This window comes from Doryrhamphus excisus, linkage group LG3 (assembly GCF_037039965.1).
Source record: "Doryrhamphus excisus strain RoL-2023G ecotype Guam linkage group LG3, RoL_Dexc_Guam_v1.1, whole genome shotgun sequence".
Taxonomy (NCBI): domain Eukaryota; kingdom Metazoa; phylum Chordata; class Actinopteri; order Syngnathiformes; family Syngnathidae; genus Doryrhamphus; species Doryrhamphus excisus.
Window position 1 is genome coordinate 24,235,294 of NC_136359.1, and position 144,179 is coordinate 24,379,472.

General features: G+C 38.1%; 4 protein-coding genes across 4 annotated transcripts in view; 1 reads left to right on the forward strand and 3 right to left on the reverse strand.

Annotated features, from left to right (window-relative positions):
• Positions 1–765: 765 nt before the first annotated feature.
• On the reverse strand, positions 766–54,666 carry zmat4a (zinc finger, matrin-type 4a). The gene is made up of 7 exons (XM_058070340.2): positions 54,523–54,666; positions 42,996–43,097; positions 27,422–27,511; positions 17,846–18,002; positions 10,601–10,822; positions 5,101–5,197; positions 766–1,325 (listed from the first exon to the last, which is right to left on the reverse strand). The coding sequence occupies exons 1-7, from the start codon at positions 54,607–54,609 to the stop codon at positions 1,298–1,300; spliced, it is 783 nt and encodes a 260-aa protein (XP_057926323.2). The 5' UTR covers positions 54,610–54,666; the 3' UTR covers positions 766–1,297.
• Positions 54,667–69,759: 15,093 nt separating this feature from the next.
• Positions 69,760–87,275, reverse strand: sfrp1a (secreted frizzled-related protein 1a). The gene is made up of 3 exons (XM_058070339.2): positions 86,387–87,275; positions 78,776–78,856; positions 69,760–71,337 (listed from the first exon to the last, which is right to left on the reverse strand). Exons 1-3 carry the CDS (start codon positions 86,877–86,879, stop codon positions 71,012–71,014), a joined length of 900 nt encoding a protein of 299 aa, XP_057926322.2. The 5' UTR covers positions 86,880–87,275; the 3' UTR covers positions 69,760–71,011.
• Positions 87,276–104,026: 16,751 nt separating this feature from the next.
• LOC131127934 (golgin subfamily A member 7-like) lies at positions 104,027–120,482 on the forward strand. Its single transcript, XM_058070342.2, has 6 exons — positions 104,027–104,162; positions 106,190–106,315; positions 109,132–109,284; positions 109,771–109,872; positions 112,032–112,088; positions 118,326–120,482. Exons 1-5 carry the CDS (start codon positions 104,154–104,156, stop codon positions 112,071–112,073), a joined length of 432 nt encoding a protein of 143 aa, XP_057926325.1. The 5' UTR covers positions 104,027–104,153; the 3' UTR covers positions 112,074–112,088; positions 118,326–120,482.
• A 3,361-nt stretch (positions 120,483–123,843) lies between these two features.
• loxl2b (lysyl oxidase-like 2b) overlaps positions 123,844–144,179 on the reverse strand; it is a 30,528-nt gene continuing 10,192 nt past the window's right edge. The window contains exons 4-14 of the mRNA XM_078789212.1: positions 137,379–137,590; positions 134,516–134,732; positions 133,088–133,271; positions 130,732–130,883; positions 130,377–130,544; positions 129,225–129,387; positions 128,195–128,435; positions 127,878–127,993; positions 126,076–126,212; positions 125,839–125,950; positions 123,844–124,371 (exon numbers count right to left, since the gene is read on the reverse strand). Of these exons, the coding sequence (XP_078645338.1) occupies positions 124,301–124,371; positions 125,839–125,950; positions 126,076–126,212; positions 127,878–127,993; positions 128,195–128,435; positions 129,225–129,387; positions 130,377–130,544; positions 130,732–130,883; positions 133,088–133,271; positions 134,516–134,732; positions 137,379–137,590 (1,773 nt within the window). The 3' untranslated portion in view covers positions 123,844–124,300. The remainder of the gene's footprint in view (positions 124,372–125,838; positions 125,951–126,075; positions 126,213–127,877; positions 127,994–128,194; positions 128,436–129,224; positions 129,388–130,376; positions 130,545–130,731; positions 130,884–133,087; positions 133,272–134,515; positions 134,733–137,378; positions 137,591–144,179) is intronic.

Sequence of the window (144,179 nt, forward strand, 5' to 3'; positions counted from 1 at the left end):
CACATTAATTATGTCTTAATTATGTCTTAAATGGCTTATTTACTGGTATTATGTCTTCTATATTGGGCCAATGTGACTATAGGGCTGTTATTGTATGTCTAGAGGGCTCTAATAATGTAATAACAGTTTTTTTATACTTCCTGTTGCCCCCCCCCATTCAGCTCCCGTAGCACCAGAACACATTTATCACATTAATTATGTCTTAATTATGTCTTAAATTGCTTATGTACGGTTATTATGTCTTCTATATTGGGTCAATGTGACTATAGGGTTGTTATTGTATGTCTAGAGGGCTCTAATAATGTAATAACAGGTTTTTTTTATACTTCCTGTTGCCCCCCCATTCAGCTCCCGTAGCACCAGAACAGATTTATCACATTAATTATGTCTTAATTATGTCTTAAATTGCTTATGTACGGTTATTATGTCTTCTATATTGGGTCAATGTGACTATAGGGTTGTTATTGTATGTCTAAGGGGCTCTAATAATGTAATTTTTTATGCTATAAGGAATCCTACTCGCAGATATTGACTTATCACAAATTAATCGCGATGAAGTAGGGATTACTGTATACTCAAAAATAATATATATCTTTCATGAGCCGAATTCAAAGATCTAAAACTTTATCTATGGACACAAAAGACCAACCTCTCAAATATTGTTCCCAAATCTGTGTTGGTGAGGACTTTGCTGAGATAACAATGGGGACCTAAAGTCAGTAAGTTTTGTATAACAATTCACACAGATAGTCCAACCAATGTCGTTATTGCCATTTAATGCAAATAAACATACACATTTATTCAATTCCAAATAAATATATATATATATATATATTTAAAGAATAAAAACATGAACGGTTTATTTTCAAGTCATGGATGCACCTTTGTAACGCTGACATGATCATTCATTCCATTGCCATTTATTTGAACCCGGTTTAAGTGCCAAGAAAAGGAACATCGTATGGAACTGCAGTGGTTCGGCCGTGCAAAGATAATCTTTCCACTGCTTTGTACTGTAAAGTGTTCTCTCTCTCCATCGTTCTTCCTCTCAGGTCACATAGTTGATGCAGTGCTACAGTAGGAAAGACAAAAAAAAACAAAAAAAAACACTTTCCATCATTTTCCAGGCCGGGTCAGGCCGATCATGATGGTGAAAGACAGAAGAGAGAAAAATCAAGACAGCTCACAGAGCAAAAGCAGAGCAGAGAGAGAGAAAAAAAACAAAAAAGCGGGGCAAGCTGACCGCAGCTTGTCTGACATCAATCCGGTTGCTTTGTCCGTGTGTCCATGTCCGTGCTCACTGGAGACATATCTGATTCTTCAGACTGTTGGGGAGAAAGAGAATGCTGAATGAGGGAGACATTCCTTAGCCAAAACAATCCTGCTAGCTTGATGAGGACGTTCCGCTCTGATCATCCCCGATCAACATTTGCAATAAAAGGGACATTTGGAATTATTAGACTAGACCAGTGGTGTTCAAAGTATGGCTGGCGGGGGCTTTTGTGGCACATGGCTGCTTTTTATTGGGCTGCAGCACATTCTTTAAATATAATTAAATAAAAAAATTAAAATAAATAAAATAAAAAAATAAAATAAATAAATAAATAAATAAAATTAAAAAATAATAAAAAATAATAAAAAAATAAAAAAATAAAAAATAAAAAAATAAAAAAATAAAAAAATAAAAAAATAAAAAATAAAAAAATAAAAAAATAAAAACATACAAAAATACAAAAATACAAAAATACAAAAACAAAAAATAAAAAAAATAAAAAAAATAAAAAAATATAAAAAATAAAAAATAAAAAATAAAAAATAAAAAATAAAAAATAAAAAATAAAAAATAAAAAGTAAAAAAATAAAAATAAAAAATAAAAAAATAAATATAATTTTACAAAAAAATGGAAAAAGCATTAATTTACAACAAAATAGTTGTAATCTAACAAAAAAGAGAATAATCATCAAGTTATGAGAAAAAATAACATGTTTTAGTAGCATAAAGTTCATATTAAAAACATCGTTTTTTTTAACAACGTAATACAGACTTCCCTCGTTTATCACAGAGGATAGGTTCCCAAAATAGCCCACAATAAGTGAAATCAAAAAGTAATCAACTTTTTTTTGTTTTTAACAATTATTATATGTGTTTTAAAGCTGTAAAAACCCTCACCATACACTTTATCTCTCTTGTTTAAAAACTCAAAAAAGTTCAAATCTTTGCTTGAATTATAATAATTAACCTACAAGGTTGGGCACAAGAAACTATTATGTGACTCACGCATTTCACTCGTCTGATTGGTTATGGCTCTTTGTTCTGCTGTACTGTAGCGTTTTTGTATCCTTGTTAAAACACATCACTCCTGTCATTATAAGAAACTATTACAAGAAACTATTATGTGACTCACGTATTTCAGCTAGGAAATAGAATAGAGCTAGACCCCCCCCCCCCCAAAAAAAAACGTATTTATTGAAAACAAAAAAATGTTTAAAACGCTTTGGTTCCAATTTTCTACAATAAAAGCTCTGATAAAACATTCCACTGTTCTTAAATATCTTAATTTTTATTTTTCTGCACAAAATAAGATGAAAAATAAATAAACAAATCAAGAATAAAGAAAATCAATCAATCAGTAATAAATAAATATAATAATAATAATAAAAACTTAAGAAAGCACATATAGTTGGTGGGTAGACAAATGATTTTTTTCAGATTAAAATGAACAAAGCATTATTAGAGCCCTGTAGACATGACAAAACACGACTATAGTCATATTTATACTCTTTTTATTTACAACATATTGCGCAACTGCAGGGTCTTGAGACACATGCTAACTCGCAAACTAGAGAGCTAGCGACCTAAACGGTAGCCTAAGTTATTTCCTTTCAACTTAAATAGCCCAAAACTTACCACTTCCACATGGATAGGGAGGATAACTATTAACAGTTATTTAACCTTTAACATGAACATTAATCAAACGTAATAATTTTTTCTGGGTACATGATACCATACAGCATCCATATCAAACTTAAACATTAAACTTTCATATCAAGGCGAGGGCCTCAAACTAGTGTCCTGCGTGCCACAATTGGCCCGCTGGCCGCGTGTTTGCGACCCCTGCTATAGCATATGTGTTCACATGAAACAATCAAATGACCTACAAAGACCAGGGGACTTGGGGCGAAATGAGGCTGGTTGTGAAGCAAGTGTTAGCTTGGGGGTGTTGCGTGTGGTTAGAATTGGCTCTGAGCGCCTGCTAAAGGTCTGTGCATGTCGACATGTATGTATGTATGTATGTATGTATGCACGTATGTATGTATATGTGTGTGTGTGTTACAGAGAGACAGCAAGAGCAGATGCGCATTGAAACCCCACGGCTCAAACAAGCAATGCATGCATGCGTGATTACACCATGGCGCTGTTAAACGGCATGTCACGTCGTTTGATGCCAGCCTCCCCAAGGATGTGTGCAACAATAAAATGCCTCCCAGGAACAATAAATTCCTGGACAAGCATCATGTAACATCTATTAAACCACACAAACTGTTTGTTGAACACTTGAGGATTTAAATATTCAATCCTCAATCTTAAATTAATGGCCCTGCGGGGCCCCGCCGGCGCCGACTATTAGCTTTTGAAGGGTGAATCAATTAGAATTTGACAATCAAAAACTGTGTGTCAGCTGTACGGTGGTCGTGTGGTTAGCGCGCAGACCTCACAGCTAGGAGACCAGGGTTCAATTCCACGGGTACTCCGGTTTCCTCCCACATTCCAAAAAACATGCTAGGTTAATTAGCGACTCCAAATTGTCCATAGGTATGAATGTGAGTGTGAATGGTTGTTTGTCTATATGTGCCCTGTGATTGGCTGGTGATAACCCGACTCTCGTTCGAAGACAATTGGGATAGGCTCCAGCACCCCCGCGATAGAAAATGAATAAATGAATGAAAACTGTGTTTCCTAGTTAGCCAGTGTTATGGTGAACATAGAAAATGTACGCCAAAATTTTGCTTTGGTTTGCGTACATTTTTGGTTACAGTACAATGTGGCAAACATATCGTATTATTAATAAACTGTGTAACTCCTACGGTGTTCTTTATGTATTTTTTTTATCACAATATGTCCTTATTAATATGCTAATACATGGAAACGGGAACCGGGAGTCAGCTCTGTCGCCCGTCTATGATGTCATCAGTACTTCTTTGCGAAGAATAACGAAAACAGTGACGCCACAAGTCTCTGCTTTTCCTTTGATCACGGCTGCAAAATAACCAAAAATGGAGGCAAAGAAAGTTGCAAGTGAAGAATGTGAGAAACAGGAAGTAGGTGTCCATGTTGATCTTGCTTCCATATTGTGTCTTTGTCAATAATCACGTCTTCAATGAAAGTAAAAAAAACCTTAAAGGTTCATTTAATTGATCATTTATATCTATTTACATATATGCATTTTGGATTTTTTTGTGTACTGTATGTAAAACTATAATTAAAACTGTCAAAACGATTAATGATGCTAACCAAGGTTCACCTATATAATTAATAACAATTGAAGTATTTTAATTAAAATCACATTAATATTATTTTAAATACTATACTCTGAACACATTGTAAAGAAATGTGTGTGTGCGTGACTGAGAGAGATAGGCAGATAATGTATGCATCTGTTAACACCCAATTGTGCAGGCACCTTGTGCAAGAACACAAAATAATGTTTGTTTTTTATGTGTTTTTACAGTGCAAAATTCGAATTTCCACAAGGAAAATCGGAAAAAAGTTCATTTGCCAAACAGAAATGCAATACGTCTTAAATTAAAATTAAAATGAGTAGGATGCCCCGAGCAAAATGAGCACATCTAAAATTTCAGTCTCAGCATTGCCTCTTTCCACAATATTATCATAATTTATGCATGCAGTGCGAAATGCACTGTATTTGAAATGGACAGACCTTCTTGAGGAGCAGGGGGGTTTCAAGGACACGGATGAAAGCAAGGAGAACAACAGTTTTTTTTTTCCATGCCAAAATGAGAAGTAGCATTTAGCATTACATGCATCAGCATCAATACTTAAACATGCTGCCGCAGCCCGCCGTGGCGTGATCGTCTCACTTGTTTTGGTGCTTTGAGCCCTGCAGATGTGCATGGTACTGCGCCACCGAGTTCAATGTCACGCTGCACACGTCGCAAGTATAGCTCCTTTTCAGACCTGGAAGTACACAAACACACAATAAAGTCACTTCATTTACATATATTTGCATTTTCACCTTCTCATCATTTATGCTCATAAAGGCAACAAAACGTGATAAATCATTCTTTGGAAAATACATTTTAAAATGAACATCTTCAAAGATAATGGAAGAAGTCTGAACTATATATAATATAAATATTGAATTGTATTGACCATGTATTTTAAATCACCCCCCCCCCGCTGTAGTACAAGCTTTGCTTGTATTTTTACATTATTGTGTTCTAATTTACCTGATTCATAGAAAAGATGTCTATTTTCAGCAAAACCAGCACTAGAAATGATGAAATTAATTAAATTAATACAAACATTAATCGTGATTAATCACACTATTAGTAAGAATTTGTGTAGTACTGCAGTAAGAGGAAAATATTTTATCATAGTACATTGGTATACAAATTAATACAAACCTTAATCGTGATTAATCACACTATTAGTAAGAATTAGTATAGTACTGCAGTAAGAGGAAAATATTTTTTCATAGTACATTGGTATACAAATTAATACAAACCTTAATCATGATTAATCACACTCTTAGTAAGAATTAGTATAGTACTGTAGTAAGAGGAAAATATTTTACCATAGTACATTGGTATACAAATTAATACAAACCTTAATCGTGATTAATCACACTATTAGTAAGAATTAGTATAGTACTGCAGTAAGAGGAAAATATTTTATCATAGTACATTGGTATACAAATAAATACAAACCTTAATCGTGATTAATCACACTATTAGTAAGAATTAGTATAGTACTGCAGTAAGAGGAAAATATTTTTTCATAGTACATTGGTATACAAATTAATACAAACCTTAATCGTGATTAATCACACTCTTAGTAAGAATTAGTATAGTACTGTAGTAAGAGGAAAATATTTTACCATAGTACATTGGTATACAGATTAATGCAAACCCTAATCGTGATTAATCACACTATTAGTAAGAATTAGTATAGTACTGCGGTAAGAAGAAATTATTTTACAATAGTACATTGGTATACAAACTAATACAAACCTTAATCGTGATTAATCACACTATTAGTAAGAATGAGTATAGTACTGTAGTAAGAGGAAAATATTTTACCATAGTACATTGGTATACAAATTAATACAAACCTTAATCATGATTAATCACACTAGTAGTAAGAATTAGTATAGTACTGGAGTAAGAGGAAAATATTTTACCATAGTATATTGGTATACAAACTAATACAAACCTTAATCGTGATTAATCACACTATTAGTAAGAATGAGTATAGTACTGTAGTAAGAGGAAAATATTTTACCATAGTACATTGGTATACAAATTAATACAAACCTTAATCATGATTAATCACACTAGTAGTAAGAATTAGTATAGTACTGGAGTAAGAGGAAAATATTTTACCATAGTATATTGGTATACAAATTAATACAAACCTTAATCATGATTAATCACACTCTTAGTAAGAATTAGTATAGTACTGTAGTAAGAGGAAAATATTTTACCATAGTACATTGGTATACAAATTAATGCAAACCCTAATCGTGATTAATCACACTATTAGTAAGAATTAGTATAGTACTGCGGTAAGAAGAAATTATTTTACAATAGTACATTGGTATACAAACTAATACAAACCTTAATCGTGATTAATCACACTATTAGTAAGAATGAGTATAGTACTGTAGTAAGAGGAAAATATTTTACCATAGTACATTGGTATACAAACTAATACAAACCTTAATCGTGATTAATCACACTCTTAGTAAGAATTAGTATAGTACTGTAGTAAGAGGAAAATATTTTACCATAGTATATTGGTATACAAATCTTAATCATGATTAATCACACTATTTGTGAGAATTAGTATAGTACTGCAGTAAGAGGAAAATATTTTACAAGCGTGCATTGGTATACAAATTAATACAAACCTTAATCATGATTAATCACACTATTTGTGAGAATTAGTATAGTACCATAGTAAGAGGAAAATATTTTACAAGCGTGCACTGGTGTACAAATTAATACAAACCTTAATCATGATTAATCACACTATTAGTAAGAATTATTATAGTACTGTAGTACGAGGAAAATATTTTACCATAGTACATTGGTATACAAATTAATACAAACACTAATCGTGATTAATCACACTATTAGTAAGAATGAGTATAGTACTGTAGTAAGAGGAAAATATTTTACAAGCGTGCATTGGTATACAAATCTTAATCATGATTAATCACACTATTTGTGAGAATTAGTATAGTACTGCAGTAAGAGGAAAATATTTTACAAGCGTGCATTGGTATACAAATTAATACAAACCTTAATCGGGATTAATCACACTATTAGTAAGGATTTGTATAGCACTGCAGAAAGAGGAAAACACTTTACAATACTGCATTGGTATACAAATTAATACAAACCTTAATCGTGATTAATCACACTATTAGTAAAAATTAGTATAGTACTGTAGTACGAGGAAAATATTTGACCATAGTACATTGGTATACAAATTAATACAAACACTAATCGTGATTAGTCACACTATTAGTAAGAATTAGTATAGTACTGTAGCACATTGTATATGATACGTATATATGATTTTGCCATTTCCTCTTCTAACAAAGGCAAGAGTGGGACTCTATAATAATATAGATAATATCATTGCCTACCTACACTAAATACTGTACAGAATATTGTAACACTTGGGGCTGAGGTGCTTTATGTACACCAATGGTCTCCAACTTTCATCCCAAATAGAGCTACTGTGATAACGAGAAAGGAGAGGTGAGCTATTTGTGTTTTATTTATAGGAGGAGGACGTGGAGGAGAGCCAGGAATCGGGTACAATACGGGAGATAATGATGATGTCCAACGACATGAGAGAGGAGCTCAGCAACAAAATAGATAAACAACATGACAACATTGTGGAATTGAAGCATTTCCTGTGCGTGCCTGAGCAGTCTGGGTTCTATTAGGTCCAGCTGGCCAAGACACAATAAGACAGAATAAGCGTACTATAAATGATATATGGGTGGAAGAATATTATTATCTCAGTTAATGTAACCATGCACTCTTGGAAAACGATCCAGGCAAGTTTGATCTTTTTGGCAGTGAGTTCTTCAGACTGAATTAAGTAGGGGCACCCGGCGGTCAATACCCTTCACACCAGCAGCTTATCCGTCCTATTATCTATTTAGTTGATTGCATTTACCCATGTCCAGGGTTCAACTTACCAGGGAGCGAATGGAAGCTAAGCGAACCATGAAGCGCACCCATGAAGCGCACCCATGAAGCGCACCCATGAAGCGCACCCATGAAGCGCACCCATGAAGCGCACCCATGAAGCGCACCCATGAAGCGCACCCATGAAGCGCACCCATGAACCGCACCCATGAAGCGCACCCATGAAGCGAACATCTACTGGGATCTTTTATAGTACATAGCCAATATGGGTGCTCTGATCGATCAACTATGTGACCACGCATGTGGTGGGTGTGGGTTCAGTCTTGGCACTTCCCCAGTCGGGCCGTCCAATGACCGTGACGAGTGAGCGTTTGCGCAGCCCTTGAAACGCGCATTGTGCACACTGATCTCAGCAGCGGTTCCAAGCTGACGGACGAGTGCCAGCATTTTGTCTCCTCTCTGGGATGCCGAAGGCACAGAATAGGGAGTCAGCTGCATCTGAAGGCAGCGGATGCGGCTGGAAGGGCCCTGCAGAGACGGGCAAACCTGCTTTTCATTCAGGTTTTCAGTTAATCATGTGAGTAGAAAAAATAAATGCATTATGAAATACAAAATATCAGTTGTGGATATCAACATTTTGTTAATGTTCTGGTAAAACAAGCATAAACAAAGAATTGACTTTGTTGAGCTTGAACCTTGCGGTAGAACTACTGAATATTACATCACATGTACGTCTTCACAGTCTGCAGGACGATGCTGAAGGTCACAAAGAAAGAAAGAAGAACAGCATCAGGTAGTCCAGAAAAAAAAAAAAACATAAAAAGGAGATCAAAGTAGCAAACAGGAAATGAGCAGAGGTAGCACGGAAGAGCGCACAGGCAGCATCTACCACCACCTCCTCCTCCATCACTTCTTTGCCCGCTTCAAAAGAGGTCTGCCTCCCACAGCACTCTTAATTCAGTCCAATACACGAGACCGGTGAATGCCAGATGGGATGATTTGCCACTTCATTACTAATTGATAGTCACTACAGAATTAATTAGCCTCACTGCTGAATGGAGATAATATGTACCCGTAAATACTAAACACATGCAAACGCCGTAGCATCGAGGGCATAGCTCAGAGAAAAGGAAGCCTTCGACAAAAGGCTAAGTCTCGAAATGCCAAAATCGTGATAAGGAATGAAAGGAAAATAAAACCAACTTCTTTAAAGCCTTCAACCATCTGAAGCCCACTTTGAAAATGAAGAATCAGTTTAGAAATCCATGTGTACTAACAACCTGTTAAATACTAGTCCAGTCCAAGGCGTTAATAATTCATACGTTAGTTAAAATGAAAGTAACAAATAGCTAAAAGTCCTAATAAATATTGTTAAAAATGCAAAGGTTAAAAAGTTTACAGAGTGAGACATCTTCTAGAACAGGGGTCTCAAACTCAATTTACTTGGGGGCCACTGGAGCTAGGGTCTGGGCGAAACTGGGCTGCATCAGGTTTTCCAAAAAAAAAACAAAAAACGCATTTATTAAAAACAGAAAAATTAATAAACTTTGCTTTGGTTTCAATTTTCTACAAGAAAAGCTCTGATAAAACATTCCACTGTTCTCAAATATCTTACTTTTTATTTTTCTACACAAAATAAGATGAAAAATAAATAAACAAATCAAGAATAAAGAAAATCAATCAATCAGTAATAAATAAATATAATAATAATAATAAAAACTTAAGAAAGCACATATAGTTGGTGGGTAGACAAATGATTTTTTTCATATTAAAATGAACAAAGCATTATTAGAGCCCTGTAGACATGACAAAACACGACTATAGTCACATTTATACTCTTTTTATTTACAACATATTGCGCAACTGCAGGGTCTCGAGACACATGCTAACTCGCAAACTAGAGAGCTAGCGACCTAAACGGTACCCTTCGAGTTATTTCCTTTCAACTTAAATATCCAAAAACTTACCACTTCCACACGGATAGGGAGGATAACTATTAACAGTTATTTAACCTTTAACATGAACATGAATCAAACGTAATAATTTTTTCTGGGTACTGGTCACTCCCAATGAGAACCACAGCATCCTCATCTCTGGTACTTCCCGTTTTTTTTCCAACCATTTATCCAATTCCACCCCCCCCCCCTCCTACTCTTAGTCATTCTACATAATATTGATGAAGTTTCCATACCTTTCATCTCACCCATGTCCAGAGTCTTTCCCAGCTGCTCCAGAAGGTCTGCTCGGGCTGCGTTTTTCTTGTGCTTTTTGCCATCGTAATGTTGTTGAGCCATGCCGGGGTTGTTGAACCAAGCGTTGCATAATTGGCAGTAGCGATCCGAGTCACGTCGCTGTCGTGGGGAGGTTACGGGAGATGTGTCTGGAGAGCTCCTTATAATGTTGGGGGACACCTCTGAAGGAAACACCACAAAACATCAGTCATTCCATATTCTTTACTTCTAGAAAACTTAGAAATTTGCAGCATTCCAAAGTTTAATTGGATTTAATTGGATTATTCTTACTTGTTTATAGGAGGAACATTTTGTTCATTATTGGTTATTATTTTTTAATTTGTTTTTTATTTAGACTATTTTATTGAGAGAAAAAATGCACATAACCTAATATTAAAATACAATAACAATGACATTATTACCTCCGCCAAGCACAAGCGCAGCGCAGAGGTTATATATATATTTTTTTTCTGTAGTCAAAATAACTTTCAGAATGAATTTGGATGAAACTTTCATGAATTGTGGGAAATATGTATGATATAGCAATTATCATGTTATTAAGGCTTACAACGGCAATGGAGTTTTGATCTGACAAATCTTAAGTAAGTTAGATCAAGTGTAGAATTACTACAGCTTCTGCTTGAACTGCTCGGACCACCAACCGTTTTTTATTTAGACTATTTTATTGAGAAAAAAAAGGCACATAACCTAATATTAAAATACAATAACAATGACATTATTACCTCTGCCAAGCACAAGCGCAGCGCAGAGGTTATATATATATTTTTTTTCTGTAGTCAAAATAACTTTCGGAATGAATTTGGATGAAACTTTCATGAATTGTGGGAAATATGTATGATATAGCAATTATCATGTTAGTAAGGCTTACACGGCAATGGAGTTTTGATCTGACAAATCTTAAGTAAGTTGGATCAAGTGTAGAATTACTACAGCTTCTGCTTGAACTGCCACCAACCGTTTTTTATTTAGACTATTTTATTGAGAAAAAAAGGCACATAACCTAATATTAAAATACAATAACAATGACATTATTACCTCCGCCAAGCACAAGCGCAGCGATTATATTTTTGTTTGTTTGTCTGTAGTCAAAATAACTTTCGGAATGAATTTGGATGAAACTTTCATGAATTGTGGGAAATATGTATCATATGGAGGAACTGATTCCGTGCTACGACTATCAAATTCCTTAACTGATTCAAGCCATTCCAACATCAAACTGTGCAACATATTCAGGACATTCAGGCTAACTATATTCAAAATGTTCGCAAAATTCAAACTTTTCCATAAAATTGCTACTATTATCTACTTCTGCTACGACTTCTCAACTTCTTTATGGCTAAACTCCAGTTCCCATGATGCTTAGAGTGAAGTTTCAAGAAGTAGTAATTATCATGTTATTGAGTTTTGATCTGACAAATATTAAGTAAATTCGATCAAGTGTAGAATTACTACAGCTTCTGCTTGAACTGTTCGGACCACCAACCGTTATTATTGGAACACGTTTGAATTAGCGTAGGTTGTTTGGTCATTAGGCTGCACGGCGGTCAAGTGGTTAGCGTGCAGACCTCACAGCTTCTCCGGGTACTCAAGTTTCCTCCCACATTCCAAAAACATGCTAGGTTCATTAGCGATTCCAAATTGTCCATAGGTATGAATGTGAGTGTGAATGGTTGTTTGTCTATATGTGCACTGCGATTGGCTGGCCACCAGTCCAGGGTGTACCCCAGCACCCCCCCGCCCCCGCGACCCTCGTGAGGAAAAGCGGTAGAAAATGAATGAATGTTTGGTCATACCTGGATGGCGTCATATACTGTAAAGGTGACTGTTGTTGTGATACTGTGTTGAATAAACACAAGTATCAAATACTTTTTACATTTTTACTTTCCTAAAAAAATGTGATGAGGCATGCAACTCTCCTCTAGATCGATGCACACAGCACCGAGAAATACTTCTTTTTAAAAGTGACTGATGCCAGCCATTAAATGCAAACAAAGTGCGGTAATAGTGACGCGGCCTATAAAACACAAGTTTGGTGTTTTAAAATGCAAGTCAGCCAGAAATATGCAGCAGGCATCGAACTCTCGGGGCTTTAATGAGCCCTGATCGGGTACAATGCAACAATGTCTGTTGCCCTGCTAGTGCAGTCATGTGAAACACAGGATTTTATCTACGTTCAATGCAAAAAAAGAGAAAAAATATCAAAATTGTACTCGACAAATGGAATAAAGTGCCCGTTCTGCCTGCCTGTCTTCACGGCTGGTTACATTAGTTAAACCAAAGAGTTCTGTTCAGCAAAACATCTCTATTAGCTCAACGACTTCAACCCAGCCAAATTCTACTGACGTCTCATGGAATTACAAGTCCAATGGCCGTCAGCGACGACTTCAAGTCACAGCAAATTATTAGATTTTTTTTCTTCAAGTTGAGCCTGAAGTGAGTCCTCGCTGAGCTCCAAACAGTTTAGTTTCCATGACGTGCTATTATGTAGGATTTGAATCAAGGACTTTGGCGATAGACTGACCTCTTTGAGTAACGGCTTGATGTAAGATGTCAGAGTTGATTTAACATTGCCTGTGCAAAGGGGTCAGAAGCCAGCCAGTTAGCAACATTAAGCCCGAGGCTTGTTATGCACAGAATGCCTTGCTCAAAGGAAACTGCGCTGAGTAATTTGTTGTCATTGCCGTTCGAAGAACCAAAGCTTCCAGCTTAATAGTCATCTTACTATTTATATATCCCGACAGGAAACTCTACACCAGGGGTCTCAAACACGCGGCCCGCGGGCCAAATGTGGCCCGCAGGACACTACTTTGAGGCCCCCGCCTTGATATGAAAGTTTAAGCGCAAGTTTGATATGGATGCTGTATGGTATCATGTACCCAGAAAAAATTATTACGTTTGATTCATGTTCATGTTAAAGGTTAAATAACTGTTAATAGTTATCCTCCCTATCCGTGTGGAAGTGGTAAGTTTTGGGCTATTTAAGTTGAAAGGAAATAACTTGAAGGCTACCGTTTAGGTCGCTAGCTCTCTAGTTTGCGAGTTAGCATGTGTCTCAAGACCCTGCAGTTGCGCAATATGTTGTAAATAAAAAGTATAAATGTGACTATAGTCGTGTTTTGTCATGTCTACAGGGCTCTAATAATGCTTTGTTCATTTTTATCTGAAAAAAATCATTTGTCTACCCACCAACTATATGTGCTTTCTTAAGTTTTTATTATTTGCTGTTTTATAATTTTTATTATTACTATTATATTTATTTATTACTGATTGATTGATTTTCTTTATTCTTGATTTGTTTATTTATTTTTCATCTTATTTTGTGCAGAAAAATAAAAAGTACGATATTTGAGAACAGTGGAATGTTTTATCAGAGCTTTTCTTGTAGAAAATTGGAACCAAAGCAAAGTTTTGTACATTTTTTTGTTTTTAATAAATGCGTTTTTGTTTTTTTTTGGGAAAAAACTTTACAAATCGATAGTGTTTTTTTTTGCAAAAGCGAGGGATGATTTATTGTTAAATATATGCTAAATGTACACAGTATGTACACTTCAAGGTCCATAATGACATTATTGACCGCGGTGTGGTCAATAATTCAGTTCAGTTCAGTTTTTATTGTAAGTTCGTATTGGCATTTGTCTTGTATATTTCTTAGCTATACTGCACCTTTTGAATGTTAAAGAGATAGTTTGGATTTTTTGACATCAAGTTGTGTAACATCAGACAGAATACTTTATTATTACTTTATATTAACACCTGAAAGCGCTGGTTACTTTGAGTTTCAATCTTCCGTCCTTTCAATATTAGGACTATTCAACTAAATTGTTTGGGAATAAGTACAGAGGGCCGGACTTCTTCTATTGTGATAAAGTTCATTATTTTCTGGAAAGTACTGATAAACATTAGACTTTCATATATTATTAGAATTATTATTACAAGAAAAACAAAGAAACAAAGAAAAAACAAAATTCCCCATCTCAAAAAAATTGCACATTCCATCTGACCAATAAAAGAAAAGTGTTTTTAATACACAAAAAAGTCAAGCTTCAAATAATTATGTTCAGTTATGCACTCAGATGATTAGGTTAATAGCTCGTTTAGAGTACCTTTACATGATATGCTAATTTTTTTAGATTTTTGGTTTTTCTTTACTTTTTTTTGCCACAATCAGCAATATTAAAACAATAAAAAAAATCTAAATTAATTTAAAAAAATATGAATAATTATTCAAACAGGAAAAGATCAAATTTAATTAAACTTGTTAAACATGTTTTATTCAGATACTATATATCATTTCTTTTTTAAGAAAAACCGGACTTATAAATAATATACTAGTGTATTATTATGGCTGCACGGTGTCCGAGTGGCTAGCGTTCTCCCCGTGCATGTGTGGGTTTTCTCCGGGTACTCCGGTTTCCTCCCACATTCCAAAAACATGCCAGGTTAATTAGCGACTCCAAATTGTCCATAGGTATGAATGTGAGTGTGAATGGTTGTTTGTCTATATGTGCCCTGTGATTGGCTGGCCACCAATCCAGGGTGTACCCCGCCTCTCACTACCCAGAAGACAGCTGGGATAGGCTCCAGCACCCCCGCAACCCTCGTGAGGATAAGCGGTAGAAAATGAATGAATGAATAACAAAAGCGGTCATTTAAAATGATGTTACTTTTTCCATAATTCCACAGCTGATATGATAATAAATTAAGCCAACACATTTCACAGTTTCAAAAGTATGAGGGGAAAATGGCTATGGGAACATTTTTTGGAATAAAGTTCTCTGAATCACTTCGCTTTAAATCAATATAGGGGAAATATTTCCCTGAGCTAAGCTGTAGATGTTAAAGGAAATGACATTCGTGGGAGCTGCTGTGCCTGGAGCTCAGAACCATTGGAAATGGGCCAGAATATAGAATTGTGCCACAAAGAGAAGAATATCGCATATTGTATCATATATATATAAAAATACAAATAATACAAAAACTTCCCGCCAGGTCTAGTGTGTAACATAAAACATCATTTAAAACTGCAAAGCATCACAACTGAAGTTGATGAAAACACACACACACACACACACACCAGCCTGTGCTTGTGTATATGGGTCAGTGAGCATACGGTGTTTCAGAATGCCCGTGTAAAAGGGCACAGCGGGTTTATCTTTTAGCTCACCCAAGCTGTGTACAGTGCGATAATACAGATATTAACGCTTGTTAAAATGACATTAAAAATATTCACTTTTACTTTCTTAGTCAAATCATTCTATGTTCCACACATCTGCTTACACTAGCAATTTCAGACTCAAATCTACATCGCTGAATTTTAACGGTCACGGTGTACCACAAAGGAAGGTGTAACCCATCTGTCCCGGTGTAATAAAAGCATCCAATATTTTTTATTGAGGCTTTTCCACGCCAACGGAGAGGCAGGGTTGTCTCATTAGTGTTTATTGAGGCATTAACAGCAGCACCTTCATGGCTGTTAAGGATGAACAAGGAGAAAAATGCTTGGCGAGGTTCTTTCACATTGAAACAACGGAGCTTCCCGAGGGAGCGCGCATCACCAAAAAGATTGTGATGGTCTGCCGACGTTACTTATGTAAGTAAATATGGCGTAGCTTTTGTCGGTGCAGTTTATGCTTTGTGTTATCGTTTCACAGGATGACAGAAGCTCAACAGCTGAGAAACTGAAATAAGTCTAAGCAATATTGCTTGATGTGTAAGGTACATAAAAGATAAGGAAACTTGATTAAAAAAACTGTTTAAAATGCATGTTCAAAGCATTTAAGAGTAGTAATAGTTCATGTCATACATATAAAATTTAGTTGTAAAAGAAAAAAAGACACCCTACTATTTTTTTACATGTTCTAAAATAACCAAACCTCCATTGTTGGCGTTTGGGTGTAATACCGCAAGTTCCGCTAGGGGGTGGTAGCAGCAATGTTGGTATAGAGTAGGTGACAAAACGACAGAGGAAGAATAAATCCTGAGGGTGAATATACGTCAAGTCATCGTGGATTATCTTCCTTATTCTGTACCACAGGTTAGTATAAAGTAGAAATAATTGATACAAACTATTATAAAGAGTTTAGAAAGTTGCTAGAGTAAACAGCTGACTGCAAAATGTTTGTTACAAAATGTGTTCTAGAGCATTTGAACATAAGCAAAATGGCTAATGCTAGCAAGCCTTAATGTATAGTTAATAGCATGAAGCTAGCTAATTAAAATATGTGAAATGTGTCTGGAAACAAATGGTTGATGTAATCATCTTATTATATCTGAAGTGTTGTTATTTTTGAAAGGAAGAATAAATCCAGAGGGTGAATATACGTCAAGTCATCGTGGATTGTCTTCCTTATTCTGTACCACAGGTTAGTACAAAGTAGAGATAATTTATATTTTAACGGCTGTAAAGAGTTTAGAAAGTTGCTAGAGTAAACAGCTGACTGCAAAATGTTTGTTACAAAATGTGTTGTAGAGCATTTGAACATAAGCGAAATGGCTAATGCTAGCAAGCCTTAATGTATAGTTAATAGCATGAAACAGGCTAATTGAAATATGTGAAATGTGTGTGGAAACAAATGGTTGATGTAATCATCTTATTATATCTGAAGTGTTGTTTTTTTTTGACAGGAAGAATAAATCCTGATGGTGAATATATGTCAAGTCATCGTGGATTGTCTTCCTTATTCTGTACCACAGGTTGTGGAGGGGCAACAGATGCATACCTTTCCTTTGATTGACCATTGGAAATGTGAGTACCAATATAAATAGCGTTTGCATTCAAGCTTCAGAATATTCAATAGTTGCAGTAATCAGGGTTTTTGTAAGGGATCATCCAAGAAAACCAAGGTGGGGTGAGAGCTCGGATTTTTTTGTTGAGCGCTACAGCAAGCCACTCTGTATTTTATGTCAGGCTTCTTTATCGCATTTCAAAGCTCCAAATCTTCACTTCAGCTCAGTCCATGCCAACATCGACCTGGAATTTACAATAAATCTGGCTGGTTGGCCACCCCCGGTTACTGTCGACTTAAAGGATTTTATTATTTTTTTGATGAAGCTTTAAACACAGGAAAATAAACAATTAAAGAGTTTCCCGTGGAAACACATCTTATTTCTTTTCTTCACTTCAATACATCCAACTCTGGCACATACAATAATTTCCATACTGCTTTCCAAAAAAAGGGCTGTACCTTTGCTTGTAATGCCAGGCTGCTCCCCCAGTAGCAGTTTTAGCCGCTTGGCGTGGATTTTACCCTGGTAGTGTGACTGTGCAACCACTGCTGATGTGAAGGACATGTTACACAGCGTGCAACATTTATTCTTGTCCACGTCACCCTCGTCGTTCCCCTACAGAGATACAACAACATGAGTCACGACAATACTACAACAGATTATTTCAGTAAGCCGATACAAGATCAAATATACACAGTCTCTCATGTCATGTCTCTGTTGTTTTATTTTATGACAGGGGTCTCAAACTCAATTTACTTGGGGGCCACTGGAGCTAGGGTCTGGGCGAGACTGGGCCGCATCAGGTTTTCCAAAAAAACCCAAAAAAACGCATTTATTAAAAACAGAAAAATGAATAAACTTTGCTTTGGTTTTGATTTTCTACAAGAAAAGCTCTGATAAAACATTCCACTGTTGCACAAAATAAGATGAAAAATAAATAAACAAATCAAGAATAAAGACAAATCAATCAATCTGTAATAAATAAATATAATAATAATAAAACGGCATATAATAAAAACTTAAGAAACCACATATAGTTGGTGGGTAGACAAATGATTTTTTTCAGATTAAAATGAACAAAGCATTATTAGAGCCCTGTAGACATGACAAAACACGACTATAGTCACATTTATACGCTTTTTATTTACAACATATTGCGCAACTGCAGGGTCTTGAGACACATGCTAACTCGCAAACTAGAGAGCTAGCGACCTAAACGGTAGCCTTCAAGTTATTTCCTTTAAACTTAAATAGCCAAAAACTTACCACTTCCACACGGATAGGGAGGATAACTATTAACAGTTATTTAACCTTTAACATGAACATGAATCAAACGTAATAATTTTTTCTGGGTACATGATACCATACAGCATCCATATCAAACTTGCGCGGGCCGCACTAACATTAAACTTTCATATCAAGGCGGGGGCCTCAAACTAAATATGCCATCTTTAACTGTGGTAACGTTGTGGAAGTAGCTTTGGTGACATATTTTCTCACAGGCAATTCATACTGTCTGTCCAACATTTGCAGCATTTCTCAAAATGTTGGCTTTTTAACTGTATTAAGCAGCATTTCTGATGCAGTATAGCATCGGTATAGCAATTTTTGTTTGAAAAATAAATAAACGAGACTAAGAAGTGTTTGACAAAAATGTGAATATTTCCCTTCTTTTTCCCTTTTAAATAAGCAACCTGTATTAGTATATTAAAAAAACAGCCATGAATGGATGATTATCACTGGGCTTTTTGTTGGGTGTCAGGCGTCAGGGGGTCCCCCTGTTTGGTAGCTGGCGACCAGCTGGACCAGTCCAGGGTGTACCCCGCCTCTCGCCCGAAGACAGCTGGGATAGGCTCCGGCATCCCGGTGACCCTCGTGAGGATAAGCGGTAGAAAATGAATGAATGACTTCATCTGCTTAATTGCATTGTTTCATGCGTATATTAAAGTGTACTTACTGCCTGAAGTAGCAGCTTTTCTGTATACTACACAGAAGTGTGTATTTGGAAAAAGCTTCACCAGGATGATGTCTATTTATAATTAGCCCTTCAGGCTGATAGCCAGTGTTTTCCACACCATTAGGTACCCAGCAATATCAGAAGGGGGGGTCAATGACACAACACTAATGAGGCTGGTAACTTAACTAATTATTATTTTAATGATAGAAACTATAAAAAAAAAAAAAAGCATTGGATTTCCATCTGTGTGCCCAGCTTTCGGAAGTGTTTGACTCGCAGTTAAGTTTCTTTGGTAAAACTTTCAAAGGGACTTTGTGTCACGGTGGCGCTTGAGAGCTTTGCGGTGCCACCCCAGGATGCAGAGAACAGGACCAAATGCAGGTAAAAATATTTATTGCTTGCATTTATTGGAAGAAGCACACACCTGAACTAAATAGACAGGAGAAATTAGGGACAGGTGTGGGTGATAAGCACAACCAAGGAAGGCAAGGCAAAACAGGAAGTCAAATACAAAACAAGAGCATCCAAAACGGAAACTAACATTAAACCGCTTTCTCGTGTATTAATTCTTGGTGTGATCCGTGGGTGCTGGGAAGCTCTTCCCACCGCTCCAGTGCATCACTGATGTGCTTAATGAGCTCACAAATGTGTTGGCTTACATGACAAATGAAAAAAATTACAGGTCACATTGAAGGTCAAATCTTATTTAATTAAACGTCACTTGGGCCTAATCTAGAACATACTGTGCAGTGTGAGAATATACAGTCTGTTCTGTGTATGTGTTTTCAATTGATCAATTTTTCAATAATATATGCAAAGAAGGGCGGCACGTCGGTCTAGTGGTTACCGCACATACCTCACAGCTAGGAGACCAGGGTTCAATTCCACCTTTGGCCATCTCTGTGTGGAGTTTGCATGTTCTCCCCGTGCATGCGTGGGTTTTCTCCGGGTACTCCGGTTTCCTCCCACATTCCAAAAACATGCTAGGTTAATTAGCCACTCCAAATTGTCCATAGGTATGAATGTGAGTGTGAATGGTTGTTTGTAAATGCTGTCTCTTTCTATTGAAATAAACCTGCCATAAAATCAAAGTATTTGTAAGGGAATCAAATAATTATTTCCTTTACTGTACAAACACCTCCTCCTCCACAATGTGTGGTAACAGAGACATGGTGCCGCACTGTGACTTTCTGACACACACAAACACACTTTGCCCATCCTTCTGTCCTTGTCACTGTCCTTTATTAGCACTTAACACACCAGCCAATGCATACTGTACCACTCCAGTGACAAAACAGCCACAGCAACATTAGAACATCTATTATTACTTCTAAGAAATAATAAAAAAAATCATGAAATTTTACAATAGACAAGGCATCCCATTTATTCCAGCAATACAATGATAATGAAAGATTAATAATTAGGGAAGAGCGAGTACAATAAGTTGCACTGCTCCTTGAGGGGACAGCTTTGGTCTACGTCAGGGGTGTCAAACTCATGCCATGGAGGGCCGAGACGCTACATGTTTTCTTTCCAGCCGGTCACTAAAGCAGGGGATTTGAACGATTAACCCTCCTTTGGTTTGAGGGAAGGACCTGTCAATGAAATCACCTGCTGGAGAAACTGGTTGGAAAGAAAACCTGCACTGCTTCGGCTCTCTGTCGACACATGTGGTCTACGTAGTCTGTCTGGACTGGGTGGATCTTGACCTGCCTTTATGCATGGCAAAAAACTTGCCTTTTTGTGGCCGTCCACTCACATATATCTCCCTTGCGGCATGCGTACAAGAAATAGGACAGTCGACTACAAGGATATCCCTCCAAAGAAAGGACAAAAAGGCTTGCCTCTGAGCAGTAGACACAGTAGTCTATTTGTGTGCATGCAAAGGATGGCATGTGTATGAGTGTGTGGTCACTACTTCATACACACAGACACACAAACTAAATGTGAAAGTGTCAACAATTTGTGTGCAAAAGTACAGTTTCATGTAGAGCAAGAGCGCCACAGATGCAGTGTTCTCACTGAAAGTCCTGATAGAGAAGCACGGAGAAGGACAGACCGAGTTACATTGTGTCTCTGTGGATGAAATCCTTTTGTTTTTGTTCATCTCTGTTATATTTGCATTCTTTCCAATTCCTTTCAAGATCACATGCTGTCCAATACAGCCAAGATTTGAGCTGTGGCTTTCCGTAATCCCCGTCGAATTAGTATGATGTTGTCGTTTTGGCCCTGTGGGAGTGGAGGCATTGAATGGAAAGTTCTTCCCATTTCTTTATCGTTTGGATTGACCACCTCCGCTCAGCCCCAAGCACAGTGGGTACTCTTCCTGGCCAGATTCAACTTACCCTAACCTTACAAACCAGGCTCCCAGAATACCAGAACACAACATAATCATACCTGTGACCCCAATAATCATTGCTTCTAGTGGGAAACCACTCGGAAAACCGAGTGATGGACACCATTAACCAACCAAGTTTACTGCCCTCCAGCTCTCTTCTAAGTCATCTCTGGACGGAGGTTCTCCCGTGAGCCCACGAAGCCAAGCAGCCAGGACCCAGCCTATCCTACATCTTCCTGGCATCCCTTGTCTAAAAGACCCTTATCAAGCTGTGTAGACCACTTCCAGTTTGACTTCAGGCTACCATCCTGAGTCCAATGGCCCGACAGTGTGGGCCAGCAAGGACTTGGAGGCAGTCTCAAATTCCCTGACTAGCTCAGAATTTAGACGTCCAGTTAAAATTCCTTGTCTTTGAAACTCAGCAAAGACTAGCGGGCTCACACAGTCAAGGTTATCTTGGACATGAGAAAAAGGGACGGGGATTTCCAGTTCCTGGTCATCGGGAGACTTATGGTCCTGACCACATCTGTGGGTGTCTTGTTCTTCATCATTCCATCTTTTAGGCACATTTGTGAGCCTTTATGGCATGTACTCCTCTTTCCTCATCTTTCCTTCATTATAGTGCATTCTGCCTGATGTTTTTTGTTACATTGACGTACAATCTCTTTTGAAAACCATTGCACAAGAAATTTAGAGGATATGCATACATTGTGTGTATTACATACCCTAAATTTTCTCCAAACATGTATAGAAAATATTGCAATTTAGACATGGAAAGGGAGTATCTACAGTAATTCAAATGTGAGTCTGTCAAGTGTGCAATCTGTTCGAAAGTGCTCAAGGAGAGGTTAGGGCAATGAAGCATACGACTGTAGTCACTTCTTGTTCTGTCAAGGCAGCGTGGAACAGTGGAACACCTGTGCCATCCCAGTCAGGCTGCTCCATCTCCCTACCAGGGCACACTGACAAGGCCGGAGGCTTGATTTAATGCAAAGGGGCAAATGAATGAACTGAAAGGCAAACACTGAGTCAACCGACCTCATCATTCTGCACAGATGACCGTTTACAATGCATATGTTTATTTTTGGTTGATGAAGTACTAAAACACGCAATGACTAACAATACGAGACAATCTTTGCTTTCAAGAAAGAATGACGGGAGGTTGGTAATAAATTAATCCCTCTGAGTTTATTGGGTAAAAGTGCTCAAATGTGCTTGAAAAACACCAAAGCCGACACAGAAACCAATGACTGAAGATTGTAAATAGACACTGAACAAAAGACAATGTCCCTGTTGACTGTCCTCCAGATTATTATTGCAACAACATCAAGTAGGGTATTTCTTCATTATGGGCTTGCTCAGTAATGCAAGCCCCATAGACAGCTGCTAAGTTAGCATGTTAGCATTTAAGCTAATTTACTCATGTCTACAGTCAAATACACACATGGCACGATGTAGGGATGTTATAGGACGACCTTGGCACTTTCTAAACTTGAGGCTCTCTTGCTAGGTGCTAGCATGATGACTGTTAGCATTTTAGCATTTTAAATAATTTACTCATGTCTAAAGGCAAATATACACATGGTATGATGTGGGGACACTATCGGACTGCCTGGACACTTTTGGGACTTGAGGCTGTCTTGCTAGGTGCTAGCATGATGACTGTTAGCATGTTAGCATTTTATCTAATTTACTCATGTCTAAAGGCAAATAGACACATGGCATGATGTGGGGACATTATGGGACTGCATCAACTTTTCGGGACCTGAGGCTGTCTTGCTAGGTGCTAGCATGATGACTGTTAGCATGTTAGCATTTTATCTAATTTACTCATGTCTAAAGGCAAATATACACATGGTATGATGTGGGGACACTATCGGACTGCCTGGACACTTTTGGGACTTGAGGCTGTCTTGCTAGGTGCTAGCATGATGACTGTTAGCATGTTAGCATTTTATCTAATTTACTCATGTCTAAAGGCAAATAGACACATGGCATAATGTGGGGACATTATGGGACTGCATCAACTTTTCGGGACCTGAGGCTGTCTTGCTAGGTGCTAGCATGGTAGCCGTTGAGTGGTTAGCGCGTAGACCTCACAGCTAGGAGACCAGGGTTCAATTCCACCTTCAGCCATCATCAATGTGGAGTTTGCATGTTCTCCCCGTGCATGTGTGGGTTTTCTCCGGGTACTCCGGTTTCCTCCCACATTCCAAAAACATGCTAGGTTAATTAGCCACTCCAAATTGTCCATAGGTATGAATGTGAGTGTGAATGGTTGCTTGTCTATATGTGCCCTGTGATTGGCTGGCCACCAGTCCACAGTGTACCCCGCCTCTCGCCTGAAGACAGCTAGGATAGGCTCCAGCACCCCCTGTGACCCTCGTGAGGAAAAGCGGAAGAAAATGAATGAATGAATGAATAAATAATCCTTGAAAAATCCCTTACCACAGTTGGATCTGGAACCAATTATCCGCAATAAACGAGGGATTTCTGTATTTGTTTTGTATTTACAATTTTTGTAGCAGTTGGAATAGTTACTCATAGTAATAGTTAATAATAAAAACAGCACAATAATGCTTGTGCTGTTTTTTTTCTGGGTACCTTGTCCTACTCTATACTAATATATAGAATATAGAATTCACCAATACAGTAAAATTCTGTATCCACTCCAAAATGACCAAAATCACCACACAGACTGGATGAGAGCAGGTCATCACAGCAACTCGAATGACCGGCAGCGTGTACAGTTGTCACATGTAATCAAGTCAAACGGGTCCAGACGCTGGGCCATGCCAGAATGTACACACTGTTTCCGTCTCTGGAGGCAGTGCGGCTGTGCGTATTTTTAGACAATGCCACCTTATATGCACAGCCTGGTCGCATCACATCTGTGTCGTCTTACAGGGGGAGGTCTCCCCCTCCCATCCAGAAATGTGCCTTTTTAACAAGGGCCCAAATTGAGACTGGAAACAAAACATATTCCGTTAATAACTACATATGCAGTAGACTTTGGTGTGAGTTATGTTCCACGCCTAAGAGGAAATGGTGGAAATTCATACGCACATAAAAATGCTTATTTTTAACACATAGTGTACCCCATACCGATCCAAACCCTCCTGTTAGTTTGGTGGTCTGAAACTACCAGACACATTATTATATACATTATGATTATATTATTTACATTATTATTATACATTTACATTTTACACATTATTAATTATTTTAAAAGTACGATAAAAAAATATGGCTGATTATTTTCTACTATCCTACTCTTTTGCATCAGTTAACACAAGAATACAACATTGTAGCGTTTATAGCAGGGGTCTCAAACATGCGGCCCGCGGGCCAAATGTGGCCCGCAGGACACTATTTTGAGGCCCCCGCCTTGATATGAAAGTTAAAAAAATATATATATATATATTTAAAAAAGTTATCCTCCCTATCCGTGTGGAAGTGGTAAGTTTTTGGGTATTTAAGTTAAAAGGAAATAACTTGAAGGCTACCGTTTAGGTCGCTAGCTCTCTAGTTTGCGAGTTAGCGAGTTAGCATGTGTCTCAAGACCCTGCAGTTGCGCAATATGTTGTAAATAAAAAGAGTATAAATGTGACTATAGTCGTGTTTTGTCATGTCTACAGGGCTCTAATAATGCTTTGTTCATTTTAATCTGAAAAAAATCATGTCTACCCACCAACTATATGTGCTTTCTCAAGTTTTTATTATTTGCCGTTTTATTATTATTATTACATTTATTTATTACTGATTGATTGATTTTCTTTTCTCCAGTGGCCCCCAGGTAAATTGAGTTTGAGACCCTTGGTTTATAGGCTATCAGAAAAGTGGAAAAAGCATAATCGGTCCCCTTTCTAGAGGAAAAATATTGGGGAAACATGAATAAAACAAAACCAAAAATGTAATCATTGTTTGAGTATTAAACTTAAGCCTTTTTATGTGATAGAATTTAGTGCTAGGCTGCACGGCGGTCGAGTGGTTAACAGCTAGGAGACCAGGGTTCAATTCCACCCTCTCTGTGTGGAGTTTGCATGTTCTCCCCGTGCATGTGTGGGTTTTCTCCGGGTACTCCGGTTTCCTCCCACATTCCAAAAAAAACATGCTAGGTTAATTAGCCACTCCAAATTGTCCATAGGTATGAATGTGAGTGTGAATGGTTGTTTGTCTATATGTGCCCTGTGATTGGCTGGCGCCTCTCGCCCGAAGACAGCTCGGATAGGCTCCAGCACCCCCGCGACCCTTGTGAGAATAAGCGGTAGAAAACGAATGAATGAAGTATATTAAGTATGGCTAAGTCAACAATACTAGCTGTTTATTTCAGTTTAATCTCAGTTGACCCTTTTGCATGAATTTATTATCCCCTGTGTTTGACCTAAAACATTTTACATTAACATTTGTGCCTCGTTTACATGATCCAAATACATAATGGATGACATGCCACCAATCATTACTGCAAATAGTTAACTCAGAAAAATGCAAAAGCCGCCACAGCAGAAGGGAATTACTCTCTGTTGATCCCAGCAAACATTCAACTCCCCTTAGGGAGAGATATCATACCCAAAATTGATCAAATTTAAATAGCAGTAATGGTTTCTACTAGCTTCAAACTACAGTACATCTCATGCAAGTCCATAGAATTCTTGGTAGAATTACATACCATGTTGCAGGAATAGGACGACTAAGTTGGTTTGTGCCAATCTATTCATCCGTCAGTCACAACATTTATACTATAGGGATGTCCGATATTGGCTTTTTTGACGATAACCGATATGCCGATTATCTATACGGCCAATATACATTACATAACCAAAACCTGCCGTGACTCACATATGAGTGCCATCCCATTGGGAACCCATTGGGTTCAATATGATGTCGGTCCATCTTTTGCAGCTATTACGGTTTCAACTCTTCTGGGAAGGCTGTCCACAAGGTTGAGTGGTGTGTTTATCGGAATTTTTGACCATTCTTCCAAAAGCACATTGGTGAGGTCACACCAATGTTGGTGGAGAACGCTTGGCTCTGAGTCTCCGCTCCAATACATCCCGAAGTTGTTCCCGAAGATCGGGTTCAGGTCAGGAAGGGGCCCGCTCCAAACTGTTCCCACAAGATTGGGAGAGCATGGAATTGTCCAAAGTGTTTTGTTATCCTGAAGCATTCAAAGTTCCTTTCATTGGAACTAAGCGGCCAAGCCCAACTCCTGAAAAACAACCCCACACCATAATTCCTCCTCCACCAAATTTCACACTCAGCACAATGCAGTCCCAAATGTACCGTTCTCCTGGCAACCTCCAAACCCAGACTCGTCCATCAGATTGCCAGATTGGAAAGGCGTGATTCATCACTCCAGAGAACATGTCTCCACTGCTCCATAGTCCAGTAGCGGCGTGTTTTACACCACTGCATCCGGCGCTTTGGATTGCACTTAGTGATGTATGGCTTGGATGTAGCTGCTCGGCCATGGAAAGCCATTCCATGGGGCTCTCCGTGTACTGTACTTGGGCTAATCTCAAGGTCACATCAAGTTTGGAGCTCTGTAGCAACTGACTGTGCAGGAAGTCGACAACCTCTATAGCATGTCAGCTATTCTGACAGTGACAGTAAAAAAAGACCATGAACAGAAAAAGTCTTCACGTGAATCTGGAAACTGACATGAGACACATGTTTCTCGGAGAGTACAGACCAAGCGTGGATACGATGGACTTGATGTATATTTCATAAATAACTCACATTGTCTGTTCTGAGCTTCTTGGCAGGACAGCCTCCATCCACAGGATGTAGCATGTAATACAGCCGAACTTTATTGGCATGTTTCCGACTCTGGAAGAAAGACAAGAAAACATGTTATGATAATACAAGATGACCTTATGTCCGTCTTTAATGATTTACACGGTGTGTTCTACACTGTAAACAGTGCGTAGCTTTTATACTTATGTTTGTAACGCCACACTTCATTTCACCTTGCCAATTGGTGTTATATTACACCAGAGGACACACAATTAGTGGGTGTGTTAAAATTGAACAGTCATGCTTTCTTGCTCCCGGCTCCCGGCTCAACAAAGGCTTTTTAATCAGGTGTGTAATAGAATTTAGTAAATGTTCTTAAAAGGTAAAACAATACCATGGAAGCGACATAGCCACCATCCTCTAAAGCTTTGAATAAGTAAATACATCAAATGTACTACTGTATGCATTTAGAATAAAATGAGCTGGAGACAGTGGCAGACATGCAGACTGAACCCTAGACTGGTTACCAGTCAGTCACTGGGTTGATAAATATTTAGTTGAAATATAGTACAGAGTGATTATTTATTTTTGATAGACCAAAAGCCACAACACAACATCAAAAAACTATTTCCAAGAATTCCTGCACTATGTATGCTCAGGGTGTATCGCAGGGGTCGCCAACCACCAGGCCACGGCCCAGTACCGGTTTTCAGAACTTTGTGCAGCTTTGTGATGGAGGTGAAAAAATTTGTCAGTTTATTATTTTATATTTTCCCCATTTTTGCTGTTTTTCAAAAATTTTCAGCTTTCTTTTTCATTCATTTTCTACCGCTTCTCCTCACGAGGGAGCCTATCCCAGCTGTCTTCGGGCGAGAGTACACCCTGGACTGGTGGCCAGCCAATCATAGGGCACATATAGACAAACAACCATTCACACTCACATTCATACCTATGGACAATTTGGAGTGGCCAATTAACCTAGCATGTTTTTGGAATGTGGGAGGAAACCGGAGTACCCGGAGAAAACCCACGCATGCACGGGGAGAACATGCAAACTCCACACAGAGATGGCCGAGGGTGGAATTGAACCCTGGTCTTCTAGCTGTGAGGTCTGCGCGCTGACTTCAGTTATTATACATGGCAAATGTGGCATTGAGTATTGCACAAATGCCCTTGAGCAACCACAAAGGAGAACCAGTGTGAAATGTTCAGAAGATGCCATCATTGTGGCCAAATGTCTACGCCAGTGGTCTCAAACACGCGGGCCAAATGTGGCCCGCAGGACACTAGTTTGAGGCCCCCGCCTTGATATGAAAGTTTAATGTATGGATGCTGTATGGTATCATGTACCCAGAAAAAATTATTACGTTTGATTAATGTTCATGTTAAAGGTTAAATAACTGTTAATAGTTATCCTCCCTATCCGTGTGGAAGTGGTAAGTTTTTGGCGATTTAAGTTTAAAGGAAATAACTTGGAGGCTACCGTTTAGGTCGCTAGCTCTCTAGTTTGTGAGTGGCCAATTAACCTAGCATGTTTTTTGGAATGTGGGAGGAAACCGGAGAAAACACACGCGTGAACGGGGAGAACATGCAAACTCGAGGGTGGAATCAAACTCGGGTCTCCTAGCTGTGATGCGAATCACTCGTCGTGCAGCCCTAATATTAAACATCAATATGTCAAATAAACATCATTTTATGCCTGAGATGGGTTAATTGGATGGACATTACTATTATGTGAAAAATCTCCATTATTGTGGAATATTATTCTTGCGAAACACATCTTTAAATTCATTTTGATTACATAATTGGGAGATTTGCATCTTGTGATCTGCGAGGGAGTGGCCTCATTAAAGAAGGGATCACTCAAATAAATGTTCTTACTTCCACTTGCTGCCTGAAATGGGACTGAAGCGATAATTAGAGCTCGTGCAGCATGTGTCTTCTTACAAGCTTGGCATTGATCGCCGAGGGTCTGATATTGGAGCCATGTCAGGGGAAATAATTGAGAGGCCAGATTAGTTTATCTGAAAATGAATCTGATTTACAAGAAAGACTGATTGCCGACTTGTTTGTCGAGATGTCCTACAGACTGAGGGGGGGGGGGGGATTGAGAGAAAGACAGCAGGAATTAGTAAGAATTAGAGTTTTCATATTGTCATTCCAACGTACAGATGAGGGAACTTTCATTTGCAGATCTTCCCAAGGACTGAATAGATGAGGGTAAGGATGCAGTTTCCTGATAAGTCTGACCTAGATCTGCTTGAATTTGGGGAACGAGGACATCGAGAAGGCAGAGAAAAAAAAGGCTTATTTGACAGCATTTGCTAGGTCGACCAATACTTGGAACAATGGGAAAGTCCAAGAACCTCCATCTCTAAACAAGTTCAGATTCCCTGATTGTTGTTTGTCCGCTGGGATAGGCTCCAGCACCCCCACGACCCTCGTGAGAATAAGCGGTAGAAAATAAATGAATGAATGAGTATTTAGAGCAGGGGTCTCAAACACGCGGCCCGCGGGCCAAATGTGTCCCGCAGGACACTAGTTTGAGGCCCCCGCCTTGATATGAAAGTTTAATGTTAGTGCGGCCCGCGCAAGTTTGATATGGATGCTGTATGGTATCATGTACCCAGAAAAAATTATTACGTTTGATTAATGTTCATGTTAAAGGTTAAATCACTGTTAATAGTTATCCTCCCTATCCGTGTGGAAGTGGTAAGTTTTTGGCTATTTAAGTTTAAAGGAAATAACTTGAAGGCTACCGCTTAGGTCGCTAGCTCTCTAGTTTGCGAGTTAGCATGTGTCTCAAGACCCTGCAGTTGCGCAATATGTTGTAAATAAAAAGAGTATAAATGTGACTATAGTCGTGTTTTGTCATGTCTACAGGGCTCTAATAATGCTTTGTTCATTTTAATCTGAAAAAAATCATTTGTCTACCGACCAACTATATGTGGTTTCTTAAGTTTTTATTATTTGCCGTTTTATTATTATTATTATATTTATTTATTACTGATTGATTGATTTTCTTTATTTATTTTTCATCTTATTTTGTGCAGAAAAATAAAAATGAAGATATTTGAGAACAGTGGAATGTTTTATCAGAGCTTTTATTGTAGAAAATCGGAACCAAAGCACTGAAAAAGTTTGTATATTTTTCTGTTTTTAATAAATGCGTTTTTTTTTTCCTGAAAACCTGATGCGGCCCAGCCTTGCCTAGACCCTAGCTCCAGTAGCCCCCAGGTAAATTGAGTTTGAGACCCCTTATTTAGAGCCTTGTCCACAAGAATCACACATCAAGTCTGAGTTGAGAAATCCCCTCAATTTCAGTTGACCGCTTAACGAGCCAAACCAGTCGAAAACCAATTATGTCAACGATACCCAACCCGAGTCATCATCAACGCATTTATTTGAAGTTTTGCCAACAGAGTTGACCGTCAATTCCGCCTAACATGTGCTGACCAAACTAGTTAACAACAAATGTGGAAAACTGTGTCTGCTTACTCGCGCTGTTTTCTTATGTGTTTGTGCTAACAGTGCAACACTAAGCCACTGCTGCATGTACCACCGTAAGGCGTGTCAATCACAGGCATTGAATGGCGAGCCAAATGGAAGCTAATTTGCTGATAGGACTGTATGAATGTAAATGAGTTTATTTATGAGGAGGAGGTCGTAATTTAAATGTGAAATAAAACCAACCTGAAGACGCATACCTCATCCAAAAATGATAACTGCCTCCAATTTGCCACATACCAAAAACTGCCTTTGAGTAATGTTGATACATTTATTTATTAGGGATGAGCCGGATACTCTTTTTAGATGAGTATCCGTTACGAATAATGCATTTTTTGCAAAGTACGAGCATGAAACGAGTACAGCTTATCATTATCCGTAATCACGATGAAGGGAAATCCTCATTGGGTGACTATTTATGTATTTATTATTTATTCACTCTTTACGCCCTGGGAAGCCAGTCTCACACAGCGACCGCTCCTCCCTCGACTGATTTGCTCGAGCCGGAGAGAGGAGACATGTCTCTCGCTCTTTCAAACACAGACACAATACAGACGGCGACGCTCTGCTGGCTTGGCTCCAGCTGACATTCTCTATTTCACTCCATTTCAGTCTGGATGATATTTAAAGTTGCAGAGTCGCTTGTGTCGTATTGGTCACTGACTCTTGTTTTAGGATTTTTTTAACAGTCACTGTCTGTTTCATTCATTTTTTTCCTCAGCTTAATTCTAATTTTGCTGGTGAATCAATTGGAAAACTTTGCTCGTAGTACTGAACGCAGTACATTAGAGAAAAATACAGTGAACAAGGCTGACAGATTATTACCGTTTGCCATCACTTGATCAAACTCCATGTGCAATATATTAAGTCAGGGGTCTCAAACTCAATTTACCTGGGGGCCAAAGGAGCTAGGGTCTGGGCAAGGCTGGGCCGCATCAGGTTTTCCCCCCAAAAAAACAAAAAAAAAACGCATTTATTAAAAACAGAAAAATATACAAACTTTTTCAGTGCTTTAGTTCCGATTTTCTACAATAAAAGCTCTGATAAAACATTCCACTGTTTTCAAATATCTTAATTTTTATTTTTCTGCACAAATTAAGATGAAAAATAAATAAAGAAAATCAATCAATCAGTAATAAATAAATATAATAATAAAACGGCAAATAATAAAAACTTAAGAAACCACATATAGTTGGTGGGTAGACAAATGATTTTTTTCAGATTAAAATGAACAAAGCATTATTAGAGCCCTGTAGACATGACAAAACACGACTATAGTCACATTTATACTCTTTTTATTAACAACATATTGCGCAACTGCAGGGTCTTGAGACACATGCTAACTCGCAAACTAGAGATCTAGTGACCTAAACGGTAGCCTTCAAGTTATTTCCTTTAAACTTAAATAGCCAAAAACTTACCACTTCCACACGGATAGGGAGGATAACTATTAACAGTTATTTAACCTTTAACATAAACATGAATCAAACGTAATAATTTTTTCTGGGTACATGATACCATACAGCATCCATATCAAACTTGCGCGGGCCGCACTAACATTAAACTTTCATATCAAGGCGGGGGCCTCAAACTAGTGTCCTGCGGGCCACATTTGGCCCGCGGACCGCGTGTTTGAGACCCCCACTCTAAGTGCAATATATTAAGTTCTAAGTGAAGTATTTCTATAATGCCTCATATTAACTCACTCGCAAGATCTCATAGTGTATAGACTGGTCATATATTTCATCTCATTTCATATTATCTGCATACTGTATTTGTATAAAACTCTGGGTAAAATTGTTGATTTGTTAATACTTGGGTTGTTTATATTGTTGATTTTCTTATATTGTGTATTTTGTACTTATACCCTTAAACTTATACCCAGGTTAGCTTTGCTGTTGATTATGTTTTCCATTCTCCAGTAAAGGTTCTTTACGTTTTCAAACTCTTCAATTATAAGCACATACGATGATGATAATTTGTGTCAGTAACAGAAAAGGCAAATATTTCCATCCCATTAATTCCCAAGCCAATAAAAATGATGGTAGATTGTTGACGTCATCATTCATACCAAATCTATAACCTCTTATGCACCCCAGACCCATTGCAGCTATTAGGAGACCTCACGGGGCTAATGATCCATCCATGGGAAATCATAAATAGGAGATCATAGAAATGAGTTTTTTTATCTGCATATGACAGGTTTCACTTGCAAGAGACTGCAGCTGTGACCAATGTGGGCTGCAGTGACTCTGCCTAAATTGTGTTCTGACTGTGCTGATGTAGGTTATCTGCAAAAACAACATACTTTGGGCATGAAGTGTTCACTTAATCAGTGTCATTATTTTGAGCGGCTGTGTTCCATTACTTGTGACCGAGTCTTGCAGATACACACAAGTGAAAGCCTTTGTTTAGACAGCCATTGTTTTTTTTTTTTTTTTTTTAAATCCAATTGAGACCCATGTTTTAGACGTCGTATACAGGAGGTCCTCAGGCTACGTTTAGGTTCCGTTCTAATGATGATCATGTAAGTCCAGTTTTAGTGTAAGATGGAACTCATCGTTCCTACTGTACACAGAACACATAAAGAACATATAAATTATAGCAATAAAAAGATTCATGCCTGGGGACGAGGACGGGTCAATAATGACACCACAAGATGTGGTTTAGATTTAGATGGCACATCCCAAAAAAATTGCTTTTTTCCTACAGAAAACATTTCAGCAATTATTTATAAACACATACGCGACCATACAGGTATCAAAAACCCACAATTTTTATATCTTTATGTCTGAGTCACCAATGAATCTTTTTGCCACGTGATTGGCTGGTGACCAGTCCAGGCTGAACCGTGGCTATCGCCCAATCTCACCTGGGATAGGCTCCAACCTACGACCCTAATCAGGATAAGCGTTATAGAAAAAATGTGTATGGATGTATTCAATAAATGTATGAGGAATATTACGGGTATATGCTGGATGGGATGTCGGAGCTGGGAATGACGTCACAGCTTTGTTCTGCAAAAACGTTCTCCAATGAGCATTGTGCAAACGGGTTAAAATAAACATAACATAACAAGGTTAGCTACAGGTTAGGCAGTCGACACATCAAGGGACTCAAACCCTTGCTGTGGACCGACTTATGTGGAGTCAGCAGCTCTTCACGGCGCCTCTGACTGGCCTCGGACCGATGAATGGGGCCGTGTGGGTTGTGGTTCTGGGTGCTGGAGCAAGAATATTTGGCTACATCATGTGCTATCTGGGTTGCATGGCCCAGTGGTTAGCGTGCAGACCTCAGAGCTAGGAGACCAGGGTTCAATTCCACTCTCGGCCATCTCTGTGTGGAGTTTGCATGTTCTCCCCGTGCATGCGTGGGTTTTCTCCGGGTACTCCGGCTTCCTCCCACATTCCAAAAACATGCTAGGTGCTAACATATATATATATATATGTTGACTATGTTGGGTAATATGAGGGTAAAGGTGATTATAACATGCTAGGTTAATTAGCCACTCCAAATTGTCCATAGGTATGAATGTGAGTGTGAATGGTTGTTTGTCTATATGTGCCCTGTGATTGGCTGGCCACCAGTCCGGGGTGTACCCCGCCTCTCACCCGAAGACAGCTGGGATAGGCTCCACCACCCCCGTGACCCTCGTGAGGAAAAAGCGGTAGAAAATGAATGAATGAATTATTGGAGCCTCTAGACATGAAATAGCACCCCTATAGTCACCTTTATCCGGAACAATGAGCCAGGAAAACTATGCTGCTATTCTGGAACTCGGAAATCCAGACTTCTGGCGCAGCAATAAACTTGTGTTGTCAGTGAACAATTGTGACTGAAAAGAGATTTATTGTACATTGACCCAAAAGTGTCTGGTCAGAGGGAACACACTGCTTCAAACTGTAAAAAGACTAATTGTTTTCACTACTCCAGACTACCATACCTTCTCTACCGCTGACCTTACCGCTCTCATATGGCTCCAAAATCATCCCCTTAGCCCTGGCTGTCATTTTCAAACCCACCCTCGCCTTTCTTCCGCTTGCCAAGCCAATCACAAAAACCTTTGACCCAAACATTCTGCAACAGAAAACCACATCCATTCCTTCGTTACATCCAGTGATGCAGCCTTGGTACATCCGTGGTACCACTTCCAAGGTTCACTGAGTCCTGCAAGCCTCAAATAATTCAAGTCCTATCTTCATCTCAGAAGGTTCTCTCATCTCGAACTGTGCATACTTCTTGCACTTCAAGTACAAAACTTGTAATGGCTAAGATTTTTAAGTTGGTATTCTCTCATTGCGGATCACATCAGTACTGTCCTAAAAAGCTACTCTGTCACCCCGTTTCTGTTGAGATGTCTATCTCATCTGTCCATCCACCCATTTTCTATACTGCTTATCCTCATTAGGGTCTGCTTGAGCCTATCCCACCTGACTTCAGTTGACACCCTTGCTAGTATAGACAAAACAACCATTCACACACAGACAAATTTAAAGTCACCAATTAACCTAGCATGTTTTTGGAATGTGGGAGGAAACCGGAATACTCTGAGAAAACCCACTCATGCACGGGGAGAACATGCAAACTCCACACAGAGATGCCTAGAGATTCAAACCCAAATCCTTCCGATTCTCTGACTGTGCGAGTTATTGTGTGTAGCTGCTCTACAGGAGAGCACAACTCAATGCAAAGGTTTATATTGAGTTTGGCTCCTGCCAAACCAAGAGCTCGGCACAGTATTGAAATGATTAGTAGCAGCTGTGAAGTAAAGGAGATGTCATGAGATTGGCCATAAATTAGGTGCACCACTGTGTAAGCCACAGTGCATTGTAGTGTCATAGCCCAAATAAACATTTCATCACCCAACATTTGTGGGTTGATAAAATAACGGTTTTTAGAGTATATAGGTCTGCTTTAAATGATCAACTTAATGTTTATGTCTATCTACATTATGGTCTGTTTTATTTAGATTTGTGTTGGATACTGTGTAGCCAACATGCTAACCATTGGGCCACCGTGCAGCCACATGTACGACATTCTGCCTTATTTATTAGGTACTATTAATTGTTTTTGCAAATGTGCTAAACATTGCTTGTATTTAGTCGGAACAAATGTGTGCATTGGAGTTAAATTTAGAATGTGATTTAATTAACCTCATTACCCGAGAGATGTTGCTTTGTCTATGCTGACAATGTGATGTGTGTTAACTAAGCCCGAATACTAGTAGTGAGCTGCTGTGATTGACTAATCCTCGCCTCCCCAAATCAATAACTGTAATGGTCAAACTGAGTGGTCACGGAAAATGCTGATTAGGTCGTCAATAGCTGTCACACTCTCACTGCCAAAGCCGGATGTCATCCATCCATTTTCTATACCGCTTATCCTCACTAGGGTAGCGGGGGGATGCTGAAGGCTATCAAGCCGGATGCTGAGAAGCTAAATACAACAGAACATAATGTAGATAGACATAAACATTAGGTTTATCATTTAAAGCAGAGCATTGACCTGGGATTTGGGCTATGACACTACAACTGCACTGTGGCTTACACAGTGGTGCACCTAATTTATGGCCATGTTCTAATCTCATGACATCTTTACTTCACAACTGCTACTAATCATTTCAATACTGTGCTGAGCTCTTGGTTTGGCAGGAGCCAAACTCAATATAAACCTTTGCATTGAGTTGTGCTCTCCTATAGAGCCGCTACACACAATAACCCGCACAGGAAACTTTTTAGATCTTCCAGAATCTGCACCTATTCCAGCTGTAGTTCCTTGGATTTGTGCTTCCCGCCAAAACAGCCTGTTTTAATGTATTCCACTCATGGCCCACCTTCCAGCACCTTCTGAAACCGAGTGTTTTAAGCCATCCCAAACTTCCAAACTATCAGGGCTCACTTCCAAATGTGCAAATCTCATTATCTGAAACTTTGGCATAATTTAACACAAGAACACAACATTCTAACTACATTTATAGGTCAGAAAAGTGGAGAATTGTGCCTTTTTCACATTTGAAAATACTGTAAAAATGTCACTTACAGAATCGGCTTCTTTATTATATAATGAAAGATTAAAGTCTGCATCAAATTTAATCCATTAATACAATTGAATCGTATTAAATTCAATTGTATTGTTTGTACACTGCATCAAATTGTATGTTTTTTAAATATCGTTGTTCAATCGTATCTTAAGCGGTGATTAAATGCCATAAAATGTGAGTTAACTCTGGACAACATGTGATTAATCATGTGAGCAAACGATTAATCACTTAATCAATTAATTTTTTAAAATTCATTTTAATCGATTGACAGCCCTAATATACTGTATATACACATACCAACAATGTTCTTTCCTATCCTACCTCAAAGTCAAAAGGCACCATCCTGAGATAATGGCCGGATGAGAACAGAGCTCATTTTGTGCAAAGAAAGTCATTCCACTGTATATGATGATGTACTATAATGTCCCACTTTGAAAGTGCTGTCGTTGAAATAGCTCCTCTCTTTCTGAACTGTGGAACAGCTCAAACCCATCGACAGATTTTTCTCACTTTGCATTGCCCTTCGAGTTAATGAAACGCAGTTAGTAAGAGAAAGTGGACACACAGCGCAATAATAGGACAAATGTTATTATCACACAGAGTAGCTTTGAAAATAGGAAGACAGGCGCAATTGTACTCAGTTTACCAGTCGTGTGCAGTGCATTTGGTACCCAGCTTGTTACCACCACTATCACTAATCAGTACGGCTGTACTGTAGTATGTAGTATCGGGGTCACCAACCTTTTTGAGGCCGAGGGCTACTTTGTGAGCACGGATAGTATGAAGGGCTACATGACCTGTTTGTAGTAACCAAAATGACAAAACTGCACGGATCGCTTCTTAGTAATCAGAACAAAAGGAATAGTAGTAGCACAATGTGAAGCGGCTGCTCACATATCAATGTTAATTATTTTCCGCAATAATGGTCACAAAACATTTTTTAACAAGAAACATTTATGTGCTCACATATTTGAAAGACACATACATTTTTCTTCAAAATACGTAAAGAAAAATTCTTCTTCCCAATCACTGTGGAAAATGTAAGTCCTTTTTCGCTTTTCTGCCATGTTTTTTGGGGCTAAACTGCACGAGTAAGCTAACTCCTCATCACCGCTGCACTATATCGGAAAAGCGGTTAGCGAACACGTGCGCACACATGAACTTTGACTTGAGGTAAGAGTTTGTTATAAAATATATATTTTTTTAATTTTTGATGTTATAAAACGATTAAAAAATACATTAATGTAAGCAATTCTGATTCAAAATTTAAAGCACAAAATAACAATGATAATTTGTGACCAGTTAAGTGGTCCACGTGGGCGCATGGGCGCCCGCGGGCACAGCGTTGGTGACCCCTGATGTAGTATATGTACTGTAGTATGGCTTGTACGGATCTCCCGTACGAGCCGTTGCTAGCAAGTAAACAAAGGAAAGAGAGTTTTGCTGGCGCTCTGTGACATCACAAAGGGGCAGTTTTACCACGCCTTTTGAAACCGAGCCTTTTGAGCCATCTCAAACGTCTTTTAGGACTCACTTCCAAATGCACAAAGCTCATTATCTGAAACTTTGGCATCAGTTTAACACGAGAATACAACATTCTAACTACATTTATAGGTCAGAAAAGTGGAAAAAGCATAATAGGTAAATAAGATGACAGGGTGCAATGACTATACTACATTTCCCATATTTCCCATTTCGCCCACTAGATTGCAGCGTACCCACATCAACGCACATCAAACAAGTGGAACTGGAGATAAAATGATCCCAAAAGAGCAAAAGTCATACGGATGGAAGGTTATTTCAAGAAAGATGAGAAGGTAAGTTACATATACGTATGTGTTTCAAGGAGAAAACAATCGCATGCCTTCTGTGTTTGTCAAAGAGTTCAGAGCATTTTGCCACCAAACACAGATCTCAGCAGGCCAAAATGAGCCTTACAGAAAAACAACAAAATGTGCAAGAATTAAAAGGCAAACTGTGATCGCAGCACGGAGTCTCAACAGTGAAAGCCACAACCACAAAACGACAGGGCAGTGAAAGCTAGCTTTATTATTATTGTTGTTGAAGACATAGCCCGCACTGGAAAGTGTTTTTCAGAGGATGCATGCATGGTGAAGGTCTATGAAACCTCAAAATCTCAGTTTATCAAAAGACTGAGAATTAGCAGTGAAAATGCTGCCTTCAAGTTGCTGAAAGGTGCACTCAGTAGGTCTGTCTCAGTAAGTACTGCTATACGTAATTGTACACTTTTCATATGGAAACAACTAGGTGGCATGAATGAGCCATAATATGCACCTGCATGAACATTCACTTCAAGGAAAACTGCAATTTTTGGGGGGATTTTAACACGTCATTCCCCCCACAAATGTTGGGTGATGAAATGTTTAAGCCTGGAATGGGTTATCGATCTGGGATTTGGGCTATGACGCTACAACTGCACAGTGGCTTACACAGTGGTGCACCTAATTTATGGCCATGTTCTAATGTCATGACATCTCCTTTACTTCAAAACTGCTACTAATCATTTCAATACTGTGCTGAGCTCTTGGTTTGGCAGGAGCCAAACTCAATATAAACCTTTGCATTGAGTTGTGCTCTCCTGTAGAGCAGTGACACACAATAACCCGCACAGGAAACTTTCTAGATCTTGGATTTGTGCTTCCCGCTAAAACAGCCTGTTTTAAATTATTCCACTCATGCCCCGCCTTCCGGTACGCCCACTCCGCTGTGACTGGTCACACTCCAGAAACAACTAGGTGGCATGAATGAGCCATAATATGCACCTGCATGAACATTCACTTCAAGGAAAACTGCAATTTTTGGGGGGATTTTAACACGTCATTCCCCCCGCACAAATGTTGGGTGATGAAATGTTTAAGCCTGGAATGTTTTATCGAGCTGGGATTTGGGCTATGACACTACAACTGCACTGTGGCTTACACAGTGGTGCACCTAATTTATGGCCATGTTCTAATGTCATGACATCTCCTTTACTTCACAACTGCTACTAATCATTTCAATACTGTGCAGGAGCCAAACTCAATATAAACCTTTGCATTGAGTTGTGCTCTCCTGTAGAGCAGCGACACACAATAACCCGCACAGGAAACTTTCTAGATCTAGAACAAAAAAACTCCAAAAAACACCAAGTGTTCCCCTCACAACGATAATTTTATTGTATCTGCATATTTACGATGAATATCGATATATACGATATATACCCCGATAAGCAGTGCCTGTGTACTCTACAAGGAGTTTGCATTGTATTGTAATTTTTTTATGACACCCGTCCCTTAACTACACCCATATATTATACATTGTGAATGTTATATATTATACACTGTCAAAGACAGTAGAGAGAGTAATGGACTATGATGGACTATTTTAGCAGTTTTGAAACTTTTTATATCGTGATGCATAAAAATGCATTCAAAATGAGTTACAAGTACAAAAAAATGCATACATGTTGGCAGGTCTGCACTAATACTGAAAGTCCCCACTACATGTTACCAACCACATCAAAAACACAAATGCAAAAAAAAATTTGTATCCACTTTTTGTCTCATCAACAGCATGGCCCCATCATGTCATAGTGCATCAAAAAGACAATCCAAAATTCCTTCATTGCCAGGAGGCAGAAGTCCGGGTCATGTGTTCAGCATCCGTCACAAAATAACAAAATGAATATTTGATTTGGAATGTTACATTCCCTTCCTGTCTTAGAGAACAAAGCAGTTCAGTGTGCATTCTATACTACTTTAAATAGAAGTGAGCACATCACCCCATAGGAAACAACATTTGCAATAAAAAGCTGACTCAGAGTTTAGCCAACTGTGAAGAGCGGGAAGCTGACAAGCTTAAATCACCAAATCTATGTTTCCTTTTCACGCTCATCCATTTTTTTTACATTTCAGCAGCTACATTAATGATGATCAAATCTTTCAACGGTTCATAGTTTAATATTTTCTTGTGTTCATACCACAATTGCATGGCCTTCCGCATATCTTCCTCACATCACTGTCCGTATCCCACACCATTCCCACTCACGCTTTTGCCTCAAGCTGACAGCTGAGTGAGAGGCAACAGATGTAAACAAACTAACTTGACAGCAGTGACGCGAAAATGAAGGAAACCACCTGGTTGCCTCACTCGGCATCATTGCAGATCAGTGGAGGATTGAATAGTTTGCACATTTGCTGAAGGAGGAGATAACAAGAACAAACAAACCCCAGGGAATAAACTTCACTAACAGAAGACACAGCAACTGTATTGTGACATGAGAAGATAAACCGCACAAGGTTGAAATAATAAACAACAGGGTTTGATCCATGTGTGGAAGAGAGCACAATCTTTAGCACATGTTTATTCCCATTCTTCATCCAAATAATTCCAATTCCGTTTCCAATATAGGATTGATCTGCTTTCTCTAATTGTAAACACGGGTTTTTTGTTCCAACACAACCAAACACTTGGTCCTCTCCTCTTCATCCTCTACATCAGTGGTCTCAAACACGCGGCCCGCGGGCCAAATGTGGCCCGCAGGACACTACTTTGAGGCCCCCGCCTTGATATGAAAGTTTAATGTTAGTGTGGCCCGCGCAAGTTTAATATGGATGCTGTATGGTATCATGTACCCAGAAAAAATTATTACGTTTGATTCATGTTCATGTTAAAGGTTAAATAACTGTTAATAGTTATCCTCCCTATCCGTGTGGAAGCGGTAAGTTTTTGGCTATTTAAGTTGAAAGGAAATTAACTTGAAGGCTACCGTTTAGGTTGCTAGCTCTCTAGTTTGCGAGTTAGCATGTGTCTCAAGACCCTGCAGTTGCGCAATATGTTGTAAATAAAGAGTATAAATGTGACTATAGTCGTGTTTTGTCATGTCTACAGGGCTCTAATAATGCTTTGTTCATTTTAATCAGAAAAAAAATAATTTGTCTACCCACCAACTATATGTGGTTTCTTAAGTTTTTATTATTTGCCGTTTTATTATTATTATTATATTTATTTATTACTGATTGATTGATTTTCTGTTTATTTATTTTTCATCTTATTTTGTGTAGAAAAATAAAAATTAAGATATTTGAGAACAGTGGAATGTTTTATCAGAGCTTTTCTTGTAGAAAATCGGAACCAAAGCAAAGTTTATTCATTTTTCTGTTTTTAATAAATAAGTTTTTTGGTTTTTTTTTGGAAAACCTGATGCGGCCCAGTCTCACCCAGACCCTAGCTCCAGTGGCCCCCAGGTAAATTGAGTTTGAGACCCCTGCTCTACATCCTCCCACTTGGCCGATGATATTCAGCTTCACATCTCCACTACCTCCATCAACTCCAACATCTACTCCGCCCTCACCAACTGCTTAACTGACATCAAAACCTGGATGGAACACAATTTCCTCTAACTTAACCGTGACAATACAGATATTATCATCATCGGTCCCAAAAACATCACAACATCCACCCTTAACTTCTGTCTCAAACTGGACAGTGCCACCCTCATTCCATGATTGTGGTGAGGGCAACGAAGGAAGACAAGGCCAAGCAGGAGGTTCCATACAAAATAAGAATGACCAAACAGAAGCTAAAGCCCAAGAAGGTAACTTAAGCAAACTGCCACGCGGGAGCCTACTCCGGGCGTGACAGTACCCCCCCTCAAGGACGGATCCCAGACGTCCCAAAAAAGTTCAGAGTCAAAGAAGGATGGGTGGTGGGGGGACCGAAGGTGTGTCGCATGTGTGTTTAAGAAAGCTGAATATTTATTTAAACTTGAGACCTGTAATATTTGTTATCATTGGAATTTTTTCATGTAAATTGAGGGAGCAAAAGCAGTATCGGCCATCAGCTAAGGATGATGGAAAAAAATCGGTATCGGCATCGGCCCGAAAAAAAACACATCAGTCGATCCCAAAAAAATAATGTATAAATTGAACCAGAGGGTTAAGTGTATTGGTAAGTGAAGCACCGAGAGGGCGAAAAAACACAAAAATGTCAACTTTTCATTGACTTAAGATGAGCAAGAGTCTTCCTCACCTCATAGTGAGCAACCCGCTGAGACTCGGAGATGAGCTGAGCACTGCACACTCTGCAGTAGCTGTCTGTGAATAGCCCTTGGTCCACTTCTGTAGACTTCATCTGGTGAAGGACATCGAACACAGCAACATGGTTAGAGGTCCGTATGTACTTTCGGGAGAATAAATGTACATTTGAAACATTTTATGGCGTTGTATAAACAATAGCACTGCTTTGCAGGAAGAACCTAACCGAGGTCTGACGGAGTAAGTAGACAGTAATGTCATTTTATAATGTCATGGCGATTAATATTTCAATGTTTCATCGCCTCTGGCATTTAAAGTGGCAGATGCCGAGCAGCTCAAGCTTGAAATGAGTTGGAAAAAAATATCTTAACAAGCTCATGGAAACGTCAACCACAAGAACAAAAATGATGCTTTACAAAGATGAATTAAAAACAAACAAAACACAACAAGACATGTAGCATTTTGTATGCTAACCGAGGTTGCTAGGTTAATTGGCCACTCCAAATTGGTATGAATGTGAGTGTGAATGGTTGTTTGTCTATATGTGCCCTGTGATTGGCTGGCCACCAGTCCAGGGTGTACCCCGCCTCTCGCCCGAGGACAGCTGGGATAGGCTCCAGCATGCACGCCACCCTGGTGAGGATAAGCAGTATAGAAAATGTACAGTGTAAATCATGTTTGTATCAATTGTCTTGTTTCATTTATCTTTGGATATTGGATATCGACCAATATATCGGATATTGGGTTTTTTCTGCCCCCAATATCAGTTTTTTGCATCGAACCCAAAAATCCCATACGAGTTGGGCTCTAGTATTTATTGTTGATCATCTCATATATGACTATATTGATGAACATGTGACATGACCAACTCAGTTGTGGTATGTATGTGTCTGCATTATTTTTTTTTTTTTTATATAGTCCAAATTGACCTCTGGGAAACACTGCATACAAATCTGTATGGAAAATTTTTGCAACGTGAATGTGAACAGAACATGTCATCATGGGAATGGTTGGTTTTATAACAGATAGTGAAAGGAAAACCTTTGTTAAAATGTATCCTCGGTATCAAAGTCATTTGTTTTGTTTCACAACAACAGCAGAGCTCCATGAAGCTCCATGAATCTAACCTGAGCCGAACTTCTGGACCATTTCTGCTGTGACCAACCTTCGTCTCTACACAACTTGCCTTAGTCCGTTTGCCTTGGGCTCAACAGAGTTAAAAACCCACTCAAAAGATTGATGACTACTTGTGACACGCAAACTGGCAACCCGCTAATTTGATTGCCAACTTTTAATATTGCCGCACTGTTCCCGTAATGGTTTCTCTGTCCTGGCATTGTCCTTGACCAAGGTGAAACGCCATCTTGAGGAATGAGCTAACCGTTGGATGTCGACCATCGTGACTTTAATGATGTTACCAGCTCCTGGTCTGATTTGGTATTGATGATTAAATTGTGTAATGAACCCCCCGTTGGTTTACAATTGCCATGACTCCCTGTATCCAATTATGCTTGGTGAAAATTATTAATTTTCCTGGTATCTCATTTAGAAATTCAACCCTTGTGAATGTAGTAAAATCCATTAGCCTAATGAACTGATCACCAAGGAGGCGGACATGTAATTTAATTGAGGCGCTATTGATTTAGAGACCTACGACCATTATATTTAGGGACACTCCAGTTCCCCACGCCACAAAATATCAAGTTAATTGTTAATTTTTTTCTCTCATATATTTCTAGATCCCAGCAGTATTGCATTATGGGTATCTTTCCAATGCAACAAGACTATACCTTGTCCTTTTCAAAACCCAAATTACATTATTTATCTTATTTACACAATGGCATGTCATTTCCATGCATTTAAAGGTTACATTCACTCTCTGTGTCACCCACTGTGGAATTAGGCACCAATGCATGCCTTCACACACACACAAAATTTGATTTAGATCAGGGGTCTCAAACACGCGGCTCGCGGGACACTAGTTTGAGGCCCCCGCCTTGATATGAAAGTTTAATGTTTGATATGGATGCTGTATGGTATCATGTACCCAGAAAAAATTATTACGTTTGATTCATGTTCATGTTAAAGGTTAAATAACTGTTAATAGTTATCCTCCCTATCCGTGTGGAAGTGGTAAGTTTTTGGCTATTTAAGTTTAAAGGAAATAACTTGAAGGCTACCGTTTAGGTCGCTAGCTCTCTAGTTTGCGAGTTAGCATGTGTCTCAAGACCCTGCAGTTGCGCAATATGTTGTAAATAAAAAGAGTATAAATGTGACTATAGTCGTGTTTTGTCATGTCTACAGGGCTCTAATAATGCTTTGTTCATTTTAATCTGAAAAAAATCATTTGTCGACCCACCAACTATATGTGGTTTCTTAAGTTTTTATTATTATTATTATATTTATTTATTTATTACTGATTGATTTTCTTTATTCTTGATTTGTTTATTTATTTTATCTTATTTTGTGTACAAAAATAAAAAAATTAAGATATTTGAGAACAGTGGAATGTTTTATCAGAGCTTTTCTTGTAGAAAATCGGAACCAAAGCGAAGTTTTTTTTAATTTTTTGTTTTAAATAAATGCGTTTTTTTTTTTGAAAACCTGATGCGGCCCAGTCTCACCCAGACCCGAGCTCCAGTGGCCCCCAAGTAAATAGACCATCAAAGTTAAGGTTTGATCCTCCCTGGCTTTGAAGGAGACGAGGTCTTTGAATTTGGTTTTGGAACCCTTTTCCCGCAGATGCCGTCTGATGGTTATTGCACTGCTGTCGCTGTTGCGTTAAACCTTCTCTCCTCCCTCTTTGCCGGTTGCGCCAGTGGGAAGGACGGAGGCGTGGGTGCGCCACTCTACGTCAGACTGTAACACTCACAAAAATTGTAAAGTGCGCAGGCCACACCCCTCCTGGTCTACAAAAATGTCGCCCAAAGTCGAAAAGCTATCATTTGAATGCAGTCACTATTTCAATGGCGGCTTCTACCGAGCCTCAATTAGCGAGAAAGTGATTCACATCCAAAGAGCCTTGTGAACTCATCCTTCTCATCATCAGTCCGATGCTGTGGGATGACAAAGGCAAGCCAAATTCTCTGCCATGCCTTGAGGTCATAACAATGAACAGATGCTTTGTGTTTGTTGCTAAGTGGCCTGTTCCCTTGCCGTGTGACCCCGTGTGACCCCGTGCCCTGTCTACAAATCTGCTGAGTGAAAACATTAACTCTGGGCAGAGCGCCTTTATTTTAGTATATGAAGCCATGAGGCAGTTTCAGTAAATGTTGAGAACACGTAATACTAAAATAATCACACCGGTCAGCCTGATGAGGTTAATATTGTTCAATATGGGCACAGCCTCAAAATCTCTCCTATTAAGAAAATATTAAAGCTTGCCAACATCGCTGAATTGTTACTACAGGCGCTGTACTGCATTTCCCAGAGTATAAGTACCACCTTTTTCATAGTTTGGCTGGTCCTATGACTTATAGTCAGGCCTTATACAAATATCTACACTCAATTTACTTGGGGGCCACTGGAGCTAGGGTCTGGGCAAGGCTGGGCCGCATCAGGTTTTCCAAAAAAAAAAAACGCATTTATTAAAAACAGAAAAATATACAAACTTTTTCAGTGCTTTGGTTTCGATTTTCTACAATAAAAGCTCTGATAAAACATTCCACTGTTCTCAAATATCTTCATTTTTATTTTTCTGCACAAAATAAGATGAAAAATAAATAAACAAATCAAGAATAAAGAAAATCAATTATCAGTAATAAATAAATAAATATAATAATAACAATAAAACGGCAAATAATAAAAACTTAAGAAGCCACATATAGTTGGTGGGTAGACAAATTATTTTTTTCAGATTAAAATGAACAAAGCATTATTAGAGCCCTGTAGACATGACAAAACACGACTATAGTCACATTTATACTCTTTTTATTTACAACATATTGCGCAACTGCAGGGTCTTGAGACACATGCTAACTCGAAAACTAGAGAGCTAGCCACCTAAACGGTAGCCTTCAAGTTATTTCCTTTCAACTTAAATAGCCAAAAACTTACCACTTCCACACGTATAGGGAGGATAACTATTAACAGTTATTTAACCTTTAACATGAACATGAATCAAACGTAATAATTTTTTCTGGGTACATGATACCATACAGCATCCATATCAAACTTGCGCGGGCCGCACTAACATTAAACTTTCATATCAAGGCGGGGGCCTCAAACTAGTGTTCTGCGGGCCACTTTTGGCCCGCGGGCCGCGTGTTTGAGACCCCTGGTGTAAACAGTAACTCCTAAATAAAACTTTGCTCTGATGACAGCTCATTCATAAATACCACTAAATTGTGAGACCAATATACACAGTAGTCACACTTAATTGGTTCCAGACCCGACCAAGCGCCAAGCGACGGTCATGGCAACTCAAAACAGTCAGCCAACCAGAACACAAACATGTTATATCAGCAAAACTGAGATTTAAGTGTATTTTATCATGTACCTGTAGATTAAGCCTTCCCACCACCGGTAAGAAATGAGAAACGCTATTTGACTCCTTCTTAATGCCCTTACCCCCTCCAGCCTGAGCTACGGCAAGCATTCATTTAGCACAATGCCTCTCGGGGGTTCAACCAATCACTAATTGCTAAAGCCATTCACACTGTCACAGCACTCTGCTGGATTGAGAGTCAACAATAGGTGTTGGAGTACAGGGAATAATATAAATACTAAACTGTTTGGGTTAGGTTTGCATGGTGAACTTGCTCCATGTGAAAGTGCTTTTAGAGGCAGTAATGTGTGTTTAAATGTGGATGTTAACTCAATAACTGATTCATTGATTTATCTCTTTTATTAAATTAAATTAAATTAAATTAAATTAAATTAAATTAAATTAAATTAAATTAAATTAAATTAAATTAAATTAAATTAAATTAAATTAAATTAAATTAAATTAAATTAAATTAAATTAAATTAAATTAAATTAAATTAAATTAAATTAAATTAAATTAAATTAAATTAAATTAAATTATGGAGCCTATCCCAGCTGTCTTCGAGCGAGAGGCGAGGTACACCCTGGACTGGTCGCCAGCCAATCACAGGGCACATATAGACAAACCACCATTCACACTCACATTCATGCAAGGAGAACATGCAAACTCCACACAGAGATGGCCGAGGGTGGAGTCTGTGAGGTCTGCGCGCTAACCACTCGACCGCCGTGCCGCCTTAAATTAAAAATTAAAAATTAAAAATTAAAAATTAAAAATTAAAAATTAAAAATTAAAAATTAAAAATTAAAAATTAAAAATTAAAAATTAAAAATTAAAAATTAAAAATTAAAAATTAAATTAAATTAAATTAAACTGTATTATGGAAAGCAGGAAGTGAACAAATGTAACAGTTAGTGATTGTAAAAGTACCAGATGGAGGGGTAGGATTTAATAAGCTTTGCTTCTTCCTACTCCTTTTGGACATGTGGAACTGGGAACTGATTATGGGATGCACTCAATTGTAATATTAATAATAATAATTTATAACGCACATTACATCAAATGAATGATCTCAAAGTGCAACAGTTACAATAGAAGTATAAAAGTTACCAGCAAATTTGTTGACGTTAATGTGGGCATGCATCTCATTCAACACGCATCGCTGTCCGTATTGTTCTTTGTTTAACTGTTTTCAAAACAAAGATGCATGTCGCCAGCTCCAGTTACGGCGCCCTTTTCATTCATACTATTCATAAAAATCCTGTGACTCGTCTCAGTTGACCTATGAAAGTATAATGAGAGATGTCGCCGCTGGTGGACAGTTAGAACAAAGCAACAAAGGCAGGAGATTCAGTTTTAGCCAACAACACAATTACTGATGACAACAAAGCTCACGGCTTCAACGTATTGTCGCTTCCAAGCAGAGCGAATACGAAGGCTGAGAAAGGTTCACTGATGTGCAAAAAAATAGGATCACTCTGTTTATGTTTGAACTACCCAGTGTTTTTTTTTTAATTATATATTTGGTCCATCAAACATGTACATATGTGGTCCCAACAAAATGTTCTATAACAAGAGTGTCCAAAAAAGGAAAAGATTCAACCTCCACTTTTTTTTGAGAAACCAACACATGTAAAAAAAACCACTATATTAGCTTTGTGACACAGCTAAAAAAGTCTATTTTTGCTATGATTATTACCCATTTTTACTGTTTTTTTTAAATTTTCCAATGTGTATTTTGTTTTGTTCTTAAATAATCTTTCAAATGTTTCTTTTCATAAAATTGCGACTATATTGCCGAATATTTTGACTTTATTTCTTGAATATACTGTATTTTCTGGACTATAAGTCGCTTCAGAGTATAAGTCGCACAAGGCCAAAAATGCATAATTAGGTACCAAAAAATTCCAACCCTGTTTCTCTTAAAAAACACTGTATTCTTTGTTTAATATATGTTTAATACAATGTTACAAAAACTTTTAATTATGTTGTGTCATGACTGCTGTCTATTGACCAGAATGTTTACAGCTTATATTTTATGTTTATATGTTTAAATAATATACTATTTCAACTTTCTTCTTATTCTCAGAATATATAATATTTTGACTATTGTGACGTCATAACCAAATTTTCCAAAAATGACAACTTCTATTGCAGATTATAATAACAATATATATACAGTAAATCACTTTAGAATGCTGTGGGCAAATTAAAAAAACTGTTGCAGGCCGCAAATGGCTCCCGGGCTGCACTTTAGACACCTAAAGGGGTCTCAAATTCAATTTACCTGGGGGCCACTGGAGCTAGGGTCTGGGCAAGGCTGGGCCGCATCAGGTTTTCCCCAAAAAAAAAAAAAAACAGAAAAATATACAAACTTTTTCAGTGCTTTGGTTCCGATTTTCTACAATAAAAGCTCTGATAAAACATTCCACTGTTCTCAAATATCTTTATTTTTATTTTTCGACACAAAATAAGAAATAAGAAATAAAATAAATAAACAAATCAAGAATAAAGAAAATCAATCAATCAGTAAATCAATCTTAAATAATTTTTCAAATTTTTCTTTTCATAAAATTGCGACAATATTGCCTAATATTTTGACTTTATTCCTTGAATATGCTGTATTTTCTGGACTATCATGACGCAAATAAACCTGGAGGCCATGAAATGTTTCATTATTCTATTGTTTCCCACAAAACTGCACTGACGGCATCATCTCATTTACATAATTACACATGACATAAAACTGCAGCCACGATAGAGAGATTCGGCTCAGTGCATGGACGGGTAAAACGACGCTTTTGGGTTTGTGCCATAAAAGCGACATCATTTCATGTAAACCTTAATTAAAAAAAAAAAAAGAAAGAAGTACAGGAATAATATATTAAAAATGTTGTGAATGAGTGAAACAGAATTTTGGATTTCAGACTGCCCAATAAAATATATGCATGCATGAAAGCTTTATTATCAGTGCAGTCAAGACATACAATAAATTACCCCAGCGGCTCTATTAGATACGAGTAAAAATGTTGCAATATTGCAATGGCGGGCGGAATGACGATGAGGCAGGATGACTTTGCACAAACCAGCCTTTCATTGGTGTCTACAAAACAGCACTGTGTACTTTACAGCGGGGCTATTCAATTACCAATTCAGTTGGCCCACATTTTCAAAACAAGAACTCAAGCTGGGGTAGACAATAATTGGAAGATGAAAAAGCAAACAATAATTTTCCGAAGGCAATTTCCTTCGTCATTCATGGAATCCATTCACACAAATCAACTTTGACTGCGATGGACATTTTTTTGTTGAAGTCCCTACAGTTGAAAAACTCAGTCGGTACCACACATCACACCACGAGAGGCTTCGGCATTGCAACATCTCCATATAACCAGCTGCCGTTTAACGCCCCTGCACAACCTCAAGCTCATTTGTTCAATTGGAAGAAAAAGCACCATCTCCTATTGTTTGAAGCGTCAGTCCTTAATTAAGTCAATTTAAAGCCATCAGAACAACCTTATCATAAAATAAGAGCTACATTTGTGCTTTTGGGGGGAATTAAAATGATTGTTTATGCTGTCATACTTTTGGAGTTATTAAAGATTGAAGTGATACTATTTTGAGTTTTGTGCATAGTATTTTTTTTTTAGTTATTAAGCTTATCACAAAGGTCAACCTAAGTTCAACCAGAAGCCATTTTATCAAAACAAAATCAAAATAGTCACAATCATCTCTGCTTGGTATCTGCTATTAAAATGATTTCATTTTTGAGTTATTACAGTTATTGTAACTATTTTACCAGAGTTTTATGTGAGTTGGGGGGTCAACTTCACGCAGGTAAAAAGTTCCAACTTGACCTGGAAAGCAGTTTTTAAATTTAAGTAAATAAGTCGCTCTGGAGTATAAGTCGCAGGAACAGCCAACCTATGAAAAAAAGTGCGACTTATAGTCCGGAAAATACGGTAACTTTCCCCCCAAACTAATTTACCCAAAAAAATCCAACTTTGTTTCTCTTAAAAAAACACTGTATTTTTTTGTTTAATATTTCAACACAATGTTACAAAAACTATTTTTTCTCATAATAATTTGTCTTTAATCTCGGAAAATTATAAAAAAAAATTATCACTTAGATTAGATTACATTTTAGATTACATTTAGACTATAAATATAATACTATATAATATAGTCGAAATATAGACTACATAAATAAATGTAGGTATGTGTGAATATTTACATAGTTACAGCATATAAAACCCGCATATCCTCGTAGTAAACATATGTCTCAAAATACAGATGAGAGCTCTGTACAACATAATACATACGAACATAAGAAGCCAAAAACCTACCACTTCCACACAGAATGGGAGGAAAATGTTTCACACTCTATCATGTCACACATTCCTGACTAAATTTTAAGCTAATTTAAGGCAATTCCCCAATACGTTGTATCATGACTGCTGTCTATTGACCAGAATGCTTACAGCTTATATTTTATATGTTTTGACAAATATTATATTACATAAGTTGACCTGGAAAGCACTCATCTTCTCCACGAGCCTTGCGGTCCCACATATAGATCTTTCAGATGTTTGAATATGCGTCTCAGAAAGAAGTCCTGTCATCAAATTGTCATCTAGTTTGTAGTTTAGATAGCTATCAACTTATTTTTATATTATTTTCCTACTACTCTCAGAAACGCTCCAGTGTTTTGCCTTTGGACAGCCACCTGACGTCATCGTACAGAAGCAGGCCGTGGTGCTCAGCAGCCATTACTAACGGCAGTGTGCAGAAAAGGCGATGCTGAGGACTTGATGTGGAAAGAATAAAATTGATGATAGCCATCACCCTGTCTATTGTCTGTTCAGCCGCTCGCCGAGTTTGGCTCATAACGCTGTCTGATGCACAATACAGGATGTCATCCGAGGCGCAACAGCAGACCAACATGCTGCCAAGCCACTCACTTTTCCTGTCATGGATGGGGGCCCCATCCGTCACAAACACCCCCGCACAGCCCATATAATACTACCTTGCCTGTTGTATGGCACTCTTTAGGCAGTAAGTAGAGTAATACCTCATGGAAACTTATACCATTATAAACTTCACATTTTGTGGCTTTACTATATCACAATTTTTTAAAAATCATGGTTTAAAAGCCTATTCTTTTCAAGCATTTTTGTACCATAAAATGTGTTAAGCGAACTAAAATACACATATAATACATTTAGAAAACCCATATGTAGTATTCCACACTGGTGTTACTGTAACGACACACAAGCACCAGATTTGATTGCTAGAAGAACAGGCTTATATTATACATATATTATACATACATACATACATACATGCATACATACATGCATACATAGTACATACATACATGCATACATACATGCATACATAGTACATACATACATACATAGTACATGCATACATGCATACATACATGCATACATAGTACATACATACATGCATACATACATGCATACATAGTACATACATACATACATAGTACATGCATACATACATAGTACGTGCATACATAGTACATACATACATACATACATCCATACATAGTACAAACATACAAGCATACATAGTACATACATACAAGCATACATAGTACATACATACATACATGCATACATACATGCATACATAGTACATACATACATACATGCATACATGTATGCATAGTACATACATACATACATAAATACATACATACATAAATACATACATAAATACATACATACATACATACATACATACATACATACATACATACATACATACATGGCACATGCATACATGGTACATGCATACATGGTACATGCATACATAGTACATACATACATACATATATACATACATAGTACATGCATACATAGTACATGCATACATAGTACATGCATACATACATGCATACATACATACATACATTCATACATACATACATACATACATACATACATACATGCATACATACATGCATACATACATGCATACATACATACATACATACATACATACATACATACGTACATACATACATACATACATGCATACATACATGCATACATACATGCATACATGCATACATAAAGTGCGAACTCTCAACGATTAACAAACAAATATCAGTTAAACTTTAAGTCATATACGTACATGTGAAAGTGGGGGGGCTTTTTTAACAGTAGTACATGTATTCTGTGCATTTTTACCTGTATCAGCACAGTATACAATATCAGGTATTTTTTACTGAGTTGAAGTGAATGAGATGTGTTTCTTGCCAATTTGCTGAAGCAGGTACTATATGCCGGGCTCCACTTGTAAATAATCATTTATATTTATTATAGTCAGCAACATTCTAATCAACTTGGACGTACATGTATTGAGAAAGAGTGGAACTAATTTTCACCAAAAATGTAGTGAAATTTTTAAATATGTACGGTTCTGTAGTAATATTCCTTCATGTATTTTGATACTTTTTCCAAATAAATCCTATCCACCAAATATTTTTTTTTATCACTTTAACCTCCAATGTGAATTATTTTGGGCTAAACTGCACTTCTTATCACCACCAACCACGCAAAGGTGGGGAAGCAACATCATTGTCTCATCAACCTTAAATGTCACCTTGAGACAATCACGTGGTCTCCGAGGAGCAGGGGGGGTGGTGTTCAATAATGTTTGATCTAAATATGCAGTCACGGTAAAAGTTGAATGCATTTTTAATGTCTATGGTGTGAACGACCTTTTACGACTACATTAAATGAGCCATTCATTAAAATATATAGAATGCGGGGCGACCCTCGGGTCACAGCAGCCGCATGCAGGACCTGTTTATGCGCTATGAGGTCAACATGCACCGGCTGGTTCCTGTCACTTTAAGACACACACACGTGCACCACAAACAAGCACGCGCCGCCTCATTCCCGCCATAGGAAGAATATTGCTGCATGCAACACGGTAGACATGTTGTGGTGAACGTTCACTGCTCCACGCGGAATAAAGGAGGGAAGAAAAGTGTAGCTGTACCTGTAACTCCACACTGTAGCCCCGGTAGAAGTGTGTCGGGAACACCGCCAGCTGATGTTGCACTTGGAGGGAAAGTGTATAATCCATGAACCGGGAGCAGCCTGGATTGGCGACAGAGAGAGCGGGGGATGCTTTTTACTTCTGGCAGCGGTACTTCATTATAGTACAATCTTCGGCTATGCCCCGCCCACCTGCAATCCTATTGGTCGAGAGCCTTTATCAACACATTCCAGCAAGTGCAGGGAGTGACAGCTTATATCGTTTAAACTTGTGCCAAATACAGGAATTAAACATAATAACCATTATTATAATTGTAATTTTAAACCCAATCAAGGTGTTTTAATCCATTTTTTAATCTGTTTCCTACATCTCATATGCAAATTCAATTCAAGTCATTAAGCCAATAGCTACTTTTCTTACTGTGGGATTTACAACATTGAACGATAATACAGAGAAGAAGAAAACATTTATAGACGGTCCCTGCGCTGCTGCCTGGATCCCTGTGTCGTGCTAAAAAAGTATCCTTTCTTAGATAATTATTACATAATTATTTTAATTCTGCTCATTACAAGTCGCCCAAGGTAATGGTATTTACTGCACTGTATGACAATGTATTTTATTATTATTCTCATTTTTTAGAATAAAGTGGAGTTTGGCAATAAATACACTGTCTACTAGATTCAAATGCGGTTTAATCAGGATACAGTAATCTACAGTAAGCATGACTTCCTAACTCATCCTTGTCCCAGGACATTTTATTTACTGTACATATTTACAGTGTACAGTACGCCTTTTTAAAATCCGCCCTCTGTTGGTCATTTTGAGAAATATCATAAGAATATTATGAGTGGTGTACACAATTTCATCTGCCTGGAAAATGGATCCACACCAACCCATCCCCACTCTCGGTTAGTGTCGCTCCCTTGCCTCTTACTGTACATACACACGGACACATAAGAACCAAGTCAATAAATAATTCAAAAGTAATATTGAGAAGGGCAAAAAGGGATAATAATATAATAATATAAATACAGTGCAATTGGGTGTGTGATTAATAAACCAGGGACACAAAAAAAACAGTTTATAGGATTGACATTCAAGTGATTTTTTAAAATAAAATAACAAATGTGGCCCGCAGGACACTAGTTTGAGGCCCCCGCCTTGATATGAAAGTTTAATGTTAGTTTGATATGGATGCTGTATGGTATCATGTACCCAGAAAAAAATATTACGTTTGATTCATGTTCATGTTAAAGGTTAAATAACTGTTAATAGTTATCCTCCCTATCCGTGTGGAAGTGGTAAGTTTTTGGCTATTTAAGTTGAAAGGAAATAACTTGAAGGCTACCGTTTAGGTCGCTAGCTCTCTAGTTTGCGAGTTAGCATGTGTCTCAAGACCCTGCAGTTGCGCAATATGTTGTAAATAAAAAGAGTATAAATGTGACTATAGTCGTGTTTTGTCATGTCTACAGGGCTCTAATAATGCTTTGTTCATTTTAATCTGAAAAAAATCATTTGTCTACCCACCAACTATATGTGGTTTCTTAAGTTTTTATTATTTGCCGTTTTATTATTATTATTATATTTATTTATTACTGATTGATTTTTTTTATTCTTGATTTGTTTATTTATTTTTCATCTTGTTTTGTGTAGAAAAATAAAAATTAAGATATTTGAGAACAGTGGAATGTTTTATCAGAGCTTTTTTTGAAGAAAATTAGAACCAAACAAAAAAATTTTGTTTTTAATAAATGCGTTATTTTTAATAAAAGTTATTTGGAAAGACTGCATTCTCAAGACCTTGAGTTGTTGAGAAAAACAACAACTTGTTGTCTTATTTTGTCCTTCTTCCCCACTACATTTAACAACCTTTTCTTAAGTTTCGAATAAAACAAGATAATCCATCCACCAATTAAAGTCCATCGTCTGGTCATGCTAAGCGCCAACTGACAGTTTTTTTTTTTTCTGCAAATAAGTCACCGTTTATTCAGTGCGTTGGTATCATCTGCAGTGTGAGGAAAATGTAACAACCACAGCTGATGCTCAACTGAATCAGTCAAAACTGCCTTTGTGTTGTTGGCTCTCCATTTGAATGCTCATCCACACAAGGAGGGGTGGAAGGCGGTATAGCTGCAGTGCAACATTTATGTGCAAATGGTATCCATTATGATCATTTGTCAAATCTGCTTCTTAGTCGGTCTCTCTCTCTCTCCTGATGATTTCATCTAGGTCAGAATACCAGGTCAGTCCTGATTCACATAGGGGGGGGGGGGACGAAAACTAGTGTAGCAAAGGCCAGAGAAAATGTCTTTAATTTATTGCTAAAAGCTAGCTGTGTGCAACAGGAAACTTGGTGGCCGCTATGTAAGTTTTTAGCATTCATTCATTCATTCATTCATTTTCTACCGCTTTTTCCTCACGAGGGTCGCGAGGGATGCTGGAGCCTATCCCAGCTGTCAGCCAATCACAGGGCACATATAGACAAACAACCATTCACACTCATCATCAGCGCTAACCACTCGACCGTAATTAGAAATAATTTTGGCAAAATGCTAAAAAGTTGGCGGCACGGTGGTCGAGTGGTTAACGCGCAGACCTCACAGCTAGGAGACAAGGGTTCAATTCCACCCTCGGCCATCTCTGTGTGGAGTTTGCATGTTCTCCCCGTGCATGTGTGGGTTTTCTCCGGGTATTCCGGTTTCCTCCCACATTCCAAAAACATGCTAGGTTAATTATTCATTCATTCATTCTCTACCGCTTTTCCTCACGAGGGTCGCGGGGGGTGCTGGAGCCTATCCCAGCTGGTCGCCAGCCAATCACAGGGCACATATAGACAAACAACCATTCACACTCATCATCGGCGCTAACCACTCGACCGTAATTAAAAACTATTTTTGGCAAAATGCTAAAAAGTTGGAGTCTTTAGCGCGCAGACCTCACAGCTCCGAGACCAAGGTTCAATTCCACCCTCGGCCATCTCTGTGTGGAGTTTGCATGTTCTCCCCGTGCATGCGTGGGTTTTCTCCGGGTATTCCGGTTTCCTCCCACATTCCAAAAACATGCTAGGTTAATTAGCGACTCCAAATTGTCCATAGGTATGAATGTGAGTGTGAATGGTTGTTTGTCTATATGTGCCCTGTGATTGGCTGGCCACAAGTTTAGGGTGTACCCCACCTCTCGCAGACAACTGGGATAGGCTCCAGCATACCCACGACCCTTGTGACGATGTTTCAATTAACCGAGGAATCGGTTCAGTCCTAAATGGACTAAAAGACCAGGGTTCGATTCCCTGGGTTCAGAGCTTAATTGAGACTCCAAATTGTCCATAGGTATGAATGTGAGTGTGAATGGTTGTTTGTCTATATGTGCCCTGTGATTGGCTGGCCACCAGTTTAGGGTGTACCCCGCCTCTCGCAGACAACTGGGATAGGCTCCAGCATACCCACGACCCTTGTGACGATGTTTCAATTAACCAAGGAATCGGTTCAGTCCTAAATGGACTAAAAGACCAGGGTTCGATTCCCTGGGTTCAGAGCTTAATTGGGACTCCAAATTGTCCATAGGTATGAATGTGAGTGTGAATGGTTGTTTGTCTATATGTGCCCTGTGATTGGCTGGCCACCAGTCCAGGGTGTACCCCGCCTCTCGCCCGAAGACAGCTGGGATAGGCTCCAGCACCCCAAAGGAAGCAGTAGAAAATGAATGAATGAATATTTTTTATTACGGAACTGGAAGCCCACCAAGTAAGCCCATCTGATAACTAACTCGTATATGGCGGAGTTCAACCAGTAACCCTGCCGCCCTGCATGGCGCTAGCTACAGTCATAGTAGCATGTTATCCACCCTCCTTCCCTGTGGATTTGATCGCCCAGGAGAAGAAAATATTCATGATATACATCTCAGCTTTAAGCTGTCCTGGTCGTCAGCTTCATCATGCAGTATGGTTAGAATCCATGTTAATTTTGCTTCACCGTTTTTTTTTTTTTTTAGTTTTACATAATTTTTTTAAAAAATCCCTTCTTCAAAGCAAGGCTGCATGATTAAATTTGCAAAGCACTTTGCAAAAATGCTTGTGAAAAATCTGCTGCACTTAGCGAGTAAGGCTAAGAAAAAAAAGGCAGAACCCCAAGAGCAGCAAGATATAGGACATTCCTAAAGGTTGTGATTTATGGTTGAAATCCCTGCCTGTGGGAAGAATATAATTCCACTGGTCTCCCCCAGGGGGAAAACCAGCAGGAATCATTTCTTCATTGACAATGAATTCTCACCTCCGAGTTCCAGCATTTGTGCCAGAATGGGGTTGCTGTACGTCTGATCTCTTCCCAACTGGCCCAAGTTGTTTGTGCGGAGCCACCATGTCGGCCTGCAAGCACGCAACGCCTGTTTCGGCTTCCGACTCGTTTTCATTTTCAGCTGCCACACGAAGCGCCGTCATCAGTCAATCTTTCCTCGGTTGCCCGTAGCAACCGAGCCAACACCACGGTCGTCAGATTGACTGTCCTTGAAAGGAACAGTTGAATGAGGCGCCATCTCGGCAGCTGTCCTTGTCACAAAGATGGCAGAAGCCATCATTTCTTTATTGAACTTTGGATTTTTTTTGGGGGGGGGGGGGTGGATTATTTGCAATAACTATCCATTAATTCGTATTAGATGTTCATATTACTTTTGTGGGGCGGCACGGTGGGCGAGTGGTTAGCGCACAGACCTCACAGCTAGGAGACCAGGGTTCAATTCCACCCTCGGCTATCTCTGTGTGGAGTTTGCATTCCACACATTCCAAAAAACATGCTAGGTTAATTGGCGACTCCTAATTGTCCAATGTGAGTGTGAATGGTTGTTTGTCTATATGTGCCCTGTGATTGGCTGGCCACCGGTTCACAGTGTACCCCGCCTCTTGACCGAAGACAGCTGGGATAGGCTCCAGCACCCCCGCAACCCTCGTGAGGATAAGCGGTAGAAAATGAATGAATAATTTAATTTAATTGTATTTAATTTAATTGTATTTAATTGTATTTAATTGTATTTAATTTTTTTTAATTTTATTTAATTTTATTTAATTTTATTTAATTTTATTTAATTTTATTTAATGTAATTTAATTTAATTTTATTTTATTTTAAGGGAATTAAAAGAGATAAATCGATGAATCAGTTATTGAGTTAACATCCACATTTAAACACACATTACTGCCTCTATAACACGGCGCTCAGGCCACACAGCTAGGAGACCAGAGTTCGATTCCACCCTCGGCCATCTCTGTGTGGAGTTTGCATGTTCTCCCCGTGCATGCGTGGGTTTTCTCCGGGTACTCCGGTTTCCTCCCACATTCCAAAAACATGCTGGGTTAATTGGCCACTCCAAATGTGAGTGTGAATGGTTGTTTGTCTATATGTGCCCTGTGATTGGCTGGCCACCAGTTCACAGTGTACCTCGCCTCTCGCCTGAAGACAGCTGGGATAGGCTCCAGCATACCCCCTGCGACTCTACTGAGGATAAGCAGCATAGAAAATGGATTGATGGACATTATGGACATTCGGAGGTCCTCGCTGAAACATTCCTTGTATTCGTGGACCCTGCAGCTGCTGATAAACACGTTCAGTCAGCAGAACGGCTTGTTGGAGTGTGTCTGCACGGTTCTCTGGGGAGGATACAGTTGACAGGATGGGGGGGGGGGGGGGGATCAGCACAGATGCATGCACTAAACAGATCGATAGCCCATAGTTAAACAAACGATCAACCACACAGAGATGTGGGACCCCCGGCTCATCCAACCTTATTCCCAATGATGAATAAATAATGACAATATGAACTTTTTCTATCCTAACTGCAAAGTACCCTTCTTTGAAAACTTTATAAGATGTTATTTTGTCATGTAACATACATTTTTTTCATGTACATGAAGATAAAGTAAAAGGGGTTAAGCAGTGTAAAACTTTTTAGTTTTTTGGCACAACAGCACCACCCTGAGGTTGTAGTGTGCAATTGACGCAGACCCTTCAACAACAGACTGCTTAGGGCAGGGGTCTCAAACTCAATTTACTTGGGGGCCACTGGAGCTAAAAATAAAAATAAAAATAAAAATAAAAATAAAAATAAAAATAAAAATAAAAATAAAAATAAAAATAAAAATAAAAATAAAAATAAAAATAAAAATAAAAATAAAAATAAAAATAAAAATAAAAATAAAAATAAAAATAAAAATAAAAATAAAAATAAAAATAAAAATAAAAATAAAAATAAAAATAAAAATAAAAATAAAAATAAAAATAAAAATAAAAATAAAAATAAAAATAAAAATAAAAATAAAAATAAAAATAAAAATAAAAATAAAAATAAAAATAATTATGGCAACTATATCCTAAAACGACATCTGGCATGCAAGGACACAACTCCAAACAACATTCTGGAGGGACTGATTTAGGACCATTGTAAGAAAAAGTGCTGACAAAGCACATCTATGAGGGCATCGCATCTCCGTGCAGGCTGCAGCGAGAGTCGGGGGGAGCTTACTGGTGAAGATGGAGGCCTGCCAGCCCGGCATGTTAGACTTGGCATCCCAACTGGGGAGCACAGCGAGGACAAAGAAGCCCTGTGTTTGGATTGGATATCAGTGTAAATAAATAGGCAACGGGATCTCAACTTATGAGATGCCTGCAGCCGTGGACCAGACTGTCATGTTTGTTAGATGAACTTTTATCCTGTGTCAGCCACTTCAAGTCAGCTTTGTCAACTTTTTCTTTCACTTTTGAAAACTGAACTTCATTTTGTGAAGTACATTTTACTTTGAAAACATATTTGACGGTGCATCATTTCATTCTGCATTATTCCAAATCGAAAGCTTGTCACGTAACATTTAATTTCTTACATTGTGTCCAATGTTTCATTTGTCACCTACAGCTTACAGAAAATAAAAAATTTAAAATTGAGCAAAAATAGAAAAACGCAGCAGCAATTTTAAGAGAATTAAGGTGAAATATTACGAAAATAAAGTCCTAATTTTACCAGAATAAAGTCATAATATTATGAAAAAAACAACTCTTAAAATAAAAATACAAATCTAATTAATTAAAATGAAAGTTGAACTGTAGAAGAAAATATTGTCCTATGAAAATGTTATATGTGTCTTTTAATTCTTTCTTTTTATTTGAATTGGTTTTATTTTTTATGCTTTTATTGCTTTGCTTCTTGTTTGTAATATTTTTATATCTATTTTACTATTTTATTTCTATATTTCTATTATTTTATTTTTTGCTATTTTAAATTCAATTTGTACCTTTATTTATTGTGTTTTATTTTTACTTTTTATTTTACTCGTCTGTGCGGCACTTTGGAAACTCTTTATAAAATGTGCTATATAAATAACATGGATTGGATTGGATAATATTACGAAATTATAATATTATGACAGTAAAATCTAAATGTTATGGAAAAAAGTCATCCTATTACAAGAAAAAAAACATGTGAATGCTGAAATATTTGTAAAATAAAAACAATAGAAATGGAAAAATGAGAAAAAAATCCTATAAAAAAATCAATAAATCCATAAAAATAGAAAGTATAATAATAAGTAATATACTGTACCATCTAATAATGATGAAATGCAGGCTTCTTCTTCCTCATCCCTCTTCTTAGTAGGGATGTTCGGATCCTTGCTTACCCCCCAAATGCTACACCAATCTAAAGCTTTTTAGATCTTTTTGGTGGGGTGCAAAACTTCTATCACTCTCACAAAGACAGGAAGTCCAACACATCGGCCGATACTGATACCGTATCGGCCAATCCCGATCTGAGCACCCCTATTTCTACATAGGTTGGTTTATAAAACATGAAATATCAAAGTGTCCGGTCCATGTTTTGATTTCTTTACATGCCTGCGAGCCCCCCTGCTCCCCTTGGCTTCAAAACTATTTTTGAAAACATCACCTTCATAAATGAACAAAGCTGACAGACAACAAAGAGACAAGGGAAGCCACAGTAGAACAGTAGAAGAATCCAAATAAAAATGCAGTACCAGTTGTGGTCTGTCAGAAAGAGTACTGCGAAACAATACTGACTGATACGGTGCCATAAAATCAGAAAATGAAAAGGTGTGTTTTGTTTCCCGTTCCTTCAGTCATCCTCACAAGGCCAACTTAACTCTTGACAAACATTAAACTGTTTCCACATTAAAAAAAAAAATACCCTCATATAACCTACAATTCACTGATTCGACTTACTGTGATGTGTGCAGGGCTTTTCCATAATTAAGATTTATGTACGCCTTTAAGTATTGAGCAGTGATTTTATGCGGGGTTTCCCTCTCTTGCGTCGACATGAAAGAGTCAAGTATCTTGTGGCGTGGCCTTTGAAATGGAAAAGAGAAAAGCGAATGGTGCCCACAGGGAATGCGCGGAGGTGAATAATAATTAATAATTCAGCATTACGGCGTTATCTTTTTTTATTATGTTGTCAGTTACTTTATTCCTCAACTGGCACAACAAACGTCCATACAGTCCACAGCCGAAGCTAATTCAATAATTAAAACAGTCACTCTTACTGTAAGTGTTGATCGAAATAGGAAGAGAATGTCAACATCAAGTTTTGGTTGGTCACTTGCGCTGCACACTAGTTGTGGTGGGTGGATTGATCCACGTATCGATACTATTGATCAACACATTGGGACCGATATCGATCAATACATTAGTTGGTTTCCTGTACGAATGCAGCGGTTTCATTCAAGATGGCGGCGTGTCTCTGCCGCCTCTGTCACAGTGCAGCGTTAGCGCCCTATCAGGCAGGTGTAACGGCCTTTGTTAGGTTTCTGATGGACAAAAGAATGAAAATAAAGTTCTCTCCACTTCTGCACCCCTCGTCAATGCCAACCACGTTGTGTGGCAAAGAGAGGAAGTACGTGTTTTAATGTTAAACAAAACACAGATTTTATATTTACAATGTTTCACAACACTGCCGCCTAGTGGCCAACATAAGTAACGGCGTGGGGGAGAGAAAGGGAAGGAGTGATTAATGATACGTGAAAAGGTATTATGATTACAAAAATAAAAAACACATACCTGATGGACAAAAGAATGAAAATAAAGTTCTTTTTCTTCCACTTGTGCACCCTACACAGACGGGACATAAATTACACATTGTAACAAAAACCACGACGGGCCTAATGTAATGCAAATCCCGCCAGAAATGTAAATGAAAAGAAGTCCTTTTAACTAAAACCAACCATCAAAATAACATAAAACCACTTGAAATGACAAATATATCGACATAATAACAATATAAACAACACAGATGACCAAATCTTAAACTAAACAACACATTTTGTCTGCAGCTCTTAACTGAACTTACCCTCGTCAATGCCAACCACGTGATGTGGCAAAGACAGGAAGTGCTACCAGAGCTGGGCCAACTACGGAAGCCCGGGAGGAGCAAAAGTGAAAAGATAAAATAAACACATACAAAGAAAGCAATGAAAATAGAGTAACCATATAAGAAAAATAAATAACTCATTGAGATAAAATTCTCACAATAACTAAATAATAATAAATTCACGCATTTAGAAAATAAATAATCAAGTGCATTTTTAACTCTGTTACACAGGCATGCCCAGACATACCACGTAGAGAGCAGGAGTAAGTTGTAAGCTGTAAGACAAAAACCTTTATTGTGTGAATAAAGCATTTTATATTTACTGATGAACTCTGCCAAAATTATTTCCTGAATTTTAACTGATTCTAATTTAAAAAAAATATATATATATATATATTTATAATAATTAATTCAGAATTAGATTGAGTTGTGCGAAGTTGCTTCAGGTTGATATGGGATCATTTATCATTTGTCAAGATGCTAACACTCCATTTGGCTTATTTCGCAGCTGTGATCAAAAGAAGCAAACTACACTATTGAATTCAAGAAGTAACTCATGGCAAAACCGGAAGGTGGTCTTCATGTTGATCTTGCTGCTACATCGTGCCCACATCACGTTTTCAGACAAGGTAAACATAAAGTTACGTGTTTATTCATCACTTTCATTCATATTTATATGTATTTCTATGCATTTTGAATCATTTTCTGCTTGTCAAACAGTAATTGTAAAACGATAAAAATTTGTTTATATTTGTGGCTTTCTGGAATGGATTAATTGCCTTTATATTATTTATTTTGGGAAAGATTTATTCAGTTAGAGCACGTTTCATGATGCTAACCAAGGTTCCACTGCAACAATGAATTATAAATAAATAAATAAATGATAAATTATAAATAAAGCAATCAACATCAAACAATTTAAATAACCACAGAGTGAGCACACCGATGCTACGCTATATACAAAATACCCAACTATGGTACGTACAAGAGCTATATCAAATATCTAATTATGTACAAAAATTGTACTCTGGTTTCCTCCCACATTCCAAAAACATGCTAGGTTAATTAGCGACTCCAAATTGTCCATAGGTATGAATGAGAGTGTGAATGGTTGTTTGTCTATATGTGCCCTGTGATTGGCTGGCGACAGATTAGATTACATTAGCTTTCATACTGCAGGGAGAGCAAAGCCGAGTAGACATGCCACGGTGAAGATCGAGTAAGAAAAACATTCTCCTCTCATTTAGTGTGGAAATGGTAAGATTCTTTGTCCTTCTTGCCGATAGGAAACCCTCGCAACCCTCATGATTCGAAAATCAATGAATGTTTTTGCACACTCCATTTAAAACACTTCTTACGTTTACAAATCAATTGGAGAAGCGAACTCGATAGTTCGGTAGCTAGCCATGCTAGCGGCAGCCAACTGTTATGTTCTTGCAATGATGCCATAGCCTGAGCAGTGTGATGTAAACAACAGCAGCGTTAAAGTGACTATTCAGTTTATTTCATGTCTACAGGGCTCTAATAATGTTCAAATCTGTATTTAGAAAGTCATAGAGCAGCACTGCTGTGTTTTAAGTTGCTATCATCCTCTGCCATAAACTTCTTTACATATTAAAGACAAAAAAATAGCACCTGGGAGCGCTACTTGTTTTATATAAACAGACACAAGAGGGTTTCATCAGTACAAATGAAAAGTATCGTCAGGCATGTTTTTGAAGAAATGATAGTAAATTATCATGTACATACCTGATCATCTCATCACAGGGTGCAAACCAGCCTCAGGTAATTTTTTTTTTTTTTATGAGCTTTGAAGTATTTCCTTGTTGTTGGGTAGAGAATAATTTATGTAGTACTCGCATGCAGTCATACATTTTAAATAGCAAAATTCCATCAAGTACATTTTTGTTGTAGAGGATTCGTCATTTTGATGGATGTCTTAGAGCAGGGGTGTCAAACACGCGGCCCGCGGGCCAAATGCGGCCTGCGGGACGCTAGTTTGAGGCCCACACATTGATATGAAAGTTTAATGTTAGACTTTGCTATGGATGCCGTATGGTATCATGTACCCAGAAATGACAGCTTAAAGCTGTGTCCTAGATGCTAACGATGCTAACTTGCTAATTGGGTAAAATGGTTCATTATGGGTCATTATTGTGACATGTTAAATAACTGTTAATACTGTTAATTTTAATCTGAAAAAAAATAATTTTTCCACCCACCAACTATATGTGGTTTGTTAAGTTTTTCTTATTTACTGTTTTATTATTATTATTATTATTATTATTATTATTATTATATGTATTTATTACTGATTGATTGATTTTCTTTTTTTCATCTTATTTTGTGTAGTAAATAAAAATTAAAATATTTGAGAAAACCGCAACCAAAGCACTCAAAAAGTGTAGGGTACAGCAGAAGCAAAAGCATTGAAGATAGTTTTTAAATTTTTTAATTTTTTCTGTTTTTAATAAATGTGTGTTTTTTTTTTTAAACTTTTTTTAAACTATTTTTTTAAACTATAGTCGTGTTTTGTCATGTCTACAGGGCTCTAATAATGCTTTGTTCATTTTAATCTGAAAAAAATAATTTGTCTACCCACCAACTATATGTGCTTTCTTAAGTTTTTATTATTTGTCGTTTTATTATTATTATTATTATATTTATTTATTTATTACTGATTGATTTTCTTTATTCTTGATTTGTTTATTTATTTTTCATCTTATTTTGTGTAGAAAAATAAAAATTAAGATATTTGTTTTATCAGAGCTTTTCTTGTAGAAAATTGGAACCAAAGCAAAGTTTTTAAAAAAATTTTGTTTTTAATAAATGCGTTTTGTTTTTTTTTTTTAAACCTGATGCGGCCCAGCCTCACCCAGACCCTAGCTCCAGTGGCCCCCCAGGTAAATTGAGTTTGAGACCTCTGTCTTAGAGTTATGATTGCTCAAAGACATTAAAGTATTATTCCCACACCAGACACTCTCATTCAAAATCACTTCATCATCTTTATTACATTCATTCATAAGCCATAATATGACTCAGCACCTTTTTCTTCCCCCTTGAATTTTAATTCTTACCATCTTACCGAGATGTTTTTGAAAATTGTAGGTCTTTAACTTTGTGGAAAAGTTTAGGGAAGGCCCTTTTTTTTTTTTTTGTTCCAGCATGACTGCGTCCCAGTGTAAAAAACCAGGATCCATAAAGTCGGTCGGATGTTACGGAAGAGTTTCACAATTCTGATCTCAAGCCCAAAACACCTTTGCAATGAACTGGACCAGAGCTTGTGAGTCAGACCCTGTCGTCCAAAATATGAGTGAACTCTGACCCCACTAAAGTTCCGAAAATGCTCATAAACACCAAATCTGTATATTCCCAATACCTTTTCTTTATATAATGTACTAACACCCAAGAGTTGGTATGCTCCATAAAGTGTTATGAAGGTGTTTTATGTATTCAACTACACTGCTGCATCAAAATTACTACAACCTTGGTTAGCGTCATTCATCTGTTTCTATCTGTCCATCCATCCATCCATTCATTTACCGACATTTATCCGGGTCCGGGTCCGGGTCGCGGGGGCAGCAGTTTTAGTACATTTATACTCTTTTTATTTACAACATATTGCGCAACTGCAGGGTCTTGAGACACATGCTAACTCGCAAACTAGAGAGCTAGCGACCTAAACGGTAGCCTTCAAGTTATTTCCTTTCAACTTAAATAGCCAAAAACTTACCACTTCCACACGGATAGGGAGGATAACTATTAACAGTTATTTAACCTTTAACATGAACATGAATCAAACGTAATAATTTTTTCTGGGTACATGATACCATACAGCATCCATATCAAACTTTACATTAAACTTTCATATCAAGGCGGGGGCCTCAAAGTAGTGTCCTGCGGGCCACATTTGGCCCGTGGGCCACATGTTTGAGACCCCTGTATTCATGACAGATCTTTTGTTACTAATCGTCTGTGCCAAGCAAAGCGTTTTATCACCCTCGCTATTATACAGTCAGAAATATGCACAGCGGGAGTCATGGTAGGGATCCAATCCAGGACTGAAAAAAGAAAGTTACTGGAATAGCACAGATAAAATGACTTAATCCTCTTAAAACTAATGGCCAGTATTCAAAACCATATGGATGACGGCACTCACATCTCCACTCCAGGTTCTTTTGTGTGTAAAATAGAAAACAATTCTTTCACTGTATTATTTTCCATTCAGGTTATTCCTACGTTTTGGCTTTTTAACGGCTCTCACAGTCATTAATCACACATTGTGACCTACACTTGTGAGAGGCAAAGAGTAGTTAACACACCGATATGACGCATGTTCCAAATTGACTGCAGTCCCAGAATTCCAGAGGAACCGACAATGAATTGACTCATTACTTTCCCTCAATGTACTTGACCGGATTTCAAAGTTGTGTTCAAACGACTTTCAAAGTAAAGAACTTTTATGATATTTATTTAACAAGGTCAGGCGCAAGTGACCTCACAGCTTGGAGACCAGGGTTCAATTCCACCTTCGGCCATCTCTGTGTGGAATTTGCATGTTCTTCCCGTGCTTGCGTGAGTTTTCTCCGGGTACTCCGGTTTCCTCCCACATTCCAAAAACATGCTAGGTTAATTAGCGACTCCAAATTGTCCATAGGTATGAATGTGAGTGTGAATGGTTGTTTGTCTATATGTGCCCTGTGATTGGCTGGCCACCAGTCCAGGGTGTACCCCGCCTCTCGCCCGAAGACAGCTGGGATAGGCTCCAGCACCCCCGCGACCCTTGTGAGGAAAAAGCGGTAGAAAATGAATGAATGAAATTAATATGTAAATTGTGCTGCACGGTGGTCTAGTGGTTAGCGTGTAGACCTCACAGCTAAGAGACCAGCGTTCAATTCCACCCTCGGCCATCTCTGTGTGGAGTTTGCATGTTCTCCCCGTGCTTGCGTGGGTTTTCTCCGGGTACTCCAGTTTCCTCCAACATTCCAAAAACATGCTAGGTTAATTAGCGACTCCAAATTGTCCATAGGTATGAATGTGAGTGTGAATGGTTGTTTGTCTATATGTGCCCTGTGATTGGCTCTCGCCCGAAGACAGCCCCGCGACCCTCGTGAGGAAAAAGCGGTAGTAAATGAATGAAATTAATATGTAAATTGGGCTGCACGGCGGTCGAGTGGTTAGCGTGTAGACCTCACAGCTAAGAGACCAGCGTTCAATTCCACCCTCGGCCATCTCTGTGTGGAGTTTGCATGTTCTCCCCGTGCTTGCGTGGGTTTTCTCCGGGTACTCCGGTTTCCTCCAACATTCCAAAAACATGCTAGGTTAATTAGCGACTCCAAATTGTTCATAGGTATGAATGTGAGTGTGAATGGTTGTTTGTCTATATGTGCCCTGTGATTGGCTCTCGCCCGAAGACAGCCCCGCGACCCTCGTGAGGAAAAAGTGGTAGAAAATGAATGAAATTAATATGTAAATTGGGCTGCACGGCGGTCGAGTGGTTAGCGTGTAGACCTCACAGCTAAGAGACCAGCGTTCAATTCCACCTTCGGCCATCTCTGTGTGGAGTTTGCATGTTCTCCCCGTGCTTGCGTGGGTTTTCTCCGGGTACTCCGGTTTCCTCCCACATTCCAAAAACATGCTAATGTTAATTAGCGACTCCAAATTGTCCATAGGTATGAATGTGAGTGTGGGCTCGCAACCTGTCCAGGGTGTACGCCGCCTCTCACTACCTGATGAAACTGCTGGGCTATGAGTGAGGATAAGCAGTAAAAAATGAATGAATCTGTACATTTTTCAATGTATTGACATCACTAGTACCAGTAAAAAAAAATTAATAAAACGCAACACAAGTTTTCCATATTTATGTAAAATTTGTATGTACACATAATAGTCAGAAACCCACGTTCAAATCCTGACACAAAATGGCATTAAAAAATCAGCGAGAAAACACGGCGAATTACGTGTGTTCAACTCAACATCAAAATGATTAACACAAATGCAAAGTCAAAGGACAATTTTTGGACCGTTTGCATGAATACAGTACATATTGTTAATGTATGTATTACAGACAAATCATTATACAGTTGTGTATGAATTGTGGTACCATATAAGCAATATTCTGGTCTAATCACTTAAAAACTTTCGAGCACTTGGTGTATTTTTAATTACACAATAAAGTCTTGTTATATCGATATTCTCGGGAGTCGGAAAAAATACCGATATAACCGGACTATCCATATATCCGATCCTGCGCCGAACTGCATTAAAAGTGGGCGGATCTTTGATATGGCATGTAATTTTCTCCTTGAGTTCATGGATTGCGTATCTAGCATGCTTTTGTACTACAATACATTTTGTACTACAGTAAATAAAAATAAACTTACGCTGTAGTGATTGCCGGTTACCGGGACATAATTCACCCCGGAACTATCGATAGGGAAGGTGTTGCCACCCGGAGGGGTAGGCGCCAGGGACGGGTGTTTTCCGCTGTGTGTGCTGCACTCTGGTGGTGGAAGTGTGAAAAATAAAGTTGACTGGAAGCAGCCGTTCGCCGTGTTCTTTTTTGGTATTGAAATTGAAAGATTGATTTAAGCTGCTTTTGTATCGATATAAGCAGACCAAATTGGCTGGCGGGAGATGAAAAGGGCATCGTAGTAACCGGATTATCATAATAACCGGGTATCGTACTAACGGAGCTAATTATATCATAAAAGACTAGAAATTTGCCGGGAAATGAAAATAGTATCGTAATAAGTAGTAATTCGTTTCAACCGATATCGATATAACGAGACTTTACTGTATGTACTGTATGTGAATAGCAATACAAGTAAGCAGCGGCGGTTGCAAGCAAAATGAGCTGAAATGTACTATTTAAGTGTGATAGTATCTAAATACTGTATACTGTATATTATGGAAGTTTGGATACAGGTTTTTTTTTAAGTTGGAAAACAAGTAATCTTACTGTAACTTTTCAATTTGTCATCAAACATTCATTAATTGTAAAAGGGACGCTTAAAATTATATCTGTAAACATAAAAATGTATAGGTATAAACAAGACATTAAAAAAAAAACAAAGTATCGGAGTTTAATGCTTGTGCAAGTTCATATGCAGGAGAAGACATGAGGTCATCTTATTTGAAGACGTTCTCAAAAGCAGGGCACTTGTGGGTCTTCAGTTTCTTGACGGCCTTTTTGAACTCTTTGCTGGATTTGTCCCACTTGTGGATGCCCGTGAGAAGGAACTGTTTGTCCACTTTACGGCCCATGATGAGGTACTGGTTCCCCAGGTTGTCCAGTTGCTGGCAGGGGCAGTCTGCGCCGTTCTTCAAGTACATCACCAGCTTCTTCGTGTCCTTCTTTTTCAGGCCGCCGGCTTTCAATATCTTCTTCCTCTTCTGAAAGATGATCTTGCGGTCCGTGTTCTCTCTCTTGACCTCCTTGATCTTGGTCTTGAAGGCTGCGAGTAAAGAAATTATATACTCCGGTTAAATTATGCAACATACAAATACTGTACATCCAAAACTTGCGGTATCGCCCATTCCTATTAACCACTAGAGACATAAAAAGATGGCTTCCGTCTAAGTTCATGCAATCTGTTTTTTTACACGGCTCAAATATGAACCCCTTTTTTTAAAAACAGAGATTGGAGCACTTCCTGTTTCCCAGAGTGCTTTGCGGCACTTTTTTTTTGTAAATGCCCGGAACGTACACGGTTAGCGCTCACATAGTTGTTTAATATTCTGCATTATACGTTGATAGTGTATTGGCTGTTTTTATCCACCTATTGTATTGCTATGTGTAATACTTTTAACACTGTGAGTATTAATAGTGTTTAAAGTGGTATCTAGTATCGTATGCCTCGCGCTGCGCGTGTGTTCCATCTAGTGGCTCAAATGTGACATGACACAATTATATTTCAATGATAATCTTGATGATAATGAATGTTATTGAATATCATAAATAATAAATAACACATAGCAAAACTTGTTATCGTGATAGGCCTACATATACTTAAAATAGTATTATTGTAAAGTATGTAGGGCGGCACGGCGGTCAAGTGGTTAGCGTGCAGACCTCACAGCTAGGAGACCAGGGTTCAATTCCACCCTCGGCCATCGGCTACATTCCCAAAAACATGCTAGGTTAATTGGCGACTCCAAATTGTCCATAGGTATGAATGTGAGTGTGAATGGTTGTTTGTCTATATGTGCCCTGTGATTGGCTGGCCACCAGTCCTGGGTGCACCCCGCCTCTCACTACCCCGAAGACAGCTGGGATAGGCTCCAGCACTCCCCACGACCCTCGTGAGGAAAAGCGGTAGAAAATGAATAAATGAATAAAGTATGTATGTTCAATAAAAACTGTCAATCGTTAATATAAATATTAAAAAAGTAAAGGCCCCTGTATTAAGAGTGCACATGGTAGGGATTAGAACTCTTATCCCCCGTCTCAGGTCCCTGAAACAATCTCCATACAACAGCTTAGTGTTCAGTGAAATTAAAACATTCATTAGCGAGTCATAAAACCAGGTCTTGGACAACTTCATCCTGAGAAATACTTTGCCCTGTTCATACTTTTGACATCTCAACTTTCGTTTGATGGTTTAATCTCTTGAGGGAATAAAAAGCTTGTTTAGCACAGCAACACACCCGATTTTGTTGTTTACACTTTGCTCATAAATTTACTCTGAATGTTTCTGTTGCTTTTCTGTTTCAAAAGCACCCACATAAAATCAATCAAAATGACAATTTTTGTCTGACAAGCATGTCACTTATGACGTACATAGGGTACAAATCCTTTCTCTATTGCATTAAACATAAGCAAAATTTGTTTGCGCTAGCTTGATGCTAACATTAGAAGTTTCATGTATACATTAGCCTACACCCTGCGATTGGCTGGCGGGGGTGGGGGGTGTACCCTGCCCAAAGACAGCTGGGATAGGCTCCAGCATACCAAGTGAGGATAAGTGCAAAAAAAATGGATGGAGGGATGGATGGACGGATGGATGGACGAATGGATGGATGGACGGATGGATGGATGGACGGATGGACGGACGGACGGACGGACGGACGGACGGACGGATGGATGGATGGACGGATGGACGGACGGATGGATGGGTGGCTGGACGGACGGACGGACGGATGGACGGATGGACGGACGGACAGACGGATGGACGGATGGACAGACAGAGGAATGGATGGATGGACGAATGGATGGATGGACGGATGGATGGACGGACAGATCGATGGACAGATGGATCGACGTTGGCCTACAGGACCATGCCAAAAAATAATGGATGGACGGATGGATGGACGGGCGGATGGACGGATGGATGGACGAATGGATGGATGGACGGATGGACAGACGGATGGACGGACGGACGGATGGACGGACAGACGGCTGGACGGACGGATGGACAGACAGAGGAATGGATGGATGGACGAATGGATGGATGGACGGATGGATGGACGGACAGATCGATGGACAGATGGATCGACGTTGGCCTACAGGACCATGCCAAAAAATAATGGATGGACGGATGGATGGACGGGCGGATGGACGGATGGATGGACGAATGGATGGCTGGACGGATGGACAGACGGATGGACGGACGGACGGACGGATGGACGAACAGATGGATGGACAGATGGATGGACGGACAGAGGAATGGATGGATGGACGAATGGATGGATGGGTGGATGGACGGATGGATGGATGGATGGATGGATGGATGGATGGATGGATGGATGGATGGACGGACGGATGGATGGACGGACGGATGGATGGATGGACGAACAGATGGACGAACAGATGGATGGACAGATGGATCGACGTTGGCCTACAGGACCATGCCAAAAAATAATGGATGGACAGATGGACGGATGGATGGACGGGTGGATGGACGAATGGACAGACGGATGGACGGATGGATGGACGGATGGACAGATGGATCGACGTTGGCCTACAGGACCATGCCAAAAAATAATGGATGGACAGATGGACGGATGGATGGACGGGTGGATGGACGGATGGATGGATGACAGATGGATGGACAGATGGATGGACATTGGCCTACAGGACCATGCCAAAAAATAATGGATGGACAGATGGACGGATGGATGGACGGATGGATGGACGACAGATGGATGGACACATGGATGGACATTGGCCTACAGGACCATGCCAAAAAATAATTGAGAATCAATGTACCACAATTTTGACATGCTTATATCTTCATCCTTCACTGATACTATTTTTTTGGCTCAGTTTCAGCATGAAATTGAACAAACGTACAACAGATATCACATCACTGGAGGCTTGCTGTTATTACCGCCTGCAGCTGCCGGACACAGGTTTGTTTCCCTGCTCGGACGGCAAAGACCTTATGCTACAGGCGATCATAAAGCCACCAGAAGGGTGTGTGCTGTCTCTCCCGTTCACAAGAACAACAAGACCGTCCATCTAAGTGGCTTAAGTGATCACTCCTGCAGTGCGGAACTGCCCTGTTGTTGACTTTATCAGCAAATGCGAGGGGTCATTTGGCAATGACAACAAAGTGAGCTGTCCAAAGCAGAGGAGATATTTAATTGACGGGTGGTTCGAGTTTTGGGGGGCAATTATGTTCCATAAAACCTTCAGCGTGGAGAGATAAATTATGGTGGGAACAAAGTGTGGACCGGGACAAGTTGTAAATCTGTTCGGAGGTGAGTGCTGCAAATAGGATTTATGTTGGAGAGAAGGGGATTCATCAGGATCCCAGTTTTGGATTATTAAGCAGATGATTTTTCCGATCAACTGACTTCAGAGCAAGCACAGTGGAACCTCGGTTTGCGTATGTTTTTCATTCGAAATGGAAATTTACGCCAACATTTTTCTTCGTTATGCGGACATTTTCCAGTTAGCGTACAATATAGCAATTGTTTCTTCGTGTTATAAATACACTGTGTCAGTCCAACTGAGTTCTTTCTGTATTTTTACTACAAACCATTCTTGTTAGCAGCTTAATAATACATGGAAACAGGAAGTAATCTCTCTCGGGTGACTCTGTAGTTATTTGCTTACTAACACAGTTATGAGGCATCTTAACACGAAACTCATTTTTATAGAAATATATATAGAAATTATTTACAAAAACTGAATGAAATGGATAAATTAACTTTCATGGTTACTTTTTTGACTATTCCCAAAAACACAATTTGACAGTGAGATCAACATTGACACTTTCCGGTTTTACAATGAGTTGTTTCTCGAATTAAATATTGTTTATGCATTTAAAGCTACAATTGTGAAGCGATAGTGATAGTAATAACACAACAAAATATGCGCCATATTGTATGCTAACTGGAAAATATATACAAACCACAGCAAAAGTTTGAGCTAAATCTTTGACGTTAACTGAAACGCTAACCAAGACAGATGTTAACCAAGGTTCCATTGTATATGCATTTTGAAATATTTTCTGTATAAGTATAAGAAGGTGTTTTGTGTTAACATTTGTTGTTTTCTGGAACAGATTAATTGATTCGGTGAACGTTCATTTCAGATAGACTTGGACTTTTTGGAATGAATTCATGATGCTAACCAAGGTTCTGCTGTATTACCATCTTTCCTCAAACACCTTTAATCAAAAACTGCTTTGCCTTCGCCCCTATCCACAGGTAGACGTGTTTTGGGTAAAATATCAGGAGATTGCTGCCAGTAGTCCAAATAATATCACTAATTTATGTCCCGTGTCCAGAGTCCTAGAGTAGTCACAACATTGTTTCACAAAAGTAGCAAATTTGTTGTCCACAAACTGTTTCAAGATGTATCCACTTCAGGAGGTGGTTAAAAAAAAACAAAAAAACACCTCCAAAACGAACAAACGCTGTGTGGACGCAGAACTGAAATGGTAAAAAGACAGGAGCAAATTAATTGACGATGTTTCCGTGTTCACAGGGCCTTAGTGTGTTCGCTTTTACTGGGGTCAAACCACATGGAATCGTGCTCGCGCATTAAGCAGAAAGTATTTATGTGCGGTCGAAAGGCACCGAGGAGATAAAATTCAACGTGAACCTCTAAATAAGAACAGACTTTCAACAAATTCCAGTAAGTAAGGTTTTCAGTGGACAATGCCAGAGAGTGGATATTTAATAAAGGTTTCTGCACAAAGTCAGTGATTCATTCCTGAAACTTTACCGTGCTTCTCCGTGCCATTTTTTTTTCTACAGAAAAGAACAAGTAGTCTTTAGAACATTTACTTTCATAACGAAATAGACAAGCCTGTCACTGAGATCAGCTTGTAAATGTGGTTTCCAAAAACCTACTGTTCACCATCTCTGCTGTCAAGTGGCATAAAAAAACAAGTGTGTGTATTTTTAAGTGCCCATGAATCAATTATCCAATTAAACAACAGGTATTTTGGTATTCAATTAATTGTTTTTTTAATTACAAATTGTATCATCTGATTTCAGATTTTTTAGTTTCCTCAGTCCGTGAAAGTAGACCTAATATATTTGTGTCTAAGGTAAAACACCATATTCACATTTTTGCCTCTTTTCTGTAATGTTGCACATGAAAAAAAACCCTAACTGTGTGTGGTTAAGCGGGCCACCTGAATAATAATATCGTATAATCACCTCATGATGCTGTATCATTACGACAAACTTATATTGAAATAAGTTAAAATGTTGACTAAATTCATTAAAATTGTGTTTGACAACAATAAAAGAAACTCACATTGCATGCAAGTAATTGACATTACTTTTTGTTTCATATAATATATTCACCTAGTAAAAATAAATAACAATAATACAATAATACAATAAAAAATATTTTAAAATTACGAAAAAATAATTAAGCAAACCATGTCTTTTTTTATGTATGTATGTATGTATGTATGTATTATTTACAGACTTTTGCAGGCCACATAAAACAATATGGTGATCTAATATAACACAACCATAAAAATATTAATATATTAAAAAAAAGTGAATACTATTTTAAATAATATAAATAAATTTCTATATAAATTATTTTTTAAAGTCTACCAAAATGCCACCAAACCTGAGTTAAAAATTAAAATTGTTGATTTTTAAAACGTGTTTTGCTTAATATGTACAAATATAAAAGTAAATAAATAAATAAATATATAATAAATATATATAAGTAAGTATATATATAAAAGTAAATATTAATAATATTTAAATAAAGCAAATATATATTTTAATTGGCATGGCAAACAAGTGGTTAGTTCCAAAAACATGTTTGACTCCAAACATGACTGCAAATTGTCCATAGGTGAGTCCATGTGAGTGTGAATGGTTGTTTGTCTATATGTGCCCTGTGATTGGCTGGCTGGCCACCAGTCCAGGGTGTACCCCGCCTCTTGCCCCGAGACAGCTGGGATAGGCTCCAGCACCCCCACAACCCTTGTGAGGATAAGTGGCAGAAAATGAATGAATGAATGAAACAGATATTTTAATGATTAAAATTTTTAATTAACCAGTTTCCATTTAATTAATCATGATTAATGAATTTTTTGTCGATTAATCCAGTAATCGGAAAAAAACATATTTTTGCTTGTTTAAAGAGATAATAAAATAATAATATATGATAATAAGATAATCATTTAATTATTTACATAATCAAGCGTTTTATTTCTTAAATGGAAATTGTGCAAGTGGCTTAGAAATGACTCGGAAAATAATCGTTAGTTGCAGCCCTAGAGTGCATAATAATGTGCCACATTTCACTTTCCGTGCGTTGTATTGTTGGAAGTAGTAATTAAAATTAGTGACTGGAAAAATGTAACACTGTTATTCATAACTTCGGACTCATTCATTGGAGGTCTGCTCCGTGTGGTTCAAAACGTCAATTCCAGTACCGCAATGCCTCATCCACATGTCTCTGAGGCAAAATCCTTCTTGTGTAACCTCACACGTCAACTTTTATCAAGGAACCAAAAGCAGAATCTGTCTTCATCCAATTCGAAACAAGGACATACTCCGCCATCATCCTCTTGGAAAACGACACAAGACGCCAGAAAAGCCAGACTCATCACCACAGTCTAAACAACAAGGGAAAACATTAAACAAACGTAACTTTAAACCTGGATGAGACTCTGAAGAAAGTCTGTTTTTAATATGCGTGTTTGCTCAGCGGGGAACCTGGATGTCGGATTGCCAGATATTTTGGTGCAGCTGGTGAATAAAACATCCACGTTTGTAGAGGCGATTTCAAAGAGTGAAATCAAACGCTTCCATGCCACGTCCTCTTCTCAATTGTTTGTTTATGTTGTGCTCGGTCTGGTTTTCATTTCATTTGTCCAGACAAACCCCTTAATGACATGAATGTGTAAATCCATGTCTTCAATTCTTTGTCTTTATTCCCGATTATTCACAGAAGGCTTCCTGTTTTACAGAACAATCCAATTAGCAATAAACGTAAAGAATTCGCTCTACAGCTCAGAAGTCAGACTTTGGACGTGTAATCTAAAAAGTCATACGAGTCGATCCACACTTCCATAAAAAAATGAAGGTTGAAAAAACAACTAATTGATTTTATAGAGAAAAATCTCATCAACACGAACCCAGCAAAACCATTTATTACACGGCTTAACGGTCGAAATCGGTGTATCCCAATTACAGCATTGTAAGCTAGCTCAAATTAACTTGTTTTCCCGTGTTATAATGCATAGAAAAAACAGAGAAATATATGTTCAAAAAAATATGTGTTAATGTTTCACATAAGGATTCTGAATGATGAGCAAAATTCCCCAAAAAGTGCACTTCCTCTTTCATGTAAACATGTCAAGGGTTGTTTTACGATATACCCTTTATAACACAATCTATGAGAAAAGCGTGAATATATTGAATATATTGAGAATGTGAGTCTGATGCAGCGACCGTTCTTACCAAACTCGCTGGCACACATGTGCTCGAGCATTGCATCTGTTTTCATTTCGTTGTCACAGGGAGGGCAGATGGGGGAGTAACCTGTGGAGAAAAGGTAGAACGACGTTTATAATACATGATGCATCACAGCAGAACAATTACATTTGAAGAGCTTGCAACCAAAAGGCGCTAAATCCAATTTTCACTAAGTTGCATGTTTTTCATGAGTTTAATAGACCTCTGTCATGTGTATCCAAATCACATATTTTGGTCTTGAAATCATTTTAAAAAATATGAAAAAAAGTGATATGAAATTTATGCTTTCAACCAAAAGGCGCTATTTCCATTTCAGATTTCAACCAAAAGGCGCTAAATCCAATTTTCACTAAGTTGCATGTTTTTCATGAGTTTAATAGACCTCTGTCATGTGTACCCAAATCACATATTTTGGTCTTGAAATCATTTTTAAAAATATGAAAAAAAGTGATATGAAATTTATGCTTTCAACCAAAAGGCGCTAAATCCAATTTTCACTAAGTTGCCTGTTTTTCATGAGTTTAATAGACCTCTGTCATGTGTATCCAAATCACATATTTTGGTCTTGAAATCATTTTAAAAAATATGAAAAAAAATGATATGAAATTTATGCTTTCAACCAAAAGGCGCTATTTCCATTTCAGATTTCAACCAAAAGGCGCTAAATCCAATTTTCACTAAGTTGCATGTTTTTCATGAGTTTAATAGACCTCTGTCATGTGTATCCAAATCACATATTTTGGTCTTGAAATCATTTTTAAAAAATATGAAAAAAAGTGATATGAAATTTATGCTTTCAACCAAAAGGCGCTAAATCCAATTTTCACTAAGTTGCATGTTTTTCATGAGTTTAATAGACCTCTGTCATGTGTATCCAAATCACATATTTTGGTCTTGAAATCATTTTAAAAAATATGAAAAAAAGTGATATGAAATTTATGCTTTCAACCAAAAGGCGCTAAATCCAATTTTCACTAAGTTGCATGTTTTTCATGAGTTTAATAGACCTCTGTCATGTGTATCCAAATCACATATTTTGGTCTTGAAATCATTTTAAAAAATATGAAAAAAAGTGATATGAAATTTATGCTTTCAACCAAAAGGCGCTATTTCCATTTCAGATTTCAACCAAAAGGCGCTAAATCCAATTTTCACTAAGTTGCATGTTTTTCATGAGTTTAATAGACCTCTGTCATGTGTATCCAAATCACATATTTTGGTCTTGAAATCATTTTAAAAAATATGAAAAAAAGTGATATGAAATTTATGCTTTCAACCAAAAGGCGCTATTTCCATTTCAGATTTCAACCAAAAGGCGCTAAATCCCTTTCTTTATTCTTTATTCTTATTGGCCCAAGTTTCCCATCTATTGATAATCTGACCAATCAGAGAGAAGAATACAATTGGCACTGCACATACAGAAAGCCAGTATCAGTGCGCATCCTGTTTTGTTTGTGTACATTAAGTACACGTATGATAGTTACAGTATGTTATGCAATTCAGGAGAACACAAATTGTGTTTTTACAGTATTGTGTAACATGGAAGTTTTTTTTTACGCCATAAAAGGCATGTCTCTACCTTGACACCTCCAACTTTCATGAGAAACATTATTATACTTGTACTAAAAAACATACAATGTAAAGAGTTGAGATGATTTTTGTCACTGTCACCTTCATGGTGCAGTTAAATATGAGCACTGCTTTTAATAACATTTTTATTAATTTAATTAATAATAATTATTTTGTATTGTATGCTGAGAATGGCTTCTGTGTTGTAATTATTTTATTAGCATAGCACATTAAAGCACCTTACATTCTTTTACAACAATGCCATTGAAGAAGTTAAACGTGACTTCAAATTTATTTCAGCCAAAAGGCGCTAAATCCGAAAAAAAAAATAATTTAAAAAAAGATATAAAATACATGGTGTGTGCAGGATTTTTATAGCACCTATATTGATAGCTCTTTCATTTGGAATATAGACTTGATGACCAAATAGATTGATATGTGCGTAGTTAAAAATCATTGATTTTCTCGAAATCAGTCAAAATGGATTTAGCGCCTTTTGGTTGCAAGCTCTTCATTTGCAACACAACACTAAGGGCCTGTCCACAAGGGAACATATTCAGGGTGATTTGCAGAAATAAATGCTTCCTATAGCTTCCAAGGAGCGTCTGGATTCTGGTTGAAGGTATTTTTGACCATTCTTCTCCAGTTGAGTCAGGTTTGATGGTTTCTGAGCATGAACAGCCCGATTTAAATCACACAATACATTTTCAATAATATTTAGGTCTGGGGGCTGAGATGGACATTTCGGAATGTTGTACTTATTCCTCTGCATGAATTCCTTTTTTTTAGAATTTGAGCAGCGTTTAGGGTCATTGTCTTGTTGGAAGTATCCAGCCCCGGCGGAACTTCAACTTTGTCACTGATTCTTGAACATTGTTGACAAGAATCTGCTGAATCTGACTGGAATCCATGCGACCTTCAACTTGCACAAGATCGCCAGTAGCTGCACTGGCAACACAGCCAACCAACACCAAATGTTACTGTGGGTAGCAAATGTTTGCCCTTAGAAAGTACATTAAAAAAATCAGTGAAAATCGTCAAAAATGGCCAGTACTGAGAGGGACGGCTTTTGAAAAATGTCTGGGATTGAATGAATTAATGGACAACTATTTCTGATTAATTATGCATATTTTTAGATTAATAATGGCTTGTATGCAACCACAAAACAGCATGATTTTTTTTTTTATGTGATAGAGTGAAGCCGGATAGAATGTAAACACAGAGCGGTGGCAAAATAAGGAACATATTGCAATGCTACCAAAAATGAAATCTAAAATAACATAGTTCTAAATCACTTTATTGTGTTTCTTTCTTGGTTTGTTCCTTTAAAAAAAAAAACAGAGAACATTACTCTGAAAAGGAACAGTAACTCAAACATTTGGACTTGGAATCCAATTGATATGATCTCGACACACCTTTTTTTGGCTTCATGTTCAGATAATATCTAGCGTATTACACTCTCTGGTCTTTGAAGATCGGTTCACCCTCATGAACTGACCTCAGAGGAATGTCTCCCACGTTTATTGTCAGCTGGAATCTAAGCTATTCCTGCTATTAAAACAATAGCCACGTTTACATGAGGAGTTTTTCTCTTTCCGAACGACCTTTCCGAAAACAATGGTATACATGGAAAGGAATATTCCAATGGCGTGTCTACAATCAACCAGAATAGTCAATGGGGCATGCCCAGTAAAGCGTAAACACCAACATCACGTGATACCGACTTCCTCGAGTATTTCTTTCACTTGTTGGAATAACTCTGTATTGCCAGTTTTTCCTTTGTCCAGTCTTGGAATTTAGTTTGAATCAAAAACAAACTTTCCTTAGCAGTCCAGTGCCGATTGCTGGCCTCCATTTTTTTAAATGGAAGAACGTGTGGAGCTGCGTGTTACGTCATATCGCAGCATTCGTTGAAAGAACGCACCCGGGAACAGGAAAAGATAAAGTTCAATCTAACTAATATTTTATAATTAAGCTGGCCACATGTTTTATATAGATATGTATTTTCTTTTGGAATAAAAGTGGACTTGTGAATGGCGTATAGAAGGGTTTAGATTCTGTTCCACAGATGGCGCTAATGCACACCAAAGCTGCTTGCCAACCGCCAATAAACAACAGAAGAAGAAGAAGAACGCAGTCTGACAACTTTCCGTTTGAGCGGGTACAAGATACCTCAATCGGATTGGTTAAAGGAATATTCCACCCCTGGGAATCCCATTATATATTCATTGGGATTGGCACTTTTCTTTGGGAATGAGGTGTATACAAAGGTTACATTCTTTCCGTTTGAGCAAATAACCCGAACGGAATTGGAATATTTGGGTCCATGTAAACGTGACAACTTACTAATAACTGAGATTGAAGAATTTCTGACTAGTTGTTTAATTTGAATTGTGTTTCTCGTTCAAGCAAACTACTTTAAACTCATCCAATTTCACGATCCCAGTGAGTAAAAAGGAGTAAACAAATAGTTAACTCTCCTGCACCAGTTGTCCATTACATGTGTTTAACAAAAGTTTGCCAAAGTGACACCCTGGTGTAAAGTGCTTGTGAAAACACACACTCTTTACAGTCTCTCACTGCCCCTTGGCTTATTTGAGACAGTTTATCCTTTTAAATCAATTATCACTGAGTTGTATGCGGCAACAGGGGAGTGGTAAGCGCTGTTAGTTGACCTCCGCTAATGATCATGCAGGAAAACTGTGAGGATCCATTCCATTAAGCTCTACATTATTTCAGTTAATTTATAAGTGTTTGTTTATTAGTGCACTACTGTATCGTACTTTGTCACAAGAGTGAGGATTTCTGTGTGGTCCCCTCAACTTTGAAATGAGAGGCTTTTTTCTTTTAAGAAAAATAGCCCTCTATCCGTACCAACGTGTCAGTCAATAACACCCACCCCCTCGACACACACACACACACTCGGGCCGTGTCCTCCCTGCAGATACAGTGAGCGCTGTGTAATTGCCGGAGGATCCACAGTCGTCCCATTTATGGCTGGCGTGTTGTGTGAAAAAAGTCTCCAAGTGGGGCCGTTAAGCTTCAGACAGAAGTCAAAGTGAGTTGATGATGTGATGATGGAAATCCCCCCCCTCTATGTTCTGGTGAAAATGAATGAAATGGCTGTACATTCCCATCCCAGGTGGAGAACCGACTTGGGACCAATGATTCCCAACCACTATAATTACATCATTATCCACTTTCACTCGATAGTTTCGAAAATTAGCGTTTATTTACGACCAATAATGTACAGTAGATCCTCATTGTTTACATTCCGAGACCACCAGCGGATGGCAATAATCTGTACGTAAGGACCATAAACATTTGTGACGTTTGTAATTAGATTATATTCCGCTCCAGTACCCTTCCCTTCTCCTTTGCAATACAATCCAGGTTTAAGCCCTAAATATGCCTCATATTAATAAAAACATTTTAATATAAAATGCATAGATATTCACCAAAGAAGTTTGGAATGGCTTTGAATGCTTGGTTTCAGAGTTTTTTGTTTTTTTTTAAACTCTATCTCACCATGGCACACATTGCCAGTGAGCCGGACTTCCTTATATGGGCATGCCCGGTACAGGATGTTGGGTGTACAAGCTGAGTGGGACCAATCACAGGGGAGTGGGCGGGCCACGGGTGGAATAAATTAAAACAGACTTGGAAATCCAAGGAAATACAGGAATAGGTGCAGATTCTGAAAGATCTAGAAAGCTTTCTGTGCAGGTTATTGTGTGTAGCTGCTCTATGAGTCCATAAAAAATGTCCTTTTTTTTGTCCATCATTCACAATCCGGATGAGAAACATGAACATATATTTCTCTCCCTTTTCTGTGCATTATAACACGAGAAAACTAGTTAATTTGAGCTAGCTTACAATGCTGTAATTGGGATACACTGATTTAGACCATGAAGCCATGTAATAAATGGTTTGATGAGATTTTCCTCTATAAAAAATGTGCGGATGCAACATAGGTTGGCAAACACTGTTTTCCATGTCTCATAACCGTCAAGAAACCTACTTTCCCCTCAAAAAATTTGCTTGTTTTGCCCTCTGGTATTTTTCAGTGTGCCTCAAGCTTAGAACAGAACCCCCGTCCATCTTCTCCATTGATTCCATGTGAGGTGTGTGAGTCAGCGGCATACAATGAGCCTCTGCAGGTTTGAAGAATGGGCAGCTTTAGAGCCATTAGTGATAGATCATGGAGGGGGGGGGGGTTGCCATATCCTCGCATGGAGTGAAACACCCCGATTTTCTGATGCATTACAGTCATCCCTCACGTATTGTGGTTAATGGATTCCAGACCTGACCGTAATAAGTACATTTCCGCAAAGTAGGATTTCATATTAATAATAATAAATATAATATTTATGTACTTAGAGAATAAAAAACTTTTTATTACTTTCTAGAAATTAGTTTTACCTTTATTAGAGCCCTCTAGACACAATATAACACCCCAATATTCACCTTTACTTTTTAATTATTCTTTGTTTGCTACACATTGCTCAATTGTAATCCGCAGGCTACGAGATTACTGCAGGGACACAAGAAACAGCCGCCGCTTTAAACATAACTTAGTACCAAGCTAACTAGTTAGCCTCTAATTTATTTGTTCTAAACCTACAAAAGGGTTTCAAACTGAGCTGTGAAGAAGTTTAAAACAAAATGCTAAAAATGTACCACTTCCACATGGAATAGAGGAGAATTTCTTTTCACTATATATGTATCATGCTGGACATTACATGCCGCGTGAAGGTAATCTTATCTACTAGCACGTCTCATCAATGTCAACAACAGAGTCTTTTTAGGGCCTAATTGATTACTCGATTAATTGAAACAGCAATTCAGATTAATCGATTATGAAATAATCATTAGTTGCAACCCCGGTCCCAAAGCTTCTTTAATACACATAAGAGGAAAATACACCCATTGTATAGATGTGAGTAGGCATTCCAAAGCAGAATGTTCTTTCCCAAAAGGTTGTATTCCCTTTGTTTGTGTTGGGATTTGCATTTGCAAACACGCCTTCACCCCTGAAAAAACAGTCCCGAGCTAATTTATCTGCACGGGTGTCACATTTTACAGGGTGGCAAAAGTGGTGGCTGTTTTTACAGCAGGGTAGTTACTTTGACTTTTAATGCATGCTAGGAGGCAGTGCTCACAGTACAATTTCTATTCATGTAATAAATGACTCTTTCAATACCTGTCAGGCGTCCAATTTTAACCATATTTTGTCTTATTGTTTTAGTCATTTTGTGTATTTTTTTTTTCCCATACTTTAACTTTCCTGAAAAATAAACAAATCTCTCCAGCTTCCTGTCCTGTCAGTAACACTCGGGCAACATTGGTGTAACACATCCTGTCGGTGTAGTCTTCAAAATAAAAGCAGACCAGCAAAGTAACACAATTTCACCATAATATAGAGGAAGGTCTTTATACCAGCACCCGTGCATCATTTCCCCTTATTTTAAAAAAATCCCCATATTTTCATAATTTATTACTTTTATCTGAAAAATATCCATCACTTCCCTTATTATTCTGTATAATTGTGCTTACACTGCAATTGTAAACAATCAGACTGCACTTCTGGAATAACAAACAGACTGTGTACATATATTTATACTGTTTATTTTGTATATTTTGTATTTTCACTCTTTTTTAATAGATGTGTATGCACCTACTATACCAAAACAAATTCCTAGTATGTGTTTGATCATTTTCTGATTCTGATGTAAATGTTAACAGGCATGACTTGTTCATTCTCTAACTTCCCCAATCCTATGGCGTATTCAATTGATGGCTTTTAGTGTTAACTTTTCTGTTATAATTTGTGGGTTTTAACTCATAATTGGTTGATATTGTTAAAGATTATTGTAATAATAAATCAAGAATAAAGAAAGATCATAGTTGGAATTACCTCTCATTAGGATTTGTTTGGATGCATTTTGATTATTTAAATAACAAAACATTGAAAAGCAACAAAATGAAGGTGTGATTGTGGGCTCTTTTAGTGAAAATGGAGCTCACCTGTCTGTTTGGTGGCCTCGGTGGCATTAAGTTGAGACATGGCGATGCACACGTCGTCTTGGGGATACTTGTCGCAGGTGAGCATCTCCGGCCAGGGGAAGCCAAACGCCTCCATGATGGGGGTGCAGCCGTCTCGCACGGCTTCGCACAGCCATCTGCAAGGGTAGATGGGTCGCTCCAAGCACACCGGCGCAAAGAGCGAGCACAGGAAGACTTGCGTGCCCGGGTGACAGTTCTTATGCACCAGGGGCACCCAGCTGCTGGCTTGCTGCTTCACCTCCGCCATGGTTTCATGCTCCAGCAGGTTGGGTAACAACATCTGGCCGTAGCCCACATTGTGGCACAGCCGCAGGTCGTCCGGGATGTCCACGCACTGTGGGGGCTTGCCGTAGCTGCGCCCTCCGTTGTACGAGTCCGACTTCCAGCTCAGATACTCGTACTCGGACGCTCTGCAGACTGCCAGGAACGCCACTGTCAGAGCGAAGCGGATCATCCTAAACGCTTATTTGAACTTCTTGGAAGCGGTGTGGAAACTCCAGCGGCGCCTTACTTCATGAAGAAATGCAATGAAAGTTGAGGTAAGATTCCCCTACGCGTCGTGCTTCTCTGGGGAGAGTTTGGCCCTCAAGTGGTGGACACAAGAGCAAAAGAAGAGGTTGTAAAGTCCGGATCAGCCAATCAGAACGCGCCTCTCAGCCTTTTGGCACTGTGCTGTCAGTCAAAGAGCTTAATTGCCCAGAGTGTAAAAACTCCCCGGGAGGCTTTCCTACCCTTCATTTTACTCCCCCTGCTGCGGAGTTCCTTTGTCAAACCAAAATGTGCCAGTAGAAATGCTTAAATAGATCTCACCATTGTAAATGGATGGTGTCTCATACAGTAGATAGAGTTAAGGTTCGGTACCGTTTATATTTTGAAACGTTGTTGAACTGGTACTACAAAAAACACGTCATTTCGTAACAGTAATTTAAATACTTATAAGTCAATATAAGTAAAATGACAATTAAACCAAAATGCCCGGTAGAAATGCTTAAATAGATCTCACAATTGTAAATGGATGGTGTCTCATACAGTAGATATAGTTAAGGTTGGGTACCGTTTATATTTTGAAACGTTGTTGAACTGGCACTTAAAAAAAAACATGTAATTTCGTAACAGTAATTTAAATACTTATAAGTCAATATAAGTAAAATGACAATTAAGTGATAAATACACCAACATTAAATACAATCCACAAAATGAAGTTAGTGTAGCTGAGCTGTTTTGATATTATGCTGTTTGTGAATGCACCCCGATGTTGATGGCGGGAAAAGGAGGAACTGTTGTGTTGCTACTATAGCTAATTTTTGCCTCATTTTAATGGCACTAAGTTAATGGCGCTGTTCCTCTTTGACTCCAAATTACATATTTTAGACCAAAAAATACCAATAGTAAAACAGATTCAATTCAAAGTTAGAAAAAAAAACTTTGTAAAAATTGTTGTGAAGTTCCAATAAGGCGATATGGACATTAGCATGTTTCGGTCGGGAGGGGATTGTTCAGTGTTTATTATTATTATTTTGTGCCACGACTGAGCGGTCTGCCGAGTAAATATGATCATCTTATATATCCGCAACGGCTTGTTTATGTTTCATCATCGCCCAACACTAGCGACCAACAATTTGGTCGCTATACATTCATTATAGCTAACATTATTACCTGACAACAAACATAATGAATGCATGTCTGTTACCTGGGGTGTGACTTGCAATGGCAGAGCAGGAAGAGGTTGAGATTAGAATGCAAAAAGCAAGTTAGCGCCCTCCACTTCTCAATCTTCAAATGTGCAAACCTCATTATCTAAAACTTTGGCATGGTTTAACATGAGAATACAACATTCTAACTACATTTATAGGTCAGAAAAGTGGAAAAAGCATAATAGGTCCCCTTTAAATGGGTTTAATAAGTGTGTGAGGCATATTTGGGGCTTTAACCTGATTATGTCATGGGTGATTAATGGCAATTGATAAGAGACGGGAGGGTTCAATATGTGCTTAGACATTATTATTATTTATGATTACATTTTTATGGCCATATCATTTACTTGCTTTTTTTCCGCCATTCACTGCTGGTCCCCGTTGTATAGATAAAACATATTTACAGTAACATCTCACCACTTTGTAGTTTGAATTTCACGGCTTCGCGCTATGACGGTTTTTCAAAAAATATATTATTGAATGGTTAAATATGGCTTATTATTTGCACAAAATATGCAAACAGAAACAAATTGTGCCTATTGTTTGCCAAAATTACGCATTTAAAAGCATAAGAATGGCGAAATATTAAGCATTCAGAAGACGCATTCAAAGATGTTACGATAATATGTAGTATTCTACACAGGTCACTAGGTGTCAGTAATGTTACTGTAATGTTGGGTGAGACACACAAGCACCAGACCTGATAGCCACAACAACAGTCTTTTATTGCAGGTTTGAATGAGCTCACAAAAGGCCCAATAATGCCTAACCTGGGCTACTGTTGTGGCCGTAACCCACGGCAAGCAAAAATTCATTTTGAACCCTCAACGTCATTTCCTGTCCGCCCCCCTGAACACATTTACAACACACACGAGCACAAGTTTACGTCATATTTATTTGTCTGAAATAGCTTATTTTCCATTATTATATGTTGATATATATTAGATATATTAGTTATTTCATATCTTGAAGGCTCAATGATCAAAACATTTTTTTTCGCTCGTGTCTGAGTTCCACTTACGGTCAGTGGGGCATCTGGTGGAAGTCATCATCCAAGAAGTGAAGTGGGGATTGTGACATCATCTTTTCACCAAAGTTTGTTGTCCATACAAAGACGCTTTGAAGCCGTTTGGGGATTTGGGCGTTTTCCAAGCGTGTGTGTGGACGCAAGGCTGAGACAGTAAACACTTTTGCATATTTGCTAAAAACCTGTTGTGTGTCCATCTCCTCTTAGCTTTGTCGAGTTTTCTGATAAGACGGAAGGTGTGAAATACTATACCTCTATTTAAATGCGGACTCAGTTGCATTGGATTACAGAGCACCGGCAAAGTAAAGCCTTTAATTTGATTCTCAGTGTGTGCATGGCAAACACAGACCTTTATAGATGAATTTTTATTGAATCAATGCATTTTGCAGTTGTTTAACAAAATCTACCGCACTTACCTCGATTTCTTTTAAAAATTAGTGTCTTTTTTTTGTCTAAGTTTGTGAAAAAAAAATGTTGTGAAGGTCCAATAAGGTGACTTCATGGCGATATTGGGCGATATGGTTAATAGACTTTTACTTGTATTGCACTTTTCTACTGTCAAGCTACTCAAAGCTACCATATTTACCCACTGATGCCAACGTAGTTTTAACAATTAGCTATCTGTGCTGCTGGTTGAGTATAAAGGCTGCTTGTTTGGTGAGTTATAGCGTTAGAAAAATGATACGCTTACTATTGGAGGGGGTCAGCGTTTTTTAATTCTCAAGTTTCGAGTCTTTGATCTCAAGTCGAAAAGAAAAGATGTGAAAGTCAAATTCAAGTCTCAAGTAAAGACAAGACTTGTCTTGCCGAGTCATGTCGAGTCATGTCGAGTCATGTCGAGTCATGTCGAGTCATGTCGAGTCATGTTGAATCATGTCAAGTCATGTCGAGTCATGTCGAGTCATGTCGAGTCATGTCGAGTCATGTCGAGTCATGTCGAGTCAAATCGAATCATGTGGAGTCATGTCAAGTCATGTCGAGTCAATTCAGACGTCAGGCTTTCCAATAGTAATGTGTGATACTACTAGATTTTGTATCCTTCCGATACCACGTAAATACACTCGAGTCATGTCAAGTCATGTCAAGTCAAATCAAATCATGTCGATTCATGTCAAGTCATGTGGAGTCATGTCAAATCATGTCAGACGTCAGGCTTTCCAATAGTAATGTGTGATACTACTAGATTTTGTATCCTTCCGATACCACGTAAATACACTCGAGTCATGTCAAGTCATGTCAAGTCAAATCGAATCATGTCGAGTCATGTCGAGTCATGTCAAGTCATGTGGAGTCATGTCAAATCATGTCAGACGTCAGGCTTTCCAATAGTAATGTGTGATACTACTAGATTTTGTATCCTTCCGATACCACGTAAATACACTCGAGTCAAGTCATGTCAAGCCAAATCGAATCATGTCGAGCCATGTCAAGTCATGTGGAGTAATGTCAAGTCATGTCGAGTCATGTCAGACGTCAGGCTTTCCAATAGTAATGTGTGATACTACTAGATTTTGTATCCTTCCGATATCACGTAAATACACTTGAGTCATGTCAAGTCATGTCATGTCTAATCGAATCATGTCGAGTCATGTCGAGTCATGTCAAGTCATGTGGAGTCAAGTCAGACGTGAGTCTTTCCAATAGTAATGTACAATACTGCTAGATTTTGTATCCTTCTGATACCAAGTAAATACAGGGCCACTATCGCTGATATCGATACCAATATTTTGAAAATTAAAGTGGATGCATCATCAACCTGAATCAGTCTAAATTTGAAATCATTTTTAAGACATTTTTTTCTGATTTGCCTTTTAGATTATTAATCACTTCAAATCCAGAGTTTATAAGTAATTATAAAATACTTTAATAGCACAATTTACAGTTTTCTTACACTATACAACTTGCCATGATCTCGCTGCCGTGGCTGGCCGGTCGTGGTGGGCTGTCTTTGGTTGCCTGTCGCTGCTGAGTCACGTGACAGGAAATCAAACACAAGAGAAGGAGGGGGGAGGGGGAGGAAAAGGGTTCTTTCTCTGCTTTGTGACAGACAGCAGAGACACACAGCCAGGTTGCATCTTGAATGAAACAGGAAACCAACTGAAGCCCAAGTATTGAGTTTTGTACATTGGGATCGATATTATCGATATTTGGATCGATCCACCCACCACTACTTTCCAACGCTCCTACACTTAATACGTTACAGGCTGTGAGGTGGGGAGTCTACGATTCGATATCAGACAGAAGGAACGTTCCGTTGCCGCTTTCTCCATTGACATGGATATGATAAGGTGGCGTTCCGGGGAATTTTTCGCAAAGGCTTTGAACAGCCAAACAGTGCATGCGGATGCTGAAAAATGATGCCGTAATCAGAACTATAATTTGCTTCGGGGTACAGAAAAGTAAACATGTCAAAAATACCCGTAAATCATTTTGAAACTATAATCAAATTAGAAGATGCCACCTGAAAATGTGAATAAATAATCCAAGCTGAGACCGCGTGTCAATCAAATGATCCGCGAACAAGGAGTTTGCATGCCAAAGTAGTGATGTGAGTCGATACCGAGGCCAACTGATTTCCCAAACTACTGGAGGAACACATTTCAACAGCAGGGGGGTTTCATAATTGGCTGTGTTTGTAGCTGCGTATTACTTTATAAGCTTTCATCTAACAATGCAAAAAAATGTCCATGACAGAAGGGAGTTTTCACCTCTGGACCAGACCTGGATTTACTCAAATGTACCTTCTGTGTGGAGTAAAAGGCCTGTCCAGGCATGAAAAGCACAGAGTAGATAAGCGTGCACTTAGTTAGCAACCAAAGTGGGACAGAGTGAGGACTACAATCATGATAAGCGCCGTATATGTTGCTATAGATGTCACCTATATCATCATGTTCCATTTCATGACAAAGACTACACCGAAAGAGACTAAATATTTGTTCTCTTTAAAGCGGTCGTCTGTGAATGGCCAATCATTTATATCTGCAAGAAGTCATAAGAAATGCACGTATATTGCCATGAAAGGGCATTCTGGCATAGGCAGAACTGAGGTTCTGTCATCACTAAGCACCAGCGAAACACTGGATCTCTTCCAGAGCATGACATCATCACTGAAAAAAAAGCTCAGTTCTAACCAATGCAAAATGTAAAAATAACAAGCACACCTGCTTTATGTCAAGCAACACCGAGAGAGAGGAGCGAGGAGTGCAAAACTCTTGAAATGACTTATTTTGGCACTGTTTGGAGCTTTGACATGGCAGATGGCTTTGGCTTTACCCTGTTTTGACAAATGATGAAAGAACATGGTGTTAAAGGACTTTCCTAAGCAGCTGTCATGGAAAAAAGATACTTGTGGCATCAACAGTGATAACTGGACTTGATTGTGTCATTCTTGGCAAATAAAGTAAACAAGACACAACCACCATCTTCATTTAAATATGATCACCTCCGGCCAGATTGAGATATCCGGACTGATTTTGAGCCATGGAACTTCCATGGATTATCGCACTGACATCAAAGATAATATCTCTTAGAAGAACTAAATCTGCAGTTTTTAACAACAGAAATTGAAACCTAAAAATTTAAAATTTAGCGTGCAGGCCTCACAGCTAGGTGACCCGAGTTAGATTCCACTCTCGGCGATGTCTAATGTGGAGTTTGCATGTTCTCCCCGTGGATGCGTCCGGTTTTGCTCCCAAATTCCAAAAACATGCTAGGTTAATTAGCGACTCCAAATTGTCCATAGGTATGAATGTGAGTGTGAATGGTTGTTTGTCTATATGTGCCCTGCGATTGGCTGGCTGGCCACCAGTCCAGGATGCACATCGCCTCTCCCCCCGAAAACAGCTGGGATAGGCTCCAGCACGCCCGTGAACCTCATTTAATGAAGTTAATGAATCGATAAGTTTTCACCTTCTTTATCAAAATGTGTATAAATTCTCCATTTTGGGTTATTTTTGCAGCTGCGATCAAAAAAAAAAAGCTTAAGGTGAGGAATAAAATGACTGAATTCAAGAAATAAGTTAGTGTCTATGTTGATCCCGCTGCCACATCGTGTCTTTGGCAACAATCACGACCTTCACTGAAGGTTAAAGTAACCTTAAATGTTTATTTAGCCCTTCATTTATATGCATTTTAATTGTTTTGAATAGTTACGCTCTATTCAGTTAGCGTCTAGTCGGAACATATGGAACATATTCCACTGCATTTTGCCATTTTTGTGCATGCAAAACTATAAATATTTTTTGCACGAGTTTTTTATTCAGACATTTGAGTGTCTGGAATCGATTTATATTGTTTTGTATGGGAAAAATGGCTTTGGTTTGTTTGCAACAACTTGCTAACCACTGTATTTCATACAATTTGTGTTACATTCTATGTGGAAAGTGTGTGTGTGTGTGATGATAATATGAACGCTATGTTTTTTTTTTTTTTAAGGAACAAATTTTTATCAAAACCACAATCACTATGCAGGGACCAGCTGGAAGTGTTAGAAAAATGTCTCTGGCTCCCTGACGGGTCTTGAGCAAGCTACCGAGCACTGGCCTCGCTCACTCCAGCTAGCAGGTCTTTGAATGCATGCAGGAAATAGACGCCAAAATTCCAGGACTTTTTTTGTCGTGATTGTGTCTGTAAAAATTCTCATGAATTCAAAATATGTGATTTTAAGGCAGAGTTCCAGCAAAATAGCTGTCTTGGAGATCTTGTGATCAGGCAGTAACATTTGTATCAAACTGTATATAAACTGTTCTTTCCTGTGCATCATGGGTGGAAATACAAGTAAAAGAGGAGGTGACTTTGACTTAACCATAGTTTAATTTTTTAATATTAATAATAATAATTGATGACGGTGAATGCGACGGGTGAGTAGAAACACTACAAGTGCGTTCCACCAATCAGCTTTCTTCAGTACAAAAAAAGAGTGTGGTGGCTTCCTACAGGAAACACAGTGTGAAAAGCACAGGGAATTGGAAGTTTGTTTTTTTCGGCTTTTTCCCGATTACGGAGTACCCACAGCAGAACTTTTTGATCCACATACTGATTTTTGCCTTGAGTCCTTAATATTCCGGAAACCCTTCCTGGTGAATACCAATGATGCTTACAAGTGGAGGTTCGAACTCAAGGCGTCCAACCCAAAGTCCAGAACGCTAACCACAACACCACGGTGGACTCGGACAGGGAATTAGAAGTGGTCCTGAAAATATTCCTGCGTTAGAAAATAACTTGACATTACTTATGGGTTAGATGAACAATAGCTTGGTTTACAATGAAGTCAATTCATTTTTGATGCACAGTTTTAGTCCAAGTACCAAACTTGATCGCCAAAACAACAGGCTTTCATTGCAGGTTGGAATGATCGCACAACATGCATCATAATCCCTGACACGGGCTACTGTTGCCCACGCCAAGTTAAACTCAATGCTGAACCCTTAACATCACTTCCTGTCTGCCCTACTGGAACACATTTATAGCAACACACATGAGCACAAGTGTTATTTATGTCTTAAATTGCTTCTTTTTTTATCTTATTAAGTCTACTAGTTTTCTATGCTCTAGTCTGAGTCTTATTTATGTCTTCTATTTATGTCTACTATATTGGATAATATGATTGTAAAGATGGCTGTAGGTTGTTATTTCATGTCTGGAGGGCTCTAATGATGTTAAAATATATTTAGAAGGCTTTAAACATGTTTTCTATGCTCTAGTCTGAGTTTTATTTATGTCTTAAATTTCTCTTAATATGTCTACTATATTGGATAATATGCTTGTAAAGATGGCTGTAGGTTGTTATTTCATGTCTGGGGGGCTCTAATGATGTTAAAATATATTTAGAAGGCTTTAAACATGTTTTCTATGCTCTCGTCTGAGTTTTATTTATGTCTTAAATTTCTCTTAATATGTCTACTATATTGGATAATATGATCGTAAAGATGGCTGTAGGTTGTTATTTCATGTCTGGAGGGCTCTAATGATGTTAAAATATATTTAGAAGGCTTTAAACTTGTTTTCTATGCTCTAGTCTGAGTTTTATTTATGTCTTAAATTTCTCTTAATATGTCTACTATATTGGATAATATGATCGTAAAATGGCTGTAGGTTGTTATTTCATGTCTGGAGGGCTCTAATGATGTTAAAATATATTTAGAAGGCTTTAAACATGTTTTCTATGCTCTCGTCTGAGTTTTATTTATGTCTTAAATTTCTTTTAATATGTCTACTATATTGGATAATACGATCGTAAAGATGGCTGTAGGTTGTTATTTCATGTCTGGAGGGCTCTAATGATGTTAAAATATATTTAGAAGGCTTTAAACATGTTTTCTATGCTCTCGTCTGAGTTTTATTTATGTCTTAAATTTCTCTTAATATGTCTACTATATTGGATAATATGATCGTAAAGATGGCTGTAGGTTGTTATTTCATGTTTGGAGGGCTCTAATGATGTTAAAATATATTTAGAAGGCTTTAAACATGTTTTCCATGCTCTAGTCTGAGTTTTATTTATGTCTTAAATTTCTTTTAATATGTCTACTATATTGGATAATACGATCGTAAAGATGGCTGTAGGTTGTTATTTCATGTCTGGAGGGCTCTAATGATGTTAAAATATATTTAGAAGGCTTTAAACATGTTTTCTATGCTCTAGTCTGAGTTTTATTTATGTCTTAAGTTTCTCTTAATATGTCTACCATATTGGATAATATGATCGTAAAGATGGCTGTAGGTTGTTATTTCATGTCTGGAGGGCTCTAATGATGTTAAAATATATTTAGAAGGCTGTAAACATGTTTTCTATGCTCTATCTATACAAATATTCCCTTTCTAAAGAACAGATCCTACTTTGTGGAAATTCACTTATCACGGCCGAGTGATAAATGAGGGATTAGTACATGTATTTTACAGTATATCTGGAGAACTTGATAAATCAGAGTAATGCGAGGGGACAACTGGAGCTATTCCCAGAAATCCCATTCCCAGCTGCCTCTGCACCATGGGAAAGCCAGTCCAGAGAGTGGGTCAGGTCAAGCTTGTCTCCTTGCCTGACTGTCAAAGTAACAGTACCGTCCCCTCGGGCGTCCAGCACTGCCCGGGCAATGTAGCTGTAAGCTGTTTCACAGAGGGGTGGAAATGCAATTAAATCAAACATGGGTGAGTAGCTGCAGAACAAATGCATAGTCAGCGTTTTTTTCAGCTCACTGAGAAAAACCAGCTTGAGTTTTTTTTTGTTTTTTTTTTTCTTCCATGAGACAGGGTATTGAAAATGATAAAGAAAGGGATTTTTCAACATTTTCTTTTCATTGGGTGACCAATGCAGGAGTTAGAAAAGGGCTAAGAGAGACATTGGCCCGATTCAGAACTTCTTTATTCTCAAGTGTTGGCCTAAAACTTGGGGTCAGACATGCAGCCTGACCCCTGCGCCCCTGGTTCACATCTTCTTGTAATTACCTTTGCGCATCGACTCTTCGGCCACCCCCACCCAAAGACAATATAACAATTTGTCTTTTCAATTGTCTGTCAGTCACTCTCTTATGGGCCTTTTCAGTGGGCGTATATGGTTTCTTTTTCCATTTGTATTTATTTATTTATCTTGCTTGGAGAGTTGGGGGTTGTCTGGCCCCAGAAACAGGGAGTCTTTGTTTGGGCTGGTTTCACATGGATACAGCTCCCCCTCCTTTGCCCCCCTGCTCTCCTGCCCTCTATGTAGCTCCCCATGAGCAGATCCCATAGATTTGTTTGGAGGCTGCTCTCAGGGTCATTGTACATGGCATTTCCATAACCATTGGCCCATCAATGAGACCTTTCTCCCTCTCACTGGCCACTGAGGTGCTCTTTCACCTGCAAAGATCTATAGACGCAAACTTTAGGGGGGGACTTTATTACATAAGAATTTATAAACAGCAGCGTACTGTATACCGTAGTATTTTGTCATGCAGTGACATAAACGTTAATACAGGTTAGAGCGGTGTTTTTCAACTTTTTTTGAGCCACGGCACATTTTTTTTACATTGGAAAACATCACTAAGGTGTTGCCACACGGACACTCCACAGTAGCTATGTTTACATGAGGAGTTTTTCTCTTTCCGAATGACTTTTCCGGAAACAATGGTATCCATGGAAAGGAATATTCCAATCTCTTGTCTACATGCGTCGCTATAATCAACCAGAATAGTCAATGGGGCATGCCCAGTAAAACGTAAACACCAACATCACGTGATACCGACTTCCCTGAGTTGTTTTTTTCACTTGTTGGAATAACTCCGTATTGACAGTTTTTCGTTTGTCCGGTCTTGAAATTTAGTTTGAATCAAAAACAAACTTTCCGTATCAGTCCAGCGCCGATTGCTGGCCTCCATTTTTTAAAACTGAATAACGTCTGGATCTGCGTGTTACGTCATATCTGAGCATGCGATATGATAAATTTAACCAGGAAAGGATCAAATTCAAGCTTGCTAATATTTTATAATTCAACTCGGTACATGTTTTATATCGATATATATTTTCTTTTGACTTATGGACTTGTGAATGGCGTATAGAAGGGTTTAGATTATGTTCCACAGATGGCGCTAATGCACACCAAAGCTGCTGGACAGCCGCTAATAAACAACAGAAGAAAAACGCACCCTGACGACAACCCACAGGGAGAACACGGAAACTCTGCACTTGCTGTGTGGTTGACGTCAACTACATTAGCAGTGTGTTTTTATGCATCGTAATTGGTCATTTTTCCTTGATTTTGCAACACCTTTGACTTTATTCAGGGAGATTCATGCTCCAAAATGTAACTTGTATTAAATTGTATTCAAACACACGGCAGTGTGTGTGTGTTTGTGTGTGAGGGAGCAAATGGCACATCGCCAGAAACCTGCTGGGTAAGTGAAGGAATATTTTAGTCATTGCAACTGTGAAGGAATGTCCAGCTGCAAAGATTTTTGCTTGTTAAGTCGGACATTTGAATTCACGTCTTAAGTGGAGCGGTGGAGTTATGCGGGTCATAAGCACTCTCAGACACAATGCTGTAAAAATGTCCCGATTTAAAGGGGATGATTAATGCCCCTCAATCTGCTGAGTGAAATATGATGTAATCCAACTCCCCAATCCATGTCAAAACATGTCCAGTATGAAGACCGTGGCCTGATGTGATTAATAGGAGGATTTTTTTGACTGTGGAATAGTTTACTGCAGCCTACAAAATATTTTTATTGACCGTATAACTGCATGACACTGTATAATTATTTTCAAAAATATCACACAGTAATGTCATAACATAATGGAAGAAAGGAACCGGTACCCGCTATAAGTAGCATGACTCAACTGAGGCACTTTACCGCGTCAAACTGATGAAAGACACTCTAAACAGGATATTAAACAGCTAATAAACATTTATAAACGCTTTTATTTCCCTTTTAAGGCCCTCCTTAAAGAATGTAACTGTTCAAATTTCCACATGCATACTCTTGACCACATCAGATGCAAGTGAGTCACGTTACTAACATTATGTCATTACAGAAGTACTTCAGGGTGGCATGGAGGACTACGAAGTGGCGCACACAAACGTAATAAAGCATTCATGCATGAAATACAGATGACTTAAAGTAGCGCTCTATTACTACACAGCTTTGACAAAAATGTCAATGCAATTAGTGATTGGGAATTAATGCCACTTCTAGAAATATACAGTAAAGTCTCGTTATATCGATATTGTCGGGAGTCGGAAAAAATATCGATATAACCGGACTGTCGATATATCCGATCCTGCGCCGAACTGCATTAAAAGTGGGCAATAATGCACTCGACATTGTTCTATAGTATAGAACAATGTCGAGCAGCTTAAATCAATCTTTGCTTAAGGATTTGAATACCAAAAAAGAACACGGCGAACGGCTGCTTCCAGTCAATTTTATTTTTCACACTTCCACCACCAGAGCACAGCACACACACCGATTCCCGGTTCAAACAGTGATTATTGCAAGCGATAAAAAGATATCTGAATACAACACAATTAAATACATGTATTTGTACGCTTGTGTCTTCGTTGGAATAGGTGTGTATGCTATGTCAGTTGGTTCTTCTGTTGCAGGCATGTGTTTGGCCAGCTATGTGGGGCGGGTTGAGCATGACCTGTGAACCAGGAAGTGCGGGAATCGGTGTGTGTGCTGCGCTCTGGTGGTGGAAGTGTGAAAAATAAAGTTGACTGGAAGCAGCCGTTCGCCGTGTTCTTTTTTGGTATTGAAATCCTTAAGCAAAGATTGATTTAAGCTGCTTTTGTATCGATATAAGCAGACCAAATTGGCTGGCGGGAGATGAAAAGGGCATCGTAGTAACCGGATTATCATAATAACCGGGTATCGTACTAACGGAACTAATTATATCATAAAAGACTAGAAATTTGCCATCAAATGAAAATAGTATCGTAATAAGCAGTAATTCATTATAACCGATATCGATATAATGAGACTTTACTGTCCTAGGGTGTGGCTTTGGGACAATAGTGAAGAACACGCAACATGGCAGCACGTTGCACAGAGGCACAACCAATCTAGTAGCTTGTAGATTCTTGTAGCTCTTGTCCAACTCAGGGAACCCCCGGGGTCTAAATAAAGAAACACAAAAGCAGTAAATAAACTCATGTAGTCCATCTTCAGTCTTATGGATGTGAATCCGCTGGCCATAAACTGCTGTTTAAAAAACACCATGTGTCTCATCTCTGTTGATCTTCAGATGAGGCCTAAAAGGATTGAATGTGACCTGGATTGCTTCAAAATGATTAGGAACAGAATGTGCTTTTACTCTTATTGAACTTTATGAAAAAAAAATGATATTGACCAGATAATACTTGTCTTCAAAGGGGACCTGTGCTAGTGTGGGTTTTCTCAGGGTGTTTCAGTTAACTCCCACTATCTGGAAACGTGCATGTTTAGTGATTTGGGGACTTGGGAATTGTCCATATAGTCCTGAACAGGATAAATACCTTGATTATTTATTATTAATTTACTTTTTTTTGTTGGACATAAATGTGTGTTTGGTTAATTTATTTGCAAAAAATAGTAGCAGAAATAAAATTATTGTACAATTACAATTACACAATTCATTCATTCATTTTCTACCGCTTTTCTTCACAAGGGTCGCGGGGGTGCTGGAGCCTATCCCAGCTGTCTTTGGGCGAGAGGCGGGGTACACCCTGGACTGGTGGCCAGCCAATCACAGGGCACATATAGACAAACAACCATTCACACTCACATTCATACCTATGGACAATTTGGAGTGGCTAATTAACCTAGCATGTTTTTGGAATGTGGGAGGAAACCGGAGTACCCGGAGAAAACCCACGCATGCACGGGGAGAACATGCAAACTCCACACAGAGATGGCCGAGGGTGGAATTGAACCCTGGTCTCCTAGCTGTGAGGTCTGCGCGCTAACCACTAGACCACCGTGCCACAATGACACAATTAAAATTAATTATTGTTATTGTGTATTGTATTGTTTATTCTGACTTCATTGATCATCACCACTAAATTGTTACTTAAAGTGGACCTATAATGCTTTTTCCACTTTTCTGACCAAGTTGTTAAAATGTTAGCGTGTTAAACTATGCCAACGTTTCAGTGCTGGCGCTAATGGCTTGCAGGAAATATTTGTTCAGGTTTGAACTTGCGAGGCAAACGTGAGGCAGAAGTGGTTGGAATTGCAGATTCCTGACCAGCAAGAGCAAAATATGGGACTGTTTTGTGAACACGGGCGAAGCTGGACTATCTGCCGAGTAAGTGGTTGTCTGTGTAGCATTACAGAGTGTGCATACGCATAACCACATGCATGCAAATTACAAGTTCACCGATGTCTGGAGTTGCTAATAGCCTTTTCCACCACACGTTTTTTTGTGTTTCTACCCAAGTATTTTTGAAAAAATTGGTAAAAAATTGGTAAAAAAAAACAAATTTTCTGCACTCAATAAATGCAGACTACTATATTACCACTCTTTGAGTTCATTGACGGCAAGTCAAAGGTCTCTAACCAGTATCTAATGAGCTACCAGTAGCTGCTAACCACTTTTCATGTAGCTCTCCAAAGAGTTTATTCATTTATTTTTAACGACTTCTATACCAACCAAATTAGAAAGTGGGATTCGGCAGTAGTCTTGAAGTCATCAGGAGTGCTTGGCAGTGTGAACAATCACATTGGAGTGGGCACCCACCGTTTTGGAAAGCCAAGGAAATATAGCTGGAATAGGTGCAGATTCTGGAAGATCTAGAAAGCTTTCTGTGTGGGCTAGCATGTGTAGCTGCTCTATAAGAGTCCACAACTCAATACAAAGGGCAGAAAATGAGCACAATAGGTCTCCTTTAATCTATACCCAGAAATTACTCATGAATTGTTTTGTGACCAAATGTCCTGTATTCCCAGAATGTCCTTGTTTTCACATATTGTCCTGGTTTTCATTGTTTTTCCGTGGGCCGTTAAATTAGGGGACTCCGCTGCATGTGGCTTAATCCCTACGAGGCTGCCATGCGGGCGGCATTTTGAACTCGTGCCACAAAAGATGCAAAAAGCAAAACTTTTGTACTTTTGGGAAGTCTCGTAAAACTGGGGATGTCATGGACAATGGAGGATCAAATTCTTGTGACAATTTTTCCCGAAAATACTGATGACATTCCACAATATAAGTAAGCATTTGACCACGGCTTCCTGTGTTGTTTTTGAAATCATTTTTGTGAAGGTGTTTGAACGTTGTAACCTTTTGGAATTTGTGTCTTAGATAGTATTTTTTAATACAGTAAATAAGCTTATTAATTGGTTTCACACGCGACTGATCAGTTAATTTCCACTGAGTAGGATCAATTAGTTATAAATAAAATATATTGTTTATTGGAGCATATAAAATCTGTGTACCACCCCCTAAATATGGTGTTTAGCGTTATTAGAGCCCTCTAGAGATTAAATAATCCCCCCATAGTAACCATAACACTCATATTACCCAATATAGTAGACGTATTAAAAGAAAATGGTATTTAATGTGTTCCTGTGCTAGCGTAGCTGAATGGGGCCCGGACAGAAACCGACACCGTGGGTTCAGAGTTGAGTTTTAACTTGGTGTGGGTTACGCCTGCAATAGTAATAAATGAAAAGCATTAGTCAATTCAATTAATTTACATTGTGACAAATATGAATATTAGTTTTTAACACATGAAGGTCATGCTTATATAAATGAAAAAGAAGAGAACCAACTGAAACCCAACGCGAGCCCTCTTTCTCGACCTGTTGGGTTCAGATTTGAACAAAAAGTAAAAGTAATCATCCACTATGCTTTAACCCCCCAGATCCCATCCCTCTACTCCCCTCATCTACCTTTCCTTCCTTTATTGTATTCCTTATAAGGCCTTGATGTGGAATCATGACCACATCATTTGTGATGGCAAATATTCACAATATGTCTTTCTCTTTGCTGCATGTTCTAATGACAGGAAAACAGCTAACATGTGGTGGCTAACAATGGATCTAACTGGACACACCTACAGTATCTCGTCTATAAAGTGCCTCCTCAAAGAAACATCCAAAAACTGCCAACACTGTTTCTATTTACATAACTGACCTGTATATAAAAGAAGCTACAGAATGTCATTGTTATTGTAGAAGCTAACACGAAGCACTATTTTTCTGGTGTAGTGACACAGCGCATCATGCCACTACCACGACGTAGTGAGCCCACTCCAAAACATGAATCACATTAGCACGTCTTTGTCTTTTTTGCATGTTTTACTGAGAGGGAAAACAGCTAGCATGTTGGCGCTAACAACAAATGTAACTGGACACTAGATGCACATATAGATAGATAGTTATTAGCTGTTGTTTACATGACTTGTATCCAGTATAGAGAGTCTGCATGCACGCGGTGTAGGCTTATGCTCACAAGGAACGTGTTCATATCTGTTGCATGAATCACAAGACCCGGGTCAGTATTCGTTTGGCAATTAGTGGATTTGAACAAATGTTGACTCTCACTATTCCTCCACTTGATGGCATCTTTTATAGGCTGGTGTGGGAGAGACCGCTAATGAGCACCATTTGGGTTCGTCATTTACAACACATGGTGGTTAATAGCCTACGACAATGGTTTTACTGCTGCGCCGGCCACTCTTGCTGAACTTTCATGGAAATTCTTCACATGCTCCGTGTACAGTAGGACACTGCCTCATTTTGCAGCTGGATCATTCAATAAAAGAAATCATAGTTGTTCCACCGTTTCACTGAAGACCATGTGTGAAAGATTGTCATTGTATGGTTTCTTTATTTTAAACATGCTTAACAAGTTACATTAAGGAATATCATGTGGTTAAAGTCGCACAATTCATTAAGTCCAAAAAGGAGTAATAAAAAGCAGAGTTTATTTAATTCAACCTCTTTTCCATATCTATTACTGATAATTCATTCACACCATAACCTTTGCATGTTGACACTTACAATATTAATATTAAGGATAGGTGTTGAAAAAAATATGTGTTGGAAAAATGTTTTAGTTTAGTTTATCTTGTGCAGTGTTAAGGAAAAATTTCACCCTAACCTTTGCTTTTTTTTTTTTTCAAAAATGAATTAATTAATAAACGAGCACTGTTTCATGATTGACTATTATGTAGTATTCTGGTCACTAGGCGTCAATAATGTCTGACACAATAGTGTGAGTGAAGTTCTCCACTCATTCCGTGTGGTGCACAGCATGTAGTATCAGCATTGATGGGAGACCCCGCTGCATGGCACAAGTTAAAAGTGCTAACATTTCTTTTTTTCAAAGAAAAAATCATATTGAAGCATCTTTCAAGAATTAATTATAGAATTAATTAGAATTAGAGTTATACTAATGCTTTAGAGACGCGAATGAGTTACGTTGTCACTCACGGAGCTGGAACTCTACACTCGGAACCTTTTATGAAATGTAAAAGTTCCGGCACGGAAAGCATTATCGTACGTACCACAGAACAACCATCGGAAAAACAGCAGCAAACAGAAAGCTTGTCAACATGGCAGAGGTAGGCGAAGTGTTTTTTTTATGAATTTGTCTTACGGTGGTATAGCCAATGCTTTCGTTTAATATAATACAAAGACAAAGACAACTATTAATGTTTTAGAGGCTGTCACCACGTCTTTACCAATAATCTCGAATTATTCCTTTGTGTATAATAATTTCGCAATGTCGACATGCTTTAGTACCATAATTGCTCTGTTTATTTTAAATGATTGGCTAGTTGGGCCATGGCCGACTTTGGTCATCATAATGATATAAATAACAGAGATGAATTACATAGCTTCTGCAAAAACACCCTCAAACAAAACAGGCACAGTTTACACCAACAACGAGACAAATTCAGATACATTAGATGAAAAACGTCATATATAGATATAGATACAAAAAAATAAGTGGCAGAATGCTCTCGAAGAAAACAGTTTTAACCATCCCGTTGGTAAGTATGAAGCACAAACGTCATTTTTGTATTCACAATTAAATTAAAATATTTCTTTGGTTTGTCAGTGACAACAGTGGACAACAATAGTTAAACTGTATTGAATGAAGTGACAGTGGGATGTCAAAATACAACAGACTTAGACTTCATTGGAATGCAGTGTTTCCCACAGGACTGCAATGTAGCTGTGGTGTGAAAAACAATTTGCACAATCGCAATAACTTGCAAAACTCAGTTTGGATAAAACAGAGCTTCTTGAAATGTGTGACATCTCATATTTTTAAACCGTATTTAAACACTTGAACAGACGTGAACGCATGTAGTTCTCTTTTCTGTGCGTTCTAAAGAAGAAAAAAATCAAACAAATAAACAGCTCATTATTGCATCTAAGCCGCCTACAAAGACCACTATTAAAACACCTCAGAAATGTCTAGCAAGGTTTTATATGAATGCTGTCACAATATAGCAACAGTTATTTTCATGATAACATGTAATACTTGCAGTATTTTGCCATATTTTGGTCCTTCTAAGCATTAGCTAATGTGCTAATGTACATGACGTTGCAGTCTAATATATCACTATGTTGACAAACAGATAATAATGCACAACCAAGTAAGCTGTGGTAGGTGTGCAACAGATGCCAGCTAGTTTGGCTGTGCAGTAGTACTATAACGCCCCGCATGTGGTGAAGGAAAGACACTGCCATCGTGCCGTCGTGCACTTTCAATTGCTTTATTAACATGTGGTAACACAACACACTGTTAGCGCAGTGATTCAATAGCGCCAATCACACCCAGCTACTGACACACTGGACGAAAACCTCAGCGAACACAGCCAACTTCCCTCTCGCTCGCCGACGTCGTACGTCACTCTCCAGACACCGCTTAGTAACAGGCATCCACTCGAGTAAAAGATGGAGTTGCAGGGCTGGCCTGCGTGTGAGGTGACCCATCATTTGTGACCTCTAAATGATAATTAGTTATTTATTGTTTAAAAAAATAAGCTAATTTCACCTTCTGTGGCTTTAGGTTGTCTACTTGTTGTTGTAAGCATTGTCCCCTCCCTATGGATTTGTCTTCTTCTCTTGTGAATTTAATATTAGGAGCTGAGACTGACAGTTATAAGTTAAAAATAAGTTAAAAAAGGCTTGTTTGATACCTCCATCATATATACTGCTAAATGCGATTTTCATATGTGAAAACATGTGACTTCAAGTCCTGAAAATATGGTAGGTGCAAAAAATTGGAATCCGGGATATTTCCTTCCAATAATGATTAAATGGCCATATACTTCTATGCGTCTATGTAGTGTATGTTCACATTTGGTTGATGCTATCTGAAATGGCTGAGTCAGTCCAAAGTACAGCCATATTAACAATTTCAGCTGTTTTGCTTAAATTCAAGGTATCTACGTATATAATATACTTTATTTACTTAGCTGTTTTGTTGATGGAATGCAATAGGAAATTTGTTATTCTGCAATGGGAACCTTGCAAACATGGAAAAGATTATAGGGGGAAATAACTTGTGTTCCTATAAATAGTTTTATTCCATAATTATACTGATGTTTGACAGTTAAATGTATTGTTTTCACAGACTCACAGTTTGCAGGACATGAGACAACAAGCGGCAATTTCTTCCAAAGTCTTTATACAGAGGGATTATACCAATGGCACTGTATGCCAGTTCCAAACTAAGTTCCCCTCTGAGTTGGAGACCAGGGTAAGATTTCTGCCTTTTATCGTTTTGTCTTGCAGCGGTGGTATTATTTAATCACAACACCAGAAAGACATGAGTTGCCAAGCAACCACCTCCAAATCCTCAGTACTGTGAACGTATCTGTGAAGAGGAGTGCACCAAAATCCCTCCAAGGATGTGTCCAACACCTGGTTTGCCAACACAGGTTTCACCACCAAGTGCAAAGTCACATATTCCTTGATTTTCAATACTTATTTCACTCATTCAAATGCTAATTAATTTGTAAACTTTACTGAATGTCTTTTTGTTGAAATGTTCTTTCTCCATTAAAATGAACCTAGCATAACATTATGATGGACAGGTCATGTCTTTGTAAGGTAGTCAACTTACCAGGGTATCAAATAATTATTAGACACGAGTTCAATTCCACCCTCGGCTATCTCTGTGTGGATTTTGCATGTTCTCCCCGTGCATGCGTGGGTTTTCTCCGGGTACTCCGGTTTCCTCCCACATTCCAAAAACATGCTAGGTTAATTGTTTACTCCAAATTGTCCATAGGTATGAATGTGAGTGTGAATGGTTGTTTGTCTATATGTGCCCTGTGATTGGCAGGCGACCAGTCCAGGGTGTACCCCGCCTCTCGAGCACACCTGCAACCCTTGTGAGGATAAGCGGTAGAAAATGAATGAATGAATGAATGAAAGGCATTACCGAGAATAACACAGTATTAAAATTCGTTGTGCACCTCATTAATCAGAGAATGAGCAGTCTTCAGATTTTCCTCTCATGATTTCAAGCAGGAGTATCTCTCCTAAAGGTCCAAACTCTGGTCCTTTAGGAGTAAGTGATTTTCTCACAAACGAGTCAAAGAATATTTTCTTCCACTCTTAGTAGTGAATGACAATTTACCACAAAATACCACTAAGACAATGACGTCACAGTTCTGTTGGAGATCTGCTTGGGAAATGAAGTACAAATTAAATGTTGGTAGTCATGAATAAAACGAAAATATCTCTTTAAAAGAAAAAAAAAGTACTTCAAAGTGCTGAAAGTTGAGAGAAACCTGCACTAGAAATAAATGCCTCCTGAAATGTAAGATGAAGCTGAACGCCTTTTTTTGGGGGGGGGGGGGGGGGGTTGTTGATGTTTTTGTCCAAAATGGGCATTGTAGATACCAAGTAGCTCCCGGCTGTTCTTATTATTTTGTAAATAGCTAAGTAGCTCACAATGTGGTGGAGGAAGTACAGATCATTGTGATATGTAGCACTACAGAGAGCCAATACTGCAATAAAACATAAAAACTTCAAGATTGTAAATTAATATGAAATCAGAACACTTGTGAATTTTTTAGTTTCAAAGTTGCCTTTTTATTTTTCCCAATTGTTCATATCAGCAAAATCCTCCTCTTTGCAATAATCATGCTGGAATGCTAAATATTAGGGCCAAATGTAATGCACAGATGCTCTGGCAAAGAAATGTGCTTTGAATCACTGCCTCAGAGTTGGAAAATTAGATGAAGAACAAAGCATTTGGATGCTGCGTACCAAATGTGCCTGAGACCACTGATGTTTGGAGCCCGTTGCCACATTCCTTGATCACACGGGAGCAGAACTTGGGAAAGTTGTCAGAGGAGCGAGACGCCCTGGGCTGCTTGCTTGTCTGTTCTGGAGGCTCTTTCTGTGCCGAGTATCACATGAGATCATCTGGACAGCCTGCGCGTTGGTCTGATATTGACATCGCTGTCAAGCAGCCCATGTAAATATCAGCTAGCCATGTCTCAATTTCAACAGAGCAACTCAGATACTTATTTATCTTTGTGAAAGAATGTATGTGACAGAGTTCAAGATTTCTGGTTTGTTAACGTGTGTGTTGGACATATTAAGTCAGGGGTCTCAATTATGCGGCCCGCGGGCCAAATGTGGCCGGACACTAGTTTGAGGCCCCCGCCTTGATATGAAAGTTTAATGTTAGTGCGGCCCGCGCAAGTTTGATATGGATGCTGTATGGTGTCATGTACCCAGAAAAAATTATTACGTTTGATTCATGTTCATGTTAAAGGTTAAATAACTGTTAATAGTTATCCTCCCTATCTGTGTGGAAGTGGTAAGTTTTTGGCTATTTAAGTTTAAAGGAAATAACTTGAAGGCTACCGTTTAGGTCGCTAGGTCTCTAGTTTGCGAGTTAGCATGTGTCTCAAGACCCTGCAGTTGCGCAATATGTTGTAAATAAAAAGAGTATAAATGTGACTATAGTCGTGTTTTGTCATGTCTACAGGGCTCTAATAATGCTTTGTTCATTTTAATCTGAAAAAATAATTTGTCTACCCACCAACTATATGTGGTTTAAGTTTTTATTATTTGCCGTTTTATTATTATTATTATATTTATTTCTTTATTACTGATTGATTGATATTCTTTATTCTTGATTTATTTATTTTTCATCTTATTTTGTGTAGAAAAATAAAAATTAAGATATTTGAGAACAGTGGAATGTTTTATCAGAGCTTTTATTGTAGAAAATTGGAACCAAAGCGAAGTTTTTAAAATTTTTTGTTTTTAATAAATGCGTTTTTTTTTTTTTTTTTTGGAAAACCTGATGCGGCCCCCAAGTAAATTTAGAGTTTGAGACCCCTGTACTAAGTGATGACATTCAGAGAACAATGTTTAGGTGCAGCCTAACTGTTCCAGGAGGAGTTTTCCAATGCTGGCAGATGGCCCATCTTTCCCTTTAATATAGCATATTTGCAGTCCCAAGACATAAAAAGTTAGTATTATCGCCAATATGTTTTTTTTTATGTCTTAACATTTTCTCTTGCTGTTTTCTTTTCTGATGTATTGAAGATCGACAAACAGCAATTTGAGGAGATGGTCCGGACCCTGAATAACCTGTATGCCGAGGCAGAGAAGCTTGGGAGCCAGTCTTATATTGAAGGATGTTTGGCCTGCCTCACGGCTTATACCATCTTCTTGTGCATGGAGACACACTATGAGAAGGTGGGTGATGCCTGCATGGACAATTAATTGATTACTCATTATCAGTAAACAAAATTTGTTGAAAGTTCAGCACTGACAATAACCTCTGGCAGAAAAGTTTAAAGTATTTTTTTTTATATTTTCTGGTGTGCTTATGGTTTGAGGTCCTGAGGTGCATTGTTGGGCCATTCCTCCACGACCATTAACTGCAGCATGATAATGCATCGCTCCGTATTTGCAAGGATCTGTACAAAATCCCTGGAAGCACCAGATTGGGATTCTCTGGATCAGTGCATACAGTATTTGAGGAAAATGGTGGTCACAGCAGATGCTGACTGGTTTGGAGTAGCCTTTTATTGTGGCCACCTTAAGGCACACTTGTGCTGTCTAATCAGCTTTTTGACATGTCACACCTGACACAGATTTGTCAACATTTGTGAGAAATAGGCCATGAGTGTACATTTTACATTTTACATTGTTTAAATAACACTTTCTGTTTCATTTCAGGTTTTGAGAAAGATTGCAAAATACGTACAGGAGCAGAACGACAAGATCTACACACCCAGAGGTCTCCTGCTCACCGACCCCATCGAGAGAGGCCTTCGAGTCGTATCCTGTTCTGAGTGTTGGATATCATTTCGAAAAAGAAAGGCCCTGTTTCTTGTTTCTTCCCGTTTTCCCCTCTGACAAAATTGTCTTGAACCATGTTTAACCACTTAAAAATGACTGGCCAGAACTGAACAAACAGATGCATAGCTCAGAGGAGCATAATAGCTGCAATAGAAGATTAACTGGAATTCCTTGGGAAGCAAACTTTACAAGTAAATCATAACCCAAAGGAGGGGAGCAAGTATGGCTCAATACAATAATAAGACATTTAAAATAACTAGTAGAAAAAGTTGTACTGGTATTATAAGTTTGTAGTGCGCAGGTTAAAGTTCTGAGAGACTAGCGTGGCCACTGAAAGATATTAATGTGTTTCTTCTGGAGCCACTTCTTTGTTGCCTTGGTTTGTATTATATAGGTCATTATCATACTGGAAGGCCCATCCATGACTAATCTTCAGTGTTCTGGCCGAGGCCAAGATCCTGCAGTACATCACCCCGGTTATTGGCTCCTCAGTACAGTGAAGTCTTTTTGTAATCTCCTTTCCAGAATGTTTGACATTGGGTGTTCTTTGTTTCCAAACATGGTTGAACACACCATATTCTCCCAAGCCATTTATGGTCGGTAAAGAATCCAATACGTATTTCACTCAAATACAAATTAGTGGTTAGCGCGCAGGCCTCACAGCTAGGAGACCCGAGTTTGATTCCACACTTTGCATGCTCTCCCCCTGCATGCATGTTTTTTTTGCGAGTACTCCGGTTTCCTACCACATTCCGAAAAACTAACTAATTGCCGACTCCAAATTGTCCATCGGTATGAATGTGAGTGTGAATGGTTGTTTGTGTATATGTGTCCTGTGATTGGCTGGCAACCAGTCGTGTACCAGGGTGTACAAACTGGGATAGGCTCCAGCAACCCCGCGACCCTCATGTGGATAAGTGGTAGAAAATGACTGAATGTAGTGTTTTTTTTCTGCCTTTATTGTTGATAATCTGGCTTTGTTACGATCAACCTACCATAAAAATAATACTTTTCATGCTTTTGTATGGAGATAGTTTAGCAAGTAACCACTATTTTTACGACCTCCACTTAACATCACTGATTAGCTTGTAATTGCTTGCGTCTTAAGTGGGTTAAAAGAGCCAGGCCATGTAAATGATATGGATGCTCCGATTAAGAGTTTTATGCTGCCGATGACGATACTGATCATGAGTGCTGATATGGTGATGACATGAAACCTACCAAATGAAAACCCAGGCTCGTTTGTGTCTACCATTTGCCGGTCTTTAGTAATCAGCAGTAGAACGGAGGTACATTTCAGGAAAATATCAGTTCCTGATTAAAAATGGGTGAAAACCTGCAACCTTTACTGTCAACTTTTACTTTGACACAATTTTGTTGCTTTTGTGACAGCTCAAATAACTATGCCACCAGAATTGGGTATTTTAAAACGTAACAGCATAGGTAAATAGGTACCGTTTGCATTTAGCATTCATTCTGACCAACATTATAATGATCCAAAAGTTGTAGTAGCTGTAACAATCCTCATCTTGTTTTTCCATTTGGCTTTTTGATGAATGTAACAAGCCCGAGTGCAGGCACTTTACAGGAAATCCAGCCTGATGTAGAGCACCATGTGAAAAGAACAATAAAGTTTGTATGTAGTTCATAGCAGCTGCATTAAATCACCGGCTTTACCAACGTGTGTGTTGGGGAAAGTTCAGGCTGATGCAACATCCTAATTAAATGGAGCTGAGCGGCAATAGAAAATTGGGGATAACAAAATATGACTGAAATTGTTCGCAGCTGAGTTTTGTAACTCCCTTCTGAGTTTATTGAGCTGACAGTGTGCGGGATTATTTCTCCCAACTGTGGAGCTGCTGTGCTGTGTTTGGCACGTGGCACAGAGTGGAGATTGACAGGAATGTATCACCTGAACGCACATTTCAACATCAACAGTAGGGTTGCCAGATCGTCACCGAGCAACCTCCGCCATCAAATGTCATCGGCTGTCACGGCAACATTTTTTGTCAAATATAGTTTGAGGATATATTTTGAAAAGGAGTAACTCTGAACAATGTTTATGGAACATTTTTAATTTGCTGGTGCTTTTATTTCAGTAGCGCTTCAACTATATTTCTTGACTCATTTGATTTAAGATTGAGATCACGATATTTGAAGAGAGAAGCCTGGCCAGATAGATAGAAGCTGCCAAGGTAAGTATTTTGTACACAAATATGGCTTTTATCGCTATTAAAAGAGACAGTATTGGCAGTATAAGTGTTACAAAAAATAATGATGAATCAATCGTCAAAGGATTATCCAATGTTAAAGCACACAGTATCATTTATTTTATTTTATTTTATGTTTTAGTAACTGACTTTTTAGTAGGTCTCGAGCGCCAAGCGGTGTTAAAGGCCGTCAGTATGTTAAAGTTAACTATGTCACAGAATGCAACTCAGTAAAAAACAATCTATTAAAATTCAGAGATGTTAATATTGTAATAGAATTAATTATAGTAATCCCTCGTCACTTCACTCATGAATTTTCAAAAATATATTAATCATGGAGTTTTGTGTTTGAATGCAGCCTATTAGTTAAAAAATATTTGCATATTTTACTTTTACATACTTTGGCTTAAATTGACTCTGCCAGCCATTATTGATGAATTTGACCGATTTGTCAAGGCGCACAGAATAGTGTGTCCTAGGGCTGTATAGACATTGTGTATACCAAAAAAACATAACACAAAAAAATTTTTGTTTTCCATCAAAATAACCTTTTTTTTTTTTTTTTTTACAAATATAAGAGCATTGCAATTGAACTGTATGTTCAGTTGCAAAACAACTTTTAAGAAAAGTACAATGAAAAAATATTTAAAAATAATATATGACAATGTATTGCAATATCCAAATTTTATTTCTACTACATTACCTTCCATTGTTCTTTACAAGGCTACACTCTGAAATCAATGAGGCGATAGACAAGGAAAACAGGCACGCATGGCAACATATTGAGGCCATCAAAATGACTGCTTGGGTAATTTATTGTGTTATTAAATAATTAATTTCATAATTTTATTTATGTATTATTAATTAATTTATCATCCCATGCTTAGCGTGCACAAGACATTTTTTTTTGACTGAGAATGGTTTTAATCTTGTGACATCCCTACCAAAAAAAAAAAAAATCCAAATCTCCATGGCCCTGTGTGAAAAGATGATTGCCCTCTAAGCCTAATAAGTGGTTGGGCCACCATTAACGGCAACAACTGCAATCTAGCGTTTGTGTTCGCTTGCGGTAAATCTCTTACAGCGCTGTGGAGGAATTTTGGCCCAATCATCTTCGCTGAATTTTTCTAATTCCCAAATTGGAGGGTTTTCAAGCATGAAGCGCCTTTTAAGGTCATGCATCTCAATAAGATTCAGGTTAGGACTTTGACTAGGCCACTCCAAAGTCTTCATTTTGTTTTTCTTCAGCCATTCAGAGGTGGACTTTCTCATGTTATTTGGATTATTGTCCTGCTACAGAACCCAAGTTGGTTTCAGGTTGAGGTTATGAACGGACGATTGGACATTCTCCTTCAGGTTTTTTTTTGGTAGGCAGTAGAATTCATGGTTCTATTTATCACAGTCTTTCAGGTCCTGAAGCAGCAAAGCAACCTACACACTACAACCACAATATTTAACTGTACATACAGATGATGTTCTTTTTCTGAAATGAGGCCTTATTTTTACGCCAGATGTAATGGCACACTTTCCAAAAAGTTCAGCTTTTATCTCGTCAGACCACAGAGTATTTTACCAAAGATCTTAGGGATCTTTGGGATGTTTTCTGGCAAAATTGAGATTTTATGCAGGCCGTTTTTGCCCAGTGTCTTTCTTATGGTGGGGTCATGAACACTGACCTTAACTGAGGCAAAGTGACACATGGTTCTTTGGATGTTCTTGTGGGGTCTTTTCTGAGTCAATACTGTGTTTTTGGAGTATTTTTGGTTGGCCGGCCACTCCTGGGAAAGTTCACTGCTGTGCCATAGTTTTGGAATTTGTGGATCATTTCTCTCACTGTGGTTCACTGGAATCCCAAAGCTGTAGTAATGGATTTGTAACCTTTTCCAGACTGATAGAACTCCCAGTTAATCCCAGTTATGTTTTAAGAGGGAGGGAATATCACTAATCATATCAACTAATAATACCAGTTAATTCTACATATTTCCTGAGACTATAAAAATCAACTATAAAATCACACAGACATACATATGTCCTGGCATTTTCCAAGCGATTTCTATCGAATGTCTTTCATATAACTCAGATGGATTTGGGACACAGAGTTCTTTTGTGAAACAAACCATCTGGCATGTCAGGTTAAGATAATCCTAGTCTGAGAAGTATTACCCTCCAGAACAGAGCACCCAGAAGCCTATAGCCGTATACGTTCAAGCCTAAGTCTTCTCATCGGGTTGTACTCCCAGTTAACTGTTTTTGGAATCATGTAGTTAGCTTCCATAAAGCATTAAAGGATAATTCTTTCTACCTTGTGACATTCACATGGCTGCCACTCAGTGGCTTATCACTTTCTTCATTCAGAAGGTACAACTCTAACCAAAATGGACGCTATCTAAATCCGTAACAAATAATGTAAATAGGATTAATTGTTTCCAGAAAGCCAAAAATGTAAATATAAAACATTGTTTATAGTTATACAATTATACTTTGACATGAAGAAAACTATTTAAAATGTATATAAATACATATGAATGAATGAAAATGAGGGAAAAAAAATTAGATTACTTTTATCTTCGTGATTGTTCCCAAAGATTCGACATTTATATGCTTTTAGAATAGTTTTGTGCATGTAAAACTATAATTGTAAAACTACAAAAACATGGTTTGCGTTCACATTTTTGAGTCAACCGCAATTATAGACCGGCAACATAGCTAGCTTCTGGTTGTAGTTGTTATTCTGTTAGCAAACTATAAAGATGCTAACAAGGATAAAAATACATTAACAACACAGTTCCACTCACGCATGTGTATCGGCACGAAAAGTCATGTCATATTGTGCGCTAACCAGAAAATGCATGCAAATGGAGGCAAATATTTGGTGTAAATTTTCAATTTACAATAATTTACCTTGCATTCTATGAACCCATTGGAATGGATTTATCACAATAACCCGAGGTTCCACTGTGACGTTACCAGGTTTGACCAAATTTCAAATGAATGCTAAAAAAAACGACCTACTGCCATTTTATTAGGCAACCGTATTGAAACCACAAATCCCCGCCGATGGATAAACTATTAACAGACACATGCATGGATTACATTATTCCTAAACATGTCTCAAAGAAGAATGTAGTTCATGGATTTTTATTGTAGCTGAGAGAAAAGCAACGTTGGAGTCTTGCCATGGTCAGAGAGTTGGTAAACCACTGCGAGCAAAGGCTCGTTTAGGATGATGCACATGTGGAAGTCTTTGGAATTACTCAATCGGGGGTTTGAGTGCACCACTTACTTCTCAAAGAATCCATCTCCCTGAAACAATTTGGACAATTTTGTTTTTTTTTTTGTGGGGACATTTTGGAGAAGGCTCATTTCAGTTCCAGCATGAATCAGAGCAAGATCCGTAAAGGTTTTTTTTTTGTGGAAGAACTTGACAAGCCCCGAACTTCAACCGTGTCAAACACCTTTAAAGTGACCTACTTAACAGAACAGAGATTGTGAGCCAGACCCTTTCATCAGTGACTTCTGACCTCAAAAGTGTTCTTCTGGATGAATGGACAAAAATATCAGAGGCACACATCAAAAACATGTAAAAAAAAAACCAAAAACCATTGAAGGATAGCGGCAGCTGTTCAGTTGGGGTCAGCTCAAGCCAATTTTTAACCTACTTTTGCATCTGAGCCGGTTTGAAGTTGTGTACATTTCATACTGGTTTAATTTTTTCGGTCTTGAAGCAGCAAAACAGCCCCAGACCATTACACTACCACCACCATATTTTACTGTGATGTTCCCAAAGGTCTTGGGGATCATCAAGATGTTTTCCTGGCAAAATTAATGTTTTTTTTCAAGTTGTTTAGCAGTGGTTTTTATCTCGGAACTCTGCCATGCAGGCCATTTTTGAACACTGACCTTAACTGAGGCAAGTGAGTGAGGCCTGCAGTTCTTTGTATGTTGTTGTGGGGTCTTTTATAACCTCTGAGATGAGTCTTTGCTGCGCTCTTGGGGTCATTTTGGTTGACAAACCACTCCTGAGAAGGTTCACCACTGTTGGCTGGAATCCCAAAGCTTTAGAAACGTCTTTATAACCTTTTCCAGACTGATAGATCTCAATAAATCTCACTTTTTTCCACACAGTTTACAAACTGGAAGCTATTATCAGATTGGAGACGTTTTGTTACTCCGTGTTTACGGAATTGCAGATTCGGCTAATAAAAACAGTATCTATGTGTAATCTCACAGTATTGAACATAATGTGAATGAAATGCTGTCATCGTGAGGACAATTAATGTTTATGTGGTGAAGGATTTCCCTGATTGACTGCTCAATTGTAGCGGAATCTCATCACAAACAGTAGTCCACCCACTCCTGAACTAAACATGTCAGACTGTAACCTCGTGGTTTACGGACCAATATTATATTTTTTACAAATTCATAAGAGCGCATTCATGACAGGGAAATATAACAGAATGGCGTGAAGCGAGCACCACCTGTAATACATTACTAAGTTATTCTCGCAGATTTGTTGAAGTCTATTGTTTCCTGACATAAGACTGCTGTTGCTCTGCCAATAATTGAAAAACATCTTTCAGAGAGGACAGAGGTTTTTGCAAATATTAAAACAGGCCTTCGCCACCACACAGCTGTTTGGTACAAGTTCCATTTTCTTCAAACAAGACAGGAGTACACACACTGAGGCTTGCTTAGATAACGAAGGGTTGATTGGCACATTAACGAACCTTGTAGACAGTCTAGCCCAGGGGTGGGCAAACTACGGCCCGGGGGCCACATCCGGCCCGCCAAGTGTTTGAATACGGCCCGCCCAATCTTTCCAAAGTATTTCATTTAAACTCAACATACAACCTGGCATCATGGCCTGAGCCAACCTTTTGATGGTTTTATCAATTTCGTTTTTTGACATGGTCTGTTGTTTACAAAGTGCTCCTGAAAAAAGGGACACAAGCACATAATAATAATAATAATTATTATTATTATTAGATTATTAGATTATTATAATTATTATTAGAACTATTATGATTATTATAATTATTATATTAATGCTAATTATATTAATTATATATAATATTATTGTTATATTTGCATATTTTACATAATAATAAAGTAATAATTATTATTTTAATTTTATTGTAATTATTATCATATTTTATTATTTTTAAAATATTTAAATATAAATAATAATATCAGATTGCATGACATTTTTACAGATACAATAATACCAGGTGGACTGTTACGTGTACAAAATAACGTCATAATGACAAAGTTGAAACATTAAAGAAAAAATACTTTAAAAATACGTAATATGAGAAACCAAACAAAAATAAATATAGTGGTTATCTTACAAGAATCAAGTCAAAATATTATGGCAATAATGATGAGAAGAAGAAAAAAGAAGAAAGTTGAAATGGACAAGACATCTGTCAAGAATAAAGAAAATAAAGTCAAAATATTAAGATTAAAAAGTCATTCTAATAATTAAAATGGTAAATTCTACAAGAATAAATCCTTTATATGAGGAAACTTAATGGCATTTTAACATCAAAGAGTTGAAATATGAATTTAAAAAAAATTTAAATACTTCATTCTTGCTTCACAAAGTCAAAATATGGGAATAAAGTCATAAAATTACAAAAACAAAATTTCTTTAGAGGAAAGTTTAAATGTTTGCATATATAAAATAAAAGGAAAAAAGACCGACATTCATACTAATAATATGTTTTTTCAACTACAGTATATCACTAAGGTGAGATGCAATTCCATCTGTCATCCATTTTGGTAGGGGTATGCTGGAGCCTATCCCAGCTGACCTCAGGCGAGAGGCGGGGTACACCCTGGACCGGTTGCCAGCCGCAGGGCACATATAGACAAACAACCATTCACACTCTTATCGCACAGTCGCCAATTAACCTAACGTGCATGTTTTTGGAATATGGGAGGAAACCGGAGAACCTGGAGAAGACTTTTTAGCATATCTTATATAGCAATATCAAAGTGGCCATTGCATATTTTCATTTTTGAGTATTTGCTAACCCTGGATGGAAAATGTTTGGACAACCACGGTCTAGGGCCTAACCATTTACTCGATAAATACAAACAACATTATCGTTATTTGCAGCTTTAATATCTGCATCATCAGCTCTTTGAGGTCAGAGCACATCAAAACACTACAGGGGAAATATTTTTCCGTGATGTCACCTTCTGTTCATTTGTTTATAGAAGCCGCTTGTTGGGCGAAGTTTCAGCGTCAGACCCGTGCCGCTACCGCTCCCAAATGCCCGGACTCTACTGCGTTTCTACAATCTCTATTACTTCAAATTGTACAGTGTACGTGTAATAGTGACACTTCTCACTCGCCAGGCATAAAATGTCATAACTTTTGGATGATATCGCAGTTCATATTTGTCTTTTATCTGTCTCAGATTGCTCTTGTTACGCTCTTTGACTTTGTTTTCGCAGTCTGCACTTCGTCTTTTCAAGTCACTACTAATTAGCTTCAGTCTGGCCTTGACCAGAAATGTGCAATCATGAAGTTTTCCCCTCTACAGTCCAATTTGAAGAATAAAGCCAGTCAATGTGATCATTGCTCTGGTTAACCATTTTCATACTTTAGTCTTCAAATCTCCACAAATAAATGCTGATTGTTGTCAGACTCGGACATTTCAGTCACACACCAGTTGATATTCATCTTTTTTCATGTCTTGATTGAAAAGTTGTAGCTCTTTTTTTGCTCTCCGTACGGTGCATGAAGTTGTTAGTACTGTAAATCCAAGTAAATCTGTATGCTGTGCCTTGCGTAGCGTTTGGTGACTACTGTTGTACTCAATAAGCATCATTCGTTTATTGCAGGGGTTTCAAACTCAATTTACCTGGGGGCCACTGGAGCTCGGGTCTGGGTGAGACTGGGCCGCATCAGGTTTTCAAAAACAAAAAAAAAACCGCATTTATTAAAAACCAAAAAAAAAAATTTTACTTCGCTTCGGTTCCAATTTTCTACAAGAAAAGCTCTGATAAAACATTCCACTGTTCTCAAATATCTTACTTTTTATTTTTCTACACAAAATAAGATGGAAAATAAATAAATCAAGAATAAAGAAAATCAATCAGTAATAAATAAATAAAATAATAATAAAACGGCAAATAAAAAAAAAATAATTGGTGGGTAGACAAATTATTTTTTTCAGATTAAAATGAACAAAGCATTATTAGAGCCCTGTAGACATGACAAAACACGACTATAGTCACATTTATACTCTTTTTATTTACAACATATTGCGCAACTGCAGGGTCTTGAGACACATGCTAACTCGCAAACTAGAGAGCTAGCGACCTAAACGGTAGCCGTCAAGTTATTTCCTTTCAACTTAAATAGCCAAAAACTTACCACTTCCACACGGATAGGGAGGATAACTATTAACAGTTATTTAACCTTTTACATGAACATTAATCAAATGTATTAATTTTTTCTGGGCCACGTGTTTGAGACCCCTGGTTTATTGCCTTTGAAGTTTCAACTGTCCAAGATTGAAGGATGATTAATATTACTTATCTTTTTCTGCAACAGCGCATCACACGTGCAGTATTATTTTTATCAAGTCAAGCATTAAAAAGCAGAGTGAAAGAGTAGAATTTCCGATTGAGAGGATTGTCTTGAATGCACCATTTCAGTCAGCGGTTTGCTAATGAACTCATGGGAGGGAAGGTACTTGAAAGCAATTTTGGGCCCTTAAATTATTTGAACTGTTCTTTTTATAGGATGGAAATATTGTACAAATACATCAAGACTTTTTTGGGTGTACAAGTTTAGATTTAATAATACCACTCTTGTTCTTGGTCAAATGTCCCTTAGCATGTTTAACCTCGACCGGACACATTTTGCAACTCAACATGCGTCTGGATTCATTTTGGTTGGATATTTGACCACTTGGCAGATACGCCCGACAGCATTTATTTCAATTGATTTCCTGGCGTGTTTCTCTACGATTGAGGTCTGGGATTTAGGAATGTAAAATTTAACCTGCTTTATCCGTTCCAAAAGAAGTTTGGATGTGTTTGGAACACCCACTTGCGCCCAGCTTCAAACGTCACAAAGTTGATGTGGGATGAATTTGAAGAATTTTGACAAGAGTCGTCTGCCGTCATACCGCTACTCGTATCTGCAATGCACACACCAAAAAAACACCCCAGAGTATGATGCAACCACCACTATAATTGACATTTGGTAACGTCATTATGTTTGCATGCATTCCTAGTATGGCTTGTTCTGTTTTCACGCTTCTGGAAAAACAAACTTTCCAGTGAATTCTGTGAATTATTTCTGTGACGTTGTATATGGACATTCCATTCTCCGTTAAATAAAGTTTAATTTACTCCTTGTGGGTGTTCTTCTCAATGTTCTCGTTAGGTATTGGGGGCATATGTATCACTTGTATAGACCGCTGGTAATACACTCCCGATCAAAATTAGAAGACAAGTACAAAAATTGCAAACATTAAAATTTTGCTTTGTTGGTTCGTAAGGAGGTTCTAAGTTGAACAGTTTTGAGCTTCGCAACATCAATACGATACTTAGACGATACGATATTTAGACCTTAGTCCATGCATTTGTCCTGGTCTCACCTTGATTACTGCAATCTGCACCGACTCCCAGTTCATTTGAGATGTGACTTTAAGGTTCTGTTATTTGCCTACAAAATATTCAATGGGTTGGCACCTTCCTATTTGGTTGACCTTGTTGTACCCTATGCTCGGTCCAGAAACCTACGCTCCCAACACGCCGGTCTTTTGACAAACCCTAGAACCAGAAAGAAGTATGCAGGCTCCAAAACTGTACAATGCCCTACCTCTTGATATTTACATCTGTAAAGTCACAAAATACCCAACGGTTATTTGATACTATTGCATTTTGTGATGGAGAAAGTCCACAGGAACTAAAAAAAAAAAAACAAAAGTCAAAGATGAATTGACTAGATTGCCCCTGAACCTAAGCAAAACTAAAATAATGCTATTTGGTAATAACAGAAAGGATATATGCAAATACAAATAACACAGAACAGACATACAATATGGTGATCTGACAATAAAACTAACCAGACCACTCCAAAGTCTTGGTCTTTCTTCAGCCATTCAGAGGTGGACTTGCTGGTGTGTTTTGGATCATTGTCCTGCTGCAGAACCCAAGTTGGTTTCAGTTTGAGGTCATTACCAGATGACTGGATATTCTCCTTCAGGATTTTTCAAATTCATTATTTTTCAGAATTCATTTTCAATTTGATTCTCACAGCAAGTCTTCCAGGTGCTAACACAGCAAAACAGCCCTAGACCATCACACTACCACCACCATATTTTACTATCGTTACGAAATGAGTGTAAATTACTGTTACGACAGATTTTCTCAAAGGTTTTGGATAACATCAAAATATTTTCTGGCAAAATTTGTTATTTTTTGTTCAGCAACGGTTTTCGTCTTAGTACCGTTTTTGCCCAATGGTGGAGTCATGAACACCAACCTTAACTGAGGTCTAAGTGAGGCCTGCAGTTGTTTGGATGTTGTTGTTGTGGGGTCTTTTGTGACCTCTTGGGGTAATTTTTCCCCACAGGTCCATTTAGGTTGACATCTTTCTTCCTTAATAATGACAGGTTTCGTTTAAAAAACTGTATTTTGTGTTCAGTTGTGTTCTTATTAACTGATATCTAAATTTGGTTGATGATCTGAAACATTTAAGTGTGACAATCATGTATCAAATAAGAAATCAGAAAGGGAGTCAATACTGTGGAATATAATGTACTGTTCCAAATATTCAAAATAACTCAACACGCAGCCATTAATATTTTAACCATAAGTGAAAATAGCCAAATTGGGCCCAAATTGCATTTTTTCTTCTCTCTGGAGATGTGAAAAAAAACTTTGCTCTACATGAAGAACTTGGAGGACATAAGAAGATGGAGCTGAAACTGAGGCAACCGGTGATGCGTTCGGGAACTCCACGCCAAGAGAGTTAAAGGCAATGCTGGAATCTTGATTCTTACCATATGAACGTGTGAAAATGTTTGCAGCTGTACCTATTTTGTGCCAAACATTCACACAGTCGGTAAATAATACATGATCACAGCCCACGGTGGCTGGACTGAAGCAGATGGAACTGAAAGTCTGAAAGCAAGCTTACGCTTACTGGAAGGAGACACCAGGTCTGACTTCCACCTCAATAGAAAATACATTTCCTGCTCTCTGCAGGCTTGAGCTTCTCAAAGCAGCAAAATGTGTAACTTATTAAAAAAATAATTACATTTATTTTGCTGGGTGTCCTCAGAAAATATGTTTTTTCAGTGCAAGAGAGTTCAGTAAAAAAATCAGTAATGTTCAGTTCGTTTTTTTTCTTTGTAATCCATACACAAGGTGCAATTCAAACACTGACCGGTAGAGGTCAGAAAGCACCCATTCGTGTTTCACATCATTTCATTTAGAACGCTGTTCAATTGAGTGTAATACCTAATGTGACCAGAAGATGTCCTCAGTTGATGTTGCGAAAACAATCTGAACACTTTCTTCTTGGCATTGGTGTGTTCATGAACACACGCAAATAAAGTTTCCGAGACAATTCTCGTTAATTATAGCCGGCCAACACTTCTATAATATACAAATCGAAATTAGAGAATTATTTTGATTGGATTTTTGTCAACATTTTCGCTCATTTTTTAATTCGTGGCAAAAATGCCAGTTAATTTCTTACTCAAAAAATTACAACAAACTCTCCAAACCGGAAATTAAAAAAAATCTCAGTGGGACTCAATAATGAGTAATTAGTAGTTTTGCTTGATAGTAGCATGCTTGATAGACTATTTCCAGGAGGCTATTGGCAACATTGCTGGTGGTGAAGATGGCTTCAAGTAGGGCTGTCTGGAACTGATGGACATTTTTGGCCAGGTCTGTATCACAGAACTACATTACGTAGAAAACTTATGAGCCGTACGTTTCTGTCGCCGCGTGTCCGCCATCTTGTGTAGCACTACCTTTTGCGACTTTGGACGTTTTTACTCTATGTTATTGTATATTTAATCATCACGCGTGTACACGTAGCTTGAAAAGAAAAGTTTCCAACTCCACAGATGGTTTCTGAAATTCTATAATTTGTCTGAAAACTACATATATATGCCTATACAAGTTGTGCTACACAAGATGGCGGCGTTGTGTTGTGTCCGGATGTGAGCTTTCTACGTCTTTCTATTTCTGTGGTCTGTTTAAGTGTCGCAGTGGGGTTGTCACGTGTATTCTAAGTGCAGTAGTAGTGTTTGGCCACAAGAGGTCAGTCTTGTATCATTTTAAAGGGCCACTGTTGCGTTATATGCATCCGCCGAGATGTTGAAGATGTTTTTGTGTAAATTCATTTCAATCCATAGAAAGCCCTTTCTACGAAAATAAATATTATTGTACATATTATTTACCACAGAAAGAGCGGAACACATTAAACACATCTCTGATTTCCCCCAAAACTAATTCATGTCGAATGGGGCATTCATGAGAATAAAGTCATAATATTGGGAGGAAAATAATGTTATTTTATTGGCATCTAATTAATATTATGGGAATAAATAAATAATATTACAAAAACAAAATTTACAAATATTATTTAATATTACAAATATTATTATTTTTGATATACATATAACTTCTTAGTATATCTATATGTGTTGGTTTATAAAATATCAATGTGGCCCTTGCATCATTTCATTGGAAACAAGATCACGTTTATCTGTTTTGTTTGCTCTATAATTTTATTATATTTTAACACACATAAACACACAATTCCTATGCTCAGTTCAAGTATACTGTTCGTATACGTACGGCAGCTCTTACAACATGTACTGCACCCTCAGAAAACAGAGGGCCAGGTTGATAGCACCATGGTAAAGTACAATAACATGGAATTCACAAAACAAGCAATGGTGCAAAACCTGATTAGACAGCAAGTTACTGAAACGGAGTCCATTTTTTTTTCACCATGCCATTAAATTACACGGGAAAGCTTTCAACTAGAACCAAACAGGATCGTCTTCTTCGGCACCGCACAGTTTCATGAAGATGTTCAACACTTGTGGGACTGCAAGGTCGCCATCGGCAGGTGATGTGTCATGACCGTGGGCTTTCGGAGGCTCTCCTTGTTGGCGGGTGAATGATTGATGATTGATGAGTTTTTTTTACCTGTGGGTGACCTGATTGTTGAGGAGGCCCGGAGACGTCTGCTCCGTCTCAGTGCTTAATGATCCACCTAGCAGGACAACATCCGGTAGACGTACTGTTACCGGCAACCTTTTCACAAATCATTATTCCTGTCCATATTTGCAGTATAAAGTACGGTAAATGTTGCTGCCGTACAGCCTGACTTTACCGGCTACAGGATGGATTATGCCAATGTTTCCCAAGCGGACATCAAGCTGAATACGATAAACAATTAAAAATAAAAATAAAAAAATATAGAATGAATGTTGAAATATTCCTGTAAATGTGTTGCAAATACTGAGGATCGAACCAGCAACCATAATTATTCTGCTTCATTTTTTTGTCTGCTGAAGTCCTGCCATATTTCTCAATCAATTCAAACCAATCCGAGTCTGGTGTGGAAAAGTGATTGCCCTGCTTGGGCCATCCTTAACTGCAACAACTGCAATCAAGCGTTTGCGATAACTTGCAATGAGTCTCTCACAGGTCGGGACTTTGACCAGGCCACTCCAAAGTCTTTATTTTGTTTTTCTTCAGCCATTCAAAAATAAAAAATAAAAATAAAAAAATATAGAATTAATGTTGAAATATCCCTACAAATGTGTTGCGATTACTGAGGATCGAACCAGCAACCACAATTATTCCGTTTCATTTTTTTGTCTGCTGAAGTCCTGCCATATTTCTCAACCAATTCAAACCAATCCGAGTCTGGTGTGAAAAAGTGATTGCCCCCTAAACTCAATAACTGGTTGGGCCATCCTTAACAGCAACAACTGCAATCAAACGTTTGCGATAACTTGCAATGAGTCTCTCACAGGTCAGGACTTTGACCAGGCCACTCCAAAGTCTTCATTTTGTTTTTCTTCAGCCATTCAAAAATAAAGAATAAAAATAAAAAAATATAGAATGAATGTGGAAATATCCCTACAAATGTGTTGCGATTACTGAGGATCGAACCAGCAACCATAATTATTCCGCTTCATTTTTTTGTCTGCTGAAATTCTGCCATATTTCTCAACCAATTCAAACCAATCCTGAGTCTTTTTTTTTTTTTTTCAAAATTCACACATTCACTGTAATTTCCGATTTTCTGTGACAATTCTTTCATGGGAAATTGATATGGTGCATTTTTGCTTTCCAACATTTGGAATTCTAATATTTTGTATCGGCTAAAATTAAAATACTGATGAAAAATCATCTTGAATTTTCCATCTCTGTAACATTGCAATTATAAAAACGTTCTGAATTCAATCTTTTCTGTGACATTTTTTTTTTATTAAAAACAAGAATGTTGCTGGTTCAATTCTCGGTTGGTGAATAGATTTCAGCAATCTTCTCGGATATTCCAACATGTATACGTTCCAACTTGATGTTCATCATTTTTTAGTAATAGAACTTGTCGGTAAAAAATGTTTTGAATGTTTTATGTCTCAACTGTAATTTATGGGATTATATTAGTAACCATGGAAGATTTTAACACGAGGACCACGACGACATCTTTTGGTGTTGGTCTTACCGTTGTGGCAGCTGTACATCCACACACGATGACCGTCATATCGACATCGACATTTCATGATGTTGTTGCTGTAGTCGGACTCCGGCACCTCATAGTTTGGATTGATTATAATCTATGAGTAACAAGTACAAAACAAAGTAACAAACAAAGTAAAGCAAAATAAGAAGCAGTGTAAGAACATGATGCGTTCATGTGTTATTTGGACAAAGAACAACAAAACATGAGCTTTCAACGTACTTGGAACATGTAATCTCCAGGTTTGATGTCAGTGATGTCGATCCACTGGCAGTCGATGTCGTGTCTGTACGTATCCCAGCAGCCGACGGTGATGCCTTGTTCGCCGAAGTTGTCGCATTCGTATCGCTTTTCAATGCCTGCGAGGCGACAAGAATGCATCCCGTAATCAGTTACCAGTTCCAAAGCTTATTAAATCCTACCTCTCCATCTGGTACTTTTACAATCAGTAACTGTTACATTTGTTCACTTCCTGCTTTCACAATATAGCTTTTAAATTAAATTAAATTAAATTAAATTAAATTAAATTAAATTAAATTAAATTAAATTAAATTAATGTACTGCAAAAAAGGTCAGTAAGGATAATTCATAATGCCGCCTAAAGAGAACACACTAACTCCAAAAATTAAATTAAATTAAATTAAATTAAATTAAATTAAATTACTGCAAAAAAGGTCAGTAAGGATAATTCATAATGCCGCCTACAGAGAACATACTAACTCCAAATTAAATTAAATTAAATTAAATTAAATTAAATTAATGTACTGCAAAAAAGGTCAGTAAGGATAATTCATAATGCCGCCTAAAGAGAACACACTAACTCCAAAAATTAAATTAAATTAAATTAAATTAAATTAAATTAAATTACTGCAAAAAAGGTCAGTAAGGATAATTCATAATGCCGCCTAAAGAGAACACACTAACTCCAAAAATTAAATTAAATTAAATTAAATTAAATTAAATTAAATACTGCAAAAAAGGTCAGTAAGGATAATTCATAATGCCGCCTATGGAGAACATACTAACTCCAAATTAAATTAAATTAAATTAAATTAAATTAAATTAAATTAAATTAAATTAAATTAAATTAAATTAAATTAAATTAAATTAAATTAAATTAAATTAAATTAAATTAAATTAAATTAAATTAAATTAAATTAAATTAAATTAATGTACTGCAAAAAAGGTCAGTAAGGATAATTCATAATGCCGCCTAAAGAGAACACACTAACTCCAAAAATTAAATTAAATTAAATTAAATTAAATTAATGTACTGCAAAAAAGGTCAGTAAGGATAATTCATAATGCCGCCTAAAGAGAACACACTAACTCCAAAAATTAAATTAAATTAAATTAAATTAAAGCAAAAAAGGTCAGTAAGGATAATTCATAATGCCGCCTACAGAGAACATACTAACTCCAAATTAAATTAAATTAAATTAAATTAAATTAAATTAAATTAAATTAAATTAAATTGAATTAAATTAAATTAAATTAAATTAAATCAAATCAAATCAGCTTTTCAAAATTCACACATTCACTGTAATTTCAGATTTTCTGTGGCAATTCTTTAATGGGAAATTTATATGCTGCATTTTTGCTTTCCAACATTTGGAATTCTAATATTTTGTATCTGCTAAAATTAAAATACTGATGAAAAATCATCTTCAATTTCTCTGTAACATTGCAATTCTAAAAACGTTCTTAATTCAATCTTTTCTGTGACATTTTTCTTATCGAATACAAGAATGTTGCTGGTTCAATTCTCGGTTGGTGAATAGATTTCAGCAATCATTTAATTTAATGTAATTTTTGGAGTTAGTATGTTCTCTGTAGGCGGCTTTATGAATTATCCTTACTGACCTTTTTTGCAGTACATTTAGCGAATGAAGATTACTTTTATAGTTATTAGCCCATATTCCCACACAATAAGTAAGCTATGGTAGAACCAGCAGGCGATAAATGCGTCGCATATTAAAATGTAAATGTATGAAGTATGAATCCGACTAAGAAGAGACGGTCACCTTCATCGCACTCTGAGTCCTCCAGACAAAAACTGGCTTTGTGTCCTTCTGCCACTTTAGTTCCATTCAGACTGAACAGGTCGTAGATGGTAAACACCTCCATGCTGTGGTAATGCCTAATGAACAACACAGGAACCTCAGAATGGACAACAGGAGAACAACGTGAGACCAACGTGACAAAAGTGGAAAACCCTGGAGTGGAGCTGGAAACGACTATTTTCTATTCAAGGCATCCGCTTGACTTTAGCAAGGAGGGAATATTAGGAATACTGTACCTAGAATCAAAGGTTTACAGCCATGTGTCATGAGGAGCTGACCTGTGACAGTCATGCCACACCCAAGCGTGTCGGCCAACTTTGGGCCGGAAGTCGGACTGCCCGTTGTTATGGATCTGCGAGGAGAAGCGCAGCAGCCGACGGTAGGAGTTGGCCGGCATCTGTTTGGAGGAGGAGGACAGGCAGTTCTCCTCGTACGCGCACTGCAGCATGAACATGGGTCTGTCCTCCATGTAGGTGGTCTGCTCCACCACCTGAGGGTTGAGCACCAGGTCTGGAGCCGCTGGCGGGAGGAAGTATTGGGTAGTATTATTCATTTATTCATTCGGTTTCTACCGCTTATCCTCACGAGGGTCTATCCCAGCCTATCCCAGCTGTCTTTGGGGTAGTGAGAGGAGGGGTACACCCTGGACTGGTGGCCAGCCAATCACAGGGCACATATAGACAAACAACCATTCACACTCACATTCATACCTATGGACAATTTGGAGTGGCTAATTAACCTAGCATGTTTTTGGAATGTGGGAGGAAACCGGAATACCCGGAGAAATCCCACACATGCACGGGGAGAACATGCAAACTCCACACAGAGATGGCCCAGGGTGGAATCGAACTCGAGTCTCCTAGCTGTGAGGTCTGTGCGCTAACCACTTGAACACCGTGCAGCCCTACTGAGATGTTTTCCATGGGAAAAACCATTCATTCATTCATTTTCTTCCACTTATCCTCACAAGGGTCACAGCAGTGCTGGAGCCTATCCCAGCTGTCTTGGCACCCTGGACTGGTGGCCAGCCAATCACAGGGCACATATAGACAAACAACCATTCACACTCACATTCATACCTATGGACAATTTGGAGTGGCTAATTAACCTAGCATGTTTTTGGAATGTGGGAGGAAACCGGAGTACCCGGAGATTAACGGGAAAACATGCAAACTCCACACAGAGATGCCCGAGAGTGGAATTGAACCCAGATCTGGGTAGTATTATTCTTTTTTTTTTTTTTTTTAAATATTCACCATCTGCTTCAAGAATTCCAAATCAAGACCAAAACCAATATGGCCGTCTTACTCTCAGAGCACGAGACTCCAGCGGCATTACGTCCACCTTGAGGGCAGCTGAGGTGGGCTCCGTGGTGCAGGCAGTGGGACAGAGACATCTCAGTACCGGAGCAGCGAACGCCACTCATCACGACGCTGTCCGCACTCACCTCGCCTTGCCAGTACCACGTCTCCTGGTAATAAAAAAAAACAAAACAAACAGCCAATCAGAAAACACATCTCATTCAGTAATTATATATATATATACGTATTCTGGCCACTGGAGGGCGCTCTGGTATTTCTGCACCAGAAATCACTCCTTTGTTGGAAACACTAAACAACATTTGAAAACTCCTCCAGTTTATTTTTGCGTCTGATTTAATTCCTTCCTTAATACTTTAAAATTATATTCATTGTTTATACGTTTTCTTGCTTCTTATTGGACTGACTGATTGTTTAATTCAAGCTGTACTTACTCATGAATATAGACTTATAATAATAATAATAATAATAAGCCATTTGTGACAGAAATATGACAGTGTGTTGAAATAAATGTGTTCCCTAGGGGGAGCTGAGTGGCGTGGGTTACGCTGGCAACAATAGCCTGTGTTAGGGATTATTGTGCCGGTGATCAAGTCTGGTGCTTGTGTGTCTCACCCAACATTACAGTAATATTGCTGACCCCTGGTGATCAGTATAGAATAATACATATCATAAATCAAGATTTACGAATGAATATATATTTGGAAAAACAGTAGGCTGCACGGTGGCCTAGTGGTTAGCGCGCAGACCTCACAGCTAGGAGACCCGAGTTCAATTCCACCCTCGGCAAAGTTTGCATGGGTTTTCTCCGGGTACTCCGGTGTCCTCCCACATTCCAAAAACATGCTAATTAAACATGCTAGGTTAATTGGCGACTCCAAATTGTCCATAGGTATGAATGTGAGTGTGAATGGTTGTTTGCATATATGTGCCCCCCATCCTCCCAGGGACATACAAGCATATTCAAGCATGTTGAGTACTATAAATTTATACATGTTAGTAGGTCTGCATTGAAATGAAAACCTCCCCCCCCCCCGACTGTCCCCCGCGACCCCCCCAGGGGGACCTGCCCCACTATTTGAGAAGCACTGATCTATAGTAATTATATAGTAAGTCTATATTTGGGCTCCATTCCCCATACCTGGAAAGCATTGCTGGCAAAGCCCAGGCCCAGCTGTCTGCAGACCACCATGGCCTCCATGGTTCCCCAGCCCTCGCCGCACACAGTCCCCCACACCAGAGTGCCGTTCTTCTCCACCAGCACTTCCACACGACCATCGAAGGGACTGCGACCTCCGCTCAAACGCAGCTACAGATATGACAACACGGGGCACACGTTTAAGGCTCATATTCATGGCGGTTTGGATATTTGAGTCAGACAGAAAGGAGTTGAATAGAATTACTAAAGATAAATCTAAGGTGACTAAAAGGATAGAATCATACTGTATGTACGTTTCTGTTTCAATTCATTACAAATTGTCAAATCTAAAGCTCACCCTTTCCTGGAAGCCCATAGCGGGGACGTTACATCTGACGGCTGCATCCTCCTCATGGCTGCAGCCCACAGACTCCTTGTTGAAGGAACACTCAGTGATGGACTTCTCGAATCCAGAACACTCCACTTCATTCATATGCACGGGGCCCATACCTTCGAAAACACGAGACCGACTCCATGAAAGTGGCACTTTCACACCATCACATGGAAGTGGTTGGACTGGGTCAGAGACGTCAGTGGATACTTGCAATTTTGTAATTCAGCATTCACGACCCTTTCTAAAATATATTTTGTAATTAAAAAATTTTGTATTCACCGATTTTAGGTAAAAAAATTATTTTACTATTTTTTTCTAAAAAAAAAAACATAAAAAAAATCATAAAAAATTGTTACTGGAATTAAAAGAGATAAGTAGTGTGGATTATGTAGATGCAGCTTCTCTAGTCTGCCAGGCTCTAGCGCTACCTTAACGACCGACCAAAGGCTCCGACGTGACTACGATTCCATCTGTTCTATTGATCATCTAACGTTATCATTCATTAATGTTGAGTACCAATACATTTCATACTTACATTATTTATTATAACTCATCCGGTTAGAGCAAGGGGGTTGCCTGGGGGTATTTGCCCACAGCATATTGGCCCACAGCACATTCTCAAAAGATAATTTAACAAAAAAAACTAAAAGAAAAAACAGAAAACAAAAAAATCAGTCGTAATTTTCCAAGAATAAAATAAAAAAGAGAAAAAAGTCATTTTATAGTATAAAGATTAAATATTGAAAAATGACATTTTCTTGAAAGTCGTAAAACAAACAAAGAAAGGAAAATAACGCTGCAAAAAGAATTATAATGTTTTGAGAATAAAGGAAAAATATTATGGCAATAAAGTCATGATTCTGAGAAGAACATTTACAAGAAGAAAGTTGAAATATTTGGAAAATATAAAAAAAAACAGAAATAAAACAAACAGCTGTAATTTTATGAGAATAAAATGAAAATATTAAAAAAAAAATATTTAATTAACAAAGGACAAAAACAAACCCGTCAAGCTCCACAACAATAATAATGATAATAATAGCATTCACAAAAATATGAAAAAAATATATGTAAACATATATGAATATAAATATATAAATATATGAAAAAAACAAAAAAAATCATTAGTTTATATATCAAAGTCATACAATTTTACTTCAACAAAAAAGGTTTCAATTTTATGTGAATAATCTTGTATAATATTGTGAGGAAATATTAACATTTATGAGGAAAAATGTCATTTTAAAAGTCAAAATATTACAAAAAAAAAACAAAACAAGATAAAGTAGCAATTTGGGGAAAATTAGGTTGGGTGTAAAAGTTATACAATTATGGGAGTAATGTCTTCATATTAATTCATTAAGGAAGTTTAAAATAAAAACAGCAAAAATGCAATAAAAAAGAAAAAGAAGAAAAAGTTCATACTAATAATACGCTTTTTTTTTTAATCACAAAACTGAGATGCAGTTTTTTTGTGAAATCCAAATAGCGTGTTAGCATATCTTCATGTGTTGCTTTTTAAAATATCACAGTGGCCCATGCATCCTTTCATTTTTCAGTATGGGGTTTGGACATCCCTGCATTAGACTATGTTTTGGTTAGAGTTTTGGAACGTCTTAATGACGTTAACCAAGGTTTGGAGGAGAAGGGAGAGTGAGTCTAAAATATATGGGCGTTTCAGTTACTGTACTTGTGTTTTTTTCCACCATTCGCTGGTGGTCCCTGAATGTAACCTCAACAGAAACAGAAAAGTACTTTTCCTTTCTATATTACAGTATATTACAGATCGGCTCAGTACGCACACGCCTGCTGAGTGAGCGATTTCAGACGGGGATCAGGAGCACAGTTCGGTTTTTCCAGAGGCCAACCGCCCTGTTGTAAAACCTGAAGCAAAGACTATGTAAAACTATTCATGCAGTCAGTCGTAAAAACCGCATTGCAGTTTGGAAAGGAAGTCCATCCAGTGTAGGCCATAATTACAGAACTGGTTACTTGCTGCCTGTGTTTTTTTTTCCACCTACTGGTTTGTGAGGTCACCAGATTATATATGTCATAGAGTACACGCTCCCACATCTATTGAAAAAGAGAGGCGTAATCCCAATCCCAATGATGCATAGTGATTATACTGCACTTTACAGTCAAATCCAACGTCTTTTGGACCTAGAAATAAATATTATAAAAGAGAATCCGACGCTGTGTGACTTTGTGAGGAAGTGAATGAAAAATGGCGAATACGTATGTGGGAATCCACACTCATATACGGCGGCATTCCAGTATGATTTTCCAATTTAGTGCATTTAAGTGACATCACGTGATTTACCTTGTCCGAGGCGACCCCCAGACAGCGCTTCCTTGGCTGTGCCGAAGCCCAGCTCACGGCACACCACGGTGGCCGACAGCAGGTTCCAGTTGTCATCGCAAATGGTGCCCCACTCTCCGTTTTTCAACACTTCTACGCGGCCCTCGCCTACGATGGCCCCGCCACGTAGACGCACCAATGGTTGCTGGAGCGGACCAAAAAGAATTTCGGGAAAAACGGCAAAATACAAACAGTTTATAAAGTAGAACGGACTGTGTGCCGGGACTATTGAGCTCCCAATAACTGTTTAGGAAATCTTAAGTGTTTTATTTTAAAAGTACATGAATGTGAAGCACAGTTTACACGGATTTACCCAAACATCCGAATTTGTGAAATGTAAACTGTTGAAACTGGTGAAACTGGTCTACTGTCCACTCCTGTCTCATCGACCACATGTTGCCACAGTCCCAACATTTCTACTCTCCATTCTCACCTTGGTTGAACGCTAGTAGTTGACATTCGGTTACATTTGTGCTTATTTGTATTTGGATTCCTCTGTTCTTATACGCTATTGTAACAATGGAAGTATAGTAATCCATCGTTTGCCGCCGTTAATCGGTTCTAGACCCAACCCAAGCAAAGCTTATTAAATCCTACCCCTCCATCTGGTAGTTTTACAATCAGTAACTGTTACATTTGTTCACTTCCTGCTTTCTTTAATTTAATTTAATTTAATTTAATTTAATTTAATTTAATTTAATTTAATTTAATTTTATTTAATTTTATTTAATTTTATTTAATTTTATTTAATTTTATTTAATTTTATTTAATCTTATTTAATTTTATTTTATTTATTCATTCATTCATTCATATTCTACCGCTTTTTCCTCACAAGGGTCACCGGGGTGCTGGAGCCTATCCCAGCTGTCTTCGGGCGAGAGGCGTGGTACACCCTGGACTGGTGGCCAGCCAATCACAGGGCACATATAGACAAACAACCATTCACACTCACATTCATACCTATGGACAATTTGGAGTGGCCAATTAACCTAGCATGTTTTTGGAATGTGGGAGGAAACCGGAGTACCCGGAGAAAACCCACGCATGCACGGGGAGAACATGCAAACTCCACACAGAGATGGCCGAGGGTGGAATTGAACCCAGGTCAGGGTAGTATTATTTTTTAATTTGTATAATTGAATTAAATTGAATTAAATTGAATTAAATTAAATTAAATTAAATTAAATTAAATTAAATTAAATTAAATTAAATTAAATTAAATTAAATTAAATTAAATTAAATTAAATTAAATTTCATGAATGTGTCTTTTAAATGCTTTATGCCTTGTTAAATAATGGCCACAAAGCTTACGAAACATGAGCCTCCCATCCAGCGAACAAAGTCGACAGCATCAAACGTGAATGCTGAATGCGTCCGGTGAGAACGTACCTCTTGTCTGAAGGCCTTCTTGAATCCAACTGCAGCCGATGGAGCAAAGGCTCTGCCAGGGACGCAGCTCACCACCACCGGCAACCTGCCCTCGCAGGTCCCATTGGACTTCAGGGATTCAACCTGTCCCAGTTTGCAGCTGGACAAATGGGCCTCTGTGCCAGTGCAGTTTACAGAGTACTCCCAGTATGTGGGCTTTCTCCTGCGAGCAAACATCCTGCACAGATGGAGAGATCAATGAAAAATGATATTATCGTAACTCAGGCTAAAGGAATAAACCATTACTACTTTGGAGCATTTATTCCTTTCATTCATCATTTATATGCGTTTGGAATTTATTTTCTGCATGTAAAAGTAAAATTATAAATCTTCAAATTGTGCAGTTTCTCTGTATTTTTCAAATGTCCATGTCATGTCGTGGTGCTGGAGCCTATCCCAGCTGCCTTCGGGCGAGAGGCGGGGTACACCCACCACTGGTGGCCAGCCAATCACAGGGCACATATAGACAAACAACCATTCACACTCACATTCATACCTATGGACAATTTGGAGTGGCTAATTAACCTAGCATGTTTTTGGAATGTGGGAGGAGTACCCGGAGAAAACCCACGCATGCACGGGGAGAACATGCAAACTCCACACAGAGATGGCCGAGGGTGGAATTGAACCCTGGTCTCTGAGCTGCGAGGCCTGCGTGCTAACCACTTGAGACACTGTGCAGCCCTATGCAGAAAACAATAATGCCAAATTATAGATGGGGAATTAATTGGATAAATTAACATTGAACATGATGATTAATTTAGGTCTGTGCGCTAACTAACCGCCGTGCCGCCCCAGAATAATACATATCATCACAAAATATTTGTGTTTAGAATTTATGAATTAATATAAATTTGGGAAAACAGTAGGCTGCACGGATGACACCTAGAAATTTGTTTTCATGCAACCTGTCAATGTTGACTTTGCCTGTTTCTATTTATTTTGAGTGTCTTCTCTGTAATTGTCAAATGTCATCGTTTGGTTTTTGTTGAAATTGAGTGAGTCTGTTTTTTTTAAATTGCTTGTTTCCACTGTGGAAGTCTTTTGTGGCCTTTCAGATGTCGTTAATATACAAGATAAACACTTTGGAGTAGACCATAAACTATATCCAAACATGATGATGCATATCTCAGCTTCAATAATTGCATCAGCGCTGACAAAATCCAGACGCATTCAGATTGTAAGAGAACATCACAGCCCGTTTTAAATGACCGCCTCGAAAGACACCACACATTTCTTGAGGAGTCAAAGTGGGAGCGGAGCATTGATGACACGTCGATGGAAAGTTTGATTCGTCGCCATGCCGTGCTGAAGCAAAGGAACATTTCAGCCTCTGCAAACACAAAATTGCTAACTTGTGTGCAGAATTTTATAGACTATGATTAACTACGATTAATCATATGAATGCAATACGTTAAACATTGGTAGACACCTAACAATATTAGCTTGAAAAACATTTGAATAAAATAATTACAGTTTTACATGCAATACAATTTCCTGATCATGTGGCCAACATGCTAACCACTCGTCCACCGTGCAGTTGATTCTTATGAAACAATTGAAGCAGGTTCTGTCCAAAATAACTACTGTTTAATTGAAATATGTAGTAATTTCATTCTAAGTAACTATTTATACCATATTTAAGTTGATTTTAATTTTGTGGTTCTGTAATGATGTCTGATAGCTGAAAATATTTCATTAAAATGAAATACATATTTGATTGGCTGCCGACCAGTCCAGGGTGTAACCCCGCCTCTCGCCCGAAGACAGCTGGGATAGGCTCCAGCACCCCCCGCGACCCTCGTGCGGAAAATTGAATGAATGAATGAAATCCATATTTCACAACTGATGTGTGTGAATATCTTGTTTTTGGATGACGGAGAAAATTAAAACACATGGATGAAACAAGAGGATATATGAATTTTTTTAATTAAAAAAATGATTGCTTGAATACCAAAATTGTTGTCGACCCCAAATTTTTGTATGATTCGCTTTCCAACCCAATTTTTTGCCAACATTTTGCCTTAGTTCTTGTACACAATCACGGTCATCCTACAATAAGGAGAGAAAAAAATATTACATAGTTATAAAAATATAAAAAATATTATAAAAATATAAATATTATATAGTTATAATATAAATATAGTTATATTTTACCCTTGTGTACGTTGAAATCTCCAGGTCATCTGACACCTCGAAATTTAATTTCATGCAACCTTGATGTTAAATTAATCATCATTTTCAATGTTAATTTATCTAATTAATTCCCCATCTATAATTTGGCATTATTGTTTTCTGCACAGTGTCTCAAGTGGTTAGCACGCAGGCCTCACAGCAAGGAGACCAGGGTTCAATTCCACCCTCGGACATCTCTGTGTGGAGTTTGCATGTTCTCCCCGTGCATGCGTGGGTTTTCTCCGGGTACTCCGGTTTCCTCCCACATTCCAAAAAACATGCTAGGTTAATTAGCGACTCCAAATTGTCCATAGGTATGAATGTGAGTGTGAATGGTTGTTTGTCTATATGTGCCCTGTGATTGGCTGGCTCGCCCGAAGACAGCTGGGATAGGCTCCAGCACATGATTGAGTGAATGAATTAATGAATGTTTTCTGCATGTAAAGCTATAATTATTGTCTATAAAATATATATTTTTTATTGGATTTATATTATTTCCTATGGGCAGAATTGCTTGCATGTTTCAGTTTTCATCTAACCTTTGTTGTTTTTGTTGTCGCATTGTTGTCTTGTTAAAACATGCGGTCTTCCTCCATCATCTATTTTAAAACCATGCACCAGACAAAGTAGTGAGCATAGAAATACCTACTTGTAGACTCTGGTATTGAACTTCCTCTCCCAAGGGAAGCCAAACATGCCGCAGATGACTCTGCTGTTAAATTGGCTCCACTCTGTATTACAGATCTGCTTCCATTTACCGCCATCCTTCACCTCCACGTAGCCCTCTGTCACAGGGATCCGTTTGCGTAGCGATGACAAAATGGCTCGAATGCGCACATCCTCAACTTGGATATCGAGGTTCTGCAGGGAATACAATGAATGACCGAGAGGAAAGAAAAACAACTCATTTATATGATGCTTATTTCACATTTACCCTCTTGTGTTACAAAACGCAATCAAACATCCTATGACCACTTGCACTTTGGCAACTGTTCATTCAAACTTTTTGGCCTTTAAAAACTCAGACATGGAATAACATCCCAGTAAAATTATTAAAACGTATACTGACGTGTCAATAAATACAAATTAAAAAAAAAAACACACAAAAAAGTGTGTGAACCCATTGGGTTGCAAAGCAAACTTCCTTTACAAGCTACAGGATCTGTACTACCTTATTTATTTAAAATAAATAATCAATAAATGTGATTGTTGTGTAAAAATATTCCAATACAAAACTGAGTGCTACACTTATTTTCAAATATTGGTGAATTTTTTTATGATTCTCTCCATACAGAAAAATAACGGGACAAAATGTAAACCCCTTTTCCAACAACTTTTCAGGAGCTTCTATTAGCATGATGTTTTTGACCTTGATAAATACTACAGTAATAACTACAGTATGTGGTTTGTGTTTCCACCGCTCATCAAAGTTAAAGATAACAGTATTTTCACATAATATTATTTGTCAAACTGAGCAAAAGAAAAAAAAAAGCTACAGGATGTGGACTCACAACAAACTCTGCGCTAGATATTCAGCAGGATTTTATGGAAGAACAAATTAGCAGATGGACCGCAACGAGGGGCTCCACACAAGAACACGTTCATAAAAATGGGAAGAAACTGAAAAAAATGTTGCAGATCATCCCCAATCTTTGTGTGCAGCATGAGACCACATGTTTTTTCTCTGTTCTGTGTGTTCTAAAGAGAGAAAAAACAGTTAGCATAAGGGAGCTAACAATGCACATCATGGGACCAGCATTGGGCATCGAGCATCCAGCACTGATTGGATCCGGTTCTGATGGAATGTGCGCGACGGAGTTCACTAGTTTGGCTGAAATTGTGCAAAAAAAAAAAAAAAAAAAAAGAGCATTGGGAAAACACGCTACACCGGATGTTTCACCCCGTTTTTGACGAGCTATGTCAGACTTCTTTCAAACAATCGGGTAAGCAAAACATTATAGCAGCATTTTATACTGTCAATACGGTGGACAATTGGAATATTCTGTGTATTTTACCTGATGTCAATGCTAGCTTTAGCCAGCAAGTTGACCAGACCCCGCAACAAACGTTACTCCATCCACCTTACTTGTTTACAATGGTGAAGTTAGTTTTTCACATTGGGCGTCGCTGGTAATTTTCACGTTTTCACAGTTGGATATACGGCTCCTTAGCAACAGTGGTATCGCTGTTGCTAAGGAGCATATGTCTCTCATCGATATTTGGACCGATACGCCCACCATTATTTGTCCTGTTACTTCTAAGTAGTACTGTGGACGCTGTGTCATTACACCAGAAAAATAGTTTGTGTTAGCTGCAACAATAGCAATGTCACTGTAGCTTGGTTTATACGCAAGCCAAATAAAAATAGATGTGAAATAGATGTGCCCCATTAAGTGCATTGTTAGCATAATTTCCCTCAACCATCCATCTATTTATCCATCTTCTTATCTTATCTGAGGTCAGGTCGAGGGGGCAACAGCCTTAGCAATGAAGCCAAGAGATTGCATCAAAACATAGATAAACCGAACAGGACCTCCAACACAGATCATATCTACAGAGTCTATTGCTCATGGGTTACAGGGTCAGGAATAAAATGACCTTACAGCAAACCATCCCACTTTTGACATTTGACAGTGAAGGCTAAGGAGTAAATTATCTTTTAGTTTGAAAAACAAAATTCTGACTATAACTATAATAAAAACACTAAAGAGCACACAGATAGAAAGTTCCTGCACATTAATTTTAAAGTCAAACAAAAAAGCAACTGAACTATGATTTTGCAAGATTTTAACCTTTCGCTGTTGCCCATAGATCACGGCTACATTCTTCTGCTACATGAAAGAGAAAACGTATATGAAGATACATCGGGTTTTGCTCAACATGTGAGCAGTACAGAATGTCCATTAAAGGCATCCATGACGGCAGAAAAATGCAAGGATTGGACTCTACTCTTTAAAATGTGAGCCATTACAGTGGAACCATGCACATTTGCGATTCGTCATTGTTACGGATTTTTGGTCAAATTATTATATAATATGGCATTTTTTTCGCAGAAAACACATCTCATTCACCCTGAGTCAGTAATAATTTATAATGGACCCTACACTTTGTCTCTAGTCCAGGGGTCTCAAACACGCGGCCCGTGGGCCAAATGTGGCCCGCAGGACACTAGTTTGAGGCCCCCGCCTTGATATGAAAGTTTAATGTTAGTGCGGCCCCGCGCAAGTTTGATATGGATGCTGTATGGTATCATGTACCCAGAAAAAATTATTACGTTTGATTCATGTTCATGTTAAAGGTTAAATAACTGTTAACAGTTATCCTCCCTATCCGTGTGGAAGTGGTAAGTTTTTGGCTATTTAAGTTGAAAGGAAATAACTTGAAGGCTACCGTTTAGGTCGCTAGCTCTCTAGTTTGCGAGTTAGCATGTGTCTCAGGACCCTGCAGTTGCGCAATATGTTGTAAATAAAAAAAAAGTATAAATGTGACTAAATGTGACTTTTGTCATGTCTACAGGGCTCTAATAATGCTTTGTTCATTTTAATCTGAAAAAAATAATTTGTCTACCCACCAACTATATGTGGTTTCTTAAGTTTTTATTATTTGCCCTTTTATTATTATTATTATTATATTTATTTATTAATGATTGATTGATTTTCTTTATTCTTGATTTGTTTATTTATTTTCATCTTATTTTGTGCAGAAAAAAAAGAAGATATTTGAGAACAGTGGAATGTTTTATCAGAGCTTTTATGGTAGAAAATCGGAACCAAAGCACTGAAAAAGTTTGTATATTTTTCTGTTTTTAATATATTTTTCTGTGGCTGGCGGCACACAGGAAGTGACTTCAGGGGTCCAGAGTTTTATCCTGGTGTTGGTCTACGATAAAAGCCTGTTCTGGTGCTTGTGTGTCTCACCAAACATTACAGTAACTTTACTGATATCTAGTGTATAATATGTCATATCATCTTTGAATGTGTCTTCTGAATGCCCCATATGTGTAGTTTTCATCATTTATCAATTTTATACTTAAATATGTTCAATTTAAGCAAAAAATACATATAATTACCTTGAATATAAAAGGCCCAGGGTTGCACTTTAGACACCCCTGCCCAGTTCCCCTAACAAGATGGGATAGTTTCCCAGTTTGATATTTGGAAGTTATGAATATGATAACAATGCTAGGAGATAGAGAAACACAAATCATGAGTATACTAGTCTGCTATTTCCTATTTTCAGGCTCAAGAATATAGCGCAGAGAATCTAACGCAGTGTAAAGAGAGTATGCGGTGATGGCGGCCTTGTGCCTGGATTCAGTAAACACATCATACGTAACTCTGTGCCAGACATTTGCTTGCGTAACGGACACCCTTGCTTAACATTCAAGTGAAAATGACAAAACAAAGGGAACTCAACCACAGCCTCAGAGGTAAACAATATCACTGCCAAACACCACGTTGTCTGCAAATAAGGCAACTTATAGAAAAGTACGGAAAAACCAACAACTATTATGAACTTTGCACTTACCCTTTAGGTAGCCAGTGTGTAAACATTCCATTTCCCTTCATCTATTTCATAAATCTTAATTTCTTTCCTATCTACGTAGATACCAAATGCTTCTCACGTGGACTTGCACTTAAAAAAGAGCAATTTAACTGTTGAAACAACAGATTACAAACATGTGTGTCTTGTTCCAGCCCTCTCCGGGGAGCCATGCCTTTCCTGTTTCTTGCTTTGGGGGGAAACTAGCGCAGATGGAAAAGCCATTGAGAGCCGACATATACAGCATGAAGGGGCCCCCCCGATCTTTTGCAACACAAGGTAGCTGTGCGTGTTTTGAATTGTACAAAGATTTTAATAACTCAGTCATGTCATCTGTAGACTCTTATGTAACGCACTGCAGCTAGCTTGAAAACGGCGTAAGATGTCAAAGCAAATGCGACTGTCACTGGGGAGTAAACACACCATTAACGGCAAAGGGTTAACATGTTTAATGAGATTAATCTGTTTTCAAATGAATTAATTATGATTAATCACCATATCGGGTTCAGATAGCCACAAACTGGGCTGAAACCCAGGACCTTCGGAATGAGTCAAGATTGCTAAGTGCAGAACTAAAAGTTCAGAGTCCAGACGGTCAACGTGAAACTCAGCTCTTAAGACTTAGAGCAGGGGTCTCAAACTCAATTTACTTGGGGGTCACTGGAGCTCGGGTCTGGGCAAGGCTGGGCGGCATCAGGTTTTCCAAAAAAAAAAAAACGCATTTATTAAAAACTGAAAAATATACAAATTTTTAAAATATTTTTTAAATATCTTACTTTTTATTTTTCTGCACAAAATAAGATGAAAAATAAACAAATCATTAAAAAAAGGTTAAATAACTGTTAAAGGTTAAATAACTGTTAATAGTTATCCTCCCTATCCGTGTGGAAGTGGTAAGTTTTTGGCTATTTAAGTTGAAAGGAAATAACTTGAAGGCTACCGTTTAGGTCGCTAGCTCTCTAGTTTGCGAGTTAGCATGTGTCTCAAGACCCTGCAGTTGCGCAATATGTTGTAAATAAAAAGAGTATAAATGTGACTATAGTCGTGTTTTGTCATGTCTACAGGGCTCTAATAATGCTTTGTTCATTTTAATCTGAAAAAAAATAATTTGTCTACCCACCAACTATATGTGGTTTCTTAAGTTTTTATTATTTGCAGTTTTATTATTATTATATTTATTTATTACTGATTGATTGATTTTTTTTATTCTTGATTTGTTTATTTATTTTTCATCTTATTTTGTGTAGAAAAATAAAAAGTAAGATATTTGAGAACAGTGGAATGTTTTATCAGAGCTTTTATTGTAGAAAATTGGAACCAAAGCGAAGTTTTTTAAATTTTTCTGTTTTTAATAAATGCGTTTTTTTTTTTTTTTTTGGAAAACCTGATGTGGCCCAGTCTCACCCAGACCCTAGCTCCAGTGGCCCCCAAGTAAATTGAGTTTGAGACCCCTGGCTTAGACCAAGCATGCGGCCAACAATAGTGGTTAGCGGATCGATCCAAATAGCCATAATATCGATCCCAACATTGGTAACAATATTGATATAATACCAATGTAAAAAGATAGATACTTAGGCTTCAGTTGGTTTCCTCTCCAACTGCAGCGGCTACATTCAAGATGCTACTTGGCTGTGTGTCTTTGCTGTCTGTTCCAAAGCAGAGAAGGTTCCCTTTGCTGCCTCTTGATTTACCATCACGTGCCTCAGCAGGCAACCAAACACCGCCCATCATTACTAACCAGGCCGGCAGGCAGGCAGGCAAGTTCAGACATACCACGGAGACAGCAGGAGTTCTAAACTCTGCTCATATTTTTTCCAAAATTTTAACTGATTAATAATCTAAAAGGAAAATGCAAAAAAAAAAAAAAAACATTAGAAAGGTGAAATTCATCCTGATTTAGATTGATTGAGCTTGATTAAGCATCCACCTTAATTTTTTATCATCTGTATCGGTGATCACTGTTTTGTGGTTAATTGTGGTCTATTATTTGTATTATTATTATTATATTACAGGTCTCAAGTTTAAACAAATATTTATTATTAGTAATGTCAACACTGAACACAGCTTTCTTAAACACACATTGAAACGGCATTATCAACTTTAAAAGGAATAAATATTCAGCCATGTGCAAAACATTTCTGTCTAACATTGATGTGATGACGCAGTGAGATCCTTATAGAGCTATAAGGAATCCAACTTCACAAAAATTCACTTATCACAGTTGTGTCTGGGACCAGTTAGCCATGATGCAGGAGGGATTAGTAGTGTACAGATCGGCAATGCCTAAATTAGTTTATGTGAAGGGAAAAATTTCTGCTGGCTTAAAAAGAGACAAGTTTTTGCGAATAATGAGCGGTACAATTTAATAAAACTTGCATGCAAGAAGACAAATCAATGCAACCTGAACATATGACTTGTAGAGAAAATGTCTGACTATTCATGCTAAAATGTAAGTAGGAATGTAGGAAACAACATATATGAGAGGGGAGAGGTGATCTCCTCCTGTGAGGGAAAGAGATGGTGAAGGTCAGACTCACATGCCCAGACACCCTAGTTATTTGAATCGGGTGATAAGCATGTGGAGGACTTGTTTTGGAGGACTCTAACCTCGAGCAGATAATCATAGCAAATCAGTGTGACATTTATGTGTACAATTATAACTAATATTAGTAAAATCAAAAGGAATAGTGGACACAAAACATGTTACAAAATGTACAAAACACATTTTCCTAACACTATAAATGTAAAAACAAAATGATGCCCATTCTGGTGATTAAACGCAACAATAACAACATTAATTAATAACGGATTGTATTAACGGCTTCCAGTGATTTATTTTAAACGGCCATGATGCACGTTTGCTTTTTGTTCAGGTTCTGACAAAAACTTTGCAGGTATGGAACATGAA

Excerpts from the sequence above, each read along its gene's own strand:
- LOC131127934 (XM_058070342.2), top strand. Across the intron at positions 106,316-109,131 it reads CCTCTGAGTTGGAGACCAGG|ATCGACAAACAGCAATTTGA; the intron begins GTAAGATTTCTG and ends GATGTATTGAAG. Across the intron at positions 109,285-109,770 it reads TGGAGACACACTATGAGAAG|GTTTTGAGAAAGATTGCAAA; the intron begins GTGGGTGATGCC and ends GTTTCATTTCAG.
- sfrp1a (XM_058070339.2), bottom strand. The coding sequence starts at position 86,879 with ATGATCCGCTTCGCTCTGACAGTGGCGTTCCTGGCAGTCTGCAGAGCG. Across the intron at positions 78,857-86,386 it reads CGAGGCCACCAAACAGACAG|GTTACTCCCCCATCTGCCCT; the intron begins GTGAGCTCCATT and ends TTTTCTCCACAG. Across the intron at positions 71,338-78,775 it reads CATGTGTGCCAGCGAGTTTG|CCTTCAAGACCAAGATCAAG; the intron begins GTAAGAACGGTC and ends CTTTACTCGCAG.
- zmat4a (XM_058070340.2), bottom strand. The coding sequence starts at position 54,609 with ATGGATTATACACTTTCCCTCCAAGTGCAACATCAGCTGGCGGTGTTC. Across the intron at positions 10,823-17,845 it reads GCCTGGCATTACAAGCAAAG|AGGTGTCCCCCAACATTATA; the intron begins GTACAGCCCTTT and ends TGTTTCCTTCAG. Across the intron at positions 5,198-10,600 it reads GGACATGGGTGAGATGAAAG|GTCTGAAAAGGAGCTATACT; the intron begins GTATGGAAACTT and ends GTGTACTTCCAG.